The 129,036-nt window shown below is 42.3% G+C and overlaps 1 protein-coding gene and 1 long non-coding RNA gene across 5 annotated transcripts; one reads left to right on the top strand and one right to left on the bottom strand.

Annotated features, from left to right (window-relative positions):
- Nucleotides 1-7,528: 7,528 nt before the first annotated feature.
- On the bottom strand, nucleotides 7,529-22,786 carry LOC125346535. The gene is made up of 3 exons (XR_007209956.1): nucleotides 22,654-22,786; nucleotides 11,565-11,570; nucleotides 7,529-7,539 (listed from the first exon to the last, which is right to left on the bottom strand). It is a non-coding gene; the product is annotated as an uncharacterized LOC125346535 (long non-coding RNA).
- Nucleotides 22,787-34,521: 11,735 nt separating this feature from the next.
- Nucleotides 34,522-102,848, top strand: Wapl (WAPL cohesin release factor). Of its 4 annotated transcripts, XM_048339187.1 has the most exons (20): nucleotides 34,523-34,976; nucleotides 37,481-38,001; nucleotides 50,007-51,050; nucleotides 54,610-54,728; nucleotides 72,284-72,379; nucleotides 74,755-74,907; nucleotides 75,176-75,312; nucleotides 75,939-76,050; nucleotides 78,204-78,431; nucleotides 83,798-83,909; nucleotides 84,256-84,353; nucleotides 86,257-86,333; nucleotides 88,561-88,736; nucleotides 89,038-89,153; nucleotides 90,701-90,865; nucleotides 95,376-95,583; nucleotides 96,993-97,081; nucleotides 98,797-98,892; nucleotides 100,221-100,313; nucleotides 102,702-102,848. In XM_048339187.1, exons 2-19 carry the CDS (start codon nucleotides 37,503-37,505, stop codon nucleotides 100,284-100,286), a joined length of 3,591 nt encoding a protein of 1,196 aa, XP_048195144.1. In that variant the 5' UTR covers nucleotides 34,523-34,976; nucleotides 37,481-37,502; the 3' UTR covers nucleotides 100,287-100,313; nucleotides 102,702-102,848. The 4 variants fall into 4 exon arrangements, with proteins under 4 accessions (XP_048195145.1, XP_048195146.1, XP_048195144.1 ...); XM_048339188.1 differs by lacking the exon at nucleotides 102,702-102,848 and having other exon boundaries at nucleotides 34,522-34,976; nucleotides 54,628-54,728; nucleotides 100,221-100,820; XM_048339186.1 differs by lacking the exon at nucleotides 102,702-102,848 and having other exon boundaries at nucleotides 100,221-100,820.
- The last annotated feature ends 26,188 nt before the right edge of the window (nucleotides 102,849-129,036 follow it).

Here is a 129,036-nt window from a genome sequence, read left to right as displayed (position 1 = left end):
CCTGCCCTCTGCTCCCTAGTTTGTTCTGTTCTTGTTCCTGTTAGATTATATCCTTTATTCACCAATCATATTTCTTCTCAGCTGTCCTTATGTCACCAAACCTAGGCTAAAAGAATGGATGGGTTACTCTGGCTCTCAGAGTCTTTTGTCTAAAGGCACTCTTGTCACATCAAATTATAATCAAATAACTGTGTTACACTTTTGTTCTGCTACTCAGTTTTTCCTCACAAGAATGTTAATTGTTGCTGGACACTGGTGGCTTACACCTGTAATACTAGCTACTCAGGAGGCTGAGATCTGAAAATTTCAATTCAAAGTCAGCCCAGGCAGGAAAGTCCATGAGCTTCTTATCTCTAATTAACTACCAGAAAGCCAGGAGTGAAGCTGTGGCTCAAGTGGTAGAGTGCTAGTCTTGAGCACAAAAGCTTAGGAACATCTCCTAGGCTCTGAGTTCAAGTCCCCGGACCAGCACACACAAAAAAGAAAAGATAGAATGTTAGCTGTGCCCCTTTATAAAGGTAGGAAAGTGGTTACCCTCATTTTTCTGCCCTTACAAAACAACTGGTTTATCTATAACTATTTGATAATATACAGTTACATGAATGAAGACCAAACAACAAATGCCCAAAAATAATCACTGTGTTAAGACGTGTAATTATAGATGCTTTTCTTCTTTTCTTTGTTTACTTATTTTGACAGTACTTATGATTGAACTCAGGGCCTTGTGCTTGTTTAATCAAGCTCTAGTTAAGCCACATCTCCCATTCTGTAGGTTTGTTGTAGTTTTTTTTTTTTTTTTAAGTAACTTTGCACTGGCCAGCTTCAGACCTATACCTCCTGAGCAGTTGTGACTACACGTATGCACCATCATGCGTGGCTATACTTTCTTTTCTTTTTTCTTTTTTTTTTATGGTTAAGTAACAGAATTCAGTTCAATAGAATGCTAGGAAATCTAATTCACCTTTTTTAAAAATTAGCTTACATTTGTTATACAAAGAAGGATTTCACTGTTATATTTCTACCCATACTCACAGTACATTCCAATCAATCTCACCCTATCACTCTCCTTTACCCAATCCTCAAAAAAACAAAAAATTCAACAAAGCCAGACACCAGGATTATAGGCTCATACCTGTAATCCTAGATGCTCAGGAGGCTGAGATCTGAGGTTTGTAGTTTGAAGCCAATCCAGGGAGGAAAGTCTATGAGACTTCTAATCTCCAGTTAAACACCGAAAAGCCAGAAGTAGAGTTGTGCCTCAAAATGTAGAGTGCTAGTCTTGGGCACAAAAACTTAAGAGACAGTGCTGAGGCCCTGAATTCAAGCTCAGCACTGCCCCCTGCCCCCATTGTGTTTCAAAAGATTTCCTTGGGCTGGGGATATGGCCTAGTGGCAAGAGAGCTTGCCTCATATACATGAAGCCCTGGGTTCAATTCCCCAGCACCACATATATAGAAAACGGCCAGAAGTGGCGCTGTGGCTCAAGTGGCAGAGTGCTAGCCTTGAGCAAAAAGAAGCCAGGGACAGTGCTCAGGCCCTGAGTCCAAGCCCCAGGACTGGCCAAAAAAAAAAAAGATTTCCTTGTTACCTTTTCATAGTTGTAATTAAATAACATGATTTTCTTCAACAACATATATGTCTTTATATTGTGTTTCTGAGAAGACACAGAAGACCAAAGTGAAACAGATGCTTCACTGAGGTCAGCTGAAATGCGAGTACTCATCATCAGTTCTTGTTTCTGTCAGACCACATGTCTCATGGTAATTTTGAAATGTATTCCCAATCCTTTGCTAGGGCTTTTGGACTGATTGCACCTCAAATGGTGTAATACTGTGAAATTACATATTTGGTCTTCATGAAGATGCCTAAAAAGCATCTTCATTCCCTAAAATCCTTGGAATATTTATTTGCTTCTTTTTTCCCTTTCTTCCTTTCTTCCTTTATTTTGTGGTGTGGCTTTTTTTTCTCAAAACTGGCACTCTACCATATAACCCACGTTTCCACTTTCAGAATTTTGCTAATTACTTGGGCATAAGAGTTTCATGGAATTTTCTGCCCTAGATAGCTTTGAACCACAATTATTAGATCTCAGTCTCTTGAGTAGCTAGGATTATAGGCAGGAGCCACCAGCACGTGGAATCCTTGAAATTGTTGTGTTGTTGCTGCTGGTGGTGGTGGTGATCTACCACTTTGAGCCACAGTACCCAGCTTCTGGTGGTTAACTGGAGATAAAAACCTCACATACTTTGTGTTATGCCCAAGTTGTGAGAAGACCACCAAGAAGACCACCGAGAGCCAGATGTTCCGAAATGCAAAAGCAAGGCTTTATTCAGGCGAGCTGCAGGTTGGGCCTCGTCCTACACACTAACAGCGGAGGTTAGGAGGAAGGCCCTGAGCTGAGATTTCACAGAGCTTATAAAGGCAAAAAACCAAGTTACAACAATCAGGTGTTCAAGCAAGATTAGGATACGGGTACAAATCTGATTGGCTCAGGGCTAGAGATATTCCGGGGCGGTTAGAGTTAAGCGTTCCCAGGCGGTTGTAGTTAGTTTCCTGACCGACTGGGCCTTGTTCTGCTAGCTGGGGATAATTGGTGGCCTGGGTTACTCATAGTTTAAGCAATCAACAAAATGGGGGCTGCCTGAAAATGGGGTTTACTTTAACTCTTCATTTGCTGCCCAGGCTGGCTTCAAACCAGGATCCTCAGATCTCAGCCTCCTGAGTAGCTAGGATTACTGGTGTGAGTACCCAGCTTAGTCTTTCAAGTAATAAGTGCCTTTTTGTATAGTAACAAGTTAACTGATAGCCCCATCCCTAGACAACTCTATCACCAGAAACTATGGCAACATTAGAGGGTTAAGACTTTTAGCCCCCAACACCACCAACCTCTGGGATGTGTGAATCAGCAATGTAGAATGATTTAATCAATTGTAGTATGTAAGACAGCCTTTATGCTGGACCTGGACCTTGAACTCAAGCCCACTACTGTGCCTCACTTAAGCTGGTGGGCTCTTGCCTGTAATCTTACCTACTCAGGTTGCTGAGGTCTGAGACTCACATTTCAAAGCCAGCCTGGGCAGAAAATTCTGTGAAACTTTCTTCTCCGGTTAGCCAGCAGAAAGCTGGAAATGGAAGTATGGCTCAGATGGTAGAGTGCTAGCCTTGAAAGAGGAAAAAGCCAATAGTGCAAAAGTCTGAGTTAAAGCCCCAGTACCAGTGCACATATATACACACAATCAACCAGCCAAACAAACAAGCAAAAACATGGTATCTGTAGCTGGGGATGTATGCTGGTGGTAGCACACAAATAACATATGCAAGGCCCTGGGTTCCATCTTCAGAATGGGAGGGAAATTGTGGCATCCAAGTTCTAGAATCTTGCATAAGCCTGTCACATTTGGATGAAAAACAGTACTTTTTTTCCTTTTTCTTTTTTTGCTATACTGGGATTTGAACTCAGGATCTCATGCTTGCCTAGACTCTGTTGCTGAGCCACATCTCTAGTCTTCATTTTGCTGTTTGTTTGTTGTTGTTTTTTTGCCAGTCCTGGGCTTGAACCTGGGGCCTGAACACTGTCCCTGGCTTCCTTTTGCTGAAGGATAGCACTCTACCACTTGAGCCACAGTGCCACTTCAGACTTTTTCTGTTTATTTGGTGCTGAGGAATCACACCCAGGGCTGCATATGGACGAGGCAAGCACTCTACCGCTAAGCCACATTCCCAGCCCTTGCTGGTTATTTTTAATCTGTCTCATTTCCTGTCCAAGCCTACACCTGGTTCTCAATCTATTTCACCATCACTGAAATGACAAACAGACACCACGTTATCCACCTTCCCTCAGTCAAGTTGGGGTCTCATGGACCTCCAACTGTAATCTTATTCTTAGACTGTACTTGTGAGCCAGTGGCACCAGCTAGAAACTCCTTGTAGCAGTGCATTTGTTTGAATACCCTGAGGTCCCCCAACTCTCATGTTTTCCAATGTGTGTTGAATAACCACTAGATGTTGCTATAGCCTATGATGTGTTCCCAAACAAGATATGTTTGCTTTTTTCCTTGCAGTAGGCAAATGACAGAAATTCATAAAAAAGATGTTTGTATAAAGACACACTTAGAGCTAGGCACTGGTGGCTCACATCTGTAACCCTAACTACTACAGGAGGCTGAGATCTGAGGATTGTGGTTCAAAGCCAGCCCAGATAGGAAAGTCTGTGAGACCCTTATCTCCAATGAACCACCAAAAAACCAGAAATGGCACTGTGGCTCAAAGTGGTAGAGCTCAGGATGGGAATATGGCCTAGTAGTAGAGCGCTTGCTTTATATATAAAGCACTGGGTTCGATTCCTCAGCACCACATATATAGAAAAAGGCGGAAGTGGCGCTGTGGCTCAAGTGGTAGAGTGCTAGCCTTGAGCAAAAAGAAGCCAGGGACAGTGCTCAGGCTCTGAGTTCAAGCCCCAGGACTGGCAGAAGAAGGAAAAGGAGGAAGAAGAGGAGGAAGAGGGAGAAGGAGGAGGAGGAGGAGGAGGAGGAGGAGGAGGAGGAGGAGGAGGAGGAGGAGGAGGAGGAGGAGAAGGAGGAGGAGGAGGAGAAGGAGAAGGAGAAGGAGAAGAAGGAGAAGGAGAAGGAGAAGGAGAAGGAGAAGGAGAAGGAGAAGGAGAAGGAGAAGGAGAAGGAGAAGGAGAAGGAGAAGGAGAAGGAGAAGAAGAAGAAGAAGAAGAAGAAGAAGAAGAAGAAGAAGAAGAAGAAGAAGAAGAAGAAGAAGAAGAAGAAGAAGAAGAAGAAGAAGAAGAAGAAGAAGAACAGCTTTGAAAAAAGTTCCGGGACAGCGCCCAGGCCCCAAGTTCGAGCCCCAAGACGGGGAGGGTGGGGAGAGAGAGGGAGAGACATACTTAGGAGCTGGTTGAGTGGCTCAAGTGGTAGAGCACTTTCCTGGAATCCTGAGGTCCTAGTTTACATTCTAGTACTGAACACAAACACACACACACACACACACACACACACACACAGATTATTGTTTTTTGCCCGTCCTGGGGCTCAGTCCTCAAGGCCTGAGCACTGTCCCTGGCTTCTTTTTGCTCAAGGCTAGCATTCTACCACTTGAGCCACAGCACCACTTCTGGCTTTTTCTATATATGTGGTGCTGAGGAATCAAACCCAGGGCTTCATGTATACAAGGCGAGCACTTTGCCACTAGGACATATTCCCAGCACTTCTTTTTCTTTTGTACTGCTACAAAAGTATGAGACCTTTCTGGCTCTTAGCATTTTCACTCACAGCTGATGCTCCACAGTTTGAGCCACACCTGCCATTTGGTTATTCCACAGATGGAGTCTCACAGACTTGTCTGCCTAGGCTGTCTTCAAACTGCAATCCTCAGATCTCAGCTTCTTGCATAGCTAAGAGTACAAGCATGAGCTACAGCTGACCAGCCAGCTTTTTTTGTTTAGTTAGTTTTTATGTCTTTCTTTCTTTCTTTTATTTTTGTGATGTGGTCTTGATAACTTTTTGTCAGGGCTTGCCTCCATCCACCATTTTCTGGAGTAGCTGGTATTACAGCTATGAGCCATCATGCCCAGCCCCAAGGTCTTTTCTGAGCCAGAGAGTCTTCATACATTTTTCTGTTTAATCTCTGTGTGAGCATTTTGCTTGACCTTTCTGGGTAAACTGACCCTCAACCTCACTACAGCCACTGAGTAGCCTTTGCAGGCTGAGCAGTTATAGCTCAGAAGTTACAGCTTCGGTGAGCTTCTCTGGCTACCCTGTGAGTCTGCCCAATGGGAAGCCCCACCAGGATGTAACAACTAAAGGACAGTTAATGTCCCCTATTTCCCTTGTAAGAACCTCTCCCTGACTGGCTATGGGAAGCACGTAATGTCCCATTTCCACCTGGCAAGTCCTAACCCAGCCTCTCTGTATCCATGTTCTAGAAAGGACTCCTCTCTCTCTGGCCCCTCAGGCCCTGGGGAAGTGACAGATGTATTGTTCCTAGTCCCGAGTCTCAGAACATTGTCCTCTCCCCAGAGGTTACTTTATACCTTGCCTTCACCTTTTCAAATAGTCTCTTTATTAAACTTGCCTCAGATTACTCAATCGTGTGTCATCTGCCCTCTTCCAGCATCTGACTGATAGGATCCTAACAAGATAGCAATGGCTCACCCCAGCGTCAGTGTTAGTGGGTGGCATAAGCAGACTTAGAAACAGGTCTCTCTACATTCAAAGCTGCTGCTTCTGGCAGATTAGACAGTACTGCCTGAGGAGTTTGCCAGAGAAGCCAGCAAGGTTGGCTGTTTGGGATAAAATTCAGCACTGGTTTTAGGAAATAAACTCTTTTTTTGGGGGGGAGGGGAAGGGGAGGTACAGGTCCCAGGGCTTAAAGTCAGGACTTGGGTACTGTCTGTGTGCTTTTGTGCTTAAGGCTAGTGCTCTACCACTTTGAGCTAAGTGCCATTTCTCGCCTTTTGATAGTTAATTGGAGATGAGAATTTCATAGACTTCCTTGCCTAGACTGTCTTTGAGCCATGATCCTTAGATCTCAGCCTCCTGAAGCAGGCTAAGTATGAGGCTTAGTCCTAAAAGCTGACTTTCTCCCACCTAGCCTTCTGCTCTTGTCACCCTCATTCAGGGAGCCCCACTGCCATGCTGGGCCATATGCACAACACAAGTGAGGCAGCTGACATCTAGGCGGCCCCTGCAGTTGCAAACAAGCCTTCAGGCCCAGCCATGGGCTTGAATGCAACCTCATGAGACTTCTTAGCTAGATCTGCCAGCTGAGCCCAGTCAGCTTCAGGAACAGAAAGAGAAGAAACTGTTCTTTTAAGGTGCCAAGTTCTACAGTTATGTGTGCACAGCAATAAAAAGTTGGTTAGTTCTTTTCTTTATAGAACTGGTGGAGCCAACAATATTGTTTTTTGGGTGTTCCGTTTGATAGGTGACTTTTCTTCTCTAATTCTTTTTTTTTTTTTTTTGGCCAGTCCTGGGGCTCGGACTCAGTGTCTGAGCACTGTCCCTGGCTTCTTTTTTTTTTTTGCTCAAGGCTAGCACTCTGTCACTTGAGCCACAGTGCCACTTCTGGCCATTTTCTGTATATGTGGTGCTGGGGAATTGAACCCAGGGCCTCATGTATACGAGACAAGCACTCTTGCCACTAGGCCATATCCCAGCCCCTCTAATTCTCTTTTATTTGTTTTATTTGTTTTTTTTTTTTTGGCCAGTCCTAGGCCATGAACTCAGGGCCTGAGCACTGTCCTTGGCTTCTTTTTTGCTCAAGGCTAGCACTCTGCCACTTGAGCCACAGCGCCACTTCTGGCCATTTTCTGTATATGTGGTGCTGAGGAATCGAACCCAGGGCCTCATGTATACGAGGCAAGCACTCTTGCCACTAGGCCATATTCCCAGCCCCTCTAATTCTCTTTTAAAATCTCCAAACCTTGCCAGGTTCTACTGGCTCACCCTGTAATCCTACTACGCAGGAGGCTGAGATATAAGGATTGTGGTTTGAAGCCAATCTAGTTCCTGTAAGACTCTTATCCCACACTATCTCCAATTAACCACTCAAAAACTGGAAGTGGTACTGTGGCTCAAGTGGTACAGCACTAGCCTTGAGCACAAAGAGGCTCAGGGGACAGTGCCTAGGCCCTGAGTTCAAGTCTCACAACTGGCTAAAATAAAATAAAACATATTTTATTTTTTTTAATTTTTTTTTGCCAGTCCTGGGCCTTGGACTCAGGGCGTGAGCACTGTCCCTGGCTTCTTTTTGCTCAAGGCTAGCACTCTGCCACTTGAGTCACAGCGCCACTTCTGGCCATTTTCTGTATATGTGGTGCTGGGGAATCGAACCCAGGGCTTCAAGTATACGAGGCAAGTGCTCTTGCCACTAGGCCATATCCCCAGACCAAAATAAAACATCTTTATTGATATAATCTTAGCTACTAGGATCTGAAGGTCAGGATTCAAGGCCAGTCCAGGTAAGAAAGTCCTGGAGACTTTTTTCTCCAATTAACTACCAAAACACTGAAAATGGAGCTGTAACTCAAGTGGTAAAATGCTAGCTTTGAGCAGAAAAGCTCAGGGAGAGTACCCAGGCCCTGACTTCAAATCCTCCCCCCCCCAAAAAAATCTGTATTGATCCCTACTTTATTTACTTTTTGCCAGTCCTGGGGTTTGAATTCAGGGCCTGGGTGCTATTTCTAAGCTTCTTTTGCTCAAGGATAGCACTCTACTAGTTAAGCCACTGGCTTTTTCTTCATTTTCTTTTTTTCTTTTTTTTCGGTCTCTTTTTTTGGTACTGGGGATCAAACCCAGGATGTTGCACTTGCAAGGCAAGCACTTCGCCACTGAGCTCCATCCCAGCACCTTTTAAACATATCCATTCTCATTTTTTTTTTTAACTTCTGGCTTTTTTTGTTTATGTGGTACTAAGGAATCAAACCCAGGACTTCATGTATGTGAGGCAAGCACTCTACCACTAGGCCATATTCCCAGCCCCTTGAATAATTTCTTAATTCATTAATTTATACATTCATCTCATTCATTCATTTATAAAAACACTTTTAGGGCTCAAGTGTGGCTCAGTATTAGAGTGCTTGCCTAGCACACATGAAGCCTTGGGTTCAATTCCTCAGTACTATATAAACAGAAAAGGCCGTAAGTGGCACTATGGTTCAAATGGTAGAGCACTAGCTAGCCTTGAGCACAAAGAGACTCAGGGACAGTGCCCCAGGACCAGCAAAACAAACAAACAAACAAACAAAACCTTTCAGTGATTTTTTTTTTTTTTTTTTTTGCCAGTCCTGGGGCTTAGACTCAGGGCCTGAGCACTGTCCCTGGCTTCTTTTTGCTCAAGGCTAGCACTCTGCCACTTGAGCCACAGCGCCACTTCTGGCCATTTTCTGTATATGTGGTGCTGGGGAATTGAACCCAGGGCCTCATGTATACGAGGCAAGCACTCTTGCCACTAAGCCATATCCCCAGCCCACTCAGTGATTGTTTTTGACAATAAAATAAATTTTAAAAACTCCAGTCTTGATTTTTATAAAGATTACTTTTGCTTAAGCTTACCAGGGTTACTTCTTAATTTTGAAACAAGAATTTTAACTAGACCTGCAATTCATACAAGGAATGAGGTAAGAACAACAGATTCTCAGGGAAATGGAGAAAAAACGGAGGCTGTTTGTTTTTTCTAGATTAGGCTGAGAGTAATTGTGATTGGTAGCCTTTAATACGGCTTCTAAAGATCCTCGCCTCCTGGTATCCATGCTCATGTATAATCCAGACCTAGTGACTTGCTCTGAACAAATAGAAGAGGGCAGAAGTGATGAGATACACTTGCAGGTCAAGTTACAAAACACTTCCATCTTCTTCTCTGGCCTTCTTTTTGCACACTTTAATAAATCAAATTGGCATGTTGGAAAGTCCCAAATGGCAAGGAACTGAGGGTGACTACTGGCCAATGAAGTGCCAGACTTTGAAGTCAGGCCCCATTTTACCACGTGAACCCCATTTTACCACGTGAACCCCATTTTAGAATCGAACCCTGAGCCAATCAGATTTGTACCTGTGTCCTAATCTTGCTTGCTCGAACACCTGATTCTTGTAACCTTGTTCTTTGCCTTTATAAGCCCTGTGTAATCACAGCTCGGGGCTCCCTCCTAACCTCCGCTGTGTCGGTGGGTAGGACGAGGCCCGAGTTGCTGCTTGCTTAAATAAAGCCTTGCCTTGCTTTTGCATTTTGGAATGTCTGAGTCTCAGTGGTCTTCTTGGTGGTGGTCTTGCGACTTGGCACAACAGCCAACAGTTCATAAGGAGCAGAATTCTATGTGCAACACTGCAAATGAGCTTGCATGGGGCTTCTTCCCTGGTCAAGTCCAAGGATGAGAGCACAGCTTCAACTAATATGAAAGACTCTATCTAGCATGGATGACACTGATTAATTTGGCTCAGACACCCAATCCATCAGTACTGTGAGATAATCAGTATGAGTTCCTATAAATTTGTAGGAGTATTTGGTTAGAGGGCTGCCTGCCCTGGAGAGTCAGAATCCAAGCATGGTTAGGAGGGCATCTGCACAGGAAAGTAACCCAAAATAAGGGTGGGTGAGTCTGAGAAGGATGGAAAGAGCATAACTGAAGTCCAAGATCCAAGGCTAGTGCTTGGTGAGGGTCCTCCTCTAGCACCCTCATATGGTGAAAGGTGTAAGGGAATGATAGAAGGGATGGACTTACCAAACCATTTTTTATAGTCGCATTCACTTATTCACTCAGAACTGTATACAGTTTTGTTTTTGCCAGTCCTGCAGCTTTGAACTCAGGGCCTGGGTGATGTCCCTGAGCTTTTGGGTTCAAGGCTAGTACTCTAGCACTTGAGCCACAGCTCCACTTCCAGCGTGTGTGTGTGTGTGTGTGTGTGTGTGTGTGTGTGTGTGTGTGTGTGTTTAACTGGAGATAAAGAGTCTCATAGACTTTCCTGCTTGAGCTGGATTCAAACCATGATCCTCAGATCACTGCCTCCTGAGTAGCTAGGATTACAGGCATGTGCCACAGCTGCATGGCTTATATTTATTATTTCTTGCTGTATAAGCAACTACCACAAGACAGGTGTCTCATGTCTATAATCCTATCTACTCAGAAGAAAGATCTGAGATCTTGGTTTGAAACCAGTCCTTGTAGGAAATTCTGTGAGACTCTTATCTCCAATTAACCACTAGAAAGCCTGAAGTAGAGCTGTGGCTCAAGTGGTAAAGTGTCAGCCTTGAGCAAAAATGCTAAGAGATAGTGCAAGGCCCTGATTTCAAGCCCCAGTAAAGGCACATATTGAAAGAAAGAAGGAAGGAAGGAAAGAAAGAAGGAGAAAAGAAAAAAAAATAACCACAAAATGTAGCTAGTTAAGCTGGACATTCGGGGGGAGGAGGGAATGAGGGAGGAGGTAACAAACAGTACAAGAAATGTATCCAATGCCTAACGTATGAAACTGTAACCTCTCTGGACATCAGTTTGATAATAAAATATTTTTTTAAAAAAGCTGGACACTGGTGGCTCACATCTGCAATCCTGTCTACTCAGGAGGTTGAGATCTGAGGATCACAGTTTGAATTCAGCCCAGGCAGAAAAGTCTGTGATTTTTTTTTTAATCTCCAACTAACCACTAAAAAGCTGGAAGTAGAGCTGTGGCTCAAGTGGTAGAGTGCTAGCCTTGAGCACAAAAGCTCAGGGACAGTGCTCAGGCCCTTAGTTCAAGCCCCAGAACCAGCATATGCACACACACACAAAATGTAACAGATAAAAACAACAGTCTTTGACTCCATCAAGTTCTTAGAATCAAGAACTCTGCCAGTGAACAGAAGGAATAGCTTGTCTCTGTTTTGCAGGATCTGGATCTTGCTTGGCAGAGAGCTGGGAGGGTCATCAAAAGTGTTGATGGGGGAAGGGGTTGTGGATCTGCTTCAAGGGTGACACATTTCACTCATACGTGGAAAGCTAAGGCTAGCAAGCTGGCTATTCTCCTCTGGGCCTCTCCCCTTGTGACCCCATCCATGGGCTGTCTTGAGTGTTTTCCCAACATGACAACTGCTTTCTCCCACAGTGGCTGATCCCAGAGGGTGAGCTAGGAAGAAGCTATCTCCTGTGCAATCTAACTCAGGGGCGATAGCATCATTTCCATCATATTTTATTCATTCAAAGTGAGTCACCAAATCCAACCTCCGGTGAAAGGGAGGGGAATTAGGTTACACCTGTTTCTATGGGAGAAGCCTTAACAAATTTGTAAACTATTTCAAGAGCACTAAAAAGGGCATCCACATGCAGGGACCATCCTGGGTGGGTTTGTAGAGCCCTAGCAAAATGCACAAGGTCTGTAGGTGTGAGCATCAGGGTGATGAGTGGATTTGGGATGTTTGAGGAGGGCATCTGCCTTGATAGGTGTAGCAGCAGTGTTGGAAGATGGGTTACACAAAGGATCTGAATGCATAAGGAAACATATTAAGAATTATTAGGAGGCTGGGCATTGCTGGCTCACACTTGTAAATCCCAGTCATTCAAAAGACTGAGATCTGAGAATTGCTGTTCAAAGACAGCCTGGGTAGACAAAGTCTGTGAGACTTATCTCCAATTAAACACCAAAAAGCTGGAAGTGGAGGTGTGGCTCAAATGGTAGAGTACCACACTTGAGCAAAATATTTAAAGGATAGCATCCAAGCCCTGAGTTTAAGCCCCAGTACTGAGAGGAAAAAAACCAAGCAACCAATCACATTGTACCCGAATAGGTTCTTCCCATAGTAACTGTGAGGGGGTGGCTGAGAATATATATTTTTTTGCCAGTCCTGGGGCTTGAACTCGGGCCTGAGCACTGTCCCTGGCTTCTCTTTGCTCAAAGCTACCACTCTACCACTTGAGCCACAGTACCACTTCCTGCTTTTTCGGTATACATGGTGCTGAGGAATCAAACCCAGGGCTTCATGCATGCTAGGCAAGTACTCTACTGCTAAGCCAAATTCTCAGCCCTGCTGAGAATAATTTTAACTGAGATAATAGGACATAGGCTCTGAGCTCTAAAACCTTTCTCTGGCCAAATGCTGGTAGCTCATATAATCCTAGCTACTCAGGAGGCTGAGATCTGAGTATCAAGGTTCAAAGCTAGCCTAAGCAAGAAACTCTATGAGACTCTTCTCTGATTTGCCAGAAATAGAGTTGTGGCTCAAGTGGTAGACCTCTAGACTTGAGCACAAAAGCTTGGGGACAGCACCTGGCCCAGAGTTCAAGCCCCAGTACCAGCCTCCACCTCCCAAAGAAACCTCTGGAGAGTTGGAGTACTTCTTTATTACCAGTACAAATTGGTGGTCAGCTGACAAATAGTGCTTTAGCCTGATTCTGACCCATATGGTCTTCTCCATGCTAATGGTGTTTGGTCTGGAAATTGGCCAAATATTAGTCTAGAAGTGCCAACTGTGATATATTGTAAAACACACATTGGTTAATGGAACACATAAATACGTGTGTGTGTGCACATGCACGTGTGTGCATACAAGTGCCATGTCTCTGGCCAAACCTACCTTTCTCAGACTACCACCCAGGAGAGCATCTGGCTTGTTTCAAACAAACAGTTCATGAGCCCAGGTCCACCCACCATCCTGTGGCCATTGCCCTGGAGAAAGTCTGGCTTGATTCAAACAGATCAATCATAATCTGACAGATTGCCCAAAGGGAGAAAAGAAAGGAGGAAGGCTAGAGACAACATAAAAGCAAGGTGGGACAAGTGGTTTTTAGGTGCTTCTGCTCATTCTTCTGAGTGGCCTTTATTTTCTCTTACTTAATTAGCTTTTTTTACACTATGTTCATCTTTCCAGCTATTATTTCAATACTGGAGTATGAGAACCCACCACACTCCTGCCTCTTGCATTACTGGAGCTTGAACTCAGGGCCTGGGTGCCATCCTAAGCTTTTCTGCTCAAGCCCTAGTGTTCTATCACATGAGCCACAGCTCCTGCCCAGGTTGGCTTCAAACTTTGATCCTTGGATCAAGGTAGCTAGGTTTACAGTCATGAGCCACCAGCACCTGACCTCATTAGGCTTTTCTGCTCAAGGCTGGCACTCTCTGTCACTTAAGCCACAGCTCTATTTCCAGATTTTTAGTGATAAGTTGGAGGCTTTGTGTCACTTCTAAGCAAAGAGTTTAAGAGCAAGTATGTGATTTGCTGTATCTTTTTCTCTTCTGAAAATTGGGACTGCTCAGCCTTGGTATGTAAACAAAGATGACCTAGAGCCACTCAAGGTGAGAACTCAAGAAAGACGCTTACATATGGAGCTATTTGTTACTTCAGTATAACTTAGCCTGAACTAACTAATATGTAATTCCAAACCTATCATCATGTGGCAATTTCTTCTACTGAAGAGCCATATTTTATCTCTGGGAGAAGTCCCATAATAGCTTTTATTTATTTAATTTATTTTTTTTTTGGCCAGTCCTGGGGCTTAGACTCAGGGCCTGAGCAGTCTCTGGCTTCTTTATGCTCAAGTCTAGCACTCTGGCACTTGAGCCACAGCGCCACTTCTGGCCATTTTCTGTATATGTGGTGCTGGGGAATTGAACCCAGGGCTTCATGTATATGAGGCAAGCACACTTGCCACTAGACCATATCCCCAGCCCACATAATAGCTTTTATTTTTTTAAAAAATATTTACTTATTTATTGTCAAAGTGACGTACAGAGGGGTTACAGTTTCATATGTAAGGCAGTGAGTACGTTTCTTGTTCAACTTGTTACCTCCTCCCTCATGTTTCCCCCCATAATAGCTTTTCCTTTGTCAGTTGTGGGGCATGAACTCAGGGCCTGGGCACAGCCCTTGAGTAAGCTCTTTTGTTCAAGGATAGCGCTCTATCACTTTGAGCCACAGCTCCACTTCCTGTTTTTCTAGTGATTAATTGGAGATGAGAGTCTGACTTTCCTGCCCACACTGGCTTTGAACCACAATCCTCAGATCACAGCCCTCGGAATAGTTAGGATTACGGATGTGAGCTACCAGTGCCCTGCTCCCACAATAGTTCTTTTTTTTTTTTTTTTTTTTTTTTGGCCAGTTCTGGGCTTGGACTCAGGGCCTGAGCACTGTCCCTGGCTTCCTTTTGCTCAAGGCTAGCACTCTGCCACTTGAGCCACAGTGCCACTTCTGGCCATTTTCTGTATATGTGGTGCTGGGGAATTGAACCTAGGGCCTCATGTATACGAGGCAAGCACTTTTGCCACTAGGCCATATCCCCAGCCCCCTCCCACAATAGTTCTTGATCCATGGGAAAAAGTCATCCTACTGGAGATGGCTGGAGCCAGTCCTCCACCTTCAAGTTGTAAATAAAATGAATAACTGTGCTATTCAATAACTATGTTATGTGTTGTTCGAAACTGGGCCTCAAACTCGCCACCTGATACTTTCCTTTGTTAGCTGGTGCTCTACTAGAGCCATGTTTCCAACCCCATTATTATGTTCTTTGTGGAATCACAAAGAGACAAGATAATGAATGATCTCTACTTCAACCCTTTCTCTTCATTTTTTAGTGGTCACTTATCAATGCTGTCTCAGCCAGGTCCCTGGTGGCTCATACCCATAATCCTAGCTGAGATCTGACAACTGGGGCTTGAAACCAACCAGGTTGCTAGCTGTTAGGTCCGCCCAGGAAAAAAAAGGTTCCTTCCTTTTCTTCTCTCCAGTGTGCATGACCCTCCCTAGAAATCCCCGCCCAGCACCTGTAACCCAGGTAACTGGTGCACCTGGGGACAATAGGAAGTCCCCCAGGCGCTGGAGTCACTTCCTCTTCTTCTGAGGTCGCTTCCCCATCCCCCCCCCCCCCAGTCACTTCTTATCCCTCTCCACCTCTTGCCTCCTTGGAGACAGTGAATGGTTCCCTAGGCTCTAAGGTCACTTCCTCATCAGTGCTCTTTACACCTCCTCCTCATCCTCCCCTATATAATCTCTCTCCACCATAAGTTCTCTCCCTGCACACCTTCATTTGGTGCCTGCTGGCAGTTTGGTTCTCTTAATAAACTCTTTTTTTTTGCCTGAACTGCATGGCAATCTCCTTTCAGCAACCCTTACAGTAGGAATGTCTGTGAGTCTTATGTCCAAATAACCAACAAAAAAGCCAAAAGTAGAGGTGTGGTTCATGTGGTAGAGCACCAGCCTTGAGCACAAATGCTAAGAGACAGCATCCAGACCCTGAGTTCAAGAACTAGTTGTAATATGGAGGTCAGATCTGGCCAGCGCCATCACTGGCTGTTGGGGAGTGCCAGATTGACTCCATCTCAGTTAAAGAGAGCAGAAGCTGCCTCCATCTTCACTAAGCTCTCCCGGGCCCCTGAGCCTCAGGGTTGCCAGTGTGCCCTATCTGCTCAGAACCCAGGGAAGTTGCCCTTCGCTGTGATAAGATTGGGTAAACTGCTTGACCACCTGAGGCATGGAAGTTTCAAGGTTAAACCTGTGCCCTCCCATGAGTAGGCATTTCTACCTGCATCATGTAAGCCCTGCCAAATCCATGTGCCAATTCTAACTAGAATGATAGGTTGGTTAAAACAGATACTGTGAGACAGACTGTAACCCCATTGGCCACCTGCATGGGACCTAGCATGCTCTGTAAGTGTTGTAACCCCATTGACCACCTGCGTGTGGCAGGTTTGACTATGTGATGTTTGCCTTTATAACCAGGCCTGGAAGGCCGCAACGTGGTCGCAGTTTCAGCTCCTGGCCGGTTGGTTCACTTTTTACTTCCCCAATAAATCCATCCTTTTATCACCTTTTTGCTGGAGACTGAGTGGTGGACTCTAGGAGGAACCAGAAATCCCCTCCCTTTTTTTGGGGGGGGGGAACTCCATTACACTAGTATTGGCAAAACAAACAAACAAAAAGAACCCTAGCAATGTGTCATAATGATGAAGAGAGAGCCTGTCCCCAGAACAGGATGTTCCTCTTGCTCCAGTGTCCTGCTGAAGGCAGAGCAGCACAGAACATGGGGATAAACAGACTTCTTTGTTGTCTGTTGTGAGTCTGGAACTCAGACCCTGGGTACTGTCCCTGTCTTCAGCTCAAGGCCAGTCCCCTACTACTTTGAATCATAGCTCCACTTCTGGTTTTCTGGTGGTTAATTGGAGATAAAGAGCCTCATAGACTCCCCTGCCTGGGTTGGCTTCAAACCCTGATCTTCACATCTCAGCCTCCTGAGTTGTTAGGAAATTGAGTGGTGAGGGTAATAGAATAAAAGAGCAGGAAGGGAACTCAACAGAACAGATCAATAGTAAAGGCAAGTTGAAGAGAGACCCAAGCTGACCTGGGAAGAGTCCAGAGACTCCTGGGGACAGGGGTGGAGGGACTGAATTAGGCCTCCTGGTGGGGGGAAGGAGAAAGGTAGATGGAGAGTTGCTAGAAGTGTCTTGAGAGTAACTGGTAGTGGCCTGAAATGGAGGAATTTAGGTGCCTGACACCTCAGAAATGGGGGTGGGAAAGTAGAGAGGAAAAGGGTCCATCCTGGGCTAAGCCCAGGGTGCAACATTGAGTTAAGAGAACAAAGCAGATTCCCATCACTAGTAGCTAGGATTACAGATGTGAGTCCCTGCATCCAGCTAAACTGAGCCTTCTGAGAAAACACGATAACTAGGGCTGAGGTTTCTTTCATTTTTTTATTTTTTAAATAAATTTATTTATTTATGTGGTACCAAGGAATCAAACCCAGGACCTCATGCATGCTAGGAAAGCACTCTGCCAGGCTAAAATGGGACTTCTGAGAAACACAAATAACTAGAGCTGAGGTTTCTTTTAAAAAAATAAAATCAATTAATGAATTTATTTATGTGGTACCAAGGAATTGAACCCAGGGCCTCAGCATATTAGGCAAGTACACTACCACTAAGCCACATTCCCAGCCCTAAGGCTGAGGTTTCTTCAGGTGACAACAAAGCCAGACTTCAGGCATGTGAAAGGGTTATTCTGTACACCTCCTACCCCTACACCCCTAGCCCAACCCTTGTTAGGCTAGTTTGAGTTGCCCTGTGGAGCCCGTGTTTGAAGGATTGATTCCTACCTCATTCCCAAGATCAAGCAAGAGTAGGCTTGACTACATGCCAGTCTGCAGGCAGATTATTCCAATCTGGGCCTGGCCAAGGACATTACCCTAGGTCCCCAGGGGACAAAAGCCCCTCACCCCAGGTAGAGCATTCCACTGTGGGCTTGGCCAAAGACATCTCACCCTGGCCCTAAGAGACCATAACCCATTTTCTGTTTTCTGCTTCCTTGTTAAACTCTATATAAACCCACCCCAAAATCCAGCCCCTAGACACCACCTCCAATCCCTCTGGAATGTCTGTGCCCCTCCCTGTTCCTCAATAGACAGTCTGCCTGTTGAGGATCTAGTCCAGCCTATTCCTTTTCCGTCCTTCTCCATTTTTCCAACAGTATTGGTGAGCTTCTCTTTCCCAGGTAAGTACGAGAGAATTCTGCCCTTTGTGTGACTTGCTTCATTACGGATGAGATTGACTTCTCCCTCAGGGGGGAAAAAAAAAGATCAGTCTTGTACTGGGTTTTCCCAGCTTGAGGCCAAGGATTTTGGAGACTTTAGTGGATTAGAGAAAGATGAAATAGGAGAACCGGAGGGAGCCTGCAAACCTTCCACCACCTCTAAGTCTGGTGACCTACACCAGCCGGTCCAACACTCGGGGACCCCAGCGCTGCTACGAGCCCAATCCGTGAAATGGGATCCCCTCTTTTTCCGGCAAACGCTGAGCAAATGGCACACGCATTTCAGAAAGTAGGGACCCTGGCTTAGTCACCTCACCCTAGATTAATCCCTCTGAAAGGCTTCCAAGAGCATCTGGCAGAGTCCGCTCTCCCACGGCATTCGCGGCCCTGTTGCACCATCTGACAACTGGACAGAGCAAGGAATTCAACTTGGTAATTTGGGCAATAACTCGACACACTCGGAGTGTGGTCTGAAAAGCGCAAACCAAATATTTTATTTTTTCCCCCCAAAGCTCCCGCGGGTACCAATCTCCAGAGTTCCCCGGGGTGGGGGGCGCTTCCAGTCCAGCCCCGCCACGTTCAGGGTAGGCCTGGGACGCAGGCAGTTCTGGGAACAACCTTGTAGTGGAGCGCAGGTCGGGCAGACGCGGCGGGCTGGGGCGAGGCTGCCGCCTGGGCGGGGCCGGCGTTTAGATCCTTGGTAGACAACCCGCCCGCCCTCCGCTGGTGACCAGAATTCCGCCCGGGCTGTGCGCCTGCGGGAGGCCGGAGGGTGATGGAGAGAGGCAAATAAGGGTCTGGGACTGGGGTAACTTCTTCCACTCAGGGACCAATGCACAAAGGAGACTTTGAAATGAGCAGTGGGACCGTGTACCGCACCACCCGCACGTGTCCCAGGGTCCCCAGCCGCTCCCCTTTACAGCAACCACAGTTTACCCCGTTCCCACCTGAGCCTAAGGCCCTTGGTTCTTTTATCCCCAGGGGCGAAGGTCGAGATCTGGGCGGTGAGAGAAGCTTCAGAATATTAACATTTCAATGCATGCTCTAGGCGTGCCGCTAGGAAGGGGAACCCCCGCCAGCTTCTCCACTGGCGCCATTCGGTACTAATTGGGGGTGGGGATCAGATCCGGTATTTGCCGGACCCGGGGTGACCTCCTGGGCACTTCCTGACCCGACTGTAGGGCCGGAGGCTTCGCCGGGCTTGCCTGGCCTTGGGCTAGGGTGTGGATGTGAAGAAACCTGAAAAGGGCCCCAGCGCCTCCGCCCTGCAGCCAGCCGCTCACCCCACGGGGTCAGCCCGCCGCCTCGGGGCTCAGATCACCCAGTGTGAGGGGTGTGCGCGCCGGGGGGGGGGGGGGGCCTTGCGGACACTGGACCCCCGAGCGAGTGTCCGTGGAGGAAGTGGATGAAAGCTGGGGGTGGCAAAGTGGGTCGCGGGGCGGGTCCACCGCGCCACATGGTTTCGGGGAGCACAGACCCCGCCTGTGCGGAATGGGCGAGATCCCTCCTGCCTGCCCTCCCGTCCACCCTGCTGAAGTTGATCCAGCAAACCTGACACCCTGGCGATCCCTTCTTCCCCCTCTCCTCCCCACTGCGGCCATCTCCGGGAAGCACCCCCGTGCAAAGTAGTTGTCCCCAGTTCTGCAGTAGTTATTTAGGTGAGACCTCCACTTCCCACGGGACAGTGTCCACTTGTCCCTGAACTGGACAGTCCCAGTTCCCAAGCCAGTTAGTGGCTGCTGAGTTGGGAGATTCTTCCAGAAGGCCACGGGCTGTGGGGAAAGGAACGGGGTGTAAGTTTAGATAAGATAAAGAACTGGAACACCCCCTCCTGTGGGCGGGTAGGTAAGAGGCACAGATACGGGCCAACCCTAGGGGATCAGTTGTACTGCCAGACCTCTGACAGCCAAAGTTTTATCTCCCTCTGCCCAGATACTGCAGTGGATCTTCTGCATTGTAGCCTTAATCTTTGAGAAAGGAATATGCCCAGCAAAGGCCTATTCCATTTTCCACCTTTACAGCCTCTATGAACTCTGTCCAGGCCCAGGTTTAAGAATCTTGTTCAGCCAGGCCCTGGTGGCTTAGGCCTGTAATCTTAGATACTCAGGAGGCCAAGATCTGAGGGTTGCAGCTGGAGCCAGCCCATGCAGAAGTCCGTGGGACTCATGTCCAATTAACCACCAGAAAACCGGAAGTTGAGCCTGGCTCAGAGTGGTAGAGTGCTAGTGTTGAACAAAAAGAGCTCAGGGACAGTGCCCAGGCCCTGAGTTCAAGTCCCATAACCGACAAAAAGAAAAAGTGTCTTGTTCAGATCCTTTCCCAACCCACTTCCCTTCCTCACTCTTGCTCAGTCTAAAATGGTGAAATACAAATTAATAAGGCCCAGGGCTTCTGGACAGCACTTAAGCCTAGCAAGCAAAAGCCAGATACAAAAGTCATTGTTTCAGGCTGGGAGTATGACCTAGCAGTAGAGTGCTTGCCTCACATACATGAAGCCCTGGTTTCAATTCCTCACCACCACATACATAGAAAAAGCTGAAAGTGGTGCTGTGGCTCAAGTGATAGAGTGCTAGCTTTGAGCAAAAAGAAGCCAGGAACAGTGCTCAGGTCCTGAATTCAAGCCCCAGGACTGCCAAAGGAAAAAAAAATCATTGTTTCATGCTGGGCATTGGTGGCTCAAGAATGTAATATTAGCTACTCCGGAGGCGAGATCTGAGGATCCCAGTTGCAAGTCAGCATGAGCAGTGGCTCAAGTGGAAGAGCACTAGCCTTAGGGTGGGAGAGGGAGGGAGGGGGAGAGGCAGAGAAAGAGAGAGAGAGATTGTTTCAAAATATCTGGTCTTGTTATGGGGTTCGAGGGAAGGGGATTCCCTGTCCCTCCAAGAGTCCACCACTCAGAGACAGTCTCAAGCATAAAAGATGAAAAAAGATGGATTTATTGGGGAAGTAAATGTAAGATCCGTCCCAGGAAAGCTCCATGTAGATGCCCCCACCTCATTAAGTCTCCACCCAGTTACCTGGGTAACCAGCAGACCTGGAGGCAGTTACCTCCCCTTTCCCTGAGGTCATATCTTAATCCACCTGGCCACACCCCTTGCCCCTGCCCTAGATAAGGCAGGGCTGGATGGGGGTTGCCCCTTCTCTCCAGCCTTGGGTCATCTTAGCCACAGGCCAGCAGTTCGGTAATAAACTTTCTCTCCTGCCTGAATACCGAGTGGCATTCTCCTTTATCGGCTACCTACTTTAAAAAACCTAACAGTAAAAAGCGAACAGATAACACAAAACTGGACAGAGACTTCCTTCCAGATTTCTAAGTAACTCCGGCAGTCCACACATGTCCTTAACACTATCAGGCACAGGCCAGAGAGGGAAGAAAGAACAAAAACCATACCAACAAACCAATGGAGAGCTGACTTGGGACACCATGGGGACTAGAGATGAGACAGGAGATAGGACACAGGAGAAACACGGCATGGCCTAATGGCATCTGAGCTGGCCTGACTCTAAATACATTCTGAGACCTGATTAGGAATTAGCAGCAAATAAGAATGCTGTAGGAGTTGGCCAATAAAGTGCACCTCCCCAAACACAATTATAACAAGAACAACCAATAAGAGAACAGCCCAGGGTAGAAGAACCCTTAGACTCAGAGCCATCTAGCCAGACATGAGAACCCACTGGCCTTTAGAGCAAAACACTTTTCTTCTGAAAAAAAAAAAAAAATTTTTTTTTTGCCACTCCTGGGGCTGGAACTAAGGGCCTGGGCACTGTTCTTGAGCCTCTCTGAGCTCAAGGCTAGTGCTTTACCACTTGAGCCACAGTGCCACTTCTGGCTTTTTCTGTGTATGTGGTACTGAGGAATCGAACTCAGGGCTTCATGCATGCAAGGCAAACACTCTACCACTAAGCCACATTCCCAGCCCCTTGAGTAAAATTCTTTACATTTACCTTCTGTCCTAGACCTCATTTGTTGAATTCCTGGGACAAGAACTTGAAAAGGAGTCAGTGGGCCTACAACACTGGCAGGTATTGTCTGCTGCTGAGCTACAACACTAGCAAACATTGCTTGCTGGTCACTCATCATAGGCTGTAATTCATGAATTGATGGAAGAATAAGTCATGCTGATAGTTATACAGCTTTGATATGGCTGACCCAAATAGGAATGTACATCTGTGGTCCTACTAAGATCCACATCTCTTGCGTCTAGTGCTGGTAGCTCAAGCTTATAACCCTAGCTACCCCTGAGACTGAGATCTGAGGACCAGGATTAGATGCTAGTTTAGGCAGAAAAATTCAAGAGGCTCAACTGCCAAATAACTGGAGGCCCAAGTGGTAGAGCTCCAGCTGTGCTAAAAAATGCTGAGTGAAATCTTGATTGAGGCCTCAACTTTAAGTCTAGGTAGCAGCACACACACACATCCATAACTCTGTCTAGCCATGAGAAAAACATAAATTCCTTATAGAGGGACATCTTATGGAACACCAGATCTCATGTGCTCCTTGAAATGTCATGGACATCAAAACAGGGACTGTCAGAAAAACTACAGCCAAGAGGAGCCTAAGATGATGTGGCAATTGAATTCAACAGTATCTTGAGTGAGATCTTGCAGTAGGAAGGAGATATTAAATTAACAATAATGTAGTCTGAAGTATAGATTCCAGATGACAGGCCCATACAGACATCAGGCAGGAACCTCAATATGTGAATCTGCTTTGATATGCAGGCACCAGGCAAAACCTTAATATGGGAACCTGCTTTGATATGCAGGCAGGACATCTCACCTAGTCCAGCTGTAAACAACCCTTTGTGGGCCAAATGGAAAAGCCCCACTGCTTAGACCTAGTTGTGCTTTCAATAACCTACCTCCTTGCTCAGATCCCATATAAGCCTGGTCCCAAATTCACCCCCTCGCACAACCTCCAAACCCATAGGAAGGTATGTGCCCCTTGCTGTTTCTCAATAAACCGTCCTTGCCTGTATTCCTTTTCCATTCTCCATTTTCCCAACAAATGAAGTATAGATTCCAGATGACAGGATCAACATTACTTTGCTAAGAGTGTGTGTGTGTGTGTGTGTGTGTATGTGTGTGTGTGTGTGTGTGCTCATGCGGGCATGTGCACCAGTACCAGGCCTTGAACTCAGGGACTTGCACTCTTGCTTGGCTTCTTTGCTGCAGGTTAGTACCATACTACTTGAGCCATACCTCTATTTCTGTGTTTTTGGTACTGGAGGTAAGAATCTCTTGGATTTTTCTGCCTAAGATGGATTTGAACCACGATCCTCAGATCTTAGTCTCCTGAGTAGCTAGGATTATAGACATGAGCCCTCCAGCTCCTTCACTAATTGTTACAAATACACCATGTACTATAGTTTAAATCTGCAATGTATTAAATGCGTGGGCAAAGGCCTATATATGCAAGGCTTGACCCACAGTTCAGCACTATTGGGAGGGAGTAGAAACTTTAAAAGGTGGGGCTTAAGGGAAAGTCTTCCAATCTGTGAAAGATAGGGGGATCTAAGCACCTTCATCCTCTTCTCTCTGGCATTTCTGTCATAGGAAAACATAATTTCTACCATGTAATCCTGCTCTGATGTGCTGCCTTGCCACAGACTCTACAGCCATAAGCAAAGCCAATTAATCATAACCTGAAACCTGTAAAATGGTGAGCCAAAATATGCCTTATCAGCTTATAAGTTGACAGACTTGGTGTAGGTTATAGTAACAGAAAGCTGACTAATGCACTATATGCTGTAAGATTTTCATAGTAGCAGGTTAAGGACCTCCTCAAAGTACTTTCAGTACTACTTGTTAATTTTTCTGTAACTCGAAAACTGTTCTAAAAACAAAATAAAGTCTAATATTTAAAAGGTTCCATCTGTTTTAGCAAATGGCAAGAGGCACATGGGTTGAAGGGAGGGCCTGGCAGGCTGAGCCTCAGGGATCACCCCTGTGAGCCTCTCTGTGCACCCAATTGTTCTATCCAAGAAAGTCCATTTGGAACTTTTTCATGACTGGCAATTAGGACTGGGCTTTTCTCAGCAACCACACTGGGGTAAAGTGAGACATGGGGCTTAGTGGGGGAGGACATATGCTAAGCTGTGCCTTTTCCCTCCGTGGTGGAGGCAGGGAGGTGCCTGCAGGAACTGGGTGAGCTCAGTCAGGCCCTGCAGGAAGAGTCAGCAGATGCTCTGCCCAGCTGACAATAGCCTTGGGGGAGAGAGGACCCAGAACTGCCAGATCTTCACATATTTCAGTTCATCTAGATCTTCATATGAAGTCTCCTGACTTTCATTATTTTATTTTTTGCCAGTCCTGGAGCTTGAACTCAGGGCCTGGGTTCTATCCCTGAGCCTCTCTGGCTGGGCTCAAAGGCTAGTGCTTTACCACTTGAGCCACTGCCCCACTTCTGACATTTTCTGTTTATGTGGTACTGAGGAATCGAACCCAGGGCTTCATGCATGCTAGGCAAGCACTCTACCACTAAGCCACATCCCCAGCCCCTCCTGACTTATAATGTTGCCAGCTAATTCCAATTTGGTTTAAACACTGCTCATTCTCCATTATGTAGCACTATGTATCTAGCGTACCATATCAAACACAGTTGTAATCCACATTCATTCAAGGTCAAGCCCTAGTCTGGGTTATTCAAGGACAGGATAATTTGGGTTTATCCTCTCTATATTCTCCAAGATCTAACATAACACTTGATATGTAATCAGTGCTTAAAAATATGCAAATAAGTGCATAATATAATCCAGGTGCTGGTGGCTTGTGTCTATAATTTTAGTTTTTCAGGAGGCTGAGATCTGAGAATCAAAGTTTGAAGCAAGGGCTGGGAATATGGCCTAGTGGCAAGAGAGCTCGCCTCGTATACATGAAGCCCTGGGTTCGATTCTCCAGCACCACATATCTAGAAAACGGCCAGAAGTGGCGCTGTGGCTAAAGTGGCAGAGTGCTAGCCTTGAGCAAAAAGGAAGCCAGGGGAGTCCAAGCCCCAGGACTGGCCAAACCAAAAAAAAAAAAAAAAGTTTGAAGCAAGCCCAGCAGAAAAGTCTATATAAGAGTCTTCAATTAACCACCACAAAGCAGGAAGTAGAGCTGTGGCTCAAACTCAAGCCCTGAGTTCAAGCCCAAGGACGGCACACACACACAAAATATTATTATTATGAAATGAGACAATCTTGGCTTTTGGTGGCTACTTGGAAATAGGAGTCTCCCAGATTTTCCTGCCTGGGCTGGCTTCTAACCATGATCCTCAGATCTCAGCCTCCTGAGTAGCTACCATTACAGGAGTAAACTACCTACACAGCAAGGAAACCAACTTTTTGAGCTTTATCAGGAGAGAGATAATGGAGGTATTTGTCTTTATGCTTGTGGTTTATTTATTTATTAATGTGTTCTAGTTATATTACAACTGTTTCAGATTCACAGAAAATTTAAGCACATAGTGTATGGAGTTCCCACATACCTGTTGTTCCTGTTCCCCTTCTAGGACTGCTTTGTATTCCTGTGATCTACTTGTTACAACTAATGAACCAACATTGGTACATTGTTAATGAAAGTCTATAGTTTAATAAGGATTCATTCTGTGAAGCTCTGTGGTTTTGATACATCCCTACCGTTACAATATTATTTTTTCTTCCTCCTATCCTGCCTCTGCTCTTACTCTGAATTCAAACTCCACTATTGAAAAAAGCAGAGGAAGAAGAAAGGAGGAGGGGGGCGGGGAGGAGGAAGGGGCAAGAGGAGGAGGAGGAGGAAACAATAATACTAGGCATTGTTGGGCATGCAGGTACTTGGGAGGTAGAGGATTGAGATTCCAGGCCAGCACCGGCAAAAAGTTAGCAAGACACTATTTCAACCAATAAACGTGTGAAATTGTGGGTACTATAATCCCCGTACACAAAAGATATAGGCAGAAGTATCATGGTCTGAGACTGGACCTTGGGCAAAAAAATGAGAGACCTTATCTGAAAAGTGAAAAAGGTCTGGAAGCATGGCCCAAGCGGTAGACTTCTTTCCTAGTCAGAGTGAAGCCCTGAGTTCAATCCCCAGTACCAAAAAAATAAAACAAAATTATAATGCCCAAGCAACATTTTAAAAAATACACTCAAACCAAACTAGAAAACAAAACACTACTATAGAGATTCAAAGGCTACTGTCGATTGTTGAAGTAGTCAGGAAAGCCTGTTGGAGACTGATACCGGAGATGATCATGAGGAAATTACTGCATGTACCAATTCCCATCATAGGGCTGAGAAACACCACTGCAAAATCCAGAGGCTCGGGTTAGTAATCAGTCCTTATTTGCTATCAGTGGGAAATTCTTCTGGTGCCAGGTAGATTCCTGCTTGCACCTTTGTGACCTGGTCGGATAGAAGTTCAGGGCCTGTGGGCAGTCGACTGGTTTGGGGTGACCTCAGCTCTTTTCCCTGTGGATCTCACCCTCTAGCAGGCCAGCCCAGGCTTGTTCTCTTGGCAGAAACATGGATCCAAAAGACAAAACAGAAGGCTTCAGTTTCTCAAGGCTCAGGCTTAGAACGACATCACTTTTGGCACTTTCTTTTGCTTAGCAACTTATGAGGTCTGAGAGGGTCTGCAAAGCCACATCGCAAAAGGTGCAGCCAGAGAAAGGGCTGGAAATGTCAAGCAAGTTTTGTATATGTGCCCCAACAAAAGAGTCTCAACAATACAAAGGTTCAAATAGAATTGTAAGAATTTAAGAAAGTTACTCTCCTCCTCCTCCTTCTTTTTGCTGGGCCTGCGTGCTGTTCCTGAGCTCCTTTTGCTCAAAGCTAGTGCTCTACCACTTAAGCTATGGCACTACTTCTGGCTTTTCCTGTGACTTAATTGGAGATGAGAGTCTCATGGACTTTCCTGCTTGGGCTGGCTTTGAACTGTGATCTCAAGTCTCAGCCTCCTGAGTAGCTAGGATTAGCTACTGGCACCCTGCAGAAAGTTACTCTTCTAAGTTGGAGATTTTAATGTATTTTTTGTAATTAACTAGTGAAACAGACAAAAAATGAGTAAAGGTATAGGAACTGAAAACGATATATTTTATTTTATGCAGGTACTGGGACTTGACCTCAGGGCTTGAATTCCGGGCCTGGGCGCTGTCCCTGAGCTTCTTTTGCTCAAGGCTAGCACTAGGGCTGGGAATATGCCAGTGGCAAGAGTGCTTGCCTTGTATACATAAAGCTTAGCACCACATGTAGAAAAGGCCAGAAGTGAAGCTGTGGTTCAAGTGGTAGAGTGCTAGCCTTGAGCAAAAAGAAGCCAGGGACAGTGCTCAGGCCCTGAGTTTAAGCTCCAAGACTGGCAAAAAAAAAAAAAAAAAAGGTTAGCACTCTACCACCTGAGTCACAGCGCCACTTCCAGCTTTTACTGTGTATATAGTATTGAGGAATTGAACCCAGGGCTTCATGCATACTAGACAAGTACTCTACCACTAAGACACATTCCCAGCCCAGGGCTTCATGTTCTTACTTGGCTTTTTTGCTCAAGGCTGTGCTCTACCACTTGAGCCACGGTGCCAATTCCAACTTCTTGGTGACTAATTAGAGATGAGTCTCACAGATTTGTCTGCCCTGGCTTTGAACTATGATACTCAGCTCTCAGTGTACTGAGAAGCTAGAATTATAGGCGTGAGCCACCAGCACCCATCTCTCAATATAACTTAAAACTGAACTTATTGGGAATATGGCCTAGTGGTAAAGTGTTCACCTTGTATACATGAAGCCCTGGGTTCAATTCCCCAGCACCATATATATAGAAAAAAGCTGGAAGTGGAGCTGTGGCTCAAGAGGTAGAATACTAGTCTTGAGCAAAAAGAAGGCAGGGACAGTGCTCAGGCCCTGAGTCCATGCCCCAGGACTGGCAACAAAAACAAAAAAAAACCCTTTACTTAACCTATTTGTACTCAGCCTGTTTATGGCCTATTTTCTGTGATTATTCTAGGCAGGCTGCATTAGTGGATACCAGTCAACCACCCTTGCTCCCATGAAGTTTATATCCAAAGGAAGGAAACTGACAAGCAGTTAATAGGTTAGACAAATATCATAACTACTATGGAGAAACACAACAGGAAAGGAAAGACAGTGGCAGATGGTAGAAAGAAGACCTGAAAAAGTTGAGGGAGTAAGTGATATACAAATATGGAGAACTTGTGGAGGGAGTAAAAAATACAAAGACCCTGAGGTCAGAGCTGGTTTAGCACATCTAATTAGCAGAGAGCAGGCTTGGCAAAGCTAGAGAAATAGAAGTACTCAGGTCCTGCTGGGCCTTTGGACTACAAAAAGTGTGTGTGTATGTGTGTGTGTGTCTGCTGGTACTGGGATTTGAACTCAGGGCCAGGAAACTGGTTCTTAGCTTTCTTTGCTCAAGTCTGGCAGTCTACCACTTGAGCCACAGCTCCACTGGCCTTTTGGTGGCTAACAGGAGATACTTCCTTGCCCATGCTGGCTTTGAAATGGCTCAGATCTTAGCCTCCTGGATAGTTAGGATTACAGGTATAAGCCACCAGTGCTTGGCTCCTACTGGGTTCTTGATGAGAGGCATATCATACATTAGTGATGAGGATCCTGGGGAGAAGAAAGCTATTTCCAGAGACAAAGATCAATCGTCAAGATGTCTTAGAGGTTTCTGGGTACCAATCCTGGTCAAACTACCTACTCCAGGCAATTTCTCTCTTTGTCTTTTAACTATCTATGCAGTGGGTTATTTCTCAAGGGATGTCACCATCTCAAGGGAAGACATTCCAATTATCTTGGAAAACAAGGTAATTGGGATGATAGTATTCATCTTCGCAGTTCTCAGAATGAAAACATATACTTTGAAAGAACAAAAGGTAATTTCAGAAAGCATCCTTCTCTCTCCCTAGGGGAAATCATAATAATTTAGGGAGGAGCCATCTTTGTTATTTACAACTATTGTTAGTTTCAAGTCACTTTCCTTCCAAAGAAGGAAAGAAATGGGTGACTTTAGTCAACACATCTTTATTGAGCACCTGTAGAGGGGCTTCCAGGTGTTAAGGATATGGAAGACAAGACAGGTACAGATTTCTGCCCATCCTCATAGGGGAGACAGACATGAAAAAGAAGATTAGTGAGATGAGGAAATAAATGACTTGGTAAAAAATAGATAAGGGACAGTGAACATTTGGGAGTGGATGCAATGGTTTAAAATAGGTGAAGAAATAGAGAAAAGCCAGGTACAGGTGGCTTAGCTTATAATTCTAGCTACTGAGGAGGCTGAAAGCTAGAGGATCATAACTCAAAGACAACCCAGGGAGAAAAGTCCTGGAGATTCCAGCTCTGAAATAATCAGCAAAAAGCAGGGTTCAAAGTATAGCTCAAGTGGTAGAATGCCAACCGAGAAATTTCAAGGCTTGCTGGGTACTGGTGACTTAGGATCACAGTTCAAAGCCAGCTCTGCAACTCTTACCTCCAATTAATGACAAAAAAGCCACAAGTGGAGTTGTGGCTCCAATGGTAAAGTGCTAGCCTTGAGAAAAAAAGCTCAGTGCTTAGGCCCTGAGTTCAAGCCCCAGGGCTGATAACAAGGGGGTGGGGTACAAAAAGATCAAATTCCAGTACTGGCAAAATAAAAAAGAAAAGGAAAAAAGAAAAGGAAACAAAAAGCCCTACAAGTAGAAAGGGTCCATCAATCATTAGTAGGGGTGTAAAGGCCTAGTATTGCTCCCCTGAATATTTAGAATTTAAAGTTTCATAGTCTTACACCCAATACTTACTAAATTATGAATCAATCTTTTTATTTATTTTTCTTGCAATCCTGGGATTTGAATGCAAAGCCTTGGCTTGCTTGCTCAATTGTTGCTCTACTATCCCTTCCTAGTTCTTTGCTGGCTATTTTAGAGATGGAGTCTTGAGGACTTTTTTTTGCCTGGGTTGGCTTTGAAATCTATCCTCCAGATCTCAGCCTTCTGAACAGTTAGAATTATAGATGCAAGCCACCAACTCATCACTTCTTTTTCTTACAATGTGTTGCTATATAGTCCAGGTGGTGGCAAAGTCATGATTCTGCTCTCTTGGCCTTTCAATGGCTAGGATTACAGGTAAGTGTCATAAAATCTGGCTTCATGTATTACTTTCTACCAAATCCAAGCATGTCCAGAAGTACTAATGGATATCTAATAATTAAGAAAAAGATGGACTCTATCCTCAGTAACACCTTAAATACATTTCTATTTCTTTGCCTGTAAAGTAGGACAGTCTGAGACACCAAAGAGGCCCCTGGTGAGCCTAGCTTAACACTTAATATGTATTTACAAATTTGCTTTTTCTTTTTAAATTTTATTGTCAAGATGATGTACACAGGGGTTACAGTTACATAATAAGGCAGTGAGTACATTTCTTGTCCTCATTTGTTATACCCTCCCTCATTTTTCTTTCCCTTCCCTAGCGCAAATAAACATATATAAAATATCTAGTGTACTAAAATTATATACAGTGACCTCAGGGGGTACCCCATAGGAAATTCACCTAGTCCATTAAACATAGCGACAATAAAAATCCTCCAGTTTCCATCTCTTGGAGTTCATTTTGCTTAGCCTCATCTTATATAACCATGTATACATAGCTGTTGAGCTATTGTGATTCTCTACTAAGTCTATCCTAGACCTTTTTATGTTTATTTAGTAGTTGTTTGGTTTTAGAGACATGATGTAAAGTCGCTTACCAAAACGTGTAGAAATACCATTTGAAAAAGAATTTATTTTACAGACACGACCTCTACTGTTCTCTCCCCCCATCCCCCCAACATCCACATATCAGGGAGACTATGTGTTCTAGGCACAAATTTGCTTTTGTTCTTTTTGTGTGTGTGCTGGTCTTGGGGCTTGAACTGAGCCTGGGTGCTATTGCCACTTGAGCCATAGCACCACGTCTGGCTTTTACTGAGTAGTTTATTGGAGATAAGAGTCTCACAGACTTTCCTGCCCATGCTGGCTTCAAACAGCAATCCTCAGATCTCAACCTCCTGAGTAGCTAGGATGACAGGTGTGAGCCGCTGCCCCTGGCCGCCCCCCCCCCCCCACTTTGCTTTTGTTTTTCCTGGTGCTAGGAATTGAATCCAGGGCCTTGCACATGCTCCACCCCCAAGCACCCTTGACTAGGTTTGTTATATTTTTGCTAGTCCTGGGACTTGGACACAGGGCCTGAGCACTGTCCCTGGCTTCTTTTTGCTCAAGGCTAGCACTCTGCCACTTGAGCCACAGAGCTACTTCTGGCTTTTTCTTTTTATGTGGTGCTGAGGAATCGAACCCAAGGTTTAATGCATGCAAGGCAAGCACTCTACCACTAAGCCATATTCCCAGCACCGTTGATTAGTTTCCTCTATCATCTATCTCTGTCTGTCTGCCTATCTGCCTATCAATTTTTTATAGTGTCTCACTATGTAGCCCAGATTAGTCTGGAACTCTGAGTTCTCCTACCTTAGCCTTCCAAGTGTTGGGATTATACACATACCTACCACAATGAGTTTCATGGTAGGTTCTTAAAACTTCTCCTTTCCCTTTCTCTCTCTCTCTCTCTCTTTTTTTTTTTTTTTTTTGGTCAGTCCTGGGCATTGGACTCAGGGCCTGAGCACTGTCCCTGGCTTCCTTTTGCTCAAGGCCAGCACTCTGCCACTTGGGCCACAGCGCCACTTCCGGCCGTTTTCTATATGTGGTGCTGGGGAATCGAACCCAGGGCTTCATGCATACAAGGCAAGCACTCTTGCCACTAGGCCATATCCCCAGCCCTTCCTTTCCCTTTCTCATCCAAACAAAAATTAGATCTTTGTCAAATACTATTGGTATGCTTTTTCATTTTTTATTAGCATCAATTAGTTGTACATGTCCACATATATGCACATAACATATCTTGATCAGACTCATACTCCTCTACCATTCTCCATTATTCCTACGGGAACACTTTTATTTTTTGCCAGTCCTGGGACTTGAACTCAGGGCCTGGGTTTTGTCCCTGAGCCTCTCTGTGCTCAAAGCTAGCCACAGTGCCACTTCTGGCTTTTTCTGTTTATGTCACATTGAGGAGTTGAACCCAGGGCTTCATGCATGCTAGGCAAGCACTCTACCACTAAGCTACATTCTCAGCCCCTATGAATACCCTTTAAATCAGTGTTTTAATTTTAAAATGTGAATTGCCTGGGGAAATTCCACTAAAGTGCAAGTTCTGATTTCAGGAGTTGGGATGGGGCCAGGAATGATCCCTTCCCAGCAAGCTCATGGGTTATGCCTTGATGCTGATTCAAGATCTGTCTTTGGGTGGCAGGAATCTGACACAACTAAATGCCATGAACACAACCATCACACAAAATGCCCTCAAAAGGCTTCTAAAGACTATTTCTTTTAACATGGATCCACTTCCCCCTTCAGATTTGTGCAGTATTACTGAGCTTGCCAAGTACCCAGCAACCAGCAAGGCCAGGCCTAATAAATACATCCTTTGGTCTGGGAAGATTCACAGCACTCCCCTACAGGAGTATCTTGCAATTGTCTCTCCACCTTTTCTGCCTTTTTGATCTTACCTTTTGCTTCTGATGATAATTACTCTTTAATTAGCATCTACCACCATGTCATCTAAATAATTATAGTAAGTGCAGCCTGCACCTCTGCCAGCCATCTTCAAACAAAATGAGATCCTAAGCTGCTGATTAAAAAAAAAAAGACAAAACTGACCCAAATAAAACAGTCCTGTGAATACCACCACAGTGGAAGTCAGACTGTCACCCCCATAAGCTAAGAAGGTGTTAGGGAAATTGCACATGTCCTATAGGGAAAAGGTTCAGGGTTTTGTTCTCTTCTTCCCCACTCCCCAGGAATCAAAATGGTTGTCTAGGGAAGCCTCTACAATTGACCTGCACTTCCAGGTTTTTTTGTGTGTGTGCCTCAACTGGGATGTGAACTCAAGGCCTGGCCTAGTCTCTGTCCCTGAGCTTTTTCCACTCCAGGGAGCTCTACCTTTGAGCCACAGCTTCACTTCCTGCTTTTTTGTTGTTGTTGATTAACTAAAGAGTCTCAAGGACATTCCTGCCCAGACTGGCAGATCCTCAGATCTCAACCTCCTGAGTAGCTAGAATTACAAGCTGTGAGCCACTGGCATGGATCCTGGAACTACTGTCTCTTTAGAGAATTTCTCTGAATTTCCCCAACTATATTGGAAGCAACCAGAAAATTCTGTATGTATGCAAAGCAAATTATCCATTTGTGAAGAAAGGGGAAAGGGGCCTTCACTGAAAACAATTACTAGTTTGTTAATTTCCCAGGGGAGTCTTCATCATCAGCAGACCAAAATCCAGGCTATAGAGGCCCTGTCCTAGGGGAAACTGGTGCAGTTTAGGGCAGAAAAAGAACTCTGTGTAGTGAAAAAATAGTTCTATTGCCTCTCCCCTCCCAGGGCAATCCTTTGTCCATTTCTTCGCCATCCCTGAGCTTTTTTGTTCAAGATTAGCGCTCTACCACTTTACCCACAGCTCCACTTTCAGCTTTTTGGTGGTTAATTGGAGATACCAGTCTCATGGACCTTCCAGGCCCGGGCTGACTTTGAACCCCAATTCTCAGATCTCAGCCTCCTGAGTAGCTAAGATTACAGGCGTCAGCCACCAGCATCCCGTTTAACTAGAAAATTACGGAAAATTTCAAGATAACACGAAGGCAGGGACTGTCTGATGCATCTCGCCTGTGTAGGCATCTGGCTGCGCCAACAGGGAAAAACAACCCCATAGCTTAACTTATTCTTGTCTTTCCCCGGATCATAATATCGCTCAACATTTTAATTCGTCTTTTGTCTTTTTTTCCCCCTTCTTTTAACTTAAAACCACATTACCACTATTATACCTAACAAGGTCAACGATAGTTTCTTAATGACAGACAACCTATTCTGGGGGTCCTGTTAGAGACTGGGAGGAACTTGAGAGTGGGGACAGGCGAGTTGGAGAGCGCGCGTGGAAATCTTTGAACGAGGCGGGCGCGGTGGCCGAGAAGGACACGGTGGCCGCGAGGGGACCCGTGTCCTCCGCCTTCGGGTTCCGGTGGTCGTTACCTGCGCTGGGCAAGCGCCTCCGCAGGCCCGGCCCAAGGCATCGCTGAGGTCCCCGCCTGCCGGATCCTCGCGGCGGAGGCGCGGGCGCAGCTGCCACCACCCGCTGTCCCCAGACACCGGCCGGTCCCTAGAGGGGAAACGATTGACACAGCTGCCTGCACCGCACCCTCGGCCCTCTCCCGTGCCACCTGCGTCTCTTGGAGGGGCCAAGAGCTGGAGCCGGAGCTGGCACCTGAGCCCCCGCGGACGGAGCTCCTGATCACTATTGGGGAGACCATCGCCAGCTCCCGCGCGGGGCTCTTTGGTACCGTGACCTCGCGGACCGGGACTACAACTCCCGTCGGGCTTTGAGGCAGAGCCAATGGCGGCCGCCGGCGCGTGCGGGGCGCGGCGCCTGCGCGGCTGTTTGAGTAAGCGGCCGTGCGATTGGCTGTGGGGTCGGTGGCCGCGCGGGGCCGGTGGGAAGCGCAGTGACGGAGCGAGCGGCTGTTGGAGGAAGGAGGTGGGGGGGTCGGGAGCGCAAATGGCGTTGAGATGGTTCAGGGCCCTGTTCAAACTCCAGCGCTGACCATTCACCGGCGGAGACGGCGACGCAGGAGAAGGTGGCGGTCCCACGGGAGCACGTAGCAAGCTCGGCCCCGGCCCCAGACGCTGCGATCAGGGAGGCCTAAGCCCGGCCCGGCCGGCGGCGCTCGAAGCCGGGAGGGAAGTTGCGGGGCCGCCGCTCCCTCCTTCCCCCCCTCGCCCGCCGGGCTTCCTATTTACCCCAGCGGGGACGCGGGTTGTGACGGTGGCGGAGCCCCGGCCTCCCTAGGCGCGCCGGTCGGCCCTCTTGTCCCGCGCGGGGCTCCCGCGTTCGCCCGTGGGCTGTCGGGAGCGGGAGAGGCGGAGGCGGCCCGAGGCCAGAGCACCCGCCAGGCGCCGAGGGTGAGTGAGGGCGGCTTAGGCCCGGAGCGGGTCGGGTCGGGTCGGGGGAGACGGGGCGGAGAAAGTCTCGTGGACCACTCGGCCTCCGAGGAAGTTGGGTTAGGGGTGCCACCAGAGGAACTCTTCTCACTCCCTCTTTTATTTCCCTTCTCTCGAGTTCTTTTTCCGGGCGGCCGCTGATTGACTTTTCTCCCTAGTGCCCGGTTGTCGGGTCTAGGTTTCAGTCCCGAGTCTCTTCCCCCGCCTCTCCCCTTGTCGTCGAAGCCCGAGGGATTCGGTGGCAGAGGCTTCCGGGGCGTCGGAGCGACATCCCTTTCCTGGGCGGTGGGGGTGGGGAGGAGAAAAGTTGGGTGAGCGTCTAGCCCGCGGAGGCCGGCTTCTCCCTCCGCCTCCCGCGGCGCCCCCGCCGGCTCCAGGTGAGGACTTCTCCCCGGGTCTGGTGGCCCCTTCCACCCTCCCTCCTTACTAGGAGTCCTAAAAAACTAGATTTCGATGCGAGTTAAATGTCAGGACCTCCCTCACCCCCCTCCTGGATCCCAAGCGCACTTCTCTCAAAATTCGACCTGGCTTTGGGCTGAAGCAAAGGCCCAAAGACCGAAAAGGCTCAGTCGTGAATCATGCCTTCCTTTATAGTTAGGACAGTCTTTTGGAGTTTGACGCCTGAGTACGATTTATAGCCTCTGTATTTGAAATACATTTAAAATATAATGTCAAATATCCCTGCGCATTTATGCTTTGTATTTGCTTAGGCAGTGCCATTATAGTGATTTTGAATTAAAAAAAATTAAACATGATGGGAAACGATAAAGGCAATCAAAAGTAGGAGATATTATATAATGAACTTCCATGTTTCTCCTGTGGCTTGGGTTCAACAGTTACTAACTAAACCAAATTTGTTCCATTTACACACGATTCCTTACTGTTGGACAATTGCCGAGATTACTACATCAATGTTTCAGTATGTATTTGTGAAAGACATGGGCTCTTAAAAAAGCAACCACATTTTCTTATCGTGCTGAAAATAACTCCTTAGTATCAAATATTCTTCTGCAGACTTTAAGCCTTCCACAGTGAATGCTTTGTGGTTTTAGGACCATTTTTTACACTGAGTCTTTCTGGTGTTTGCCTAGAGGAGCTCAAATCTAGATTTTTGGTTGGGCCTTTAGTCAGCGCTTTTAGATGATTACCTGTTACATGTATCTAAAACACTTGAGCTTTGTTGTTATATGTGTAAATGTAGGCCCCCAGATCTCAGCTTTATATCCTTGAAGAAACACCTTATTTTGTTGTCTTTAGTAGCTGCCCACTATACTTTCCTTTTGTTTATTAGCTTGCAAAACTTGTTATGTCTACAGCAGAAGGGAACATAGATCTCCCTCAGGAAAACTTTTCACCAGATGTCTATTTGGACAAATTAGAATTGGCTTACCAAGAATAGATATCAAGATTAGTGATAGGCTAAACTAAGTTGAGCAGTGAAGAATAAGTTGTTTAGAATTTAGATTAATAAAGAGAAGATATTTGTAAAACTGTAGATCAAAACATACTCAAAGGTATAGCCCAAATAAAGTTCCATTGTTGTTTCAAAGCAATGAAGATTTTTTTTCAAGCTTCTAAGCACTTTTAACCCCCTGCCAAGTTACCTCGATATTTAAATTTGGAAGTGTTAAGAAATGAATAAGAATTTATTGTACTAAGAATACAATATAATATTAAAGTATTTATCTCTCAATTTACTTCACTGGAATTTTTTTCTGCTGTTATTGTGTAGGTAAATAAGGTGGATTGGCCATTTATTTATCAAAGAGGAAAATGAAGGATAAGTGGTTCTTACAATATTAATTCATGGGCTACTGTGATGTGCTAGAGTTTTCCAGCTCCTGAAAATGTCACTCTATTAATGAGCACAGCACTATAGGGACAAGGCAGGTAGAACAAGGAGATGACCATCTAAGGAATATTTTTCAAGTCATAGCTCCAATTACCTTAGACCAAAAATTAGAATCTTCTAGTTTGATTTAAAAACTGCAAGTTGTAACCCCTTTTTTTCTTGAATAAGTGCTGTAGAACTAAGTTTAGTGAACTATCTGACATTCTCAAGATCCTGGAGAAAAATACATTTAGTACTTAAGATCTTATTAATAATTACCTTGTTTAGATTATTTTTATGGTAAAAATGTGTATGAGAATAGTGACAATTCGTTTTGAACTTGGAAAAAAATGCCTCACTGTAAGTTAGTTTCTCAGATAGCAAGTTGGGCAGTCACTAAGCCTTTGTACTTTTGTCAGTCACATAGAAGTACACACTGTAAAAAATGACAAGTAGAAGCATGTAGAGTGAAAAATGGATCTGTCTTCATTCCGTTCTCATGTTTAACCATTCCTAAAGGTTCATATACTGAATGCTGAAAAGTTACAGGAGAATTCCTAGGTTTTGAAGTGACTAATATTTGTTAATTATTTTGTAATTGTATGTTTTCTTCATTTCCCCTCCCTTCCTATAGGGAATATGAAACAGGTGTAAAAATGACATCCCGATTTGGAAAAACATATAGTAGGAAAGGAGGCAATGGCAGTTCCAAATTTGATGAAGTCTTTTCCAACAAACGGACCACCCTTAGCACAAAATGGGGAGAAACCACATTTATGGCTAAATTAGGGCAGAAGCGGCCCAATTTCAAACCAGATGTCCAAGAAATTCCGAAGAAACCTAAAGTAGAAGAAGAAAATACTGGAGATCCTTTTGGATTTGATAGTGATGATGAGTCTCTACCAGTTTCTTCAAAGAATTTAGTTCAGGGTAAGAGTTCCTCTTTTTCGGACTCTGGTGAAGCTGCTCAGCTGGAAGAAGTCACTTCTGAACTTGAAACCAACAGCAAAATTAGTAGTGTGGTGAGTGAAGACAGTGCTGTTTCCCATAAAAGCTTACCTTTGGAGGATGCTGTGCTTGGCAAAGAAAAAAGCACCAACAGAACCCTAGAAGATAGTACAAGCAAAAGTAGCTGTGCTAAATTAATGGTTTCAGGTAAGTTTTTATTTTCTTTATGATGAGCCAAAAGAGCTTTTTGCAAGTCACTTACTTAAACAATTTGTATTTTAAAGTATATGTGTATATACATTTCTTTTTTTTTTTTTTGCCAGTCCTGGGCCTTCAGCTCAGGGCCTAAGCACTGTCCTTGGCTTCTTTTTGCTCAAGGCTAGCACTCTGCCACTTGAGCCACAGCGCCACTTCTGGCTGTTTTCTATATATGTGGTGCTGGGGAATCAAACCCAGGGCTTCATGTATATGAGGCAAGCACTCTTGCCACTAGGCCATATTCCCAGCCTACATTTCTTAATAATTAATGTAAACTATACTTTTGTGAAAGGTTTAAGAACTTTATCTTTTGGTCTGGGACCAGGACTCAAACTTCTTAGCATCCTCCAACTCGTACCTGATACTTTTGCTCATTGGCTAGTGTTCTACCAACTGAGCCACACCTCCACCCCCAAGACCTTTAAAGAAATCAATCAGGTTGAACTTGTAATCGAACAATTTAGATATTAGTGTTTCTAGACATATTACGTGGCATATTTTAGAATGGTATTTCATGAATCCCTGCCCATAGTTCCAACTAAAAATATCTGTTTTGGGCTGGGGATATAGCCTAGTGGCAAGAGTGCCTGCCTCAGATACACGAGGCCCTAGGTTCGATTCCCCAGCACCACATATACAGAAAACGGCCAGAAGCGGCGCTGTGGCTCAAGTGGCGGAGTGCTAGCCTTGAGCGGGAAGAAGCCAGGGACAGTGCTCAGGCCCTGAGTCCAAGGCCCAGGACTGGCCAAAAAAAAAAAAAAAAAAAAAAAAAAAATATCTGTTTTGTTAGGATTGCATAGTATCTTGTTTCTATTACTGTTGGAAAGTTGATGGTTACTGATAATAACAATGAGAGGATAATAACAATGACATGAGGATTACTTAGGAATATTAAACTATCTTTTAAAAGTAATTCAGTAGATATGAGAAGAAACATTAAAGAATTTCTCTTTATTGCAAAGTCAGATTAGTTTGGAGTCTTTGGGCCAATAGTATCTTGCATTAGATTTAAAAAACAACAACATTGGGATAACTAGTTATATTTGACTTTAATTTTTTTGGGGGGGGCCGTCCTGGGGCTTGAACTCAGAGCCTGAGCACCGTCCCTGGCTTCTTTTTGCTCAGCTAGCACTCTACCTATTGAGCCATATAGTGCTACTTCTGGCTTTCTCTATATATGTGATGCTGAGGAATCGAACCCAGGGCTTCATGTTATGCGAGGCAGGCACTCTCCCACTAGGCCATACTCCCAGCCCCTTGCATTAGATTTTGAAAACCTTTTTTGGGGCGCAGTCCTGGGGCTTGCACTTAGTCTAGGCACAGCTCCATGCCTGGCTTCTTTGGTAGTTAACTGAAAATAAAAAATCTCATGGACTTTGCTGTCTAGGCTTGCTTTGAACCATAATCATCAGATCTCAAGTCTCCTGAATAGCTAGGATTACAGGCGCAAACCACTGGTACCCAGCTCAAAACTAGTTTTTTAAATTTATTTATTTTGGCCAGTCCTGGGGCTTGAACTCAGGGCCTGGGCACTGTCCCTGAGCCTCTCTGTTCTCAACTAGTGCCATACTACTTGAGTCATAGCACTACTTCTGGGTTTTTAGGTTTATGTGGTACTGAGGAATGGAACTCAGTGTTTCGTGCATGCTAGGCAAGCACTCTACCACTAAGTCACATTCCCAGACGCACTGGTTGTATTTTTTAGAAGGTTAATTGTAAATATGGCATCTAGTATTGTTTGATGAAATAATACATTTGCCAGTCATTTCCTACTGTGTAAGGGATTTGGGGCTTAGAATAAATGATACTGGGTGCTAGAATTGTGACTCACATACTACATAGAACTGCTTGCTTATTAGCAAGTGTGAAACCTTGAGTTCAAACCCCAGTACTACCACCAAAAGAAAAAAGAAAAGAAATAAACCTTAAGTTGGGCACATTTGGCCCATGCCTGTAATTCTGGCTACTCAGGAAGCTGAGATCTGAGGACCTATATTTGAAGCCAGCCCTTGGGCAGGAAAATCCATGAATCCTATCTCCAGTTAAGCAGCAAAAAGCTGTAAGTGGAGCTATGGCTTAAGGGGTTGCATGCTAGCCTTGAACAAAAAAGCTCAATGACAGTGTCCAGAATTAAAAAGGTATGGGCAAGTAACAAAAAGAATGGAGAGCTAAAATTGGAGGACGTTGGGATGGAAGGAGAATGTTAGTACCTCATCAGCAATAGGGAAAGACCATTGCAGTTGAAGTGATCTTAGTTCTCTACTTCTTGGCTAGGTTTAGTGATAATGAGTAGATATATAAAATTGTAATTTGAAAGGAAGTAAAGACAAAACGTGGTACTGATTTTTTTTTTTTTTTGGTAAGTGGACTCTCAGGAGGAGGCTCTGAGTCTCCCTCAGCTTGCATACTCATAGCTGGCACTCTGCCACTTGAGTGTGCCTCTGGATTCCAGCAATTTGCTGATTAATTGGAGATGGAAATCTTTCAAGCTTTTCTGCCCCAGCTGGCTTTCAACAGCAGTCTTCCAAATCTCAACCTCCTGAGTAACTAGAATTGCAGGTGTGACCCACTTGGGTCAGCCATAGTACTGGAATCCTTTTTTTTTTTTTTTTTGGCTGGTCCTGGGGCTTGAGCTCATGGCCTGGGCACTGTTCCTGAGCTTTTGTGTTCAGGGCAAGTGCTCTTTCACTTAAGCCTCAGTTCCTCTTCCGCCTTTTTTTTTTGGCCAGTCCTGGGCCTTGGACTCAGGGCCTGAGCACTGTCCCTGGCTTCTTCCCGCTCAAGGCTAGCACTCTGCCACTTGAGCCACAGCGCCGCTTCTGGCCGTTTTCTGTATATGTGGTGCTGGGGAATCGAACCTAGGGCCTCGTGTATCTGAGGCAGGCACTCTTGCCACTAGGCCATATTCCCAGCCCAGTACTGAGTTCTTAAAAGGAATTTATACTTTTGAAGCTTAATACAAGGCATATCAAACAGTGTAATGGAGTATATCTTGCATAGTTTTACTAAAAATGCTAAGAATTTTTTTCTTTTCTTCCTCTTAGATGAGGGATGAGCCAGCTGTTATATCCTTAATCCTCTGGTTTAATTCTGATTTGGCTGTCTTTACTCATTTGCCCACATTTTTTTTGAAGCATTGTTCTTAAGTTAAGCTTTGGTTACATTTTCATTACAAAACAGAACATGAAAACTTTCCAGGTTGCTTCCTTAAAATGTATTATGGCCCTGAATCTTTTCAGCAAAAATGAATTTTAACTGAGCTCCTCTCACTTTATTTTTATTTATTTTTAGTTTTAGGTCCATTGTGGGTCTTGAACTCAGGGCCTGGGTGCTGTCCTTGAGCTTGTTTGCTCAAGACTAGCACTTTGAGCCACAGCACCACTTCTGGTTTTCTGGCAGTTAATTGGCGATAAGAGTCTCATGAGTACTTTCCTGCCAGGGTTGGTTTTGATCTTTGACCCTCAGATCTCAGCCTCCTGTAGCTACGATTACAGGCTTGAGCCATTGGTGCCCAGCTGTCCTCACATTTTCAAGAATGAAGCTTGAACAAGTTAGGCAACTGCTTACTAGCTAGTAACTGAATTGGAATGAGATTAATTCATTGGTTTTCTCAACATGTTATGAGCATCTACCATTTGTCAAACTCTGGCCTGGGTTCTAGCTGTACTGTAACATTTGAGTTATACTGTGGTCTTTCCGCTATTTCATGCTGTCCCAGCATGGGATGGGTGGGCTGGGAGAAGGAAAGATGAAGCTGAGGAAGTGGTTATGGAGCCCGGGGTACCACTGTCCAGCAGAGAATCTGGTGACAGAGTGTACTTACTAACAAGGATGAATTCTTAGGGTAAGGGGGAATAGGAACACAGAAGTTAAATACTCCTAGGAAGCAACTGCTCTATGTAGCTTTGACAAGATGATGTCTTTGTGTATGTCCAAGCTTCTATTGAAAGTTAGTGTGAACTGAAAGCACCTTTCTTTAGAAGAGATAATCGATACTATAAAAATCTAATGTAGCTAAGTTGGAGGTTTGAGGCTGATCGTCTCACCATTTGTGAGAAGAAAATGTACAGTCAATTGATGCTCAAGACCATGACCGTTTCCACCTTTACAGTTACACTTATTGCAAAGGGAACTGTAATTCCTTGGAGAGGACTAGGATTCTAGCAGACTTAATTTCCACTGTAGCTTTATCCTATACTAAATGTGTATTAATCACTTGCTCTTAAAAATGACTTCATATATTTGTAAGCTTGTTTCATACTTCTGAGAATTTTTTTTTTTTGCCAGTCCTGGGCCTTGGACTCAGGGCCTGAGCACTGTCCCTGGCTTCTTCCCGCTCAAGGCTAGCACTCTGCCACTTGAGCCACAGCGCCGCTTCTGGCCGTTTTCTGTGTATGTGGTGCTGGGGAATCGAACCTAGGGCCTCGTGTATCCGAGGGAGGCACTCTTGCCACTAGGCTATATCCCCAGCCCTTCTGAGAATATTTTTGAGTTTTATGACTTTCCTTTCCTTTGTCTCCTCAGAACTTTCTTGTGTTATGTCTGTCATGTTGCTCTTGCCTTGATTTTAAGTTTAGGAACTCAAACCTAAGTTTTGATAAAAAGGTGTCACATGCCTGTGATCTCACCACTGGAGGCTGAGGCTGTAATGTGTGGGTTCTGCCTGTAATCTTACATACATGAGAGTCAGAATTGTGGAATCATGGTTTGAAACCAGCCTGAACAAAAAGAAGTTTGAGACTATCTCAACCAGTGTCTGGATATAGTAGTACACATGAGTTCTTCCAGCTGCTGTTTGCACAATCGCTGGGCACAGTGGTGTATGCCTTTAAATCCCCATTGACACATGGAAGCACTATTAAGATTGCTGCCTGGCTGGCCTAAGTATAAAAATAAGACCCTATCTTGTAAATAACCAATGCCAAAAGGGGCTGGAGGTGTGGCTCAAGTGGTAGAGCACCTGCCTAAGTAAAACTTGAAGCCCTGAGTTTAATCTCCAGTACTGCCCCCTCCCAAGACCCCCAAAAAGTCTATTAAAGTAGGGACCCATCTGAGAATGATAAAAGTTTTGTAATCTATGTAGATGAAAGTGATTACTGTGTCTCACAATTCCTAGCAGTCTTTTGCAAATCATGTTCAAGTACTTTATTTAAGAACTTATTGGCAATTTTATCAACAACTTGTTCAAGGTGTACAGGTTAAATTCCAGGTATCATTTTCAGTGGTATGTTCCTGCTCTTTCACACCATTTATTTATTTATTTATTTTTGCCAGTCCAGGGGCTTGGACTCAAGGCCTGAGCACTGTCCCTGGCTTCTTTTTGCTTAAGGCTAGCATTCTGCCACTTGAGCCACAGTGCCACTTGTGGCCGTTTTCTGTATATGTGGAATATGGGGAATTGAACCCAGGGCTTCATGTATATGAAGCAAGCACTCTTGCCACTAGGCCACATTCCCAGCCTCTTTTACACCATTTTAAGCACACACACACACACACACACACACTTGCAGTGTTGGAGTTTGAACTTAGAGGGTCTTGCACTTAATAGTGAGATAGGTACTCTATACCATTTGAGCCGTATCTTCAAGTCTTTTATTTTTGTTATTTTTTGAAGAGGGTCTCTATTTTTGTTCCTGTCAGCTTGGACCACATTTATGCTTCCGCTGTAGGTCTGCTTTTTGTTAGTTGAGATGAGGTTTTGAGAATCTTTATTTTATTTTATTTTTTGCCCTGACTGGTCTGAAACCTCAAAGTCTCCTGAGTAGGTATGAGTACAGGTATGAACTACCAAGAAAAGCTTAGTGAATATTTTTCTTCGCATGGAGAAATACATGATTAGTTTTTTTGGCATTATTAAAATTATTTGTTGTAGATACTTTTTGATGGGATAGTACTTTTGAAAATTGTGACTAATTTGGAGAAGAAATTAAGATGGATTAGGTTGCCATTTTCTGAACAGATTCTTTTTTCTTTGGCCAGTCCTGGGGCTTGGACTCAGGGCCTGAGCACTGTCCCTGGCTTCTTTTTGCTCAAGGCTAGCACTCTGCCACTTGAGCCACAGCGCCACTTCTGGCCATTTTCTGTATATGTGGTGCTTGGGAATTGAACCCAGTGCGTTATGTATACGAGCCAAGCACTCTTGCCACTAGGCCATATCCCCAGCCCTCTGAACAGATTCTTGATGGTTAAGGGAACCAGCAGCAAGATTAAAAACTTACGGAAGGATTGAGCTGATACAATGTCTTTTTTTTTTTTTTCCAGTCCTGGAGAGCCTGAGCACTGTCGTTGGCTTCTTTTTGTTCAAGGCTAGCACCCTTACCTCTTGAGCCACAGCACCACTTCCAGCTTTTACTGCTTATGTGGTACTGAGGAATGCAACCCAGGGCTTTTTGCATGCTAGACAAGCACTCAACCACTCCCAGCCCCTGCAATGTCTTTTTTTTTTTGCCAGTCCTAAGGCTTGAACTCAGTCTTGGTGCTGTCTCTTGAGTTTTTGTGACCAAGGCTAGCACTTAAGCAACAGCTCTGGCCTTTTGGTGGTTAATTGGAGATAAGAGTTTCATGGACTTTTCCTGCCTTGGCTTGCTTTAAACTGTAATCCTCAGATCTCAGCCTCCTGATTAGGTAGGGATTACAGGTGTGAACTACCGACGTCCTGCTTTGCTGTAATGTCTTAATTCAATTGAAACAATAAAACTTTAATAAACTTAGAATAAACCAAAAAAAACCTCACCAAAATAGAAGGTGAAAAACCTTCTTGTACTCGTCTTCAGTATATGGCAAATTGGGGGGGGGCGGGCAATGGGAAATGCTGAATTCAATTGAACCGAAGTCTCACAAATGGTAGCACCCTATAAACTGAGTTATATCCCTTGTCCAATATATGGCAACTCTTTTTCCATCTGTCCTACACACTATTCTATCCACTCTTATCTTTTACTCCCTGCGTATTACAGATAACGTCTGTGTCTGATATGTAATTTTATTTATTTTATTTTTTTGGCCAGTCCTGGGGCTTGAACTCAGGGCCTGAGCACTGTCCCTGACTTCTTTTTGTTCAGTCCTAGTTCTAAGTTCACCTTTCTAAGAGAACTCCAGTACACTTTAAAGTTTGGAATCTAGGGGTGCATAAAAGGTAAAAGAAGGCTTATTTTGCCTTTCATGTGAGGCTATTTCCATTTTTCTTGGTCTGGACTCTTGGGGAAAAAAAGTGCATGAAGACTTATATTGCTGCTTGGCACACTTTCATTGCCAACCAGCTGCGATTCAGTCTACATATCCTGCCAAATAATTGAGATAACTATAGCATAGGCTCTTAATTTGCATGACTGGTTTTGTAGCCAATATGTTTTTCCCATTTACTTAAAGCTGTAACTGAATATTTGTGTGAGCTTGGTGGTTGTATTTGTCAAGAAATTATCAACTTTGATTTTAGAATTGAAGGTGATTTGTTTATTTTATTGGTGCTGGTCCTGGGAACTGTCAATGAGTTTTTTTGCTCAAGGCTACTCTGGCACAGCTCCATTTCAGGCTTTTTTTGGTGGTTAATTGGAGATAAGAATCTTCACTGCCTGGGCTGGCTTTAAATCCTAATTCTCAGGTCTCAGCCTCCCAAGGAGATAGATGGCTTTGAGCCACAATGCTCTGGATTTTAGGTTCATAGCAGTTAGGATTACAGGCATGAGTTATTAGTGTTGATCTGTGAATGCATTTTTAAATAGAATATATATATACATATGTATATATATAAAAGTCGAATTATTATTTTTTTTCAAATTTTTATTATCAAACTGATGTACAGAGAGATTACAGTTTCATACGTTAGGCATTGGATACATGTCTTGTACTGTTTGTTACCCTTTCCCTCATACCCCCTTCCCTCCTCCCCCTTTCCTTCCCCCCCCAAGTGTTCAGTTCACTTACACCAAACAGTTTTGCAAGTCGAATTATTTTTAAGAAAAGTGGATAAAGAAAGAGGCCTGTTACTTTATTAGTTTCTTTGTGCTTAGCCTGTTATTTATCAGTTGATCCTTAACCAGAGCTACATAACGCTTTTAAAATTTTCTGTTACAGGAAGGATAAGTATAGTTTAGAGGTTGAATAATTTGAACTAGTAGATTTATGGAACATTCATAGTCTTCTTTGCATTTAGTGCTGCTACATTCTGATATGAACTTATTTTTCTCATATTCAGAGCCATATAATTAAAACAACAGACTCACTGTAAGGATAGCTTTATCTTGATATTGAAACAAATTACAGATTCCTTCTGATCTCTAAATAATTTCCTTTTTAAAAAGGATATGATCAAAGTATCTGAATAACTGCCCTTATTTTTTACAGATAACAAGTATCTTTACATTTGTGTGTGTGTGTGTGTGTGTGTGTGTGTGTGTGTGTGTGTGTGTGTGCTGTATATGACTAAAAATTCATTTTGTTTTAAAGCAGAGAAACTGATAGGAGTCTTGCTGGCTTTATCACTAAATTTTTTTCTGGAGTAACTTTGTTATCACCACCTTCAAAGATGATTAAAAACTGTTTTCACACACACATATATACATTACATATATATGTAAATTATATGTGTGTGGGGGGGGTTATTACTTTTTATGCTGGTCTTGGAGCTTGAGTTCAGAGCCTGTATGCTGTCCCTGAATTTCTTTGCTCAAGGCTCTACTACTTGAACCACAGCTCCATTTCCAGTTGTTTTTTGGTGGTTAATTGGAGATAAGAGTCTCATGGACTGCATTTATCAGATCTCAGCCTCCTGTGTAGCTAGGGTTACAGGCATGAGCCATTGTGCTTGGCTCACCTTATAATTTTAACTTCTACATCTTTGTGAGTCCAGGTCCCAAATAGAACCAGATGAGAAGTCCAAGTTGAGTAATACAGGGCGTGGGGGAGGGGGCGTTATCTGTAAAGGTGCTATTCACAAAAGCATTGAGAAAATGTAGGGAAATTACAGGGATGAAGCCCCAACCTTGGTTAGTTACAGTAAAGCTATTATCCATGCCCAAAGGGATTATCTGAGCCATGCAGAGAGGAGGATCAGTATCCTTCTGTAGAGGGCATGGTGGAAAAAAATAAAAGGACCCTAGGTTGTCTAACTCAGTCTTTCATGAGTTAAACTCAGTGAGTGAAAGCTTGAGGGGTAAGTTAATGGCAGATGGGGGGGTTCTTATGTTAATGTGGACTGCTCTGGGTAGTCCACTGGCTATGTACTCTGTAGTAGGCCCTGAACTGAGAGCCTAGGAGCTGTCCCTGGGCTTTTTTGCTGCAGGCTAGCCCTCTAACACTTAAACCACAGCTCTACTTCCAGCTCCACTTCCAGCATTTTGGTGGCTAGTTGCAAACAGGAGTCTCATGGACTTTGCTGCTCAGGCTAGCTTTCAACTTTGATCCTCAGATCTCAGCTTCCAGAGTAGCTAGGATTACAGATGTCAGCCATCTGTTTTATTTTAATAGTGCTAGGGATTGAATCTAAGGCCTCATCTATGCTAAATAAATGCTTTAAACACTGAGCTGTGCCTCCGGCTCTAGCTTATTGTTTTATCTTTAAAATTGCATGGAAATTTTCTGTTTTATAAACTCTTTTTTTGCTTTATTTTACTTACTTGATGGCCTTGGGCTTGAACTTATGGCCTGGGTGCTGTCTCAGCATCTTTTGCTAAAGTCTAGCATACTAACCACTTGAGCCACACACAGCTCCACTTCTGGCTTTTTTAGTAGTTCATTAAAGTTCATAACAATCTCATGGAGTTTCTTGTCCCTGTTGGTTCAAACTATGACTTTCAAATCTCAGCCTCCTGAGTAGCTAGGATTACCGGTGTGAGCTACCAGCGCCCGGCTCAATTGATTTTTTACCCTTAGTCTCATTTCCCCTTACCCTGCCTCCCTCTTCCTAAAACATCTTTGTTTTTAGTGTTGTTGTTTTTTTAAGGGTATATTCAGGAGTTTGAATACAAGTAAGCTTCAGTTTCCATTGGCATTTGCCCTCTTACCACTTGAGCCATACCTCCAGTTCTGGCTTTATGCTGGTTCACAGGAAATGAGTCTCATTGACTTTTAGGTTCTGGCTGTGTCTGAACCTCAGGCCTCCTGAACAGCTAGGATTATAGACATGAGCAACTGGTAGCCAGCCCATCTTTGTTTTTTGTAATTTTTTTTGTGCTTGTCCTGGGACTTGAACTCAAGGACTGGATGCTGTCCCTAAGCTTTTTTGCTCATGGCTAACAAACACCCTACAACTTGACCTGCAGCTCCATGGGGCTTTTTTGTTAGGACTTTCCTGCTTGGGCTGGCTTTGAACCAGTATCCCCAGATCTCAGCCTCATGAGTAGCTAGGATTATAGTCATGAACCACTAGCACCTAGACTAATTTGTATATGTGTACGTGTGCCTGTGTATACACACCTGTAAGCATCAATACTAGGGCTTGAACTTGTAGCCTTTCTTGCTCAAGGCTATATTGCTATACCACTTGAACCATACCTCCAGTCTGGCTTTTTGTTAATGTTTTCCTGACATCTCTGCCATTTAACAAATGCACTTGATTTTGAAACTATTCATTTGGACCTCTTCTTATTTTTAAATTTCTATTAGGTGTATAAACTAGTTTTAGATCCAGAAGCTATTAATATAATGCTTCTTAGTCAATGCCATCCCTTCTGTCATTCTTCCCCATTCCATCTCTACTCTTAAGTTATATGTAGTTCAGTTTTATATAGTGTACATTGAATATAATGACTTTATTTGCTCACCCTTCCTCACTCCTTTGTGTGCTTCCTGGACCTCTTAGTGTGTGTTGAGATTCAGCTTTTAGCAGCCACCACTAGAGGTAGTATAATATTACTCAATGTTTTGGGTTTTTTTTTTTGTCCTCGGGCTCGAATTCAGGGCCTGAGCGCTGTTCTTGAGGTCTTTAACAACTCAAGGCTGGCACTCCACTACTTTGAGCCACAGTATCACTTCTGGTTTTCTAGTGATTAATTGGGAGATAAGAGTCTTGGACTTTTCTGCCTAGGCTGGCTTTGAATTGGGATCCTCATATCTCAGCCTCCTGAGTAGCTAGGTTTAAAGGCCTGAGCCACCAGCACCAGGTTCTAACCTTGTCTTTTTAGAAATTTGCATTTGAAATCTTGATAAATCTGTAATACTCTGTGTGAAAATGTGCACGCAGATGAGAAGGAAAGAAGGAAGTATGCAAGAAAGAAAAAAAGACAGGTGCCAATGGCTCATACCTGTAATCCTAGCTACAAGGGATGCTGAGATCCGAGAATCATGGTTCAAAGCCAGCCAGGAAAGTCCTTGGGACTTTATCTTCAGTTAACTACCAGAAAGCCTTATGGAACTGTGGCTCAAAGTGGTAGAATGCTAGTCTTGAGCACAAAAGTTCAAGGACAAGAGCCAGGACCAGAAAACAACCCCCCAACACCCCCCCCCCCCAAAAAAAAATTTACTTGTGGTTATGTGGCTTTTAGAATTAGGAGAAAGAATAGAAATACCTAGAGAAAGTTGAAACTGGCCTGATTTCAAGAAAAAACTGGCATACCATTTACGTACCTTACTTCACATACATACCAACAGTGCTGTTAAGATTGATTGTGTTGAATTTGTTTAAGTTCTACTTAAATAATTTCTAAGCATTCTTATTATTGGAAACCTCATAATGTCATTTTGAATTGATTCAATTCCTTAAATCTCTTGCAAGGGCTTTAGAGTGACTGTTTTAAGGGACTTGGATGTTTGGGAGAGGTTACTAGAAAACAGGAGAGCTATATCCACTGAAAAGATAGATAGCAGCTGGTATGTATTGATTTCTTTACCAATTGAAATTATCACAGTTATTTCATTATTAATTATTAATTGCTTCTCTATTATTATGTAGAAATAATTAACTTGTATATTGATGCTACTCTTGTTTTTTAAACTTTGACTCATTTTTATTATTATAGATACAATGGAGAATTTTAGTGATGACCTTGAAAAAAATAGCCACCATTTTCACAAAAATGCTGAAGACAATGCTAAGAAACCCACCATAGAAATCACAGTGGCTTCTGGATATAAAGCTGATGACATCAAGGAAACAAATGATACTTGGAACTCCCAGTTTGAAAAAGGATCAGAATCTCCATCTGAAATATCTGCAATCAAAGGCTCTGTTAGAACTGGTCTATATGAATGGGAGAATGATTATGAAGATATCAGATCAGATGGTTGTATTTTAAGTTTGGATAGTGATCCTCTTTTGGAGATGAAAGATGAGGATTTAAAAAATCGTTTGGAAGATACAAATGAAGCCATGGAGGATGACATTGTGCAAAGTGTTCTTAGGCCAAGCAACTGTAGGACGTATTGTAGGGCCAATAAGTCAAAATCCTCACAAGGAGCTTCCAACTTTGATAAGCTAATGGATGGTACCAGTCAGGCCTTAGCCAAAGTAAACAGTGAATCCAATAAAGATGGCCTGAATCAGGCAAAGAAAGGTGGTGGTGTAAGTTGTGGGACCAGTTTTAGAGGGACTGTTGGAAGGACTAGAGATTATACTGTTTTACATCCATCTTGCTTGTCTGTGTGTAATGTTACCATACAGGATACCATGGAACGCAGCATGGATGAATTTACCTCATCTACTCCTGCAGATTTAGGTGAGGCTGGCCGTCTCAGAAAAAAGGCTGATATTGCAACTTCTAAGACCACTACTAGGTTCCGACCTAGTAACACAAAATCCAAAAAGGATGTTAAACTTGAATTCTTTGGTTTTGAAGATCATGATGAGACAGGAGGTGATGAAGGAGGTTCTGGAAGTTCTAATTACAAAATTAAGTACTTTGGCTTTGATGACCTCAGTGAAAGTGAAGATGATGATGAAGACTGTCAAGTGGAACGAAAAACCAGCAAAAAAAGAACTAAAACAACTCCATCACCCTCCTTACAGCCTCCTCCTGTAAACAATGATAATTCCCAGGACAGTCAGACTAGTGCTAATAATTCAGGTAAGAATTTTATTTAAAAGTGTGGGTGTGAGTGCGTGCTAGTGCATGTACAATATGTACATGTACATGAAATGCTTCTCAGATTTAAATGAACAGCTTAGTTTCTTCTCTGGTTATTTAGTACTTGTTACTTTTAGTAGTACATGTATGTATATGTATTTAGAATCTGAAATTACCTTATGCAGAGGTAATGTGAATGATCAAATTCTGGTTTGTAGTTTTCATATTTTATATAGATAATTATTGCTTTGGGGTGCACGTGTGTGTGTGTCTGTGCGTCTGTGTCCGTGTGTGTGTGAGTGTCCTAGAGCTTGAACTCTGGAACTCGGGGACTGTCCCTACATGTGGGTGTTTGGGTGCTGGTCCTAGAGCTCGAACTCAGGGTCTGGGCACTGTCCTTGGGCATTTTTGTTCAAGGCTAGCTCTCTACCACTTGAGCCATTGGTCCACTTGTGTTTTTTTGTAGTTAATTGGAGATACAAGAGTCTCATGGACTTTCTTGCCATACTGAACCGAGATCCTCACATCTCAGCCTCTTGAGTAGTAGGATTACCAGACACACCAGCATGATTTAAAAAAAATTTTTTTTTTTTTTTTTTTTTTTTTTTGCCAGTCCTGGGGCTTGGAACTCAGGGCCTGAACCAGTGTTCAGGCTTCTTTTTGCTCTTGAGCCACAGTACCACTTCTGGCCTTTTCTGTTTATGTGGTGCTGAGAAATGGAGCCCAGGACTTCATGCATGATAGGCAAGCACTCTACCACTATTTTTTGTGTACCAGTCCTGAGGCTTAAACTCAGGGCCTGTCCCTGAGTTTTTTTGCTGAAGGCTAGCATTCTACCCCTTGATTTTTTTTTTTTTTTTTTTTTTTTTTTTTTTGCCAGTCCTGGGCCTTGGACTCAGGGCCTGAGCACTGTCCCTGGCTTCTCTTTTTGCTCAAGGCTTGCCACTTGAGTCACAGCACCACTTCTGGCCATTTTCTGTATATGTGGTGCTGGGGAATCGAACCCAGGGCTTCATGTATACGAGGCAAGTGCTCTTGCCACTAGGCCATATCCCCAGCCCGCATTCTATCCCTTGAGCCACAGCTTTACTCCTGGCTTTTTTGTAGTTTATTGGAGATAAGAGTCTCACTGACTTTCCTGCCCAGGCTGGCTTCAAACTGCGATCTTCAGATATCAGCCTCCTGAGTACCTAGATAGAGAAGGGGTGTGTGGTTAGTGATGGAAAGCTAGGTATTACGAATACTAACTGGGAACTAAACCACTGAGTGAGGTACATCTCTAGCTAAGTGCTTGAGAGTTTAAACTTTGTGTGGTACAAGAACACTAAATATCTTGATGTTTGATGTGTGAAAGTTGGAGTGCCATAGACACATAAAGCTAGATTTGGGACCTTTAGATCTATACAGATAGCATTTGGTAATGAGGAAAGTACTAGAAAAGTAAAATTTATTTAAAATCTTTTGTAGTTCACCCAAAATGAATGGACATTTAAAATAGTCTCAAACCCTCTTAAATTGGTTTCATAAAATTATTAGAGAAGGGCTGGGGATATGGCCTAGTGGCAAGAGCGCTTGTCTCTTATACATGAAGCAGTCGGTTCGATTCCCCAGCACCACATATACAGAAAATGGCCAGAAGTGGCGCTGTGGCTCAAGTGGTAGAATGCTAGCCTTGAGCAAAAAGGAAGCCAGGGACAGTGCTCAGGCCCTGAGGGGGGGGGGGATTATTAGAGAAGCGTTGTTTATTTTGTAAGATTGTAGGCTCAGGGATGAGGTCCTTTGTGTAGTGGTCTCCATTGTGAGTGATTAGTGAGTAGTTAGCTGTGCCATTATTATTAAGTTGTTACCTGACAAGAACTTGGTGTAGTGTATTGGTGACATGAGTGAGGAAGAAGGCTTCTGGGTTATATTTTCTGGATTGGTGTACTTGTTATATTAAAAAAGTATTTTGTCCTGTTGGAGTTGTAGAAGTGTCATTTTATAGAATTATACAATTGTTTTCTGAAATGTAGGTTTTCTTGAAAATATCTAAAGTTTGCTTTTTTAACTTAAAAGAAGTTAAGCTCATTTAGAATTGTTCTTTTTGGTGCAGATTTTTCCTTGAACATGTTAGGCATGTGCTGTACTACTGAGCTGTGTTCCCCAACAGGAGTGCCACTGGGTGGTTCATGCCTTTAATGCTAGCTAGCTGATCTGAGGATTCCCAGTTGTTCCTCCAACCCCTGGATACTGGTTTGAAGTCAGCCTGGACAAAAAAGTCTGAGACTGTCTCCATTTAACTATCAAAATGCCAGAGGGAGGTGTGCCTCAAGTGGTAGAGCACCAGTCTGAGCTGCACAAAAGTGTGAAGCCCAGAGTTCAAGCTTGATACAGAGAAACAAAACAACAACAACAACAAAAAAACCAACCAAAATAAAGCAAAACCAAAGAAACTCATGAGCACTTAGGGGCTTAGCTAACCCTCCTACTGCAAAAACAGAAACGGGGAGGGGGAGGGGGTGTAGTGGGAGTCTGTTATTAAAATTTCTCCAGTGTTGTCTCTGGATTCTTTTTGGAGAATTCAAGTTTGTACTGGACACTTGAGATATGGTGCTTCTGTATAATACCAGACCTCTTGCTCTTGTCCTGTTGCAATTTAACTCTTGATTTCACCTGGATTACAAATTACGCTAATCTGCAGTTGAAAGTCTTGTTACTTTTACTTCTTGGGGTAATAAACATTTAATTTCAGAAACTTGAAATTGATACTAAATAACATTTGAAAATTGGAGAACATTTAGATGATAGACCACAAGTTGGAATTTAAATCTATATAATGTGTAAAGCAGTAAACATTTAAAAAGATGGAATGGAGAGAAGCCTTTCCTTTCCTTTTTTTTTTTTGGCCAGTCCTGGGGCTTGAACTCAGGGCCTGAGCACTGTCCCTGGCTTCTTTTTGCTCAAGGCTAGCACTCTGCCACTTGAGCCACAGCACCACTTCTGGCCGTTTTCTATATATGTGGTGCTAGGGAATCGAACCCAGGGCTTCTTCATGTATACGAGGTAAGCGCTCTTGCCACTAGGCCACATTCCCAGCCCTCATACACTTTCTTTCCTGCCCAGGCTGGCTTTGAACCATAGCCCTCAGATTTCAGCCTCCAGAATAGCTAGGATTACAGGTGTGAGCCACCAGCATCCCACTCTTGCTTTTTTAACAGTGTAGTCTTCGTAGATGTGAGCAAGTATTCTTTTAAGACCAACATAATTCAGTGGCTTTAGAATCTAGAAAAATGTTTTGTATGTTTGTGAACAGTACCATGTCAGTGTTAGTGTTCATACATAATCCAGCAGCTATATGACTTACGTATTTAAAGTGTATTTTGGAAAATGCTTTTGTTGTTTTCATACAGCTACAACATATATACAATAACTGGGTATTTGAAACATGAGATGAGAATGGGTTTATTTGTCAACTCTGTGGTGCTTTTATTTATTTTACCTCCAGGATGCTAAATAGTCAAGTTTTCTCATAGATAACTTGAAATACTAGAAAGCTAGCTAGTTTTGATTACCATTTCAGAAAACTTGGATTTTACAGAGGACTTGCCTGGTGTGCCTGAAAGTGTGAAGAAGCCCACAAATAAACAAGGAGATAAATCAAAGGAAAATACCAGAAAGATTTTCAGTGGCCCCAAACGGGTGAGTAAAACACTTTCTTTGATTTTTATTTATTATTGGAAGGCTCAACTCTGAAGTTTTTATTGGAAAGTTACTGGCAAGCATTGTGATAATGTCTTTCAAAGGATACACCTACTTTTTTTTCCTTTTGAAAAATCATTGTAATCATGTTTTAAAAATTAAATGAAGTGCACATAATTTATTGCTTAACTGTATATTCACGGTGTTTTATAGTTATTTTATTGTCTGTACATGAAAGTTTTTCATCTGGGGCTGGGAATGCTGGGGCCTAGCATGCATGAAGCTCTGGGTTCAACTCAGTACCACGTAAACAGAAAAGGCCAGAGTGGTGCTGTGGCTCAAGTGGTAGAGTGCCAGCCTTGACCAAAAGAAGATCTGGGACTATATGCAGGCCCTAAGTTCAAGCCCAGGCCAAAAAAAAAAAAAAAAGTTTTTCATCTGTGCCCATTGAACAATAATTCTTCATTCCTCTTCACTCATGGTAAAAATCTCTGGCTTAACTCACTCAACACAGTATGTCTGAAGTTCATCCATGTCACAGAATATTTGAAAATTTCATTTGCCTTGGTGTATATGATGCACTCATTTTGCTTATTCAACTATTTTTCTGTTTCTTTTTTCTTTTTTGCCAGTCTTGGGGCTTGAACTTGGCCTAGGCACTACTGTCCTTGAACTTCATTTTGCTGTAGGCTAGCACTCTACTACTTGAGCTACAGTCGTACTTCCAGCTTTTTCTTAGTAGTTTACTGGAGAGGAGAGTCTTAACAGACTATCTTGCCCAGGCCGGCTTCTAATGGTAATCCTCAGATCTCAGCCTCCTGGGTAACTGGGATTACACCGGCACCCACTTTCTTTTTGTCCTTAAATTGTACTTAACTAAGCACGACTGGTTATAGTAATGAGTTCAGAGATTACAGGGTCAGGTTGCTGGAGGCATAGCTCAAGTGGTAGTGCCTGCCTAGCAATAATGAAGCCCCAAGTTCAATACCCAGTACCATTAAAAAAAACAACAAATAAAAAGATTAAAAACAGATTACAGGCTTGCCTGTACTCGTAGCTATTGGGGAGACTCAGATGCAGAGAATTACATATTAAACTAGTTCTAGTAGAAAGTCCACTAGACTCATCTCCAAAATAACCTGCAAAAAGCTGGATTGGAGTTAAGATTCAAGTAGTAGAGCAGCAGTTGAGCAAGGAATCTGAGCAAGTGTGAGGTACTGAATTCAGGCTCTGATATCAAAAATAAAGTTTGAGTTAATTTTTTACATTATTCTAATACATTTATTTGAGTCATTTGTTCTTTTATTTATTTATTCTTAATCTTTTTTTTTTTTTTTTTGCCAGTCCTGGGCCTTGGACTCAGGGCCTGAGCACTGTCCCTGGCTTCTTTTTGCTCAAGGCTAGCACCCTGCCACTTGAGTCTCACAGCGCCACTTCTGGCCATTTTCTGTATATGTGGTGCTGGGGAATCGAACCCAGGGCTTCATGTATACGAGGCAAGCGCTCTTGCCACTAGGCTATATCCCCAGCCCCTGTTCTTTTTTTAAATTTAATTTATTTATTAATTGAACACAATTTTTTTGACAAGGTATTGTGCAAAAAGGGTACAGTTACATAGTAGGGCAGTATGTACATTTCTTGTGATATCTTACGCCCTGTTTTTCTTTCCCTTTTCTAGGTCAGGTAGACATATATACAATATACAATGTATCAAGAACATATACAGTAGCCATGTGGCCAAGCCCCATTTGTTCTATTTGTATTTGTTTTTTGTTTATTTTCTCCCATTGCTGGGGATGCAGTTCAAGATCTAGTATATTTTAGGCAAGTGTTACACTATTGACCTTCTGCTCAATCTTTTTTAACTTAGTTTTTAAACGGTATTGACATGTTTTTCTTCTGCTAACATAAACTTAGAAGACAATAGTGTTCATGTACTTGACCTGATTTTGAAGGTAGCTAGCCTGAAGTAAATCAGGTCATAGCAACTGAGTCAGTAGCAGACCTATTTACTGTTAAGGTAGTAGGTTAGTTTCAGAGGAAAATTACAGTGATTATTGATAATTTTTTAAAACTAAAAGCTATTTGAAGTCATTTGAAAGATGTAATATGGGTAAAGCCCAATGGTGCTAACATTTTATTCCCTGAAGAGACTTGAGTAAATATTCCTTTTTTCTTTAATATGAAGAAAGTAGAATTCATAGAAAGCTCAATTCTCCAAGGAATTTTAATGTCCATTACTCCCCTGCATTTTTGGGTGATAATCTGCATAAGTGGACATAGGAAATGATCTCAGTAGTTGCCCCAGACTCTGTAATAGACTACTTAATGTGGCTGTGGGAGTATCTGGGTTTTTTGTAATTAGTTCTGCTTAGATTTAATTGTACTAGTGGCCCCATTCCAAGTGTAAATTTCTCAACCTAAGTACTGTTGACATTTTGAACTTAATAATTCTTGGTTGTAGAGAGTGGTCCTGTACATTGAAAGATAAACAGCAGCATGCCTGGGCGCTCTCTATTAAATTCAGAAGCATCTCCTTCCCAACTAGCTGTAACCAAAACGATCTTCAAATGCTGCCAAATGTCCTTTGGGGATGAAAACCACCCCCTTTGACATGGGGATGTGTATGTGTGTTGTATGTGTATGTCTCAGCTGTCTAACTAAAGAGTAATTTAGGCCCATGCCCTATATGGCTAAATACCTTAGTTTGTACTTTTAAAAATACTCTCAATGCACAGAAAATACGGATTTTGAATTGGTTTCAAGAAGTTAACACTGATGTAATAATGAAATCTAATTGCAGCTCACATTCAAATTTTACCAACTGGCCCTGGTAAAAAATCCTTTATTATATAACAAGTGAACCACATTTAAACACAAAGAGCCCATGATTTTCTTTTTAAAATCACAATATGTTATCACAAGTATCTACTCTTCTTTGTTCTATTAAAGTATCTGTTTTTCCTGGTATTTTCATGCTTTCAACATGTTTTCCTCCATTTTTGGGGGAAGGGCTATCCTGGGGCTTGAACTCAGTGCCTTGGCCACTATCGCTGAGCTCTTTTTACTCAAAGTATTACTCTGCCACTTGAGCCACAGCTCCACTTTTGGCTTTTTAATGTTTAATTGAAGGCGGCGGAGTCTCAGACCTATTCTGTTGGGCTGGCTTCCACCCATGATCCTCAGATCTTAGCCCCCTGAGTAGCTAGGGTTACAGGTGTAGCCCCCTGAGTAGCTAGGGTTACAGGTGTAACCTGGCATTCCAACTTTTTTTTTTTTTTTGCTAGTCCTAGAGCTTGAACTCAGAGCCTGAGCACTGTCCGTGGCTATTTTGTTCAAGGCCAACACTCTACCACTTGAGCCACAGTGCCACTTCCGGCCAGAAAGTTTATATGGTGCTGAGGAATTTAACCCAGAGCTTCATGCATGCAAGGCAGGCACTCTAGGGCTGGGGATATGGCCTAGTGGCAAGAGTGCCTGCCTAGGATACACGAGGCCCTGGGTTCAATTCCCCAGCACCACATATACAAAAAACGGCCAGAAGCGGCGCTGTGGCTCAAGTGGCAGAGTGCTAGCCTTGAGCCAAAAGAAGCCAGGGACGGTGCTCAGGCCCTGAGTCCAAGGCCCAGGACTGGCCAAAAAAAAAAAAAAAAAAAAAAAAAAAAATCAAGGCAGGCACTCTACCAGCAAGCACCCGCTAGGTCATATTCCCAGCCCTATTCCAACACTTTTGAAGTTAGTTTTCTTCAGCTTGGCTTTTGAAACTTCTCCATTGTCATGTTTTTGGTTGAGAACACCAAAGGATGTGGTTCTCAAGGATCTCAAGATGTGGTTTTACCAGGGACACAGTGTCAGTTTGTACCTTTACTATTGATATTGTTTGGTTAAGGTGGTTTCTGTCAGGTTCGTCGTCTTTCCTTATCAAACATTCACATACTAGCTATAGCACTGAATTTTTTCCCCTTTTTAAAATTTAAGATTTTTCCCTTTTTGGGGTGGGCCAGTCTTGGGCCTGACCACTGTCCCTGGCTTCTTTTTGCTCAAGGCTAGTACTCTGCCACTTGAGCCACAGTGCCATTTCTGGCTTTTTCTATGTATGTGGTGCTGAGGAATCAAACCTAGGGCTTCTTCATGTGTACAAGGCAAGCATTCTACCACTAGGCCACATTCCCAGCCCTGTTTTTTGTTTTGTTTTTTTTTCCCTTTCTGAAATAAGGACTTGGATACCTTGTGGTGGTGTCTGGAGTGCTAGGATTACAGATTATACCACTCTGCTTTTTTAACTCTTTTTTTTTTATTGCTTATTTTTATTGTCGGTAAGTGTAGTTCAAAAGGATTTCAGTTCAACTTAACAACTTATGAATACAATTAGCACTTGTTCTAATACGATATCCTAATTTCATCTTTAGTTCTACAGTTAACAATAGGCCTTTTTAAAGGTGGATCTTGTTTTCCTTCATATATATGTATATATATATATGCCTATGTGTATTCATAGATTTCTGCTTCATTCATTGATTTCTTACTGTTATATTTAAGTAATAGTTCTCTTGGTCTTAAACTTACATTTTATTAGATGTGATCAGTAATCCCTTTTATATTGGCTTTTGCCATGGCCCATCATTTTGCATTTTCTTAGTGGTTCCAAATACATAGTATAACTTTGCCTGATTGTAGAATCAGGCATTTCTCCAAGAACTACTGTTTCAATTTAGTAAAGAATGGTATTTCACAGTAGTAGTTTAGTTACCTGATTATGGATATCTCTTCCTCTCCTCCCCTCCCTTTCCCTTCTTCTCCCTCCCTTCCCCTTTTGTGCCATTCTTGGGGCTTGAAGTCAAGGCTTGGGCATTGTCCTTGAGCTTTTTCCCCTCAAGACTAGTAATATACCCACCTAAGCCACAGCTCCACTCCCAGCTTTTTGGTGGTTAATTGGAGACAAGAATCTCATAGACTTTCCTACTTGGGCTAGCTATGAACTGTGATTCTCAGATCTTAAGTTCCTGAGAAGCTAGGATTACAGACAGGAGCTACCAGCACCTGGCTTGGGTATGGTTATTTCGGAGGTGTCATTGCTTCTAGGTTCTATGAGTAGTCCCAGCTAGGAAATGTAAAAATACCTTATGTTCTCATATTCACAAACACATGCTTAGTTTCTAGTCATTCTCTGTGTACTGAGAACATTTAGTTCATACTGATACTTTCAGTTCTGGGCCAACATGTTTTATTCTACCCTTCTCACTTTCCACATTTTACCTCCCTTTGCCTACAATGAGAAATCTGGTTTACATTTTCCTCAACTTGTTTACTTATTTGCCCAATTCATGTATATAACCAATTTCTTTTTCACACAAGTCATCTACCTTAGTGCCTAAGAGTTCCCCTTTGCCTCTCCTCTTCTCACTGTATTTAGAAACATAAGTACCTCAAAGCATGTCATCTGTGAGAATTTCTCTTAACACCTCATAGGAATGTGAGGAGGGTGATTTAAATTGGGATTGAGGGCTCCCTGGGAGAATACAACTACCAGAAAGGAGATGGGGAGGATTATGAAAGCTGGTAAGGCACATTGTTGAAATAATGATACAAGAAAGCTGTTACTTGGCAGTTGGGAAAGTAAAGATAGCATTTGAGCTATTGAATTTGAGTGTATCTGAATTTAAAGTACCTATTGTTTAGTGATAATTTGGCATTTCTTGTCCTTTTGTTCATGAAATGTTGCCCTGGTTTTTTGGCTACAATTTCCTTGTAGGCCTTTTCATCTGCCTGCCTTGCTTGTGGTTTGATTTCTACCTTTCCTTTCAGTTCCCTCCTCTTGCCTACTTGACATGCTGGCCTGATTGACCTTCAGTGCTTATTGGGTTATAGTCTACTTGGGATGTAGGCCATCTTGTTTTGTACTTACCAACTTATGTTGGGTTATTGAGGAAACTAATATGAGGTCAGTCTCATTTTCAGTTCTCAAATATTTTTACTGCTGTTTTCATATTTTTTTTTGTAGTTTAATGCTGGGGCCATCTGGTCCTATCTTTTTTGCCTGACTCTAAGGAACATTTTGGACTTGAATTTTTTCTTCCCTTCTGTCATTCAATATGACACTGGATAGTTAGCTTCTGGGAGAATGGATAAAAATTTATTTTTCATTAAGTCCCAGTTATATGTTCAGTTGTATTAGAATATTGCAATTGTATAAAGCTACAATTTTGAAGATTAATGTAGTTTTATATTCCATATATTGATTTTTGTTTTATAAAAGGAATTTACATAGGTTGTCAACAACATCTTACAACTGAAAGAGATTTTAAAGGGACTTTAAAGGACAAGTAAGACTCCCACATCTCACCCAAGAACAAATGTTCTTCCACACAGTTCTTCCTTAGCAGTTAGAACCCACGCTCGTGAAACAGCTGAGTTTTCTGTGAGACGATTTACCCAGTGTTACCTTTTTTCTGTGTGTGAGAATTCATCTGCCATCTTGGAATTCATTCATCAGGAGAGTATTATAAAGTTCACTATATTCTTTAGGACCAGAAACCTCAGACATTAATGGATATAAAACATGAATAAAGGGCTGGGAATATGGTCTAGTGGCAAGAGTGCTTGCCTCGTATACATGAAGCCCTGGGTTCAGTTCCACAGCAGCACCACATATGTAGAAAATGGCCAGGAGTAGCGCTGTGGCTCAAGTGGTAGAGTGCTAGCCTTGAGCAAAAAAGAAGCCAGGGACAGTATTCAGGCCCTGAGTTTAAGCCCCCCCCCCCCCCCAAAAAAAAAAACACGAATAAAGGCTGGTAATAAGGCCAAGTAGTAGAGTGCTTGCCTTGTATACATGAAGCCCTGGGTTCATTTCCTCAGCACCACATATATAGAAAAAGCCAGAAGTGGCGCTGTGGCTCAAGTGGTAGAGTGCTAACCTTGAGCCAAAAGAAGCCAGGGACAGTACCCAGGCCCTGAGTGTAAGCCCCAGAACTGGCAAAAGAAAGAGGGAGGGACAGAGGGACAGAGGAAGCAAGCAAGCAGGGATAGTGTCCCCCCTCCCCCCCCCAAAAAAAAAGATACTTAGTGGCAGAGCTTTTCTTCCTTTCTTTTTAAATTTTTTTTCCACAAATACAACCAAATGTAACACCACAGTTCAAGACAAAGTTCTATATTGAAATCAAGAAAAGGACAAACCATTTAAGGAAAAATAAAAGATACAAGGAAGTTGGCTTGACAGTCCAGGTTATGGCTCTTGGTTTGAGACCTTTGAGTAGATTTCTTGCAGGTACTTCTTAAAATCTGCGATGGCATTCTAGAGCTTGGGATCATGGTTTTCAAATGACTGTTGATGTTGACTTCTACTAACAGGGCTGTGTGTTATATAGAGAGCAGAATAGACATACAGGACAAAGCCCTTTGCCTTCAGAATGTTGGGGAAGGTTGTCCACATGTCCATGGGTTGTCCACATTCAGGTGCTGGAAGAAAGTGTGAAACTTCCATCATGAGTACAAATGTAAAGCTGGTCATTGGGGAATGAAAGTGAGCACTCATACCAAGTCTAAGTACTATGGTGGCTGCTCCCTTGCTATTTAAGAAAGTTGTCTCTTGGTGCCAGTGGCTCATGCCTGTAATCCTAGCAGGAGGCTGAGATCTAAGGATCCATGGTTCAAATCCAGCCGGGGCAACAAGTTCCCTGAAACTCTTACTTCCAATAAACTACTCAGAAAAGCCTGAAGTGGTGCTGTGGCTCAAGTGGTAGAGTGAGCTCACCTTGGGTAAAAGAAGCTCAGGGACAGCACCCAGGCCCAGAGTTCAAGCCCAGGATCAACCAAAAAAAAGAGGAAAGTTTTGTGATTGAAGGAAGGCAAATTCTTTTGTATGCATCCATATAAGGGTTATTAGTTCCTGTAGTAGCCTCTTGGCCCCAGACTCTCAGGCAGCACTAGCACCCTCATTGGGCTCAGTTCCTTCATAGAGAGTGGCTGGGTTGTGTTGTGTTTTGCTTTTAGGAAGCTTCCAGGTAGTAAGGGCAGGGATTCAGAAACTGGGGGAGCATGAGTACAAATCCAGACTTTATATAGTCTAGATTTTAGTGAGCAGTAGTCAAAGAAGGATGTCTTTGTGGCACTTCATAGTTGTATCATATTCTTTTTTTTTTTTTTGCCAGTCCTGGGCCTTGATCTCAGGGCCTGAGCACTATCCCTGGCTTCCTTTTGCTCAAGGCTAGCACTCTGCCACTTGAGCCCTAGTGCCACTTCTGGCCATTTTCTGTATATGTGGTTGCTGAGGAATCGAACCTAGGGCTTCATGTATACGAGGCAAGCACTCTTGCCACTAGGCCATATTCCCAGCCCCAGTTGTATCATATTCTTGTGGGTAATATTTCCTATTAACTTCATACCTGACTTTTTTCAGACTGATGAATATCAGGAAAGATTTTTACAGTCAGAGGCACCCATCTAATTGTATATTTCCTAATCACATAATCACAATATAGTTATCAGCTTTTTGTAAATTTATATTGTTACAGTATTTTTACCGATTTGTTCTGTTCCATTTTTGTCATTTGACACATTAATGTCCTTTGTGCTAGCATTTTCTCCTTTTCAGTATAGGACCCAGTCTGGGATAAGATAGTGAGCACACTTAGTTGTTAAGCACATTTTAGCCTAGAACATTTCTATAGCTTTTTTGTTTTGTTTTTTATTGACAGTCATCCCTTTAGAAAGAGCTCCTGCTTCTTATTTAGTTTGGTGTTTTCTTACAATTGGATTCAGATCATTTGTTCTAAGTTGGGACATTGCATAAGTGTGTTCTTTTCAAGATAGCACTTATGGGAGGTGCCAGGTATTGTCCCATGTCCATTTCTCTACTGTACAACTAAATATAGTCTACAGAGAGACAATTTAAGCCAATTCAAATCCCCTATTCTTCATTGGAATGTGTACTTACATTTGGTATCTATGGAGTAATAACATTGACCAATTCCTTTAAAAAATTGTTTTTTAAAAAATTTTATTGACAAGGTGATGTACAGAGGAGTACAGTTACATAATCCTCAAAATTTTAAGCACGACCCTGAACATATTATTGTCTGTCCTTTTTTATCAGTATAATCTCGTGAATCTGTTTTTCTTGTCTGCCTTTATTACAATAGATAAAAATGTATTATGTTCTAAATATACATTGTAAACTAAGTACAGCATCAAGCTCATATATGTAAGTAGAACTCTAAGATTTTTCTTATCAAACTTATCTGAGCATAAAGCATATTAACTATAGTGCTCATGCTATAATTTAGATCTCTAGAACTTTTTCATAATGTAGCTGAAAATTTCTACCAAGATGTACTTCCAGCCATTGGCAACTACCTTTCTACTCCTTGTTTCTGTGATTTGACTTAGAGAGCTACTGATTGTATTTTTTTCCCAGTTTATTATCTATATTGTACTTGTTATCTTATACCTAAATTTGTCTTTAAGCTATACTGCCTTTTTTGCATAGTACAATATTCCAGGTTCAACTTGTTCTTGCTGGACTCCAGTTCTGGAATCAGGCCTGTTCTCTGAAGAGTACTGATTCCCTCTAGTTGGAGATGCTATTAGAGACCAAGATTTAGGCACTGGGTGATTCCTACATTGTTTCTTGGCCCTCTTACCAGCTAGATATAGAAAATATGTACGTTTATGCGTACATATTCATATCCCCATGAATTCATGCTTGCATGTAGACTTATGCCTGTGTCCTAGAAATAAGTTGTAAGAGATACCTTCAATGTCAACTCATTCCCAGTTATTTTCTTGCCTTTGTCTTCACAGTGAGCAAACAGCAATGTATTTATTGAAATCTCTACTATATATAAAGTTGGTGGAGAATTGAATCTTTTAAAGTGATTTCAATTCAGTTGCAATTGGACATTCTCTTCTATGCTTTCTAAGATGAAGGTATAAGTCAAATACTGTATATTAATAAGTTAACTTGGATTGTTTTGTCTTCTTGATGATCTTAGTCATTGGGCTTATTCCTCCCTTCCGGATGTTTACTATTTATTTGAAATATTATATTTCCTTGTTTTAATGTGCTTTCAACTTGAAGATTTTTTCCCATTCTTTTTTTTCCCCCTTAGCAAATTTCTTTTTCATTATTGTTACCTTTAATTAGTTATTCAAAAAGGTATCTATCTTATCTGTCTATTTATTTTACCCCCAGTCCTGGGACTTGAACTCAGGGCCTGAGCCACTGTCCCTAGCTTCTTATTTTTATTTTTATTTTTTTGTGGTTACTGGTTTTCTTTTTCATTTCTCTTTTGTTTTTTGCCAGTCCTGGGGCTTGAACTCAAGGCCTGAGCACTGTCCCTGGCTCCTTTTTGCTCAAGGCTAGCACTCTGCCACTTGAACCACAGTGCCACTTCTGGCCGTTTTCTGTATATGTGGTGCTGAGGAATCGAACCTAGGGCTTCATGTATACAAGGCGAACACTCTTGCCACTAGGCCATATTCCTAGGCCCCCCTTTTTTAAATTAAATTTTATTGAAAAGGTGATCTACAGAGGGGGTACAGTTACATAATAAGGTAGTTAGTACATTTCTTAACATATTTGTTATACCCTCCCTCATTTTTCTTTCCCTTCCCTAGTTCACATAAGCATATATACAATATCCAGTGTACCAAAAATCATATACAGTGACCACAGGGGGTATGCCAAAGGAAATTCACCTAGTATGTAAAACCTAAGGACAACCATAAAATCCTCCTGTTCCCCTCCCTTGGAGTTCATCTTGCTTAGCCTCATCCTATATGATCATATGTATGTAGCTGTTGAGCTCTTGTGAACCTCTGATAGGTCTATCCTAGACCTTTTTATGCTTATTCAGTAATTGTTTGGTTTTAGAGACCTAACATAGTCACTGACCAAAACATGTGGAAATACCATTGGAAATGAAGTTTGTTGTTTTTACAGTCATGATCTCTACTCTTTCCTCGCCCCCACCCCCAACAACCACATATCAGGGAGACCACGCACCTTTGTTCTCTGTGCTATAGGCTTGTCTTGCTCAACATTATTTGTTCAAGATCTGACCATTTCCTTGCCAATGCCATTATTTTATCATTTCTAATCACTATGTAGTATTCCATTGTGTACATGTACCACATTTTTTGATCCATTCATCTGTAGAGGAGCATCTGGGTTGTTTCCATATTTTGGCTATTGTGAATTGTGTAGCAATAAACATGGATGTGCAGGTGTCTTTATGGTATCCTGGATCCTGATGTTCAGGATAGATGACTTGCTTCTTTTTGCTCAAGGCTACCACTCTACCTACCTCTTGAGCCACAGCACCACTTCTGGCCTTTTCTGTATATGTGGTGCTGAGGAATGGACCCCAGGGTTTCAGCATGTTAGGCAAGCACTCTACCATTAGCCCAGATTCTCAGCCCAAAAGGTTTCAATTTAACATACCAGTTTCTGAGTATTAATGCATCTTGACCATTTCCCATCACTCTCCCCAATCTATTCTAACCCCATACTTCCCCACAAGTTACCTGGTTCTATTTTCTCATATATAATATACTGTTGTTTTTTAGTTTCTTCCACTCACTGGAAGGATAATACAAAGTAGGGTTCAACAAAACTAAAACTTCACCACAAGTAGTGGGAAAACCAAACCTGGTTCTGACTGGAGTTGTAGGTACCTAAAACCTCATCATCTTTGTATGATCCCATAGACTTGGGAAGCAGTGGAGGGTGGAAAGACAGGCTAAGGCTAGGAAGCGTTATTAGCCAAGTTAGAGAAGTCAGCCTAGGAAACAGTAATGGGAATGTGGTCCTCACAAGCTGTTGGGGCAGATGCTCACTTAGGCTGTAGTAGGGTGGATAACATTTGCTGCACCTGCCTGTGGCAAACAGTTGTTCTGAATAGTGTCTCACTTCCAGCTCAATGTGTAATGGAGCAATTCAGAAACTTGAATATGCATGTGGATTTCCTGGGCATCTTGTTAAAATGCAGATTTGGATTTGGTGAGGCCTGATAATTTGCATTTTTAATAAGCTTACCAAGTGATGATGAGAGTAGTACATCCTTCCATTCTTACTGAATTAATTTTCTTGTTGAATACGTACACGTTGACATGCTTCCAAAAGTCAAAACTATAAAAAGGAAAGTACATGTTAGGATAACTGCCCCTTGTAAAAAAGCAACTTGATTCTTTTCTGCTCTAGAAACAATTGTTTCTTGTTGTAAAAACAATTAGATGGGGCTGAGAACGTGACTTATTGGCAGAGTGCTTGCCTTATATACATGAAGCCCTGGGTTCGATTCCTCAACACCACATAAAAAGCCAGAAGTACAGCTGTGGCTCAAGTGATACAGTGCTCTAGCCTTGAGCAATAGGAAGCCAGGGACAATGCTCAGGTCCTGAGTACAAGCCCCAGGACAGGCTCCCCCCCCCAAAAAAAAAAAAAAAACAAAAAACCACACACACACAAAACAACAATTAGATGTGTTTCTTGCACTTTTTATATTTCACCAAAATACCAAATCACTCAGTATGGTTCAGGTTGCTCTTCAGTATTTTAAAAATTTAAAGAACTTACCTTTCAGTTGTATTTTTTCCACTGGCTTTTGCCTTCCTCCATTCACTTACATACATAATTTGTTTATTTATTTGTTTAAAATTATTTATTTTGCCAGTCCTGGGGCTTGGACTCAGGGCCTGAGCACTGTCCCTGGCTTCTTTTTGCTCAAGGCTAGCACGCTGCCACTTGAGCCACAGCGCCACTTCTGGCCATTTCCTATATAGGTGGTGCTGGGGAATCGAACCCAGGGCTTCATGTATACGAGGCGGACACTCTTGCCACTAGGCCATATTCCCAGCCCTGTTTATTTATTTTAGATATTTTATTTTTTTATTTTTTTGCCAGTCTTGGGCCTTGAACTCAGGGCACTGTCCCTGGCTTCCTTTTGCTCAAGGCTAGCAGACTTGAGCCACAGCTCCACCTCTGGCTGTTTTCTATATATGTGGTGCTGGGGAATCGAACCCAGGGCTTCATGTATACATGAGGCAAGCTCTCTTGCCATTAGGTCATATTCCCAGCCCTATTTATATCTTTTAAATTGTTACTTTTTCAGTGTTGCAAGTATATACTTTTACCCAGACTTTTCAAGTTGCTACAGTGCCAGGACACCAGGCTTCTTATGTGTGGCAGGGTCCTGACATTTCTAGAGTGATGAGTGGTATAGGATGGGAGGCTATGAGCCATCTCTGGAGCAGGACCTAGAAGGTCTATACAGGTCACTTCTGTTCACACATCACTGACCAAAACACAGCCATGTACTCAGACACTGAGATGTTTGAGGGGGTAAGGGGTATGGTTAGCTGTACATCTAAAGGAAACGTAAAGGGAAGAGTAAATATTCTTTTCACTTGTATTCTCTCTCAAGGGGTGTGTGTGTGTGTGTGTGTGTGTGTGTGTGTGTGTGTGTGTGTGTGTGTATGTGTGTGTGTGTGGAAGGGGCTAGGGATTGAACAGGAACACTAAGCTACACTTTGATTCCCTCAAATGTTTTTTTCTCTCCTTTTTTGGTACTAGGGATTTGATCCAGGCTATTGCACTTTGCCCCTTAGCTACATCCCAGCTCCCTCAATAACATTTTTAATTGAAAGAACTACTTATTTTATCTGATTATAATTATAGCTTGTTCAAGTATCATTTATGACTGTTGAATTATAGGCTAAGTTATATTCTTCCAAAGTGAAGAATACTGACTTTTATGCTTTGTTACATGGACTTTTTAGAATTTGTTCCCACATTACAGTATTTCTAGACAATACAATAATGTGACAATGATCTGTTCTTGTGAACCTGTGGATACTAGTTGAATTTTTGATGTCTTACTTAACAACTGAGTAATAATATGCATTGTTTTTCATGTAGACAGGAGTTGACAGTTTCTCCGTAAAAATAGCAATTGTCTACTGCCCGTAGAGGTTCATTGAATCAGGCAAAGAAGAAAGATCTTTCAGTCCTGTTCTTCCCTTTACCTGTGGATGAGATTCTCCACATAGAGTCCTCTTATATATTACAGTGTCTAGTTAGTTGTACAGACATGATACAACTTTTAGTTTATGGGATTTCTGTAGTGTGTCCTAAGTAATTTAATACTCTGAATATCTAACATATGAGTTTCTTTTCTTAGTTTAAGACAATTTTTAAGATTATATAGTTAAGCTTAAAAGAACTTTCAAATTGCTGAATGTCTTCATATAACTTTGTAATTTCTTTTGCTTTTACTACTGTTTATACAAATTCTTTGGCTGGGCACTGGTGGCTCACCCAATAATCCTAGCTTTTCAGGAGGCTTAGATTAGTGTTCAAAGCAAGTCCAGACTGACAAGTCAAGAGTTAAATATAACATCTCCAGTTAAATATAAAAATGCCAGAAGTGGAGGTGTGGTTCAAGTAGTAGAGCATCAGTCTTGAGTGAAAAAGCCAAGTGAGAACTCAAGGAATTGAGTCCAAGTGCCAGTATTACCTTCCTCAAAATAATTCTTTAAAAACTATTCTAGAGGCTGGGAATATGTCCTGGTGGCAAGAATGCTTGCCTTGTATACATGAAGCCCTGGGTTCGATTGCCCAGCACCACATATGTAGAAAATGGCCAGAAGTGGAGCTGTGGCTCAAGTGGCAGTGTGCTAGCCTTGACCAAAAAGAAGCCAGAACAGTGCTCAGGCCCTGAGTCCAAGGCCCAGGACTGGCAAAAAAAAACCCTCAAAAAACAAAAAGCTCCACTATTCTAGAGAATAAGATTCAAATTCAGGATCTTCTCTTATTTGCGCGTGCACGCGCACACACACACACAATTTGCTCCTAGGCATTAGGCAACACAATTATGCACTGCAGTACTTCTTCAGAATTTATTAAGTTCTACTCATTGCTAGATTACTGCTGAGAGTAGATTTCTGTTTCCATGAAATCTTTGTGGATAAGACTGGAGTTTTAATCAAAGCTTAGTATTTTTGTTCTCAGTACATAGTCTTCTTTAAACTCATAAATAAATTTGGTTCTGTTAAAAAATCATATGGCATAAAAATAATTAGCCAATATAGTTTCATTTTTAAGAGTAAGCTCAGTGGAGAAATGTGTAGTATTGTTATTTCTTAGCTTTTCAGGAAGGAATACTTTTTTAAGACTTTCCTGAGATAAAATTGTAATTCAGTGAGTCAATCTGTTAATAACTGTATTATAAAACTAACCTTTATAAAATTATAAAAACTAACCTTTATCCATTGTTTTTATAAAAACTGGATTATCTCACAAATGCCCCATAAGTCTTATCATTGTTTGATTCTTGTTTGTCATACCCGTGGAGAACTGAATAGGAAAGAATATAGAGTATTTAAGATTACATATTTATGAAATATCCTAACATGCTTCCTAATCTTTAGAATGTTGACAGTATTCCTAAGAGCCTTCAACTATTTTTTAAAACAAATATTCTTATCACCTTGCAGAGCAAGCAGATTCCACAAATTCTTTAACAAAGAATAAAATAAAGTCAAAGAATCTGGTCAGTATGTTGTGTGTTTGCTTTTAGAACCAAACTAAATGAACAAGATTAAAGAAAGCCTGGTGAGGCAATCAGTGTAGTGACCCTGTGTAGGCTTAGCTAGGTATCTAAATGGTGAGAATGATTTTAACTTTGCATGAAAAATGGATTTCTAATCTAATTTTTAAACTTAAGTTTTATATAGTTACTTTCACAGAGTGAAATTAGCATGTGACATATAAGTGCTATGTGAGTGAGATTTATATCTAGTAATATAGAGTATTGAGAAACTAGGAATTATATGTTCCTTCACTTTGTCCTTTCCTATTTCCCCTTCAGCCACACTCAGATGGTAAAGTAGAAGTATCTTCAGTAGTTCTATTCCCTCATAGTAAGTCCCCATTCCTCTCTTGGTTTCTCTTTCCTTTCTTCTCTTTCTGCTCTAGAGGCTCCCTGAAAACCTCTCGCATTTGCTTCTGTTTATCTTTTACTTCAATAAATCTTTCCCACTTGTTCTTTCCTCTTTGTTCATAGATTCATTCTTGGATACCACTGACAGAACAAGTATGGGGTCCAAGTGATTTTTGCAAACAATTGTATGGGCGTATAAATAGTTACGAGTGAGTTATTACTTCATCCATACTTGGTTTATGCAGCTGTTTAACCAGTCAGGAATAGATTTTTTTTTCCTACCTGTTCTCTCTGTCTCTGCCTGTCTGTCTCTCTGTCTGTCTGTCTGTCTGTCTCTCTGTGGGTGGGAGGTACTGAAAATAGGAAGATTATAGTTTGTTTTTTCTCTTGTCCTGGGGCTTGATCTCAGGACCTGAACACTGTCCCTGAGCTTTTTTTTTGCTCAAGGCTAGTACTCTACCACCACTTGAGCCACAGCTGTACTTCTGTCTTTTTCTGTTTATGTGGTGCTGAGGAATCAAATCCAGGGCCTCATGTATATAAGGCAAGCAGTCTTACCACTAGGCCATATTCCCAGCCCAAGATTGTAGTCTTATATACAGAAAAATTTCTGATCAGATCAGATATTTAATTGAAGTTTAAAGGATAGAATTTAAGATCATTTTTCTTCTTTTGTCATTTGTGGGGCTTGAGCTCAGGGCCTGGATGCTGTCCTTGAGCTTTTTTGCCCAAGGCTAGTACTCTACCACTTTGAGCCACAGCTCCCCTCTGGTTTTCTGGTGGTTAATTGGAGGTAAGGATCTCATGGATTTTCCTGCATGAGCTGGTTTGAATTATGACCCTCAGATCTCAGCCTTCTGAGTAGCTAGGATTACAGGAATGAGCCACCAGTGCCTGGCTTAACAAAACTCTTATTAGAGGTGGATGAGGTAAGTTTTTTTAAAAATCAGTTTTATTCTCAATGTGAGGGGTTGTTTTGTGGGGGGGGGGGCGGGTACAGATTTATTCCTGTGGATATGGATTTGGAGGCTCATAGTTATTTATTCTAAATTCTGAAATTCAATGCTAAAGTTTTTTTTATAAGTTGAAGTAAATTGGCAGCACAGTAACCTGAATTTTAATGCAAGGAAATTTACATCCATATCTCACTTTAGTGTGAGCATTTACATTTATACATTTTGCTGCAGAATTCATAAATGTTATTACATAGTATTCCTTTAGACCCTACTGTGTCTTAGAAGGTATATGTAGCATATTTATCTTTATAAAATTGAAAAACTTTTTAATGATGCACACATCTGACCCCAGTGGTTTTATGTACATGAGCATGGATCTGTTATAGCTGCCTGATTACTGTTGTTGGAAAACTGTGGGTTACAAGTGAGTAGAATGAGGAATAAAGTTTTGCCAGAGAAATGTTGAATTAATTACTAAGTACAGATGTAGCAAACCAGTAATTTCCAGCTGTTTGGCCAATTATTAGTGATCATGTGTGCCATGGACATGGGAATAGCTGTCCTATCTGTCTAGGATGTATGTTGCATTTACATTCTTCATTGATTTTATTAAGGATACAAAGTAAGGTGAAAGTAGTTTATCATTTTCTTATTTCTTTAGTCGCCTACAAAAGCTGTATATAATGCCAGGCATTGGAACCATCCAGACTCAGAAGAAATACCTGGACCACCAGTAGTAAAACCTCAGAGTGTCCCAGTGAGTAAAGAATATATTTTTATGTTTTTATTGAAGTTTTAAATTAGTTCTAAATTTTATTAAAGTTTTAAAGTAAGCAATAAGTTTCTTTTCTTATTGGGGATGGGGCTTGAACTTAGGGATTAGGTGCTTGCTCTCTCTTAGCATTTTTGCTCAAGGCTGGCACTACTACTTGAGCCAAAGCTCCACTTTCAAACTTTTTGTTGTTAGGTTGGTTAATTAGAGGTAAGTCTCATGGACTTCCTTTCCAGGCTAGCTTTGAACTGTGGTCTTCAGATCTTAGCCTCCTGAATAGTTAGGATTACAGGCATGAGCGACCAGCCTGGCAGCAGTTATTATCCTATTGTTTGTAGGTCTTTGGCTTTTGTTTTTGATACCAGTCCTGAGGCTTGAACTCAGAGCCGGGGTGCTATCCCTGAACTTCTTTTGCTCAGGCTTTTGTTTTTGATACCAGTCCTGAGGCTTGAACTCAGAGCCGGGGTGCTATCCCGGAACTTCTTTTGCTCAAGGCTAGTTCTCTAACACTTGAGCCACAGCTCTACTTCTGGCTTTTTTGGTAGTTTAGTGGAGTTAAAGAGTCTTGCAGACTTCTTGCTCATGCTGGCTTTGAACCACAATTCTTAGATTTCAGCCTCTTGAGTAGCTAGGATTACAGCAGCAGTGAGCCACTGGTGCCTGGCTGACTTTTCTATTTACAGTTCACTTTGGTTTTCCTTACTGATGCTCAGCCAGTTTGATAATTGGAAAAGGGAGTATTGTGAATAGGATAGCAAAATTTCTTGTTTCTACAAGGTGGTAATTGAAAGCCTTAAAAATTAAAGGCTTTTTTTCAGGAGTATTCTTTTTTTTTTTTTTTTTTTTTGGCCAGTCCTGGGCCTTGGACTCAGGGCCTGAGCACTGTCCCTGGCTTCTTCCCGCTCAAGGCTAGCACTCTGCCACTTGAGCCACAGCGCCGCTTCTGGCCGTTTTCTGTATATGTGGTGCTGGGGAATCGAACCTAGGGCCTCGTGTATATGAGGCAGGCACTCTTGCCACTAGGCTATATCCCCAGCCCTTTCAGGAGTATTCTAAGCTTCAGGCCAGCTGGGCTACCCCTGTCTCAAAAAGCAAAAACTACCCTGGTGCCAGTGATTGTGTAGTCCTAGCTGTTCAGGAGACTGAGACCTGGAGGATCAAGGTTCAAAGCTATTCCAGGCAGAAAACTCTTGAGTCCATCTTCAATAAACCAGCAAAAATGGGGACTACAAGATTGGCTTACGTGACAAAAAGCACCAGGTGTGAGTAAAAATGTCAATCTGTGGTTCTGAGTTCAGGCCTTTGTACTGGCACCTAAACAACATAAAAAAAACCTTTAACTTTTTTTCCCCCTCCCCAAATTGTTTTCTTCAGACAGATTGCTAGTGTTACAGGTTAAAACTCTTAGGTTAACAGTACAGCCATAGTCATCTGAAAGGAATGAGTGCTTTATCACAACAAAAATTGGGCAAAAGGTCTTTTGCAGTTTCAAAATGAAAAGTATTTATTTATTTTGTGGTCATGGGGATCAGACTTAAGAGTCTCATGCATAAAAGGTGGACACTTAACCCCCAATACCCAGAATAGAATTATTTCTGAAACAGAATATATAGTTTCTTATCTTAAATTGATAATAAAATTCCTTACGTAATTGTGTTCCGTCCTGATACACTACCTGTTCCTGTTAATGCTGCTTATTTTATTCTAAACTACTTCCCTTTCTTGAGTTCATATGATTCCTTTATTTTGTTTTTCTGTCTTATCTCTAGCTACTGATCAATTATATATACACATATATATTTTATGTATGTATGTATGTATGTATGTATATATATATATATATATATATTTTTTTTTTTTTTTGGCTAGTCCTGGGGCTTGGACTCAGGGGCTTGAGCCACTGTCCTGGCTTCTTTTTGCTCAAGGCTAGCACTCCACAGCTTGAGCCACAGAGCCACTTTCAGCTTTTTCTGTTTATGTGGTGCTGAGGAATCAAACCCAGGGCTTAATGCATGCCACACAAGCACTCTACCACTAGGCCACGTTCCCAGCCCCTATCAATTCTATTTTTATGCATGCAGTTGTGGTTCTTTATTCTTTTAATGGTCCTGGAGTTAAATAGCAACTTACGTGAAGTACAAAGTTTTTAAAAAGACAAATGTAACTTTGTATAAGACACATGCAAATCTTGTTCTGTAGTGCATGAAATTGAAAGTATTTGTTAAGACCTTTCAATGGCCTCTCCTTCTCCCCTCCCTTTTTTTCAAGGCAACACTTTCTAAAAGGTAGTTTCCCAGGTAGATGAGCTGTTACTTTTAAAAGTACATTTAGAACAACTAATTTAATACCTTTATTAATAGGTGAGGCTGTCTTCAAAGGAACCAAATCAAAAAGATGATGGAGTTTTTAAGGCTCCTGCACCACCACTCAAAGTGATAAAAACTGTGACAATTCCTACTCAGCCCTACCAAGATATAGTTACTGCCCTGAAATGCAGAAAAGAAGACAAAGAAGTAAGCAGCCATATAGTTTTACTGCATGTGGGATAGATTTTTATATGTAACATTTAGCCTTGTAATGTTTTGAACAAATATTGCTACACTGATAGCCAGTTTTGAACCACAAACTTAAATTGTCCTTACCAGTACCATTGTTTTAAAAGTATTTTTATTACCATCAAATAAAATATGGCATGTTTTTATACACATAGGATGGATGGATGTAGGTTCAAATATTCTATTCATTAGTTACAAAAGAAGTGAACTTATTTTTTCTTGGCAGTTATATACTGTTGTTCAGCATGTGAAGCACTTCAATGATGTGGTGGAATTTGGTGAAAATCAAGAGTTCACTGATGACATTGAGTATTTGTTAAGTGGCTTAAAGAGCACTCAGCCTCTAAACACACGTTGCCTTAGGTAAGATCTTCTTTTTATATTTTATGATGATGTATATTCTGTCATTAAATCTTTTCAATTGAAAAAATATTGTAAAAAACCCAGACATTTAATTTTGTAGTAGCTAGCCAGTGACAGGTTAGAATGTGAACAGGATTTGATTTTATGTAATAGAGGGAAAGCTGGGCAATTGTTGCCTTTTTTTTTCTCCAAGTAGTAGTATAGGTGCCAGTTTCCAGATACTTAAAAGAAGAAATAACTTCTGCATAACCTAAGGCTGTTTTCTTTTTTTCATTTTTTGTAACCCATCTAAAAATGTCAAAGATCAAGTCATAGTTTAAGCATTTTGTGATGAGAATCATCTTTTGTGTATGGTAGAGGAGTGAAAATCTTAGATGTATTATCTTGTCAGTTGGAGTATATCCAATCAAATAGAATTATTTGTAGTTTTTATGTACCAAAGAATTACGAAAGGTAGCAAGGACTTAATATGGTTTTTGTGATAGTGATAATACAAAGAATGCAATAAAGATCATGATATTAGTTTTATATATACAATGCGCTCAATCACATAGTAGACCCCAATCTTGTTTTTAATGATTGTGCTAGCTATTTTTAGTTCTCTAACATAGTCTCTTGTCTCCTAGTGTTATTAGCTTGGCTACTAAATGTGCCATGCCCAGTTTTCGAATGCACCTGAGAGCACATGGAATGGTTGCAATGGTCTTTAAAACCTTGGATGATTCACAGCACCATCAGGTATTTTTTGGTTTATGAGGCTGGAAAACATTATTGGGAAAAAAATGTCTATTTGACTATCAAAAATACCTTCACTGAGCTGAATGCTGATATTATCAGCATACCTGTAATCCTAGCTACTCAAGAAGCTAAGACTTGGAAGACTGAGGCTCAAAGCCAGCCAGGGCAGTGAAGTCTGGTTTATTTCCAGTTAACCAGAAAAGAAAAACTGGATCGGAGCTATGGCTCCAGTGGTAGAAGACCAGCTGTGGGCAAGCAAACTGAGAGCTGGAGCATGAAAACCATAAATTCAAGACACAGCATAGGCTAAAAACAACTCCAAAACAACAAAAATACTCCACTGAATATTCACTTTAATGTATCCCTAATTAGACGTTGAGTTTATTTGCTGACTGTATCAATTAATAATGCCTTAAGTGTTTGCTTCTTATAATCACTTACTTTTTTCATATTAAAATTTGAATTTATATTATCAAAATCTTGCTCATTTACTTGATACTGTAACTGATCTTCTCTATTCAGAAAATACTAAGTTTCTGGTGACCACTGGGCAGGCTGCTTGCTTGTCTGGTGGCAAGCAGGGAAATGTTGGCCCCCCAGGCCAACCCCTCACTTTTTTTTTTATTGGTTTTATAATGATTTTTTTCAAATTTTTATTATCAAACTGATGTACAGAGAGGTTACAGTTTCATATGTTAGGCATTGGATACATTACTTGTACTGTTTGTTACCTCGTCCCTCATACCCCCCTCCTCTCCCTTTCCCTTCCCCCCCCATGAGGTGTTCAGTTCACTTACACCAAACAGTTTTGCAAGTATTGCTTTTGTAGTTATTTTTCTTTTTTTACCCTGTGTCTCTCAATTTTGGTATTCCCTTTCAATTTCCTAGTTCTAATACCAGTATACATGGTTTCCAATATACTCAGATAAGATTCACTTTTTTTTAAATAAAGTTTTTTTGTTGTTGTTATTAAGGAGTTATACAAAGGGATTACCTTTCCATAAGTCAAGTAATGCAGCTCCTAACCCTTCAACGTTTGTCCAGGGTTGAATCTGGAAGATAGCTACTTAAAAGGGGGAAGAAATTGTTTTGCTTTTATTGCCCTAGACAATTTTTCTCAATGATGTAATGAAAGTTTGCTCTAACACTGTCAAAAGTTAAAAATAATCATCTTAAGACAGGCATCCGCAGCTCATACTTGTAATCCTAGTAACTTAAGAGTCTGAGGTTTGTTAAACATTATTCATTGTGATGTTTTTGAGATGGCCTTAAGTATCTTTTTATTCAAAGAAATATCACATACAGATCAATCTGTATTTGAGTGACACGATTAATCCAAAATGGGCTTTTCTGGGGACTGGAAATACAGCTTAGTGGCAAGAGTGCTTGCTTTGTATACATGAAGCCCTGGGTTCCATTCCTCTGCACCACATAAATAGAAAAGGCCAGAAGTGGCACTTTGGCTCAAGTGGCAGAGTGCTAGCCTTGAGCAAAAAGAAGCCAGGGACAGTGCTCAGGCCCTGAGTTCAAGCTCCAGGACTGGCAAAAAAAAAAAAAAAAAAAATCTCAGAATGGGCTCTTCTGAAACCAAAAGTACTTAGTCCAAGTGAGCATACTTCTGTTAACAGATTGTATAGTAGGTATAAAATAATGAGGGAAAATTGATGAGAGTTGTAAGTGATCTTTTTTGTTATGCAATTAAGCAATTAAAAGTAGATTAATGTATTACTGTTTTGTTTTTGTTAAGTGTCATTGGACCTCATGATCTTTATGTGGTTGTCTATTTTCCCAAAAAGTTTGCTTTGTAAATAGTTAATCACATGACTAAACAAAGTTTAAATCTTTAGTTAATTGTATTTCTGTATTTCAGAAAGTTTCAAACTGGACTATCTGAAACCCAAGTTGCCTCTTGGCATCTAAGGTTAAATGCCATAGAATCATTGTTAGAATATAAACAATATGTAAATAGCCCTTCCAGAGGGCTGGGATTACAGATATGTAACCCCATTCCTGGCTTAAATCAAGCATATTTATGGTCTCCAACAAAATTAACAAAATAAGTTTTAGGCCTTTCAATTTGTAGACAAATGTCGATAGTCTTATTTCTTTGATATTGTCAGTAATTGCCAATACTTTTGTTTGTTTTGTTGAAGAATCTGTCCCTCTGTACAGCTGCCCTCATGTACATATTGAGTAGAGATCGTTTGAACATGGATCTTGACCGAGCTAGCCTAGATCTGATGATTCGACTTTTGGAACTGGAACAGGATGCTTCATCAGCTAAGCTACTGAATGAAAAAGACATGAACAAAATTAAAGAAAAAATTCGAAGACTCTGCGAAACTGTACACAACAAGCATCTTGATCTAGAAAATATAACGGTGAGCTTTTAACTTGCATTGTAAAGTGAAAATGTATTTCAGAAAGTCTGTGGTTAATCACAGTGCCTGTGTAGCTGGCTTAGGGCCAGCCATTTAATCTTTCCAATCTTTGCTTTACAAGTTGGCAGATTTTTTTTTCTTTCCCCCACATTATATTTTACTACCCAATAAAATGCAATATTTTTATTCAGTTCCAACATCTGCATTATATCAAATTATATTATCATGTAAATTCTTGATGTATTGTGATATAATGGTCATGTGTATCTTATTTATATGCACCTACATATATATATACACACATATTTGTGTGTATGTATACATACATCATATATGGTATATATACATGACAATACTTCAAGACCATTACAAATTTGCAAACTTTCTTTTTCAATGGCATCTTTTTTTAAAAATTAAAATTTATTGACAAGGTAATGTCCAAAGGGAGTACAGTTACATAATAAGGTAGTGAGTACATTTCTTGTCATATTTGTTACACCCTCATTTTTCTTTCCCTAGTTCAAGTAAGCTTATATATACAATATCCAGTGTATCAAAATCATATACAGTAACCATGTAGGGTACGCCAAAGGAAATTCACCTAGAACATTAAGCGTAATGACAACAATAGAATCCTCCTATGTCCTTCTCTTCGAGTTCTTTTTACTTATCCTCATCTTATATAATCATGTGTACATAGCTGTTGAGCTATTGTGATCCACTGATAGGTCTATCTTAGACCTTTTTATGTTTGTTTAGTAGTTGTTTGGTTTTAGATACATTATAATGTAAAGTCGCTGACCCAAATGTGTGGTAATACCATTTGAAAAGAAGTTTGTTATTTTGCAGACCCAGTTTCTACTTTTCTGCCCCTCTCCCCCAACAGTCATATATCAAGGAGACCTTTGTTCTCTTCTCTTGTGTTCTAGGCTTGTCTCCTTCAACATTATTTGTTCAAGCTCTGACCATTTCCCTGCAAATACCAATATTTTATCATTCTTAATTGCTATGTAGTATTCCATTGTGTATAGGTACAACATTTTTTGGATCCATTCATCTGTAGCAGGGCATCTGGGTTGTTTCCCTATTTTGGCTATTGTGAATTGTGCAGCGATAAACATGGATGTGCAGATGTCTTTATGGTATCCTGAGACCTGTTGTTCAGGATAGATGCCTAGGAGTGATATGGCTGGATCATAGGGTATGTCTATGCTGAGCTTTTTTGAGGAACCTCCATACTGTTCTCCAAAGTGGTTGTACTAGTTTGCACTCCCACCAACAGTGGAAAAGGGTTCCTCTTTCCCCGCATCCCCTCCAGCATTTGTTGTTGCCTGAGTTCAGAGTATAGGGCATTCTAACTGGAGTGAGGTGGTATCTCAGGGTTGTTTTTATTTACATTTCCTTTATTTACCACTTGGCAGATTTTTCTAGTTTAGTTCTGAACATTATTCATTCATTTCATGAAATCCCTAAACTAGTTCATCTATATTCAGGCTTCTTTGGGGATCAGGTAAGCTAGTGAATAGCTGTAAATTTCCCCCTAATCCTTTCCTCTTGGTTTATCTTCCCCTCCTGAGTCATCCCCTCTATCTATCCTTCCCTCTCTTCCTTCCTCTCTCCTCTATACGCATAGACTATTAGCACCTTGAATTCTTATTTTCTTGTGGATTTCAAGAATTACATTTTTGGAAGATTTGAAAGGGCTTTCAATTTGCTTCTCCTTGACTTTTTTCTGATTAGCTGAATGAAAGCCCAGAAGATTCCTAGGCATTTGTTCTTCTCTCAGGTAGTGCCCCTCACAATGTGTAATGTCCAGTATCTACTCCTTAGTTCAACACAATTTCCCATGTTTAAGGAGGCTATCCTGCTCTTTTGCTTGATTCTGACTCTGCCATTTGTAGAATATATAATAATTATGGCAATCATTATTAGAACTGGGGAAATTCAGATGGCAGTCCCTCTGTGTCACCATTCACCACCTGTGCATACCCTTTTAAGTTTATAAGCTGGGTGTGGTGGATCACACCTCTTTTCCTAGGTGCCTGAGATCAGGAAGGTCACAGATTGAGGCCAGCCTCAGTGGAAGAAGTATGTACAGAGCTAGGAATGAAGGCCTAGATTCAATTCCTCAGTACCACAGAAACAGAAAAGGCCAGAAGTGGCAGTGGAGTGCTAGCCTTGAGCAAAACAAGCTCAGGGAGAGTGCACAGGCACTGAGTTCAAGCCCTGGGACTGGCAAATAAATAAATATAGAAGAATTACAGAGATTCACATCTCAACCAATAAAAAGCCAAGTGGAAAGTGGGGGGCAGGGGGAAAAAGAAACACAGGTGTGGTGGCACACACCTGCCAGCCTTAATACAAAAGCTTAAATGGAATTGTGGTAAATACCAGCCTGGACAAAAATGAGACCCCATTTAAGAAGTAATAGGAAAAATGCTTGGCGACATGGAGATGGTAGAGCCCTTGTCTCATAGGCACAAGGCCCTGAGTTCAAATCCCAATATTGACTCCAAAAATCTTACTAGTAAATCTTATATATTCTTAATAATTTCATTACTTCTACTAATTATTAATGCTATAAGAAGTTTGAGCATTATGTTTATTTGCTGTGTAATTGACTATACCTGTATTTTATATTGTTTTTAACATTTAGAATCATTTGAGGTATTCGTTATTAAATGAACTGATAAACTTTTTTTTTATTTACTAGGATGGTAAATACCAATTTAAAAACAATCCTACAGCGCATGGTTTTAACCTAGAGCACAGTGGCTAATTTTGGATGTCTCTTGTTTAGTAATATTTTTTGAAAAAATATGCCCCACATATTAGTTTTGCTTATTGTATTAATAGCTTAACTTCTCCCTTGAAGTATATTGGTATTGCTGATATACCATGGAAAGATAAATTTAAATAGTATAATAATATTTTCAGATACAATCTAAATAAAAATGTGAGTCACAGACTAGTATTCTATGATTAGTGATGTTACTTTGGAGAACTTGGAAATTTTAAGGTTAGCTTATAATGTAGAATCCTTTTTGTGCCATTAGACACAAGCAGTTAAAGCTCTTTTTACTGTAGTAGTATCTTTATGTCACTATCTTTTCCTCCTAAACAAGCAATGTTTTTAATTCACGGCTTTGATTCATGATCTGGTTGGTGTACACCTCAATCAACTTTTTCATTGAACTACTCTTTGAGCCCAGGTATCAGTAGCTCATGCTTCTAATTCTCTTTACTGGGGAAGCTGAGATCTGGAGGACTGGGGTTTGAATCCAGTCTAGGCAGAACAGATAGGGAGACTCCATCTCCAATTAACTAGCAAAATACTGGACTAGAGGTATAGCTCAACTAGTGGAATGCTAGTCATGAGCAAGAAACCTGTGCAAATTCAGGTTCCAATATAACAACAAAACTAGATGAAAGCCTTCTCTCTTTGTGGGACCTAGAGTAAGAGATGAGCACACTTGAATATGTTTTCTAGCACCTTGGACAAAAACTTTGTTTTTAAAAAAAATATTCTAGGCTGTCTTCTAAATTTGTAATACTAATTTATTCATGAGTAAGATCTGTTGTTTGTGTTTTTAAACATCTAATTTATATTCAGTTCTAATTATAATATATGCCAGGATGTAAATTTACATCTTGAAAGACGGAAGCTCTGGGAAGACAACCACTTCTTTTCAGCTTTGCTAATTAAAACATTTCTTCTGTTATGCTAAAGTTTCTTGTATCAAGAACCAGATTGCTCTTTACTGGGAAGTAGCTTTATGCTTTAAAAAAAGCAAACAAAGAGGAAGATGTTAACCTAGTTATAAATGTCGTTCTTACCTGTGTGTCTTCTAGCAGTAGCCCCGAAGCACCAGGTATTTGGTGACCTCAGGGAGCTCCCGGGCTGCTAACCCTGAAAAGTCATGTTTCAGACCATGTATTCTGCAACACTTATGTGAATAAAGTATTTGTGTTTAGTATAGATAAGAAAAATGCACAGAACTTTAAGACCAGGAGCCATTCAGGAAAATAAGGCTATAATGAAAGAGGGAATTCAAAGTAGGAGAAAATAAGCCAGCAGTGGTGGCTCATGCCTGTGATCCTAGCTACTCAGGAGGCTGAGATTTGAGGATTGTGGTTCAAAGCTAGCTTGAGCAGGAAAGTCTGTGAGACTCTTATCTGTAGTTAACCGCCAGAAAACTAAGTGGAGTTGTAGTTCTCAGTGGTAGATCACTAGCCTTGAGTGAGAAAGCCAGAAATACAAAGCCCAGGCAGAGTTCAAGCCCCATCACTGATCCCCCCACCCAAGTAAAAGAAATAAGATGAATAAGTATGCAGGAAATTGTTCAAGTTTACTATGGTGGAAAAATATAAACATACATACTTTAAACAGTTAAGTTTTCCAGACTGTTTAAAGTGATCTTTTTTTTTTTTTTTTTTTTTGCCAGTCCTGGGCCTTGGACTCAGGGCCTGAGCACTGTCCCTGGCTTCTTCCCGCTCAAGGCTAGCACTCTGCCACTTGAGCCACAGCGCCGCTTCTGGCCGTTTTCTGTATATGTGGTGCTGGGGAATCGAACCTAGGGCCTCGTGTATCCGAGGCAGGCACTCTTGCCACTAGGCTATATCCCCAGCCCTAAAGTGATCTTTTATTTTAATTTTTGTCATCAGTTCTCAGTACTTCCACACTTTACCTGAGCTTTTCAACACAAGCCTAGCCCTTGTACCTAAAGTGATAACCTTTGATTGGGCAACTGCCATTCCAGTTCTTTTTTCCTAAGACTGTTACTTGTAATATCTTTTTTTGGGGGGGGCCAGTCCTGGGCCGTGAACTCAGGGCCTGAGCACTGTCCCTGGCTTCTTTTTGCTCAAGGGTAGCACTCTGCCACTTGAGCTACAGCGCCACTTCTGGCCATTTTCTGTATATGTGGTGCTGAGGCATCCAACCCAGGGCCTCATGTATACGAGGCAAGCACTCTTGCCACTAGGCCATATTCCCAGCCCACTTGTTAATATCTTTTCTTTTAAATTAGTCCGGTATTTTGATTTACAGTGAAAAATATTATATCCTTTGGTTCAACAGTTCATACACATGAGCCTCTACACTAACAATATCAGTGCATTTGGAATAACAAACACTACTTTTAGCAAGTTTTTTCCTATAAAAAACAGTGGGCTTGTAACGTAATTAAAAAAAAATTATTGGTACTTGTGTTTAGAGCTTTGTACTTGCTCAGCAGACAGTTTACCACTTGAGCCATGCCTTCAACCCTCACACAGTAAATTTTTGTAAAGAAAAAAAAAGTTTTTAAATTTTTGCCCAGAATTATTTGCTAAATGTCAGTATTCACTATGATGTTTCTGATTTTTAGACTGGCCATTTAGCTATGGAGACATTGTTGTCCCTTACTTCTAAACGAGCAGGAGACTGGTTTAAAGAAGAACTCAGGCTTTTGGGTGGTCTGGATCATATTGTAGATAAAGGTAAGTATATGGTTTTTATTTTTATGTTTATATTTTTACATATTAAATCCTGAAGGAAACATTTGTATACTTCAAACTTAATTTTATCCATTTGCAAATGTTAATAGCCTCCTAGATGTCTCTTGACCTTTTAAAGTAGGGGTCATAAATTCTTTGATATTGCAAGGTTAGGGAAATATAAGGTGTTAGGTTTCAGAATCTCATGATATGAAGCACAGAATAAATAATATTCAGAGAAGTTCTAAGCATACCCACAGTATGTTATATAGGTGGCTTTTAGTGGTAGCATAGGGTATATATTGATGGGATAAGAGATACTAACTTACATCCATTTCTTTTCACCCAGTAAAAGAATGTGTGGATCATTTAAGTAGAGATGAGGATGAAGAGAAACTAGTAGCTTCATTATGGGGAGCAGAGAGATGTTTACGAGTTTTAGAAAGTGTAAGTATGAACTATAATTTTGTAGTGATTACTCACTTTTAATGATGATTGCATGAGTGTAACCAGCAAGTACCTTGTACATCCCTAGAGCTTCTTCTTTGTTAATCCAAATTAAAAATGCATATATTGCCAGGTGCGGTTACGCCTGTAATCCTAGCTACTCAAGAGACCAATGTGAAGATCAGGGTTCAAAGCCAGTCTAGGCAAGAAAGTCCAGGAGACTATTATCTCCAATTAACCACCAGAAAATCGGACGTAGTGCTGTGACTTAAGTGGTAGAGCGCTGGCACTGAAGAGTTCAGGAACAGCACTCAGGCCCAGAGTTCAAGCCCCATGGCCAACCAAGAAAGAAAAAAAGTACTGCATATATTCTTTGAGAAACGAACTGTTAGTGACTTGATGAGCAGTTTATTGTTATCATGATTTTTATTTTATATTTATTTTTGTCAAATATAGGGCTTGAACTCAGGGCCTGGGTGCTGTCCCTGAGCTTTTCTGCCCAAGGCTACTACTCTACCACTTTGAGCAACAATGCCACTCCTGGTTTTCTTCCAGTTTTCTGGTGGTTAATTGGAGATTGGCTTTGATCCTCAGTCCTCAGATCTCAGCCTCCTGAGTAGCTAGGATTATAGGTGTGAGCCACCACCACCTGGCAGTAGTTTATTACTTTGAGGATGTACGTATTACTTGTCATTGTGGCGTTTCCTGTAATGCTAACACTTGGGAAGATGAAGCCAAAGAATTGAGTTCAAGGGGAGTCAGGGCTACATAGTGAGGACCCTGTCTCAAAAGAAAACAAAAAAGGGGTATTATTGCCCCAAATGAAACTTTATGTGCATATTAATATGGCTGAGTTGGGTTTTGGGGGGGTTCTTTTTGTTTCAATTTTAACTGGTGCTCTACCACTTGAGCCACACCTCCAATCCAGCTATTTTTTTTTTTTTTTTTTTTTTGCTGGTTATCTGGAGATAGTCTCTCAGACTATTCTGCCTGGGCTGGCTTTTAAACCTCAGTTGTCAGATCTCATTCTCTTGAGTAAGATTACAGTAATGAGTCATTGGTGGCCAGTTTGATTTGTAAGCTTATGTTACCTTAGAGTCAGAATGTAGACAAAATATTTGCCTTAGGAGAATGCTGATATTGAACCTCACAATAAGTGTGTTTTCTTCTTTGGCTTTTACAGGTGACTACCTAGGACAGTGATTAAAATTTTTTCTGCAAGGGGCCCAGTGCCATTGGCTCATTATTGCAATCCTACCTACTCAGGAGGTTGAGATCTGAGGATATTGAAAGTCCATGATGTAATTAACTACTAGAAAAGGCCACAAATGGAGCTGTGGCTCTTGTGGTAGAGTGCTAGTCTTAAACAAAAAAAGCTCATGTATAGTACCTGGGCCCTGGGTTCAAGGCCCTGGATTGCCACCCATAAATACCCCCAAAACTCCAAGTGAATTTCAAGATGCGTAATTGTTTTAGATTGCGTTAGCCAGGCATTGATGCGATTACTCCCTTTTCTAGAGTGTTTTCTGTATAATAGATAAAAACATTACTCCCTCTCCCCCCTTTTATTTTGTGCCAGCACCTGGCATTATAAAAATAAATATTTTAAGTTAAAGTATTGGAGTTGGAGACTTCTGACAAGGTGCTTTTCTCAATTTAGCTTGGTGTTAGTAAAGAGTACCGTTAGTTATGAGTGAGTAATTATGATAGTGATGTCTTAATTTTATAAGAAACTGGTATTTCTATTTTAGAATACCTGGAATCTGTGACCTGTGATTATTCCTTAGATAACAGGGCTGTTAGAGGCTAATCTTCATATCCTTTAAGATACCAGGTAGAGGTCAGTGTTGAGTATATGAAAGTTATGGATTGCCACAATCATTTCATATTCTTCCCTTTTTAGGTAACAGTGCATAATCCAGAGAATCAAAGCTACTTGATAGCATATAAAGATTCACAACTCATTATTTCATCAGCTAAGTAAGTTTCTGTAAGAATTTCCTACTATTTACTTCAAACACTTGGGTTGATTTGAAAGGAAATAAAGTTACATTACTTTCCTCAGTAAAATGCTATGTCTGGGGCTTGGAATATGGCCTAGTGGCAAGAGTGCTTGCCTCGCATACATGAAGCCCTGGGTTCGATTCCTTAGCACCACATATATAGAAAAAGCCAGAAGTGGCGCTGTGACTCAAGTGACAGAGTGCTAGCCTTGAGCAAAAAGAAGCCGGGGGGTGGGGGTGGGGGTGGGGGTGGGGGCTGGGAATATGGCCTAGTGGCAAGAGTGCTTGACTCGTATACATGAAGCCCTGGGTTTGATTCCCCAGTACCACATATACACAAAAAGCCGGAAGTGGTGCTGTAGCTCAAGTGGCAGAGTGCTAAGGACAGTGCTCAGGCCCTGAGTTCAAGGCCCAGGACTGGCAAAAAAAAAAAAAAAAAAAAGACAAATAAAATGCTATGTCTGTTGAGTTTTACAAGTCATAGTACTTTATAGAGACAAAAGAGTAGGTTTTGGATCCAGAATTCCTTGATATGGATTCCAGCTTCATAACTTCGAGTCCTTTACAACGAAGATAGTAGTTAAATGAGTTGACATATGTCTTTTAATATATATGACACATATATTTCTAAATGTATATATGTGCAAATAATATGAGCAATATGTGTATGAATACAGTTTTTAATGACTTAAAAGTGTCATGTAAAATATATACAAATAAGTTGAATTGGTTAAAATATGCAAGATCTAGTAGAAAGAACAGTGCTTGGCATATAATGACCAAGCATTCACCCTTTTGTTCTAAGTGGATTTGTGCAGCACTTTTCTTCTGCCATTTATAACTTATTTCCCAGATATGTATGTAGTTCTCTATATTCCTGACTCTCCCTACCCAGCCTCTATCACAGTTGGGCTAATGCTGTCACCTTCGTGTGTGTGTGTGTGTGTGTGTGTGTGTGTGTGTGTGTGTGTGTGTGTGTCTGTGTCTGTGTCTGTGTCTGTGTCTGTGTCTGTGTGCCCGTCCAAATGTTGTTCTGTCTTACTTAGCAGCTTCTTAATATCTGTCGTAGTTTTTGATTACTCTAGTTCCCTGGCCCTTAGCCTGACCAGCACAATAACACTAGTTTACTCTCCCTAGATCTCTGCTTGGAAAAAAGCTTACCAAATCTCTATGATCCCTTACTGTTTTTGGATTTGTTCAGTGTCCCTACAAAGGAAGGCCCCCCCTGCAATTTGACTCCCAGTTTGTATTTTGACCTCTTACTTCAAAGTAGCATAATTAAATCTTACAGTACACATTACTTGGCTTGAGTAATTCCTAATCAGGGCAAGTCTTGTTACTGTCTAAAACTTCATCCTTTCTTCCTATGTTATTTTGAAGCAAATTCAGTCTCTTATCAACCTTTTAGCTAACCTCAAGTATTGAAGCAAATCCAAATGTCACAACACTTTCATTTCTTCTTTATAAATTCTTTATCACATTTATTATCTTTTTTTTTTTGCCAGTCCTGGGCCTTGGACGCAGGGCTTGAGCACTGTCCCTGGCTTCTCTTTGCTTAAGGCTAGCACTCTGCCACTTGTGCCACTTCTGGCCGTTTTCTATATATGTGGTGCTGGGGAATCGAACCCAGGGCTTCATGTGTATGAGTCAAGCACTCTTGCCACTAGGCCATATTCCCTGCCCCGCATTTAGTATCTTTTTTTGCATGCATTCCAGGTTGTTAACCTGGTGTTAACTAATCATCCTTACAAGTGCCTGTCTTGGGGATTGAACTTTTTTTCTTTTGCTCCAGGCTGGTGCTCTACCACTTGAGCCACAGTTCCACTTCCAGCTTTTTTTGTAGTTGGAGTTGATAGAGTCTTTCAGTCTTTCCCATCTGGGCTGGCTTTGAACTGTGATCTTCAGATACCTAGCTTCCTACCAGCTAGGATTATAGGCATGAGCCATCAGTTCTTGGATTTTGTCTGAATTTTAATATTAACTTTCCTTAGAGGAAGTGAATTTAAAAGTTTTTCAAGTTTTCTAAAAACCAAATGAAATTTAGTAACTTGTGAGGTATCAGGCACACTTGGTATATGATCAGATTGCTAATTGCTAAAATGTTATAACTCCCAGTTAATCTGATAATTTTAGGCTCCATTAAGTAGGAATGTATTGTGTTAACTTTTTTTTTGCTTTAATAATGCATTTTCTTTTCTTTTAAGAGCATTACAGCATTGTGAAGAATTAATCCAGCAATATAACCGTGCTGAGAACAGTATATGCATAGCTGACAGTAAGCCTCCCCTTCACCAGAATGTAACTAATCATGTAGGCAAAGCAGTAGAGGATTGCATGAGAGCCATCATTGGAGTGTTGCTCAACTTAACTAACGACAATGGTAAGTAATGCTTTGCCATTGGAAATTTGTATATTACTCATAGAAACAAGGTAGGTTCCTTCTTTATTTGATGTAGTTATTTTGCAATTTTCCATTATTGAATGGACTCTTGTGTATACAGATACTTTGAGGAGTTGTTACTTTTATGACTAGCCTGGTAGAATGCTCTGGAAATAACAACAGTGTATTTGGCTAAAGGAATAGCTATCCAATTCTTAGTTGATATTCACTTTAATAAGCCTAGTTTGTAATGTCATCAGGAAGAATTGGTAATACTTTTCCTGCATATATTCTATTTCAGAATGGGGCAGCACCAAAACAGGAGAGCAGGATGGCCTCATAGGCACGGCAATGAACTGCGTGCTTCAGGTTCCAAAGTACTTACCTCAGGAGCAGAGGTTCGATATCCGAGTGCTGGTGAGTTGAAGTGATAATTTTAGAAACCAGTATTTTATCTGTGTGTGGGGAAAACCTTGATCTAAGCTTGCCTTTAAGAATTGGTTTAGGGCTGGGAATGTGGCCTAGTGGTAGAGTGTTTGCCTTGCCTACATGAAGCTCTGGGTTTGATTCCTCAGCACCACATATTTGGAAAAAGCCAGAAATGGTGCTGGGGACAGTGCTCAGGCCCTGAGTTCAAGCCTCAGGACTGGCAAAAAAAAATCAGTTTAACTCAAGACCATGTTTAGTGAGGTAATCCAAGCTCAGAGTCACATGTTTTTTTCTCATGTGGAAGCTAGATCTAAAATAACACCAGGGCATGATCAAATATACAGGACTTTTAAGAATTCACACACAAACAGTGAGACTAAAGGAGGATACTCTTAGGAGAGGAACTCAAAGGCATTTAAAAGACTATTTGTCAAAACAATTTCCAGAAAATCGAAATATGGGTTTTTTTTTGTTTGTGGTTTTTTTTTTTTTTTTTTTTTTTTTTTTTGGCCAGTCCTGGGGCCTGGACTCAGGGCCTGAGCACTGTCCCTGGCTGCTTCTTGCTCAAGGCTAGCACTCTGCAACTTGAGTCACAGCGCCACTTCTGGCCATTTTCTATATATGTGGTGCTGGGGAATTGAACCCAGGGCCTCATGTGTATGGGGCAAGCACTCTTGCCACTAGGCCATATCCCCAGCCCTCTCTTCTGTCTTTTGAGGGTACATGGGGGGCCCAGAAATGGAAGGAGGAAGGATGAACAAATATAGTCTATTTGGGAAATTAACTATGTAACGTGTTCAGGGACAGAAAAGGAAAAAGGGGGAAAGAGAAGGAAGGGATGACATTGTCCAAAAAGAAATGTACTCATTACCTGACAAACGGTAACCCCTCTGTATGATACCTTAGTAATAACAATAAAATTTTATACATATATATATATATATATATATATATTTTTTTTTTTTTTTTTTTTTTTTTTTTGCCATTCCTTGGCCTTGGACTCAGGGCCTGAGCACCGTCCCTGGCTTCTTTTTGCTCAAGGCTAGCACTCTGCCACTTGAGCCACAGCGCCACTTCTGGCCATTTTCTGTATATGTGGTGCTGGGGAATCGAACCAAGAGCTTCATGTGTAGGAGGCAAGCACTCTTGCCACTAGGCCATATTCCCAGCCCCATAAAATTATATTTTTAAAACAATGAGTTTAATATGTTGTAAGTTATTTTGAACTATACCTTATTGAACAGATGTCTTATGTTTTTCATTTCTTTTTTATTGTTACTATATAGGTCATGTACGAAAGGGTTACAGTTTGATAAAGATTTTATTTCTTAAAAAAGACTATAAAAATAAAAACTAAGTGGAAAGTAGTGATTGAAAATGATTCTTTGGGGGAGAGCAGTATCTTACATATGAGTTGTTTAACTATTTTATTCAATGGAAAAACACTGAGCTTTTTGTCTGCCAATAAAAATTACACTGTGGTATTCATTTGTAAGTTCTTGACTGTGATAACGTGCGTTTTCTTAAACACTTAGGGCTTGGGCCTTCTGATAAATCTGGTGGAATACAGCGCTCGGAATCGACACTGTCTCGTCAACATGGAAACCTCCTGTTCTTTTGATTCTTCCTTTTGTAGTGGAGAAGGACATGATAGTTTAAGGATAGCTGGACAAGTTCATGCGGTTCAGGCTTTAGTGCAGGTAAGCAGCAATCTAAAAACAAGCTGACATTTGCTGTTGTTGATCTGTCTAGTTTCTTTTCTCAGCTATACAGTGTTGTTTTTTTCTTTCCACAATGCCAGATTTTTTTTTTAAATTGAATAACCATGAATTTACAAGCTATATTAATGTCATTGATAATGATTTGCCAAGTACTACTAAGGTCACTTGATAGCCAAGGTTGATACAATGCAGATTGTTTTATTATCTTAATTACTATTTTTCTTTCTGAAGTGGTTTTTGTTTTGTTTTGTTTTAAGCTTACATTAGTTATACATGGGGAGAGTTCATTGTTAAATTTGCATACATGTTTTTCATAATATTCTACTGTGAAGCTTCGTTTTATTTTAAACCAGAGTCTTAACCAGTTTTTTTGTAATAGTGCAATTTTCCTACAGAGCAGTAAGTGGTACACAGGCTCAGACTGCACTCCTTTTCCTACTGTCTTTTTTCAACATATAACACTTAAGCATTGTTACTAAAAGCAGAAACAAGACTTTATGAATCAAATGTTGATTATTGATCACAAATTGGGAATAAAGCCCCAAACCAACCCATCCATGTTAAGTTTTCTAACATTTACTTACGGGTCTTGTTTGTACCCAGGCTTCATTGAGTTCTGTGGATTACAGAAAACAAGAAGCCATTCATACCTGTTCCTTAGAGAGTCTAGAATAGCAGGCAAGCATGGGAATAGTGAGTGGAATGAGATAGTTTCTAAGGTCTCATTTTCCATCATGCTCTCTCATCCTTCTCCATTGTGTGTGGTTCAGGATGACCACAGATAAATCATCCATAAGATTTTTTTCCCTAGGCTTCAGGGTTCAGTCTTAAGATTTGAAATTTTCAGTCTTTAGGTCTTTACATTTATTTAAAACAATTCAGGTGGGCTGGGAATATGGCCTAGTGGCAAGAGTGCTCGCCTCTTATACATGAAGCCCTAGGTTCAATTCCCCAGCACCACATATACAGAAAACGGCCAGAAGTGGCGCTGTGGCTCAAGTGGCAGAGTGCTAGCCTTGAGCAAAAAGAAGCCAGGGACAGTGCTCAGGCCCTGAGTCCAAGACCCAGGACCGGCAAACAAATAAATAAAACAATTCAGAAAACCTGTGAGAAACTGTCATTTATCAACAGCTAATATTAATAGTAATTATTATTGACAATAATTTAGAGAGTTTTGGTCTTTGGGTATTTAGGGAGACTTACTAGTTTATGTTTTCAGTCATCGGGCTTGAACTCAGGGCCTAGGCACTTTCACAGAGCTTTTTTAAAGTTCATGAATAGCACTCTACCACTTTGAGCCATGGTTCCTCTTGTGGATTTTTTGGTGGTTAATTGCAGTTAAGAGTCCCATAGCCTGGGCTGGCTTTGTGCTGTGATCCTTACTTCTTGAGTAGCTAGGATTACAGGTGTGAGCTACCAGTGCCCAAGTCATTAATTGCTTAAAAGAAAAACCTTCGGTACCTTTTGGGGGAACAAGCCCTGTTGACACATGTATTTATTGTTGTTATTAAAAACCTTATATTTTGAAATGCTTATAGGCTCATAGTAAGTTATAAAAATAGTACAAGGAATGCTACCTGTCTTTGCCCTGTTTCTTTGATGGTGACATCTTATATAACTAATATATCAAAACTAAGAAAGTAACATTTGTATATTATGGTTAGCTAACCATCATATTTCTGTTTCCTTATTAACATGAATTCATTTATATATGTATATAACATATACTTATGTGTAGGTTTTTTTTTTTTTTTTTTTTTTTTTGTCAGTTGTGGGGCTTGAACTCTGGGCCTGGACACTGTCCCTGAGCTCTTCAGCTCAAGGCTAGCACTCTACCACTGAGCCTGGTGGTTAATTGGAGATAAGAGTCTCATGGACTTTCATGCCTGGGCTGGCTTTGAACCATGATCCTCAGATCTCAGCCTCCTAAGGAGCCAAAATTTCAGGCATGAGCGACTGATGCCTGGCTTATGTCTGTGTAATTTTTATCCTATGCATAGATTCATATGTACACAGCTAATGTACAGAACTATGACCACAGAATTTCCTTGTGCTGCCCACCACCAGCCACCCACCTTCATGTCTTCTACCTATCAGTAATCTGTTCTCTATAATTTTTTGTCTTTTTGAAAATAGTATATAAATATAAACTTCTAAGATTGACTTTTTTTTTTTAAGTATTGGGGTTTGAACTTAAAAGAGACCTTGCAGTTGGCCAAATAGACGTTCTACTTGAGCTTCATCTGGCTTAATATTCTACTTTTGTGCTCCATGTTAAGCTTTCTGCCTTCAGGTTTTCACCCCCGTATCAAACCTGTTTTTTTTGGTTTTTTTTTTTTTTTTGGCCAGTCCTGGGGCTTGGACTCAGGGCCTGAGCACTGTCCTTGGCTTCTTTTTGCTCAAGGCTAGCACTCTGCCACTTGAGCCACAGTGCCACTTCTGGCCGTTTTCTGTATATTTGGTGCTGGGGAATTGAACCCAGGGCCTCATGTATACAAGGCAAGCACTCTTGCCACTAGGCCATATCCCCAGCCCCGTTTTTTTTTTCTTATTGGTCTATAAATTTTTGTTTATAGATTACAGTACCTCCCCCCCCCCCCCCTTTTCCTTGCCAGTCCTGGGGCTTGAACTCAGGGCCTGAGCACTGTCCCTGGCTTCTTTTTGCTCAAGGCTAGCACTCTACCACTTGAGCCACATCACCATTTCTGGCCTTTTCTATATATGTGGTGCTGAGGAATTGAATCCAGGGCTTCATGTATGCAAGCCAAGCACTTTACGACTAGGCCATATTCCCAGCCCCCTAGATTATAGTACCTTTTGGATGTTGAGTCCTGTTCTTGCTCTTGTGCTGCCTGCTACTCAGTGTCAAAAAGGGGCTTATAATTAGGTGTATGTGTGTGTAAATGTGTGTAAGAACTGGGGCTTGAACTTAGGGTGTAAAGCTTATGCTTAGATTTTGCACTATGGCTGGCGCTCTTCTAGCCATGTCTTTTGACTTTCACCTTTTTGCTGCTTAACAGGAGAGAAGAATCTTTTGTATTTGTCTGTCCAGGCTGGCAATACTGTAACAACCTAAGGAAAATAAAGTAAATGAAAGCAAAGAATTTAGTTTCTGTCTGTCTGTCTTCTTCTTCTTCTTCTTCTTCTCCTTTTTTTTTTTTTTTTTTTTTTTTGCCAGTCCTGGCGCTTGGACTCAGGGCCTGAGCACTGCCCCTGGCTTCCTTTTGCTCATGGCTAGCATTCTGTCACTTGAGCCACAGCGCCTCTTCTGGCCTTTTCTATATATGTGGTGCTGAGGAATCGAACCCAGGGCATCATGTATGTGAGGCAAGCACTCTTGCCACAAGGCCATATTTCCAGCCCCTTTGCACGCTCATGCTCTCTCTCTCACTCGCTCTCTCTCTCCCCCCTCTCTCCCCTCTCTTTCCCCTCTCTCCCCTCTCTCTCCCCTTTCCCCCTCTCTCCCCTCTCTCCTCCCCCGTCTCTCTCCCCCCTTCTGTTTCCCCTCTCTTCCACTTCTCTCTCCCCCTCCCTCCCTTCCTTTCTGCCAGTCCTGGGGTTTGGGACTCAGTGCCTGAGCACTGTCCCTGGCTTCTTTGCTCAAGGTGAGCCACAGCACCCAGTTATGGCCTTTTGTATATATGTGGTGCTGAGGAATCAAACCCAGGGCTTTATATATGTGAGGCAAGCACTCTACCAGTAGGCCATATTCCCAGCCCCTAGTTTATTTTCTTTTGACTGTTGTGATTACGAGTACAAAGGGAACCATAGTTTCCCACACATACACTGATCAAGGCTCATTGTGTTTATGGATGAACATGTTGAAATGAAACCTTTTGACAACTAATTGATGCTAATAAAAATTGTATGAATCGCTAATAATGTTAAGATCTAGTGCCTTCTGAGACCTTTTGCTTTTTTCACTTTTACTGCTCTTTGTTTATATCTTTAAATTTATTTTTTTAATTAATTTAAATTTATTTTAAAGAAGCCATATTTCATTTCACCTAATACTGTATAGTTTTACTAATTGCCCTTATTCATCCAGTATACCAGTTTAAAACATTTTTAATGCTGCTTTAAAATTTTAAGTTTTGTGGCTTGTTACTTGAACTTTTACTGTCTAAACTAAGGGCATTGTTGAGCCAGCCATTCTCATAAACAAAATATGAACCATTAGTAGATTGCTGGGTAACTCCCAGAAGTATTATATGTTCATTCTGGCTTTCAGTAGGATATAGAGAAAAGTTTTTATATAAACTCATATCTTTTAACTCTGTGTGGGTGTGGTAGATATGTATATGTAAATACATTCTGTCGTTTCTTTTTTGGTACTGGAGATGGAACCCAGGATGTTCCACTTGCTAGGCAAGCACTTTGCCACTGAGCTCCATCCCAGCCCCCTTTTCTTACTTAATACGAAATATTGGTTAATCTATACATTAATCGATGCTGTCTTTCTGATAACATTCCAAAATAATTTTGCCAGTTATTCCTTGAGCGAGAGCATGCGGCCCAGTTGGCAGAGAGTAAAACAGATGAGTTGATCAAAGATGCTCCCACCACTCAGCATGATAAGAGTGGAGAGTGGCAAGAGACCAGTGGAGAAATACAGTGGGTGTCAACGGAGAAGACTGATGGGGCTGAAGAGAAACAGAAGAAAGAAGATGACGATGAAGAACTCGACCTCAATAAAGGTTTCTTTTTTTAAGTGTTATATTCACTTGAGATTACTGACTTCTTTAAAACATACCTTAAAACACTTGTCAATAATCTATACATTTAAGGCCTCCTTAGTTCAATCTAGATAAGTCTTAATAACTTACTATTTAGAGTAGTTCTTCCTAGCAGTGAGGACAGTGCATTCCAAGTCACTGTTCCATCCTGAGATTTTCCCTCCTTTCCTCATCTGCACAGTAACAGTGAGCCAGCTGTGGTGGCATATACTATAATCCCAGCACTTGGGAGGAGGATACTGCTAGGAACATATATAATGAAATATTGTCTCAAAAAAGGGTGGAAAAGCTGCTTCTTTTGTTTTTTGAGAATATTTTGTTTGGTTTTGGTAGGGGAATCTTGAACTCAGTGCCTCATGCTGGCAAGGCGAGGACTCTACCACCTCAGCCACAGCCCTAGTTTTCTTTTTGTTTTGAAATTTTTCCATTCTTTTACCTTTCAGCTTTATAAGCTGAAATTACTTGTCATGAATTATAATAGTAGTTCTCACAGGGTCCTGGGAAAAAATATAGTAGGAAATACTGTTGAGACCAGGTACCAGTGGCTCACACCTGTAATCCTGGTTACTCTGGAGCTGCGACATGAGGACTGCTGTTCAGTTCCAGTCTGGGAAGGAAAGTTGCTGTGACTATATGCAATTAAACACCCTAAAAGCGGGGAGTGGAGCTGTGGTTTAAATGGTAGAGCACTAGCCTTAAGCCAGATAGCTCAGGGACAGCACCCAGCCTCTGAGTTCAAGCCCCAAGACCAGCATACACACCAAAAAAAATATTATGTAGTCAAACATTCATTGAGTATCTGCTATTCACAGGAATTGAAACATTTGATTTTACTTCTCATACAAATTCTGTAAAGTAGCTGTTTATAATTCTCTGTCTCTTAAGTTTATTATGAAATGTGAACAATATGTTCAGATGTACTTAGTTAAGAAACATCCCTAGTCCGATTACTCTACCACTTGAGCCACAGCTCCACCTCGAGCCTTTTCTGTGATTAATAGAAATAAGAGTCTCTGCTAGGAGTGTGGCTTAGTGGTAGAGTGCTTGCCTAGCATGCGTGAAGCCCTTGTGGTGTGGTGCTGTGACTCAATTGGTGGAGTGCTAGCCTTGAGCAAAAGAAGCTCAGGGACAGTGCTCAGGCCCTGAGTTCAAGCCCTAGGACTCACACACACACACGAATTTTTCCTGCCTAGGCTGGCTTCAAACCGATCCTCAGATCTCTGCGTCCTGAATAGCTAGGATTACAAGCATGAGTCAACTGGCGCCATGGCTGTTTAGCACTTCTTAAGAAAACAGTTAACAGAGTATTTAATGTTGTGTGTTTGTATCATTTGATGTACTGTTAATATATAACTATTTTAACATGTTAGCCCTTCAGCATGCTGGGAAACACATGGAAGATTGCATTGTGGCCTCCTACACGGCCTTACTTCTTGGGTGTCTCTGTCAGGAAAGTCCAGTAAGTAGAGCATTTTTTAAATACACCTTGAAAACAGTTGCATTATAACAGCTTCATACCATTGGCTAGTTTGCTTTTCACTTCTTAAATTTTCTCATTCACATCTATTTTATTCTAGAAAGGCTTTTGGCTGGTATAAGGTTATTTAAATAACCATGTGGAAGAGAAATGATAATATATCTAACCCAGTAGTTTCCTTGAAGATGCTTAGTTTGCTTTTTTAATCTTAGAGAAAAAGTTTTATATATATGAAATAAAGAACTAAGATCGTGCTGTTAAAGACTCATGTTTGTTGAAACTTGTTGTTTGTTGAAAGAGACTATTCAGATACCTTTAGTTGAGGTAAAAGAAGCAATAGTATAAAAAAAAGAAGGAATAGTCTAAAATTGACCTAGTCTAATTGAGGTTCTTTTAGTGCCTCTGAATCTTCCAGGGACTCAGGTTGTCACTGTCTTCCAAGTGCTTTTAAGACTGCCCTCTCGTCCCTTTACCAAATAACCTTTCCATCAGCTTTTGTCTGAATCTAGCCACTGGCTAAGAAAATTGGATTGTTTGGAATGGTTTAAGATAATTAGAATTTTTCTATGAGGATTGTAGATATCAGCACAGAAGTAGAAGTAGATGGTTAGGGCTGGTAGACAGTTGGCTGCAATAAGAAATACAAATATGAACATTCAGAACATGAAGGATGCCAGGCACTGGTTGCTCACACCTGTAATCATAGCTACTTGGGATGCTGAGATCTGAGGATCACAGTTCAAAGCCAGCCCAGGCAGGAAGCTCCTTGAGACTTTCATCTCCAATTAACCACCAAAAAACTGTGGCTCAAGTGGTAGAGTTCTAGCTTTGAGCAAAAGACCTCAAGTACCCAGGTCTCGAGTTCAAGCCCCAGGACTGGCTGGCATTTAAACAAACAAGAAAACATATGAAGGAATGTGAGTCATTGAGAGTTCCCTCTAAAGTGTAGGGCATATGCTGGAAGGCTACCTCAAGTGGTAGAGTAAGCATGAGTTCCTGGGTTCTACTCTCAGTACTGCAAATTAATATGTGGGACGCAGTACTAGAGTTTGGACTCAGGGCCTTATGCTAAACAGGTGCTGTGTTGCTGAGTGCCTCCAGCCCATAGGCGCATATGTTTAAGTGAATGGTCTGTATAAAACTAGAATTTAAAATGGAAGGAGGTTTTCCTTTGGAACAAAGGCCATCTTTTTTCCAATGGGAGGATAGGAGGGATGTAATGGTAAATAAATGGCTTCATTGAAGAGGGTGTCATGCTTGCTCCCTTACTTCACCCCTTACCTTGTGTCCTCAAACTCTAGCGAACATACTTTTGTGCCCCTCATTAGGGGTGAGTCTTCCTAGAGCGCTTTTTTAAAGCAGGCCCCGTAATGTTTTCATTTTAATGTGTGGTTTGTGTGTAAATTGTTTTGCTGCTTCATGCTAATAGTGAAAGAGGAAAGGCCTTCAGCTCTTGACATTGGCCCAGAAATTCATAGATCATGTGGGGTTTTTTTTGTCTTTTTATTTCATAAGTAGCTCTGTGAGGACACTTAGCTAGAGGAGCCCCCTTCACAATGCATTCTGTTATTCTGGGCCTTTCTCTTTGCATTTCCAAAAGTGAATATGGACAGAATGGTTTCTCAGCATTTGCCAGCTTTACAGTCTCCTTTCTTCTGCTAACTGTCTGATGGTGTCTTTTTGGTCGGTTTCCTCAGATCAATGTGACCACTGTGCGGGAATACCTGCCAGAGGGAGACTTCTCAATAATGACAGAAATGCTCAAAAAATTCCTAAGCTTCATGAATCTCACTGTAAGTAGCTTTTATTACCGTATAGGATGTCATTTTGAATTTAATACATTGACAGTAGAAAGAAAAACACTATAGCCACAGTGTGTTAGACTTCTTGTTGCTGTGAACAAAATATCTGATGTAAGCAATTTAAGAGAAGAAAATGTATTTGACTCATGATTTCCTGAATCATGGGAAGGGCAGGATGGAGATGAGCAGTTCATATCGAAGTGGCTAGGAAAGAGAAAGGGAATGCATGTACTACCTAGTAATGTACGTGTGTGTTTGCACATGCGCACGTGTACCAGCCATGCATGCGCACTGCTACCAGCATTTGAATTCAGGCCTTTTGAGTTCTCCCTTGGCTCTTTTGTATGGTTGGTACTCTACCACTTGATCCACTCCTCCATGCTGGACTCGGAATTTCCTGCCCTGGCTGTTTTGAAATCACAGTTCTCAGGTCTTAGCTTTCTGAGTAGCTAGTGTTATTGGCATGAGCTATTGGCATGAGTTATTGGTAGGCTTTTTCCTTTTTCCCTTCCCATTTTGTCTGGACCCCAGCCTGTGGGATGATGCAATCCACATTCATGGTGGGTCTTCCTTACTTAGAAATTTCTGGAAATGCCCTTAGAAATACACTTAAACCATGAACAACCTGCCTAAAAAATAGAGCTAAAGTAAAAAAGGGCTTGGGGGAAGCCTAGCAAGTTGAAGGCCCTCAGTTCAAACCCCAGTTTGCCAAAAGATAAAAGGGATTTTCTTTTCCTATCTTTTTCCCCTCTTTTTTTTTTTTTTTTTTGGAGATGGAGTCTCAGTCTGCAGTGTAAACTTTGAAATCCTCCTACTTCAGCCCTCCCAAGTGCTGAGAATAAAGATGTGCATGGATTCTTTACATTTAGTAATTGTGTTGTTGTATTGCTTCACAGTGATTATTGTGTCAAAATACTGCATTATAGAAATACAACTTATATAATCCTAGTTACTTGGGAGGCTAAGATCTGATGATTGAGCTTCAATGCCAGCCCAAGCAGAAAAGTCCATGGGACTCTCCAAAAAAACCTGAAAGTGGAACTGTGGCTAAACCAGTAAAACATTAGTTTTGAAAGCCCAGGCTCTGCGTTCAAGCTCCAGGATCCACACACATTCTCTCTCTCTCCCTCCCTCCCTCCCTCTCTGTCTCTGTCTCTCTCTCTCTCTCTCTCTCTCACACACACACACACACACACAAAATTTAATCTCAGTGGACTTTGATTTGTAGTGTTCCATTTAATAACTTGTTTAGAAGATAAAATATTCAATACTTAAAAAACTTTGATTACATATTAACCATTATTTCCTTCCCTTTTCAGTGTGCTGTTGGAACAACGGGCCAGAAATCCATCTCTAGAGTGATTGAATATTTGGAACATTGCTAGCTGCTTTACCTTTGCTTCAGGTGCTCGGTAATGCTGGAGTTAGCCTTAGACAAAGAGAAATTATGAAAGAACTCCTTGAAGATATACCAAGAACATTCATCAGTATCATTCGTGTTTAGATTTTTAAGACCACCTGATTTCTTCATGCATTCTGCATTTGCTAAGTGACAGTTACTACATCAATCTGCAACTATCAAAAATGAGGGAAAAGGTTCAGGCTGTTAACAATCTCGTGCAGTATTTAAATACCCTTACTGGGCAGAGTTTATGCCCTCCCCTTCTTGCTTAACTCTGGGCAGGTGTCACGGGGGTATTGTGCTGCTGTTAGTGCAACTGCTGTGTATGTTGAGCCACTGTTGTCATGCCAGCCAGGTGCAAAGGCAGCTTAGCTACTGAGGTATTGAATGTTCTCAGGACATTCTAGACAACAGCTTAGTTCCTTTTTCAGGCTCATTTGCTTTTGCTTTTTTGTTTTGTTTTGTTTTGTTGAATGATTACAATCGTAAATAAAGCTTTTAATAATTTTGTGATTTTTTTTTTTTGGGTTGTTGTTCCCTGAACTACTGTCTGTATTTAAAATTAGATGGAATCCAAAGACACAAGGGATTAATAGTATATTTTTTTATTCTTGATTAGGTTTGGATGTTGAACTATTTTTCACTTTTGAGATCATGACCATATTCAATATCATGCCATAATGTGTCATAGCTATAGATGCAAGAAAACAAAATAGCAGTGTGAAGGAATACTATATTATAAAGATGATGTGCCCTGTTAAAGGATTCAGCAAAGCAGACAAACCCAGGGTAGTTTACACTTAATGCTAGGGAGGCTCTTGAAACATTGTAACTTTTGAAGGAGGATCTCTAGATATATTTTCTGATGTTCAGTACAATAAATATAAGGAAGCTAAAACACCAATGTGGAATTCATGTTGCCAGATAGCATGTTTATTCTTCTATAGAGTGACAGGATCAATTGCATAAGCGCAAAGCCTTAAAATTGCTGGTGTAGAGAAGACCTGTTTTTTATTGAGATTCTTTTGTTCGTAGAACAATTGTTTGGGAAAACAGCTGTGGAACACAGAACACATTTTATAGATTTAATTTCTCGACATTGCAGCTTTTTATTGTGTTGTTCAGACCACTGGCTCTGCTCTGCTCTTTTTTTTTTTTTTTTTGGCCAGTCCTGGGCCTTGGACTCAGGGCCTGAGCACCGTCCCTGGCTTCTTCCCGCTCAAGGCTAGCACTCTGCCACTTGAGCCACAGCACCGCTTCTGGCCGTTTTCTGTATATGTGGTGCTGGGGAATCGAACCTAGGGCCTCGTGTATCCGAGGCAGGCACTCTTGCCACTAGGCTATATCCCCAGCCCCCTTTTTTTTTTTTTTTTTTTTAATAATCTTTTGTCACTTTTGTCTGTTAGGCCTGGAGACGGGCCTTCTGGAGATTGGTTTCATGTAAATCTTTTTTTAATTACCTTTCTGGTAAAGTACATCGTGTTTCTTCATTGGATTTGTAAAACTTGAAGCCATAAAAATTATGAGTTTGGTGTGTATTGGGTTAAATAGCTAAAAGTCTATTTTACCCATTTAGACTTTGTTATTTCCTTGTATAAAGCGACAAACTGGGGCTCTTGTATCAGTGCCAGCTGTAATGTTTTTTAATGCAGTGGCTGCCTTTTATTGTCTTCCTATTTTTGATAATGCAGATTGTTGGGAAATCTATACGGAAGTAACTGATTGCAGGCAAATTGTTTTCTTCCTCTACCCACCCCAAATCCTTACCCATCACCTTTTAAGAACACAGTATGCCAGTGTAATTTGGGAAAGACTGAGATTGTATTTGCCCTGAATAGAAAACTAATTTGGCAAACTGTTTTAAAAGCATGTTGATAAATGATATCCATAAAGTTAAATTAGTTTAGGTATATTTTGTTTAATTATGTTAAAATATATTTGTATTTATTAATCATGGGATTTAGAGATAACGAACAGATTTTTGGTAAAACTGACGTGTGTCAGGTGGTAAGAAATATTAAATATTTGGGTAAGATCAATCAGGGCGAACTACATTTTTCTGTTGCACTGGTAATCATTTGAGAATTGATTTACCTCAGTGTTTAACAGGTTTTTGTTTTGCTTTTTAAATAATAATAATTGTCAAGCACTGATAAGAGATGCAGATTTTTGTGGGGAGGGTGGGGGAAATACCACCTCACCAGCTGCGGTGCATTTGTGTGTTTTTAACCCTCAGTGAACTCTGATTTTAGGGTACTTGAGGCTGACTTGGAAATTAACTAAAGTTTTAAAGTAACCTTTTTTTCCATTGTAAATATTTCTGTAAATATAACTACCAATTGGAAATTAGAATGGTAGAGTACTTTTCTGAATCCAATCCTATTTTTATTTTATACAGTATTTCTCAGCTGTGATCTTTGGAGCAAAAGCCAACGGCAGGAAAAAAATAGTTTGTACCAGTTTCATGAAGTATGTCTTTGGGTTTTTGTAAATAATTTTAACTCAAATAAAATTGCTACTTTCAATACACATGTTGTCTTTAACATTAGTCTATTAAACTGTTTTGGAGGAAGAAGTTTCAGGACCTCATTTGAGTACATTTTCACTTCTAGCATACACACAAACATGTAAGCCATTTTTGTCCAATTTTTTTTGTCTACTTCTAAATATATATTTGGTAGACTGTAAACACAGTAACAGTAACTTAGGCTGGTTAGAGGTGGTCATTTTCTGTGTAGTTAGGTCCTTGTATAATCTTTCTTTGCTGCTTTAGCCACAAAACCAGACCAAGTTCCAGTAAGTTACCATCCACTTTCCCAACTTACATGAAGAAGACTTGGAATCAGTGACGTAAGGAGAGTCTGTGAGCTGAGCCCCAGTGGCTGACACCTGTCATTCTAGCTACTCAGGAGGTTGAGATCTGAGCATCAGATCAAAGAGAGCTGATGTTCTAGAGTGGGACACTGACAGTTCAGAACACTAGTGATACCTGCAAAGGCTGGTGGGTCTGAGTCAGATTTACAACATTGGTTTTGTTAATCTTTTGGTAATGACTAATAAAATGGGGAAACTAAACACTTGAGTGCACTGAAATGAAACCTGTCCTGCAAATATTTTCCCTTCCCCTTCCCCTTCCCCTTCCCCTTCCCCTTCCCCTTCCCCTTCCCCTTCCCCTTCCCCTTCCCCTTCCTGTCTGTCTTGTGCTGGTCCTGGAGATTGAACTCGGGCCAGGACACTATCTGAATTTCTTTTGCTCAGTGCTAGCACTATACCACTTGGAGTTATACCTCTATGTCCAGATTTTTGATAGTTTAGTGGGGGTAAGAATCTCGGACTTTGTTCCCCCAGGTTGGCTCTTTTTTAATTTTTATTTTTTTCCTCTGCCAGTCCTGGGGCTGGGCTGGCTTTGAACTGATTCTCAGCTGTCAGCCCTCTGAGTAGCTTGGATTACAGGCATGAGCCACTATGACTGGTTTGCAAGCAATTTCTTAGGGGAAAAAAATCCAAAGCGGTTTGCACAACTAACTCACTGTTAAGGTCTCCTGATGGCTGTATAGGTGAACGACTTAGTTCTTAATTTTTTGACTGGTTTTTGGTTTTTGGTGGTACTGGGATTTTAATTCATGGTTTTTTACTTGCTAGACAGTGCTTTACCACTCCAGCCAGTTCTTTAAACAAAGAATTTGAATAAACCATGGGTGTATTGGTCAAACATCTGGTTTCCTGTCTAATATACAATAACTTGTCTGCTATCCAAAACTTTACTGCAGAGAGTATGGGTAAATGGAACTATACTGTTAAAAGAAGTACTGATTAGTGTAAAATAGAATAGTACTAAGTTCTGATAAATATACGGTAGGCACTAGAGCAATCAGTACAGGAAAAAGGGCATATATATCCTGAGAAAGCTAACACTGACAAATACTTGATTAAGTAAAGACAGTAGAGAAGGAACAACAGTAACAAAAAGCCAGGAAGAAAATAGAAAACATGCAAACAAAAATATCTTAAGGTGAATGAGCCAATAATTACACTAAATCAAATAATACGAATAAAGTTTTAAGTGTAAGCATGCTAAGCACTCAAGGTAGACATAGAAATCATGTAAAAGGTCAATATGAACTCACAAGTAATGAAAACGAGGGTTTTTTTTTTTTTTTTTTTTGTCTTGTTTCCTGTCTTTGGGATAGTAAGGTGGGCACAGAAATAGAGGGACCAAGGGTGAGCAAATGCAGCAGTGGTACTATACAACTGTTGAAAATGAACTATGCAACTTGTGGGGGAATGGGTCAGGAGGGAAAAGAGGGAAGGGGTGGCACTGCTCAAAAGGAAATGGTGCTCATTACCTGACTTATGTAAATAACCCCTCTGTACATCACCGTGACACTAACAGGTTTTGTTTTTTTTTTTTAAAGAAAAGCAGAGGTTGCAAAAATGAACAAGCAATTCTAAAAATAGACATGATTGAGCACTTGCGTCTGAGTTAGGGGGATTGGGAACTTCAGGGCAAATGAATTTGATACACAAACTAAATTTAGATACATGAGTAGCTGCAAGTAAATGGATGGGGAAAGATAGACCCTGCAAATGCTCATCAGAAAGAATGGCTCTAATAATGTGAGGTAATGTAGATCTTAGGCAAGGAAGTGTTGCCAGTGCTAAAAACATGCCATCATGGAGCAGGAAGAAAATCTATCTTTGTACCTAATAACTCAGAATCTTCGCAATACTTAGCAAAACTAGCAGAAACAAGGACAAGTGTGTGAAGTTGCAAGCATCGTTTTGATGGCCTAGTACTCAGGAATGATGGCTTATGCTTTTAGGAATGTTTGTGCCACTGCATGTGTTTGCAGTCCTTGCCAAGTCCTGGGTAACTTGCTGAAACCCCATCAGGAATGGACAAACAAGATTCAAGTGACAGTATTCACTTGCTTAATCAAACTGACATTTTCACAGCACTACACTGAACAAGCTTTCCAAAGACACCGGACTTTTCACCAAGGGCTCATGAAATGTCTCTATTTCAGATGGTTGAGGTCTTTACCACCAGTAAACTACCTGTCGAAGAAGTGCCGCATCTAGAGAGGAGTATTCAAATGTTGAACTGCACACTTTTAAGGAGATATGTAGACCAGTGAAAAGTCAAGGAGGGGATGATAAAATACTCGACAGTGCAACACAGCAAAGGCTGTGGATTGCATCTAAAGCAGGGGTGCTTAGAATGGACAAGGTTTAGTTACCTTAATTTTTACCTGAAGAATTTAGATAAAGAACTCAGTGGTCTTAAGGAAAGGAATCTGTGTAGTCAAAAGGCAAAGAAGATGGGCACTGGTGGCTCATGCCTATAATCCTAACTACTGAGGAGGCTGAGATCTCAGGAACCAGGTTTGAAGCTAGCTTGGGCATGGAAGTTGGTAAGATTTTTATCTCCAAGAAATAGCATCTTGGGTCAAATCGTAAAGCACTAGCTTTGAGCAAAAAAAAGCTCAAGGACAGTGCTCAGGCTCTGACTTCAAATTCCAGTACCAGTGCGCGCAAACACACACACAGAGATTCCTTGTCTCGTCTGTTTACTTGCTCAAGCCCTCTCCTTGAAGTAATGAGCAAAATTAAGATGGCTCTTAGTCTTTCTTTGCCATCTGTCTTTTTCTCTTTGCTCGTTCTCTCTCTTTCTTTGTGCTCTCTCTTTCTCTCTCTTTCTCTTTCTCTCTATCTCTATCTCCCTATCCCCCCCCCCCTCTTCTCTTCTCTCTCCCTTTCCCAGTCTTAGGACTTGAATTCAGGGTTCAGGACCTGGGCACTGTTCCTGAGCTTTTGCTCAAGGCTAGCACTCTACCACTTAAGCCACAGCACCACACTGGCTTTTTCGGTTTGTTTGTTTGTTATAATTTATTAATTAAACAAATTTTTTTGACAAGCTGTTGTGCAAAAGGGGTACAGTTACATAGTAGGGCAGTATGTACATTTCTTGTGCTATCTTACACCCTGTTTTTCTTTCCCTTCCCTAGGTCAGGTAGACACATACAGTATACAATGTACCAAGAACATATACAGTAGCCATGTGGCCTACACCAAAGAAAATTTGCCTAGGGCTTTAAATGTAATATCTACAATAGACAATATGTCGACAATAGTCTTACATGTACATACATACATAGCTTTTGAGCTATTGTGATCCACTGAGAGGTCAATTTTTGACCTTTATATGTTGAGTAGTTGTTTGGTTTTAGTTACATATTGTAGGGTCGCTGACCCAAACCTGTGGGAAATACCATATGACGAGGTTTTGGGTTTCACATACCTGGTCTCTACTGTCTCCCCCTCCCCCCACCTTAACAGTGATATATCAGGGAGATCATGCCCCTTTGTTTTCTGTGTTCTAGGCTTGTCTCGCTCAACATTATTTGTTCAAGTTCTGACCATTTCCCTGCGAATAACAATATTTCACCATTTCTAATCGCTATGTAGTATTCCATTGTGTATATGTACCGTATTTTTTGGATCCATTCATCTGTGGAGGGGCATCTGGGTTGTTTCCATATTTTGGCTCTTGTGAATTGTGCAGTGATAAACATGGAAGTGCAGATGTCTTTGATATCTTGGGACCTGTTGTTCAGGATAGATGCCTAGGAGTAGTATGGCTGGGTCATAGGGTAGGTCTATGTTGAGCTTTTTGAGGAACCTCCATACTGTTCTCCAAAGTGGTTGTACTAATTTGCACTCCCACCAACAATGGAGGAGGGTTCATCTTTCCCCGCACCCGCTCCAGCATTTGTTGTTGCCTGAGTTCAGAGTATAGGCCATTCTAACTGGAATGAGGTGGTATCTCAGGGTTGTTTTTATTTGCATTTCCTTTACTTCCAGGGATGTTGAACATTTCCTCATATGTTTCTTTGCCATTTTTATCTCTTCTCTTGTGAAGTCTCTCTTTAGCTCCTTTGCCCATTTCCTAATTAGTTTACCGGGCTTGGAGGGGCTTAGTTTTTTTAGTTCTCTGTAGATGACAGATATTAGGCCTTTGTCTGTTGCTGTGCTGCTAAAGATCCTTTCCCATATGGTTGGCTGTCTTTCTAGTTTGGTGGCTATGTCCTTAGCTGTGCAGAAACTTTTTAATTTGTAGTAGTCCCATTTGTCGAGTTTCTCCCCTATCTGTTTGTGCCCCTGGGACTATATTCAGGAATTTTCTTCCTGTGCCTATAAGTTCTAGTGTCTTTCCTACTCTGTCGTTCAGTAGTTTCAAGGATTCGGGTCTGATGTTGAGGTCCTTGATCCATTTTCAGTTGATCTTGGTGCATGGTGATAGGCTTGGGTCTACTTTGAGTTTTCTGCATATGGCTGCCCAGTTTTCCCAACACCAGTAGTTGAAGAGGCTCTGCTTATTCCATTGTATGTCTTTAGCTCCTTTGTTGAATATCAGATGACTGTAAGAGTGTGGTTTTATTTCTGGATCTTCAATTCTAATCCATTGGTATTCAGGTCTGTTTTTATGCCAATACTAGGCTGTTTTTGTTATGATGGCTCTATAGTAGAGCTTGAAGTCTGGTATTGTGATACCTCCTGCGCTGCTTTTTTTTGCCTAGAATTGCTTTGGCTATTCTAGGTCTTTTGCTGTTCCATATGAATTTATGGGTTGCGTTCTCTATTTAAGTGAAGAATGTAGCTGGGATTTTGATGGGGATTGCATTGAATGTGTATAACAATTTGGGCAATATGGCCATTTTCACTATATTGATTCTGACTACCCATGAGCATGGGAGGTTTTTCCATCTCCTTGTGTCTTCTTTGATTTCCCTTTTCAGATTTTTATAGTTTTCATTAAATAGGTCTGTCACGTCCTTGGTTAGGTTGATCCCTAGGTACTTTATTCTGTGAATAGGGATAGCTTGATTTCTTCCTTGCTGATTTGGATCCCTTTGATGTCCTCCTCTTGCCTTATTGCTATGGCTAGGGATTCCAGCACTATGTTGAAAAGAAGTGGGGGGAGGGGGCATCCTTGTCTTGTTCCTGAGTTTAGGGGGAATGATTTTAGTTTCTCCCCATTTAATACGATATTAGCAGTTGGTCTGTTGTATATGGCTTTTATTATTTTGAGGAATGTTCCATCTATTCCTGTTCTCTCCAAAGCTTTTAATAAGTATGGATGTTGTATTTTGTCAAAGGCTTCTGGGCGTCAACTGAGATAACAATGTGAGTCTTGATTTTGGTTCTGTTTATGTGGTGAATTACATTGATTGATTTACGGATGTTGAACCATCCTTGTGACTGTGGAATGAAGCCTACTTGGTCATGATGTATAATTTTCTTGATCAGTTTCTGGATCCTGTTAGCTAATATTTTATTGAGGAGCTTTGCATCTGTGTTCATCAGTGATATTGGTCTGTAGTTCTCTTTTTTTGTTGGGTCTTTGCCTGGTCTGGGGATGAGTATAATATTAGCTTCATAGAATGAGTTTGGGATTTCTTCCTCTGTTTCTATTTCGCAGAAGAGTTTGAGGAGTATTGGAATTAGCTCCTCACTAAAGGTTTTATAGAATTTGTTGGCGAATCCATCTGGGCCTGGGCTTTTCTTTGTTGGGAGGTTCTTGATTACCCCCTGTATCTTGCTGTAAGTGATTGGTTTATTTAGTTGATTTATTTCTTCTTGGTTCAGTTTGGGCAGTTTATACTTCTCTAAGAATTGATCCATTTCTGTAAAATTATTGTTTTTTAGTGAGTAGAGGTTCTGAAATAGTTCCTTATGATTGTTTGAATATCGTGTGTATTTGTTGTAATTTTTTCAGTGGAATCCCTGATTTTACGTATATGAGTCTCTTCTCTTTTTTGTAAGTCTTGCGAGGGGTCTGTCAATTTTATTTATTTTCTCAAAGAACCAGCTTTTAGTCTTATTTATTTGTTGAATGGTCTTTCTATTTTCAATCAGATTTATCTCTTCTTTGATCTTTGTGATCTCTCTCCTCCTAGTCATTTTAGATTCGATCATTTCTTGTTTCTCCAGTTGTTTTAGTTTCATTGTGAGGTTATTCACCTGCTCTGCTTCCATTCTTTTAATGTGAGTGCTGAGGGCAATGATCTTGCCCCTCAATACTGCCTTAGCTGTATCCCATAGGTATCTTTGTGAGGTATTTTCATTGTCATTGTGGCTTATGAATTCGCTAATTTCATCCTTAATTTGGTCTGTGGCCCACGTGTTAGATAACAGTGAGGAATTTAGCCTCCAAGAGTGTGTATAGCCTCTGTGATAACCGTTGTTATTGAGGGTTACCTTTATTCCACTGTGGTCAGATATAACACATGGAATGACGTCAATACTTTTCTATTTGCTAAGGTTCTTTGTGTGGCCTAGGACATGGTCTATTGGAGTATGATCCATGTGCTGCTGAGAAGGTGTATTGGGTCTCTGTAGGGTGGAAGATTCTGTATAGATCTGTCAGATCCATTTGGGATATGGTGTTACTTAGGTCCTCAGCTCCCTTGCTAATCTTCTGGGTGTTGGATCTGTCTCTTCGAGAGAGTGGGGTATTAAAGTCACCCACTATGATTGTGTTTGGGTCTATCTTGTTCTGTAGTTCTGTGAGAATTTGCTTGACATATGTAGTGCCTCTTTTGTTCGGTGAGTATACATTTATCACTGTGATGTCTTGATTCTGGATTTTTCCTTGTCTTAAAATGTAGTGTCCTTCTTTGTCTTTTTGAGTTGATTTTAATGAGAAGTCCAGCTTGTCTGAGATCAGGATGACTACTCCTGCCGTTTTGGTAGGTGCGTTTGCTTGGAAGATCTTGCTCCATCCTTTCATTCAGAACCTGTTTTTATCCCTTGCTGTAAGGTGGGTCTCTTGTAGATAACAGATGGCAACTTTTTGTTTGTGGATCCACTCTGCCAGTCTGCTCCTCTTTATCGGAGTGTTTATGGCGTTTATATTCAAAGAGATCAAGGATAAGAGTGTTTTTTCCCTTTCCATTTTCCTGTTAGGCTGTTTTTCCTCTCTCTTTTTTTCTTGTCTTTAATGAGCTGCTCTTTCTGTTAGGCTCTGGCTATTATAGTTTCTTTCTGTTTCTGTCTGTGTGTCCTGTATGATTTCTGTTGGGTGGGATTCCCCTCTTAGAATTCGCTGTAAGGCTGGTTTTTTTATTCACATACTCCTTTAGGTCCTCTTTGCTGTGGAAAGATCTGGTTTTTCCCTCAAATATGAACTCTAACTTCACTGGGTATCTGATTCTAGGTTGGCAATTGTTGGCCTATAGGACTTGGATTGTGTTATTCAGATCCTTTTCCTGTTGTAATAAATCTCTTTCTTCGCTTTGGCTGCATTCAAAATTTGCTCTTTATTCTTGAGATCTGAAGTCTTGATTATTATATGCCTGGGCAAGGATTTTCTAGGGTCTGGTTTGCCAGGTGTCCTATAGGCTTCGGTTACCTGGGTGAGGTCCCTTTTGAGATTGGGGAAGTTTTCTGCAATAAGTTTATTCAAAATATGTTGAAGCCCTCTGCTCTGGTATTCGGCTCCTTTTTCTATTCCAATTATGCACAGATTATATCTCTTGTCTTTGTCCACTAGCTCCTGGAATAGTCTGCCCTGGAGCTTTACCGTTTCTTGGAGTGTGGTAATTTTCTGGTCCTTATCGGCTGCATCATCATCCAAGAGAGATATTCGGGACTCAATATGGTCAATTCTTTGTGCTGTGTATTCAAGTGTGGAGTTCATGAATGCCAGGGAGCTATTTGTGGTTGTCATATCAGCTCTGATCATGGAAATTTCTTCCTTTAAAGAGTTGTATTTTAAATCTATTTTTTCATGCATTTCGCTTCTCAGGATGTTAATGTCTTCTTTAACAAAGGTTTGCACTGTATCCATTTTTGCTTCCATTTCTTTCTTGATTTCCTGGAGTTCCTTTGAGAGTTCCATTCTAAACTCCTGGAATTGTTCTCTGAATTCGTTCCTGAGGCTTTCCATCATGTCTGCTATCATAGCCTCAGTTGTTTTTTTATTCTCCATCTCCTCTTCAGTTGTACTGCTTTTTGGAGCTGGCGAGTTGGCTTGCCCTTTGATGTAATTTGTAATATTTCTTTGTGATTTGCGCATCTGGAGATCTGTAGGTAGCTTCCTTGGGTTGGCTTTGTGCTGGTTCCCGCTCGTCCATCAGTGGAAGACTTGTTTGTGACCTGGCTCTGGGTTTGAGTTTGGCTGTTGAACCTTACTGTCCAATAGGTGAGCATGACCGTCTCGGTTGTTGCTGAGGTGGTCACCCTCCCTGTGCTTGGGGGTGGGTAGGTTCTGTGTCTTTCTGCAGGATAGTGACTTGCCGCTGTATTGTGCTGACCCTAGCGTGCCCCTGGTGGTGGTTTGCGGTTGCTGATTCAGGGTGGCGTGGAGGCTTTTCTCTTCTTAGGTTCTTTTTTCCACTCAGTACCTTGGTTAGAGGAGCTCACCTCTCAGATTGAGATTTGCCGCTGAGAGGCGGCTTGCCCCCCTGTGCGGAGTGCGCCTACCATGGGCACTGCCACTGGGGGGGCTCTGCCCACCTGTGTGGCACGCGCCTATCAGAGCAGGTGTTGCTGTTGAGGGGCCCTGCCCACCTGTGTGAAGTACACCTATCAGAGCAGATGTTGCAGCTTGCTTGCTTGTGCGCTCCTGCAGGGGGTTGGGCAGACGATCCTCCTGCTGGAGGACTAGCACGCTGGCCCTCCGGGGGGCACGTGCGTGTGCACTCTAGTGCTTCTTTTGGGGACGTGTTGTCCCAATCTGTTGGAGTTTGCTGTGGGGGGCGGTGTGGGTGGGCCCCGGTAGTATCAAGTGTCCGGGCGCAGGTTGGTGCCCACAGACTCTGTGCCTCTGCTGTGAGGGGGGCGTGTGATCGGGCCCAGATGTCCCTGCTGGGCTGGTATTGTACACCCAGAGCCTGTGACTGTTGTTCAAAAAGACCGCGAGGACCAGGCGCCTCAGGTGGGGCTTCCAATGCCTACCAGTCCCCGGGCCCCTGCTGGGGAGGGACCGGTGGGGCCAGGTTCTGGCTCCTCTGCTGGGGGCTTGGGCTGGGATGCCTTGGCACTGTCCTTTGTTCCCTAGGGGTAGGGAGGGGAGGGAGGGAGCTCTAGCTTCTTTGTAGGTTTTGGGTCTCTGCTAGAGCTGCTCTCCCGTTGGGTGGTGGGGGGGGGCGTAATGGGGAACTTACTGGTCCTGGATTGTGTGTGTGTCCCACGTTGCTGTGGGCTTTTCGGGGCTGGGTGCCGGGGTGTGGCGATCGGTCATTTTGGTGGTGGTGGTCCCAGCTCTCCCCGTCTGCGCCGCCCTGTTCCCGGCCGCTCTGTCCTGCACCATTGCCCAGCCGTTCGGTCCCAAGCCGCTGTGTGTCTCATCTACGCTCCGTCTGGGGTCCGTGGAACTCCTGGCATGACTTTTCGGCTGTTGCTTCTCTGGTGGCTGAAGGTCTGTGGACCCGCTTGCCGGCGCTGGGTCCCTTTTCCCAGCCTGGCCCTGTTCGGGCCAGGGTTGGCGGGGGGTACCCCGGAGATTTTCCGGTTCCATGCATGTTATAGGCTCTTCTTTTTTTTTTTTTTTTCTCCATTTCCTGTGTTTCTCTGTTGCTTCTGGTTGTTGGGTTTGCTGGGTTCTTGATGGAGTGTTGGGTGCTGGAGTTCCCAGCTCGCTATTCAGTTGGAGCAAGTTGGGGTACCTCCCTACTGTGGTGGCGCCATCTTCCCTCTTGGCTTTTTCTGTTTGTGTGTTACTGAGGAATCGAATCAAGGGCTTCATGCATGCTAGACAAGCACTCTATCACTAAGTGCTCCATCACTAAGCCACATTCCTGTTCCTGCTCTTAGACTTTCTAACTGAATGTCTGGATCTGCCATCAGGGTGGTGATTATAATGATACACACTGTCATTGGAGGGAGGAAGTGTGAGCAGCCAAGTACAACCACTGCAGCAGAGCTTTGTTCTAGGAGGCCCAGAGGCTCTTGGTTATCTTATTTGTTGTTTTATATTTTATTTTATTTCATTTTACAATTTAATTTTGAGACAGAGTCTCAGTATATGTGGGAGTTTAATTTAATGGTAGAGTTTGACCCAAGAGCTAATACAGACATGCATGAACGCATACATACATTTTTACTATCCAGGTGCTAGTGGCTCCACACTTAGAAGATCATAGCAACTTGTGAGGCCTACATCTGGAGGATTGCCACTGGAAGCCAGCCTGGGCAGAAAACACTGCAAAACTCCAGCTCCAAAATAGGCACCAAAACACAGGGCTGGTTGTGTGGCTCATGTGGTAAAGCACCAGCAGAACTAGCAAGCCCAGCAAGCTTGAGGCCCTTAGTTCAAACCTGGGTGCCAGAAAACAAAAAAGTTGTCCCTTCCCAGGTGTGGTGTCACACTCCTGTAATCACAGCAGGCTAATGTGGGAGTTTGAGACCAACATAGACAATACCATGAGACCCTGTCTCAACAGGGTCCAATTACTCCTTTAGCTTTTAAAAAATATGAGTGATTTGAAACTTAGAAAATACAGGGCTGGGGATATGGCCTAGTGGCAAGAGTGCCTGCCTCATATACATGAGGCCCTGGGTTCGATTCCCCAGCACCACCTATACAGAAAATGGCCAGAAGTGGCGCTGTGGCTCAAGTAGCAGAGTGCTAGCCTTGAGCAAAAAGAAGCCAGGGACAGTGCTCAGGCCCTGAGTCCAAGCCCCAGGACTGGCCAAAAAAAAAAAAAAAAAGAAAATACGGTTTCAAAGTCTAGGGATCTGATGTGTCATGCCTGTGATTTTTATTTATTTATTATTATTTTTTTTTTTTGCCAGTCCTGGGGCTTGGACTCAGAGCCCAAGCACTGTCCCTGGCTTCTTTCTTTTTTTTTTTTTTGCTCAAGGCCAGCATTCTACCTCTAGAGCCACAGGGCCACTTCTGGCTTTTTCTGTTTATGTGGTGCTGAGGAATTGAACTAAGGGATTCATGCATGCTAGACAAGCACTGTACCACTAAGCCACATTCCTAGCCCCATGCCTGTGATTTTATATACCATAGTAGTAGATATTTTCAGTTCAAGGCCAGGCTGGGCAAAACTTAGTGAGACTTGCTTCTTTTCCTTTCCCTATCTTTTTATTTTTTGTCACTCATAGGACTTGAACCCAGGGCCTGAGTGCTGTCTGAGCTTTTTTGCTCAAGGCTAGCATTTTACTACTTTGAGCCACAGTGCCACTTCTGGTTTTCTGGTGGTTCATTGGAGATAGGAGTCTCCTGTGGACTTTCCTGCCCACGCTGGCTTTGAAACTCAGTCCTCAGATCTCAGCATCCTGAGTTGCTAGGATTATGACCATGAGCCACTGACACACACCTGACCCCTTTTTTGTCTTTTGTACCAGTCCTGGGGCTTGAACTCAGGGCCTGAGTGCTGTCCCTGAACTTTTTTTTTCCTTTTGGCCAAGGATAACACTCTACCACTTGAGCCACAGCTCCACTTCCGATAGTTGGAGAGAAGTCTCATGGATTTTCCTGTCTGGGCTGGCTTTGAAGGGTGATACAGATCAGCCTCCTGAGTTAGGGTTACAGGCATGAACCACTGGCACCCAGCAAGACCTCATGTTACAAAGCTGGTATTAACCACTCTGTATATCAGTTTGACAATAAAAAAAAAAAAAGCTGGGTATTGTAGAGTACAAGTAATCCCAACTCTTCAGGAAACATAAGATCTCACTTTGATACCAGTGCAGACCCCAGCACTTTTGCCCTCATAAAAGTGCAAGATTCTACCTTAAATATAACTAAATATTTTTTTAATTTTTTAAAGGCTGCAGTATCAAGCTTATGCCTGGCCCAACCTGGAACCTCAGTCCTCTTGCTCTCTGCCTTCCAAGTCGTTAGAGTTATAGCTGTGAGCCACTGGCACCGGAAACCATCACCATTTTTACTGGGAATATTTTTCTTCCTATTGCTACAGAAAGTTCCTAACATGCAGAACTTGAGGGAAGAGCTCTGAAATGGATACACACAAATGAAATCAAACCTTTCAGTGAAATCCAGATGTTTCTTCTAGTCACACAACTGTGAAAGTGCTAGGAAAAGTTCATAGTAAGTCTTTGGAGGATAATTTGAATATATGAATAAAATTAGTACAAATCCTGAGGTATGCCTCCTTAGATTTTGTGTACAGAAGCTCTCACACTTCACCATTGAAGTGGGAGGCCAGAGGCATTTCAAAGATCCACCGTGGGCCTCTTCAGATATAGTCTCTACAATGTCCAGGAAGGACAATGTCCAGGAAAGCCATCCTCTCATAGACAGAAGTTCGGCTGGGCTCCAGTAGCTCATGCCTGTAACCTAGTTACTCAGGAGGCTGAGATCTGAAGATCATGGTTGAAAGCCAGCCCAGGCAGGAAAGTAGGTGAACTCTTATCTCCAGTGAACCACCAAAAAGCACAAAGTGGGGGTGTGACTCAAGAGCTAGAGAGCTTTCCTTGAGCAAAAAAGTTCAGGGACAGCACCCAGGTCCTGAATTCAAGCTCCAACACACACACACACACACACACACACACACACACACACACACACACACAGAGAGAGAGAGAGAGAGAGAGAGAGAGAGAGAGAGAGAGAGAGAAAAGGAATTCAGACTCCCTGAGCTTCACCTGAGGTTGCCAGCTGTGACATGGTGACTAAAATCTTGTGGAATCGTTTATGTCAGACAAGGCCAACCAGCGAAGACCACAAGCAGCTAATTTATACCAGCCAACACCACCCAGCCTCTCTTCTAGATGGTTTGGGGTATACTTTACTTCTTATAATCTCATAATCATGAGTGCTAATTCCTCCACCCTAGTGCTGTTCTTTCCTGTCTGCCATATTTGAACATGTGAGCTACAACACATGATCTCAAACTGATCATGCTCAGCAATGTGTCTGCCTCAACCTGTGACCAAGTCTTTCTAATATGAATGTGAATGAGTCTGCCCTGTAGAATTTCCTTGTTTGGGGGACACACTGATTTGGGATTAAATCCTAGTGCTCTCTGTAGCAATTACAAATAGTAGACCTCTCCCTACTCTTTCTTCCTTGAGTGCTTTTATTGACTTAGTGCTTACCAAGGGGTAAAGCAGAGGCACACAGGTACAGAACCAAAATCCAGTCCCTAGGCAGGCAGTGGTGCCACCCCCCCCCCAATGTCATCTTCCCCAAGGCATTGTTTTGTGTCCCTGCATCTGACAGTGTCCTTCCATCTTTTGATTTCATGGGTGGACCTATCCAGGCAGAATTTGTTGAGGGCAGGAAGTTGGTTTTATTTGAGTTTCAATACTCAATGTATTCTGGATTCATCTTGGTTGAGAACCAATTGCTAAAATAAACTAATTTCTCAAAGCAATGAAGAAATCACATGAAGTTCCAAGGAAGAGATGGTCAAAGTGGCTTGTGCTTATAATCATAGCTTCTTAGGGAGGTAGAGATCAGGAGGATCATAGCTTAAGGGCAGCCCTGACAGAAATGCAAGGTCCTATCTCAGTCAATAAAAATGGCCAGGGGACAGTGGCTCATACCTGTAATCCTCTCTACTCAGTACACTGAGATCTGAGGATCACAGTTCAAAGCCAGCCCTGGCAGGAAAGTTCATGAGACTGTTATCTCCAATTAGCCAACAGAAAACCAGAAGTGGTGCTATGGCTCCAATAGTAGAGTGCTAGCCTTGAACTGAAGAGCTCAGGGACAGTATCCAGGCACAGAGTTAACTATAGTGGAGGAAATGGCTGGATTTGGTGTGTCTGGGGGGCATACATTTCTTGTTATAAGCCTTTTCATTGTAAAACTTTGGGCTTTTTAAGGCAGAGACACATTGCTTTGGAAGATATAAAAGTAAAGTTTATTACAAGTGTCGGGATCTCTGAGGACCCCTATTCCTCCCTTCCCCGGAGGAGATGTTCCAATGTCGGGGTCTCGAGGACCCCTTCCCCCCATCTCCCCGGGGGGAAATGCCTGAACCTCTATTCTGTGGAAGAAACTCTTCCCTACCCCTCATACCGGCAGAAGGAGTAAGGTGTGTCCTTTCTGGACTGCTCTAGGCTGAAGTGGGATGCTGAAATCCCTTCCTCGGCCCCCCATAATGTGTCAGGAACTGCAGGACAAAGATAACGGGGAGACGGCTGGATGGTTGAATGAGTCTCAAAGGCTTTAATTGGGAGGGGGGCTTATATAGCGGTAATGGCAGGAAAGGGAAGGACTTGGGCCATTGGCTAAGCCGAGCTGCCCATCAGGTGATGTCATGAAACTTCCTTTGTGGGCTGGACAACCCTATCATGGGCGGGGGGCTTCTGTTCCGGTTGAGGCTGGAAGGTGGGAGGGACTCCCTCCCACACTGTCCCAGGGCTGGGGGAAGGGCAGTGTCTCGCTCTTGGCGCCCTTCCCTCACCAAGGCCAAAACTGAGTTCCCAACAACAAGTTCAGCACGAGGCAGCTGAGACTAGCTTTGGAGTGAAGACCACATTCTGAATTGAACCTTTAGACCATGGAGCAGTTGCTGAAGTACTGAAGTGTGAATTTGTGCATGACTGGTCATGCAATGCTTCAGATCATTTTTGGTGACTGAAATAATTGAAAAACAAACTTTCTGGGTGCAGGTAGCTCACACCTGTAATCCTAGCTACTCAGGAGACTGAGATCTGAGGATGGAGGTTTACGGCCAGGCTGGGCAGACAAATCCATAAATTTGTGTGTGTGTGTGTGTGTGTGTGTGTGCGTGCATGTGTGTGTGTGTGCCAGTTCTGGGGCTTGAACTCAAGGCCTGGGTGCTGTCCTTGAGCTTCTTTGCTCAAGGCTAGTGCTCAACCACTTTAGACACAGCTCTACTTGTGGCTTTTGGGTGGGGGTGTCTTTTCTTTTTTGGTTCTGGGGATGAAACTCAAGACATTGTACATGCTAGGCAAGTGCTTTGCCACTTAGCTGCATCCCATCCCAACTTTTGGCTTTTTTTTTTTTTTTTTGGCCAGTCCTGGGGCTTGGACTCTGGGCCTGAGCACTGTCCCTGGCTTCTTTTTGCTCAAGGCTAGCACTCTGCCACTTGAGCCACAGCGCCACTTCTGGCCATTTTCTGTATATGTGGTGCTGGGGAATCGAACCCAGGGCCTCATGTATATGAGGCAGGCACTCTTGCCACTAGGCCATATCCACAGCCCCAACTTTTGGCTTTTTGATGGCGAATTGGAGATGAGGCTGGCTTTGAATTGCTATCCTCTAATCTCAGCCTCACAGATGGCTAGGGTTACAGGAGTGAGCTTCTGGGGCCAATGGCCTGGAGGGAAAAGCACAGAGCCTCAGGTTCAGAGTTCAACCCCCAGTACAGTCCCAAAAAACGGACAAACAAAAAACCTCAAACATTCTGGAGTTACAGCACTGTGAGCAGTAGCACAGTTCTATTGTAGCCTACAGAGAGATTACCCCACACAAAGCGAGCATTCCAGAGCACACATTGCTCCTCCAGCCACTTCTGTTTTAGGTTAATGTCATCTGAGGTAAAAAATGTAAGCAGGGTTTTCATAAAAATAGCTCACAGGTACTGAACATTTACTATATATATGCTAGACCCCAGCAAACAACATCCTGAGTTTAACCTTTGGATCACTGAGCAATTTCTGAAATGGTAAGCATGAATTATTGTACATTCTCCTATGTCTAGACAGAAATAGTTTAAGGGGACTAATATTAAATATGACCATTTATTTTTAGGGTTTTAGGAGTAACAGAAATCATGCATAAGAGAAACTAAAATGGATAAAACATTCTGTCATGGTCCCAGCTACTGCCCGACTTTGACTCTCCTTTTTTTTTTTTTTTTGCCAGTCCTGGGCCTTGGACTGAGGGCCTGAGCACTGTCCCTGGCTTCTTTTTGCTCAAGGCTAGCCCTCTGCCACTTGAACCACAGAGCCACTTCTGGCCGTTTTCTGCATACGTGGTGCAGGGGAATTGAACCCAGAGCTTCATGTATATGAGGCAAGCACTCTACCACTAGGCCATATTCCCAGCCCCTGTCTTTCCTTTTAAGGGTGACATTTCAAGGAATGATTTAATATTATATTAATTTATTTATTTGTTGGTCATGGGCCTTGGACTCTAGGCCTGGGCACTGTCCCTGAGCGCTTCAGCTCAAAGCTAGCACTCTACCACTTGAGCCACAGAACCACTTTTGGTTTCCTGGTGCTTAATTGGAGATAAGAGTCTCGTGGACTTTTCTGCCTAGGCTCGCTTTGAAACCATGAGCTCAGATTTCAGCCTCCTGAGTAGCTAGGAGTGCAGGCATGAGCCACTAGCACCTGGCTTAGGTTTTGAAGGGCCAACACTGGTCTTCAATTTTGAGATACTTCCAGAACAGCCTGTGTTTTAGTTCTGGGGATCCAAGAACTTACAGATTTCATGAGGTATGAATGAGTAGTATGAAGTTAATAGAACGAAACAAAGTGGGTACCAGTGGTTCATCCTGTAATCCTAGCTATGCAGGAAGCTGAGATCCGAGGATCACTATGTCAAGTCAGCCCCAACAGACAAATCCTTGAGACACTTATTTTAATTAATCACCAAAAAAGCTGGAAGTAAAGGTATGGCTCAAGTGGTAGAGTGATGAACAAGAGTGAAAAAGAGCCAGGCACTGTTAGCTAATGCCTGTAATCCTAGCTACTCACAAGGCTGAGATCTGAGGATCATAGTTCAAAGCTAGCTCAGGCAGGAAAGACTGTGAGACTCTTATCCCCAAAGAACCACCAGAAGACCAGAAACGGTGCTGTGGCTCAAGTGGTTGAGTGCTAGCCTTGAGCAAAAAGCTCCAGGACAGTGGCCAGGCCATGAGATCATGTCCCATGACAGAAAGGAAAAAAAAAAAAAAAGAGGTGATGGAGTGGGAGAGGCCCTGAGTTCAAGCTCCATTATTGGCACAAAAACAAGAAAGACAAACAAAACAAGAAAACCCCAAAGGTGTGCTATGGGCCTTGCCTGGAAGTTACAGTTGCTGCTGATATACGTACAGGCCCCCCATACACATGGAATTACTACAGTGGGATTTCATCTGCTTTTTGTGTTGCTGATTTGGCAGTGATGCAACACCTCTACTCTTGGCTTTTTGGTGGTTAACTGGAAATAAGAATTTTTTTTTGCCAGTACTGGGGCTTGAACTCAGGGCCTGAGCACTGTCCCTGGCTTCTTTTTGCTCAAGGCTAGCACTCTACCACTTGAGCCACAGCACCACTTCTGGCATTTTCTATATATGTGGTGCTGAGGAATTGACCCCAGGCTTCATGTATATGAAGCAAGCATTTTACCACTAGGCCATGTTCCCAGCCCAGAAATAGGAATCTTAAGGATTTGTTTGATAGGGCTGATTTGGAACCATGATTCTCAGATTCCAGCCTCCTATGTAACTAAATTTATAAATATGCATCAGTAGTGGCAGGTTAGCCTCTGTTCTGTTTTCTGGGTTGTTTCCTTGTTGTTGTTTTTTGCCTGTCCTGGGACACTGGTGTGTACAGTTTATGTGATAGAAAAATCACCAAATCTTTCTCAAGGTCAGTGCCAAATGGGGACATCCCCCAGGGCCTGGTTTTCGTCGAAACAGAGGGTAGATAGGACTGGTTTTCTGCAGAGTTGTTACTCTGGTTGTGCCAGTGGAAGTCGATATCTATTGAATACCTTTGCTGGCACAAATTGTGCACAGGGCCTTCATTAGGTGTACCATGACACTAACCATCACAATAAAGCATCTTTTCCAGCTGTGAGCAGTAAGGAAAGGAGGCGCTAATAGGAAAGCAGGAGAGAGGAGGGGAGGGGAGGGGAGAGTGCACAGCAAATGTTCTACCACCCAGACCTACTCCTCAGTCTTTACTTTCTTTTTTTTTTTTTTTTTTGCCAGTCCTGGGCCTTGGACTCAGGGCCTGAGCACTGTCCCTGGCTTCTTCCCGCTCAAGGCTAGCACTCTGCCACTTGAGCCACAGCGCCGCTTCTGGCCGTTTTCTGTATATGTGGTGCTGGGGAATCGAACCTAGGGCCTCGTGTATCCGAGGCAGGCACTCTTGCCACTAGGCTATATCCCCAGCCCCAGTCTTTACTTTCTTGATAGGGAAAAATAAACTATTTTTAGAGTAGTTTCAGTCTCTAATCATAGAACAGACAATATTCCTATTCCTTTTCTCTCCTCCCCTCCCCCTTTTGACAGGATCTTGATAGGTATCCCAGGCTGACCGTGAACTATTTGTGTGTGTGTGTGCGTGTGCATGCACCTGCGCAACCATGCGTGCACATATGCATGCATACACTGGCTCTGAGGCTTGAACTCAGGGCCTATGTGCTGTCCTTTAGCTTTTTTGCTCAAAGCTAATACTGTACCATTTGAGCCACAACTTCACTTCCAGATCTTTTGGTTATTAATTGGAGATAAGAATCCCACAGGGCTGGGAATGTGGCTTAGTTGTAGAGTGCTTGCTTTGCATGCATGAAGCCTTGGGTTCGATTCCTCAGTACCACACAAACAGAAAATGCTGGAAGTGGCACTGTGGCTCAAGTGGTAGAGTGCTAGCCTTAAGCCAAAAGAAACCAGGTATAGGGCTCAGTCCCTGAGTCCAAGACCCAGGACTGGCAAAAAAAAAAAAAAAAAAAAAAAAAAAAGAATCCTACAGATTTTTCTACCTGGATTGACTTTGAACCTGGACCCTCAGATTTCAGCCTTCTGAGTGGCATGATTACCAGACATGGATCACCATAGCCAGCAAGCAGAGGAATCCTCCTCTTCCTTGTCCTTGTCTTCCTGTAAGGGCTAACCTGAGAACCTGAGTGACTAAATATAAGTTTTAGTGTTAAAATTATAACAGCTTCGAAACCCTAGTGATGACTCCATGCTAGAGGGCTGCACTCGCACCCTAGTTTCTTATAGTTTGACATTTAAAAATATAGGGAGCACTTGTTCCCCTGGGTACCTGGGTAGCAACCATGGTAACAGACAGTAAAAAATGTTCATAGTCATAAACTATAGAAATAACCATAATAGTAGTAGAATTGCCATGGTAAGTTTGGGTTGGTTTACTTATGATTGAGTACTAGATTGTGTTACTGAGCTCAAGCTTGCTTAGTGGTAATGGGAAAACATGGTGGCAATTGTTAAAATAAAGTTGGTACTAGGTCAGCCTGACTGTAGAATTATGCTTCTGTAAATGGCTTGCTTAACCCATTTGTGACTTGCTTTACCCCCTGCATTAACCCCCTGCATCAGTGCTATGTGACCACCTGTTGTCAGTTCCTGATACCAAGGCCAGTTCCTGTTATCAAAGCCAAAATAGATAACTGAAAGCATAGCTAGCCAATAGAAACAGGACAAGTCTTGCTTGCTAAATGCCATCCAATCAAGTATCTGCCAAGTTGGAAATACCCTGCCCCTGTTGTAATCACAGTAAAACCCCTGCCTATCTGAGGGTCGGGACTCTCAATCCAGATCCGTTGCTTCGGTGATGGTTAAGAGTCCAGGTTCGAGCTTGCAATAAAGACTCTTGTGCATTTGCATCAGAATTGGCTCCTTCATGGTCTTTGGGGACCCGAAATGGGCATAACACTCCCAGTCCTCCTCCTCCTCTTCCCCTCTGTCCTCTCCCTTTCCCTTTTGCACTCCTCTTGTTTTTTTTTTTGTTGTTGTTTTGTTGTTGTTGTTGTTATGCTTTTTTTTTTTTTGTCAGTCCTGGGGCTTGAACTCAGGGTCTGAGCACTCTTCCTGGCTTCTTTTTGCTCAAGGGTAGCACTCTACCACTTGAGCCACAGCACGACTTCTGGCTTTTTTTCTATATATGTGGTGCTGAGGAATCAAACCCAGGCCTTCATGTATATGAGGCGAGCACTTTACCACTAGGCCATATTCCCAGCCCCACTCCCCTCTTCTTGATCCCCCTCTTCTTCCTCCTCCTCTTTTGCCATGCTGGGGACTGAACCCAGGGCCTTGTGCAAATGAGGTAAGTGCTGTGCAAATGAGGTAAGTGCTGTACCAATGAGCTTCATCCTTCAGCTTGCTTGTTTCTTGGCAGAATTATGGCAGCCATAGTCCCTTTATAAGAACTCTGTGGCAAATCATCTTGAAATGGTCTAGCATTGTTCAAATGAGGGCTGAGGCTGGGAAATATAGTTCAGTGGTTGAGCATGTGTTTAGTGTACTCAAGGCCTTGGGTTCACCACACACACACACACACACACACACACACACACACGTACGTACGTAAAACAATGGCTCAATCCTCAGTCCTCTTTTTCTGAGAACTGAAATGTGGTCAGATGGCTCACCGCTATCAGGACTGTGCACACGCAGGGAGTGAGGCTTGGGCCAACCTCAATGATGAAGAAGGACAAGGTTTTTGGTCCTCATAATCATGTGTAATAAAAGGATTATTGTTTCAAGCCACCAAGTCCTGATATACTTTGTTACAAAGCTTTAAGAAAGACACATACTTGGGAAATCCCAAATTGGAGAGATTCATAGACTTATAGGCCAAGGTTAAACTGGGAAACAGAAAAGGCCTACAGAGATTGGGGCAGGAGAAGAGGCAAATGGAAGTCAATGTGAATGCTTACATTAAGCCAGTTTTACCTCTCAGGGGTCAGTAGGATAGACTGGTCTTTAGAGAGAAAAAAATCTGCAGGACATTTGCATGGCGGCAGACATTTAAAAAGTGTTGTATAAACAAAGGAATCCCAAAGGCAGCTGGCTTTCCTGTTCTACCTCTCTCCAGTCCTTTAGCAAAACACATTCCTCTCAACTGTGTCAGCTAGTTTCTCCTTTATCTTGTGAGCCATTTTACATTCCCAGTAGTAATGCTTCTTTGTTAAGTTTGTTCACCTTGATTCAAGAGGCTTTCCCTAGGGAAAAATATAATTCCAAAATTCTTTTTTTTTTTGGGCCAGTCCTGGGCGGTGAACTCAGGGCTTGAGCACTGTCCCTGGCTTCTTTTTTGCTCAAGGCTAGCACTCTGCTACTTGAGCCACAGCGCCACTTCTGGCCATTTTCTGTATATGTGGTGCTGAGGAATCGAATCCAGGGCCTCATGTATACAAGGCAAGCACTCTTGCCACTAGGCCATATTCCCAGCCCCAATTCCAAAATTCTTATACAGAACATACTGAGAAGGAAAGCTAGGTGAAAGAGTACTGGAGCTTTAAAAGACTTTTTTTCTTTGCTGGTCCTGGAGCTTTAACTCAGGGCCTAAGTCTTCCTGAGCTTTTGTGCTCAAGGCTAGCACTCTTCCACCTGAGCCATAGCTCTACTTTTGGCTTTTCTTGGGGGTGCTTTACTTGGAGATAAGACTCTCAGGGACTTTCCTGCTTGGGCTGACTTCAAATTGCCTTCTTAGCCTCCTGAGTAGCTAGGATTATAGGTATGAGCCATGGGTGCCTGGCTTAATTTTAAAAAAAGAAAAAAAGAAAGCAATGAATTTGGTTATATTTTACACATTGCTGATCTCTACCACCTGACTTACTGTTATTTATTATGGAAAATTTTTTCTTCAAAGTATTTTCAGGAGGGGCTGGAAATATGGCCTAGTGGCAAAAATGCTCGCCTCCTATATATGAAGCCCTGGGTTTGATTCCTCAGCACCACATATATAGAAAACGGACAGAAGTGGCGCTGTGGCTCAAGCGGCAGAATGCTAGCCTTGAGCAAAAAGAAGCCAGGGACAGTGCTCAGGCCCTGAGTTCAAGCTCCAGGACTGTCCAAAAAATATATATACAATATATAAAAATATATAATATATTTATATGATATATACAACATATTACATATAAATATAAATAAATAAATATAAAATTATATATAATATATAAAATATATTTATATAATATATATTATATATGAAAAAATATTTTTTTTTCAGGAGAAAGATTCGCATAAACGAGGCAAAAGCTCCTTCATTTTGCACCTTTGACTCAAGCCTTCTTCCTGTGCGACAAGCTCTCCCCTCTTAACTTGTTCCCTTGTCACCAGCGGAAGTATTATAGTGGAAGCGCAAGTTTTGGGTGTCTGCCCCATTTGAAGGCCTACAGAGGAGAAACTTGGCATGGTACGTGTCAGGTTCGCTCCCCGGCAGCCGCAGTGCAAACCCGTGGCGGCTGCGATGAGCCGAGCGGCTCTGGGGAGCGCGTCCCGAGGCGGTGGGCAGGGCAGGTATGGCAGGCAAGGAGAGGAAGGGGGAAGGGATCCTTGTAAAAGTGAGATCCGGGCTCTGGATTCCTAGAGCACGTGGCTGTCTGACGCCAGAGGGCCTCTGGCCCGGTGTAACCTGTCCTGCCTGGACCGGCCGGGTTGGCTCCTCTAGCTGTCCGGAGGACGGCTGGAGCAGGCACGGAAGTGGGGGAGGGCGGGAGGCTGGCCCTAGTGAACGTCCCTGGATCGCCAGGGAACCGAGTCCTGACACCGACGTTAAGGTGGCCGCCTGGGCTTAGCCCCTTTGCCCAACCAGTGCCACCTGGAGACCAGGCTGAGGGGCGAGTGCGGACAGGGGATCGCCGGAGGCCCCACGCCCATCCTTGCCTCGTTCTGTCCTTTACTGGCGCCTAGCCAGATGCTGGAAGCTGGAGGGGCGAGGCCACGGCTTCTGCAAGAAGGTGGGCGGGACCACCCTGTTCAGCAAGGAGGTGGGCGGGGCCACAGCTTATGTACGTGAGATGGGCGGGGCCACCGCTTCCGGAAGGAAGGTGGGCGGGTGACGCGTCCGCGCGCTGCTCCGCCTCCGCGCGGGATTGGCACGGAAGCTTGGACCTGAAAGGCCAGCGCGGCTCTGAACGTCCACATCCTCGCTGGTGGCCTCAAGTCTCCCCACTCCACCTATCAAGTGCGTGGGCACAGAAGGGAAGCCAGGGCGGAGCTGCCCCGCTTCTAGAGGTCTCGAGGGTTAGGGAAGCCCACCAGCCCCTTCTCCATCGCCTCGGTCCCTGCTCCTGGACAGTGTACAGTGTGGGGCGGGGTCCTGACCTCCACCCTCCCGGACCCCGCCCCGGTCCACTCCAAGGCCGCCACTCCCGATTCCAGAGCCCAGAGCCCGCGTGGAAGCGCAGTCCCACGGGCTCCATCTTAGGCGGTGAGGGCTTCCTGGAGGCGGCGGTGCCAGCTTGCCACATCCGACCGCCGGCGCCCGCCCCTCCCAGGCCGGGATCGAGCGTGTTCCCGCCAGCGGGCCCAGCCTGCCCCCCTCCCCCGGTCACAAACGCGCCTTGTCCTGCAGGGCCAAAGTAGAAGGGCACGGCTGGGGACTCTGGCGAGCAGGGACGCGTCCTCTCCACCCTGCTCTCGCGTGGCACGGACGCGAGGCCAGTCGTCTGGGAGTCGAGGGCTGGGACCGGGGCCTGTCGGTCGCCTGCAGGCGCGGGACCTGCCCACGGGGGCCTCGAAGTCGCTGAGCCCACCTGCCTCCCACCCGGCCCACCCTGACGCTTGGGACTTGAGAGTTTCCGGTGTGAACCAAATCTTTAATGTACAGAAATGTGAATCTTTCTGCACCCAATACTTTATAACCAGGTAGTGGAAAAGTACTTGGCCTAACCACATAATATCCTCCCTAGGTTCTGGTCCAGTCTCACCACATCCTCAAAGCTCCTGTGCTCCTTTCTTTTATAACAACTACTTTCTGGGGCTCCTTCTCCCCTTCCTCCTCTCCCTTCTCCTCCTCATTACCCAAATGTGCCTCTCAAGGTGTTATAGGCCAGTCTTGCTCATTTTGTTGATGTCTTGTAAATCTCTCCCCCCCCCACCCCCCAGGGCTAGTGCTCTACCATTTGAGCTACAGCTCCACTTCTTGGCTTTTTTGGGGTAGTTTTAATGCAGATAGGTGTCTCATGGACTTTCCTGCCTGGGCTGGCTTCGAACAGCGATCCTTAAATCTCAGCCACCTGCGTAGCTAGGATTACAGACATGAGCCAGCAGCACCCCGGCCCAAACTTGGTTTTTAAAACAGGGAGATTTATCAGATGTGTTGATATTTCTTTGTCACCTCAAGTATTTTTGCCTTCCTATTTGCTACTGGGAATGGAACCCAGTATGTTGCTAGACAAGTGCTTTGTCACTGAGCTACATCCCAGCCCTCCCTGTAACTTTAGAAAGTGGAATGACCTTTATAAAGTCATGAAAGCTGAGCATCGATGGCTCACATTTGTAATTCTAGCAACTCAGGAGGCTGGGACCTTAGGATTATGGTTCAAAGCTAGCCCAGGTAGCAAAATCTGTAAGACTCCTTTTCTCCAATAACCTAAAAAAAAAAAAAAAAAAAAAAGGAAGTGGTAGAGCTGTGGTTCAAGTAGAGGCCTAGCCTTGAGCAATAAAGCTCAGGGACATGCCTTGTATACATGAGGCCCTGGGTTCAATTCCCCAGCACCACATACACAGAAAATGGCCAGAAGTGGCGCTGTGGCTCAAGTGGCAGAGTGCTAGCCTTGAGCAAAAAGAAGCCAGGGACAGTGCTCAGGCCCTGAGTCCAAGCCCCAGGACTGGCCAAAGGAAAAAAAAAAAAGACTTTTGCTGGGGATATGGCCTAGTGGCAAGAGTGCTTGCCTTGTAAAGCTCAGGGACAGTGCCCAGGCCCTGAGTTCAAGTCCCAGAACTAGTGCATGTATGTGCACACACACATACATGCACACACAGAGCCATGAAATATGTTTAAGTGATTAAGCTAAATTTCCTTAGATGGCATTGAGTGAGAGAAAAGAATACAAAAAGAAAGAATAACTAGAATACAATACAAAATAAATGGGGCCAGGATGTAGTTCAGAGGTAGAGCACTTGTCTAACATTTTCAAGGCCTGTGTTTAATCCCCAGCACTGCAAGAAAACAACAAACAAGAAAACAAAGGAAAAACAAACAAAAAAGTCAAAAAACAAAAAATCCCATCAAACTAAGGGAAAAAGTACTTCTGTAGCTAACAAAATTATGTCATCGAAAAAAACAAAGCAAATAGAACCAGGTGCTGGTGGCTTCCACCTGTAATCCTAAGCACTCAGAAGATTGAGAGCTGAGGATTGTGGTTCTCAGCCAGCCCAGGCAGGAAAGTCCATGATAGTTTTTATGTCCAACAAACTACCTCAAAGAAAGCTGGATGGGGGTAGGGGTTGGAGGGGAGGGAAGGTGGGATAAAAATGAGGGAGGTGGGTTTGACAAGAAATGTACTCACTGCCTTACATATGTAATGGTAACTCCTCTGTACATCACCTTGACAATAAAATTAAATTTTAAAAAAGAAAGCCAGAAGTGGAGCTTTGGCTCTAGTGATAGAGCACTTCTAGCCTTGAGCAAAAGAAGCTCAGGGGCAGCAGTCAGGTCCTGAGTTCAAGTTCCAGCACACACACACACACACACACACACACACACACACACACACACAGTGAAACAACAACAAAATAAGAAACCTCAAGCACTTAAAAAAGTGGTGAGGGCTAGGGATATAGCCTAGTGGCAAGAGTGCCTGTCTCGGATACACGAGGCCCTAGGTTCGATTCCCCAGCACCACATATACAGAAAACGGCCAGAAGCGGCGCTGTGGCTCAAGTGGCAGTGTGCTAGCCTTGAGCGGGAAGAAGCCAGGGACAGTGCTCAGGCCCTGAGTCCAAGGCCCAGGACTGGCCAAAAAAAAAAAAAAAAAAAAAAAGAAAAAAGTGGTGAAAACATTCCAATTTTAAAATGAGAAACACATTCCCAAATAATATGATTTTAAGAAAACAGACCATATGGGTTTAAAAAAAATACTGAAACCA

This window comes from Perognathus longimembris, chromosome 2 (assembly GCF_023159225.1).
Source record: "Perognathus longimembris pacificus isolate PPM17 chromosome 2, ASM2315922v1, whole genome shotgun sequence".
Lineage (NCBI taxonomy): Eukaryota > Metazoa > Chordata > Mammalia > Rodentia > Heteromyidae > Perognathus > Perognathus longimembris.
This window is presented reverse-complemented; position numbering and strand designations above follow the sequence as displayed.

Coding starts and splice junctions, on each gene's coding strand:
- Wapl (XM_048339187.1), top strand. CDS start 37,503: ATGACATCCCGATTTGGAAAAACATATAGTAGGAAAGGAGGCAATGGC. Junction 72,380..74,754: donor TAAAACCTCAGAGTGTCCCA/GTGAGTAAAGAA, acceptor CTTTATTAATAG/GTGAGGCTGTCTTCAAAGGA. Junction 84,354..86,256: donor GTTTACGAGTTTTAGAAAGT/GTAAGTATGAAC, acceptor TTCCCTTTTTAG/GTAACAGTGCATAATCCAGA.